The sequence below is a fragment of the Callorhinchus milii genome, unplaced genomic scaffold (genome assembly GCF_018977255.1).
Source record: "Callorhinchus milii isolate IMCB2004 unplaced genomic scaffold, IMCB_Cmil_1.0 Scaffold1, whole genome shotgun sequence".
Classification (NCBI taxonomy): Eukaryota; Metazoa; Chordata; class Chondrichthyes; order Chimaeriformes; family Callorhinchidae; genus Callorhinchus; species Callorhinchus milii.
In genome coordinates this window covers 47250990-47395168 of record NW_024704742.1, presented here as the reverse complement: position 1 = coordinate 47395168, position 144179 = coordinate 47250990, and the positions used below count along the sequence as shown (strand labels likewise).

Genomic DNA, 144179 nt, shown 5'->3' with positions numbered 1-144179 from the left:
AGAAATGTTTCTTCAACTCAGTTCGAAAAGGCTGACCCTTAATCTGGAGACTATGACTCCTAGTTTTAGATTCTCCAACCATGGGGAGATCTTCTTCATCCAGATCTCTCTTTATGATGGGGCAGAGAAAATAAGAAACTATTGAGCTCATGTTAAAGCGACTCAGCATGGGCCCCTTTGTAAACAAAATTCCTGTGGTACCTTACATTGTTATCACATATCTCACAATAATCTTTAAGAAATATTTTCTTTGTAACTGAGGATCAGCCTGCCCAGTTTCTGTTATTCTCATGCAAGCTGAAAACATCCTGATTTAGCTTCTTTTGCAATTGAATATTTCACTGAATAAATACTTCCATTTTCACTTGGCATATGTTATGTCAGTAAGACAGTATCATAGTTTTTTTTGATCCTTGAAAATAAAATGTAAATTTTGTGAAGAATGCACTCCTCCTTGAATATAGTGAATTATTTTGTTTTAAATAAAATATGATTATGGACAAAGTTGACATGTTAACATGAAGTTCCCTCTGGACTGAGAAATGTGGAACATTTGAAAAGAGTAAAAGAGCAGACAGATTCTCTTGCTCCTGAGCCCTGGCCACTCTGATTTTCACTGATATTTATATTTTATATGATGTTTATGCATGCAAGTTCTAACTATCAGCTAACATTTGTCTTTAATAACAATAATCCTTGCAAGTGATTTTCCACCTTATCACGTCTTCGAGACGTCTCAAGGCGCTTCACAGAATATACTGTAAAGTGAATTGATTGTATATTTGTGGGCGAAACACGGCAGCCAATTACGTACAGCAGTGTCCCACAAACAGTCATGGGTTGAAGTGACCGATTTATTATTATTATTTTTTTGAAGGAATTGTTATCCCGGAAAAGCAATCCGACAATCGACTAACAAACGGGTTCCTACTTCCTGCTAGGTAAACAGAGCTGTGTGGAGTAAGGAAACTTTGTCCAACATTTCGCCCTGCCAGGAATCGAACCCAGGTCTTTCGCTTGTGTGGCAAGTGCTCTAACCACTGAGCTACAGGACTTGGGAGTCAGGCTGCCCCACTGTTAAGCGCTCTGAGATGCTACCCTGCGTGGAGGGTGCTATATAAGTGCAAGTTGTTGTTGTTTTTGTTGTGTATTTTTCACCAATTCCATTAGCTGAAACTATGCTTTTAAAGATCATTACTGTGGTTGAAAGTTGAACAAAGATAAATTGACTTCATGATCCACGTTCAAGTCTTTTGAAGCATCTTGATCTGTTCAGGGCTACAGTGCAGAAGATTGACCAGCCGGTATGTTGTCATGACACAAGACACAGGATAAAGGAGACATAGACAGCGACCCTGCCTTCTGAAGGCAATAGAGCATACCTAGGTTCCAGTAGTCACTGGTCAGGTTGAATGACTGTGTCCTCCAGCTTTCGGGTGCTGCTAGGTGATGAGAACTTGTAAATCTCACTAACTACGGAGTCTGAAAGCCCCATACATGCCACACTGCTATTGGTTGTGCCACTTCACCACCTGCTGTCATGTTTTAGGGAAAATGTACACCTCTCTCAAAATATTTGAGCCCTTCTCATCTTAGCTCAGTCAGTAGCACTTTCATCTCTGGATCAGATAATTGTGGGTTCAAACCCCATGTCGGGATTTGAGCTAACAGTCTAGCCTGATACTTCAGTAAATGCATTAAACAGTTACTCAGGACCCACCTAACTGGTGCTATTTAAAATACTCTACTCCTGAAGTGCATAAGGTAGATAATAATTGTCAATGCTTTATCAATGTTCATAGCTGGGGCTAGGGGATGGGATTTAAATGGTATTGAAAAAGTAAACCTAGATCAATATTTTCGGATACAACAAGGCAGTAGAAAAATAGGATGCAGGTTGAGAATTGTAAAGGGCAATTTCAGGAAGTTTGTCTTTACACAGAGGGTAAACAACAACTGGAACAAGTTGCCAGGAAAGGTGACAGAGGGCAGGACACTTAACAATGATGGAGCCAAAGAAACCAGAAAATCTTTTTTTAAATGGAACAGTTGGTTTCATTAATAATAATTCTGTAAAAATAATCCTTGCACTTGACATAGTGCCTTATCACATTGAGATGCCTCAAAGTGCTTCACAGAATATAGTGTAAAGTGAATTGACTGTATTTTGTGGGCAAAATGTGGCAGTCTACCACAGTGTCCACAAACAGTCGTGGATTGAGCAACCTAATTGTTTTTTTTGAAAAACAAATCCGGCTTACCTGTTTTTTTTTCTCTCCGGAAAGCGATCCGCCAATCACTAACAACCCGGTTTCTACTTACTTCCTAGCAAACAGAGGTGTGTGGAAAGTTGCCTAAGGTTTCGCCCCAGCCAGGAATTGAACCTGGACTCACTCATTTATGAGGCAAGTGCACTAACCACAACACTACGGGACTCTGAATAGTTAAATTAACACAAATTTAAAGTTTCAGGAAGTACCTTCAATACATAACAAAGAGAAAAATGTCATTTAGTTAATGACTGACAATGTAAACACTTGAAATGGCCCCAGCTGTATCTTACTCACTCCCATTAACCTGCACAATTGTATGTGTTGATTCCTTTAATTTGTACTATTACCTCCATTTTAATGGTTCAATTCAAAAGCATCAATTTGATATATTATACAGTCATTTTGCTGTTGCTTGTGGTTAATGGGATTTACTGGAGCTGGACCACTGTAAAGAGGTAAGAGAAGCATCTTTAAGAACATGAAGGTTTTGGATCTTTTACATTATCAGTTTTTGATAATAAATTTGTGATTTTCCTTTTGGTGGTGGTGAGGGGGGAAGAGATAATTAATAATAAGAAAAATAATTAATAAACCTTGCATTTGATAAAGCACCTTATCATGTCTTTGAGATGTCACAAAAGTGAATTGACTGTAAATTTTGTGGGAGAAACACAGCAGCCATTTGGGCACAGCAGTGTTGTCCCACAAACAGTCGTGACCAAATTATTATTTTTTTTTGGAGGGATTATTACCCCTGGAAAAGCGATCTGCAAATCGACTAACCACTGGGTTCCTACTTACTGCTAGGTAAACAGAGGCGTGTGGAATAAGTAAAACCTGCCCAACGTTTCATCCTGTCTAGGAATCAAATCCAGGTCCTCTTGCTTGTGAGGTGAGTGCTCTAACCACTGAGCTACAGGACTCCAAATTGTCATCTGTTTGAGGTCTGACTTTGCTCCTTCCTATTCTGTAGTGACTCCTCTACTAATGATGGAGCAGATCGGAGATAACTTACTGTGGTAACATTTTATTGGTTGGCCGGGTATTTGACACATGTGGAAACCCACCAAACCAGACAGAGTTCCATACATCCCACCTACACATTGGAAATTCTGGAGTCTGGAATGGAATGCACACTCTCTCCCTGGAGGGACACATCCTGCCAACCTAATTTTGAGAGTATTAGATGCAGCTTGCCAAGAGCCAAGTGTTGGATTCCCCAGAGTATGCATCGAGGTATTGCTGGAGTTTAACCAACTAAAATGGCATATTTTAAGAGAATTGTTTAGCAATCTTCCCGTAACTTTTCCAGGTAGGTTCGCCATTAGAGCTTTCATTTGCAGGGGTAACAAGAGCTGAGTGAGAAGAATCCATGTACCCGGTGAAGGGACTGACGGTCAAGATCTGCTGATGAGCCAGGCTGGCTGGGCTGTCATCAATAGTACCCTGAAGTATTGCAAACCGACCTGGTTCAGTAATCAGAGAACTGAGACTGCTACAAAGGATTGACTCGGTTCTGACCTTCCATTACTACAACAACAACAAAATTACATTTCACGTCGGGAGAATGTCCCAAGGCGCTGGACAGTCAGGGGTCAAGACCCGAGCATGGGGGAAGGGTGGGGTAGGGGTGAGGGAAAGCAGAGAGATGGGAGGGCGACTGAAGGCATGATCGAAGAGGAGGGTGTTGAGACCGGCCTTGAAGGAGGCAAGGGAGGAAGTGAGGCGAAGGGACTGTGGGATGGAGTTCCAGAGTGTGGCGGCAGAGAGGCTGAAAGCCGGGCCACCGATGGTAGGGCGGGTCGGGCGGGAGACATGGAGCAAACCGGAGCCAGCTGAACGGAGGGAGTGGGCAGGTTAGTAAGGAGTCAGCAGGTCAGAGAGATAGGAGGGGGCAAGGCCATGGATGGCCTTGAAAATGACGACGAGAATCTTGAATTCGATCCTCTGAAGGATGGGGAGCCAGTGGAGTCGGGCGAGGGTGGGAGTGATGGGGTCAGACTTGAGGAAAGGCAGAGCGGGTCAAGGCTTGGATGTGGGGAAGAAAAGACAGTTGAGGGAAGAACAAGACACCTAGGTTCCTGACTGGCTTGGTGAGTTGTAGTGTGAGGTTGGAGGTTGATGCTGTCAGAGCCTGAGGTGCTGAGGCGTTGGCGCGAGTGAATCAGGAGGGCCTCAGTCTTGTTCACATTCAACTGTAGGAAATTTGCCCTCATCCAGGACTTGATGTCTGACAGGCAGTCTGTCAGGACAGCAGTGGTCCTGGAGTTGAGGGTGGAGGCAGAAAGATAAGAGTTGTGTGTCATCCGCATACATATGGAAGTTGACCCCATGTCTGCGGATGATGTCACCAAGGGGGAGCATGTAGATATTAAAGAGGAGAGGGCCAAGGACAGAGCCCTGGGGGACACCAGATGTGACAGTGCAGGGACTGGAGGAGAAGCCATTAGAGACAACAAAGGACAGGGGAGGGAGACAGAAAGAGGATGATTACCACCTTAGAGCCAGTGCAACTCCAAGGAAATACCACTTATTTAGTGATCTGATATCTGAGCCAAGCAGTTCTGCACTTCAGAACAAGTTTAATGATTGAGCAGACTGCTTGGCTCCTGAACAGAACTTGCGGGGGTGCAAATTCCACTGGGGGCTTGGATTCTTCCTTTGCTGCTAGTCCTGTAAGCCAGTGCTCTCGTGGCCAGGATATTCTTGGCTGGACCAGCTATGAATCAATGCCTGTATTCTCTACATTGTTTTGGTCACCCGGGTGTCTGACACATGCAGAAACCCACCACCATGCTTAAGAGTATCTAAACCAGACTGAGAGTTCCACATACAGTATATATGCCACTTACACATGGACATTTTTCAATTGGTCTGGAGTGGAAAGCACACTGTAGTGGAGGAATTTACACTGCTTAACTAATCCCTGAAAGTATTAGGCACAGGTTGCCAAGAGCCAAGACCTGGGGGCCCCAGAATGCGCGTTGGGGTACTGTTGAAGTTTATCCAGCCCAAACCATACAGCTAACCATTGAAAGCACTGTCTGCAAGCTTCCTGCTGCTCATCCAGCTTGGACCACCCGCCAGTTAGGGCTCTGTCTTGCAGTTAACAGGAGTTGAGTGGGAAGAATCCCTGCCCCCTGTGTTTTATCTCATCGTTCAAAAGCAAAGGAATAATTCCCAGCGTCTATTCTAAACCTGTTCTCCACAACCCTGAAGCAGGTTGGCAAGAGCCAAGACTTGAGGACCCCAGTGTATGCGTTGGGGTACTTCTGGAATTTAACCAGCTAAAACTGCACAACTTATCATTGAGAGCAGTCTGGCATTTCAAAACTATTTTCTCTCAAACATTAGTCAGTTAACTCAAATTTTCTGCTTTCATTTCTTCACATGCTAATAAAGTAGTTGCACTGAAAATGCATCTTGCCTCAGGCACATGATGTGCACATTCAAGTTTCAATTGTTTCCAGGAAAAGAACCAAAAACTACTGCAGCAAAAATGACACACATTTATCTCAAGAAGGCATACTCCCTTTAAAGAGAGAAGTTGGCCTCAGAATTTTATTTATGAACTGAACCAAGTTTCAACTAAATGTTAAAGAAAGATTGCAGCACACCCTCAGCTCATGGATAAAGGAACCCTATTATTATCTTTAATAATTGTCCTAGCTGAGTATGGTTAGGAATCCTCTAACTCTCTCTAAACCAGGCTGCAGCTAGGACAAGCATTAACCCTGATTCTGAATGGGTCAAATGGCAAAAAATGTTTGAAGCCAAACACCATTCCCATTTCTTACATTTGACATCTGTTGGAAATTGCTGACCCCATTCCAACTTCTCAGGCTGTCCAAGGATGCCCAGAATAACACTTTCCCACCCCTTTTGAAAATATTGCACATTAGTTCCTGTAGGAGAAGATATGTCTGCTCTGTGTTAAGAGTGGATTTGGACATCGGGTGTAAAGTGCTGATCAGTGATCCGTTTTTCTATACTCCCACCCCTCATCTTATAGCCACAAGAATCACCAATGATTTCCAGATCAATTTGTCACTTAATGCTCCCTGTAACTCCATGATGGGTTACAATTCTCTTCACAGGGAATTAAAGCAATCAACATCATTGAAATCAGTCTGTTCCTTTCACTGGTAATGAGGATAACCTATCACCTCTCACATTTTTCCTCTGAATAGCAAACCAGAGAGGGTGATCCAGTGACAGTGAAACAACAACAACAATAAAATTAGATTTGTATAGCACCTTTCACGTCAGGAGGATGTCCCAAAGCGCTGGACAGACAGAGTTTCGGACCCAAGCAGGGGTCAGGGTCGGGGAGGGTGGAGGGCAGGGGGGAAGCAGGGAAACTGAAAGCACGGTTGAAGAGGAGGTTCTTGAGATGGGCCTTGAAGGTGACAAGGGAGGGGCCGAGGTGGAGGGACTGCGGGATGGAGTTCCAGAGAATGGGGCAGAGGGCTCGACCGACAATAATGGGGCGAGTGAGGCGGGCGATGTGAAGCAGGTCGGAGCCCGCTGAATGGAGGTCACAGAGGTAGAGGGGAGCAAGACCATGGAGGGCTTTGAAGGTGAGGACTAGGTTCTTGAACTGTGTGATGGGAAGCCAGTGGAGTCAGGCGAAGATGGGGGTGATAGGGTCGTGGAGTGTAGGAAATAGTAAAGAGTGTGTTTGTGAAGCAAAGTGTTTTCAAACAGCTATAGAACAAGAAAGTAGAAATCAGAGAAAGTAGGAAGCAAATGGGTATGGAACTGAGAGGATTTCAAGCATGGAGATAACATTTGATGAAATACCACAACAACAACAACAACAACTTGATTTAACAACTTTGATACAGCGTAATGTCTCAAAGCGCATTTTTAATTAAATGCAATACTTCCAAGTTCACTTCCAAAGAGACACCAAGCCAGGCATGATTCATGTTGTTGTATTTGCAGCTGCAGAAAGTGGTGTCAAAAATAGAGTTGAGTATTCTACATGAACAACTGTACAACTAAAAGCACTTCACCTTCAACATGCCCCTTATAACAACAGCAAACCCAGTAGTATGAATACTGTACCAACCATCTGGAGTTTTTTTTTTCCATCGAACGCTCTTTTTTGGTGGTTGTGTGCTGTTGTGACACACAGATTGTTTGGGCCAAATGCACAATGGACCACATTCTGAATTGTTGGGGAAAAAGTGAGCTTGTTTTGGTACCTTACATAAGCTTTGCCTCTGATTCATCTCCGTATTAATTTAATTGGATTTTAATCAATGAGATACAATTATACAGTTGTCTGGTTGCGAGGCAAACAATGGTAGATAAGATCAATATCTGCAGCCTTGAATAATAAATGCATTGCCCAGAAGCAATACACCTATCCCTTCAGAAACATTTGGCAGAGATGACGATACCAGTGAACTGAATAGCATTTGTTTAGCATGTTCGCTATCACTCTGAGTCAGTTAGTAGCATTCTCTGTGTCTGGGTTAAAAGATTGTGGGTTCAATCTCCCACAATGGGAAGTTTATAATAGGCAAATGTGGCACACACTAATGTACCACAAACAGCCATGTGGTGAGAATGACTAATCTTATCTGGGAGAAACTCCCTTCTCTTTTCAAATGCTTTCACAGCATCTTTTAAAGCATACTTGAACAGGCAAATGGGACCTTCTTTTAATGTCTCATCTGAAAGATGGCACCTCTGGCAAAGCAGCACTCCCCAAGGACTGCACTGTTAGCCTGGACTTTAGCACTAAGTCCCGAACTCAGGCTTGAAGCCACAACCTTATGACTCAGAGGCGAGAGTGCTTCCAACTGAGCCAGGCTATTTCTTCCCATTCCTCCCGGTTTACTAGCCAAGCTGCCCTAAAATGATACCCTCTTCCAATACGATTGGAGCCACCTCATTGTAGAGACTGTTTCAGGTCATCGGCCCCTCTTCTGCTGCAGAAGCAACGTCTTTTCTCTCACTTTTTGCCATGTTTTTCCATTATAAATCATCACTAATGTATCCTGGACACATTCCAATAATCACCTTGTTGTGGCGATATTATTGTCATCATCATCAAATCCGATCCTATAATGATCAATAATCGGCATTATCATTCTTACCAGAACATTTTCACTCTTTTAATGTAAATTCCCTTTAATTCTTTCAGAATAAATGCACCACAATTTAGTTTTATAGAATAAACTTGGTGCACAGCATTAAAGAGCTGTAAATGACCTGCCTGAATGTAATCCTCACCTTTCCTGATACTAGCGCAACAGTCACTTGGTCAAACACAAGCTATCAAGCAGTTAACATTGATGGAGAGATTTGGAAATATCTTCTGATGATTTTTATTGTGAATTTCAGTGGAAAACATTGGAAGATGTTTCCAAATCTCTCCAGTGGGTAATTGCTTCATAGCTCATACTCAGCCAAGTGACTATTGTACTCCTATTGCATTCTTCAGTCCTGCCTCTCCCAAGGTTAATAAATAACTAGGATTGCTTTTAATGGCCTTCAATGCGGAATTGAAACCTTCTTCTTTACAGCCGTTTTCTGTGTTGTAATATTTTATGGTTCCACGTAACGGAGACCAAACCATAAATTAAAATGGTTCATAAAGGAACAAAAATAAGCCTAACCCTTACTTTCATTTTACATAGCGTTTTTCATGTTGGAAGGACGACCTAAAATGTTTCATAAGATTCACTTCAAAGTATAGCGAATTTGTAGGCAAATGTGACAGTCAATTAATTAGCTCACAACAATGTTCTACAAACATGATAGGCTAAATGGCCTTCTTCTGTGCTGTACATTTCTATGGTTCTGTGGTTCTAAGTAATAGAGACCAAACTATGAGCTAAAATAGTTCACAGGTGAGAAATAATGGTTGAAACCCTTATCAACCAGAGTAAGCTTCTTTTACACGGTTAAGAGAAATGGAACAGTTAACTTAGTGACATAAATTAGGCAATTGATTATAAATGGCTGCCGCATTTCACCCACAAAATACAGTCACTTAACTTTACAGTAGATTGCGTGAAGTGCTTGGAGACGTCTCAATGATATGTTAGGGCAAGGATTTCTACATCAAATGCAACGATTATTATTATTATTATTATTATCATTATTATTATTATCTGTTTCAGACTGACGAATTTAAGCTGATCTCTTGACTTGAGCACACAGGTGAAATCTAAATCAGTACAACACCAACAACAAAATTACATTTATAAAGCGCCTTTCACGTCGGGAGGACGTCCCAAAGCGCTAGCTAACTAATCTACAACATGCACCAACAGAGGCATAGAGGAGGTAACTAAGGAGCACACAATATACACACATTCTTGTAAGAATATAAATGTGCAGACTATGTTTAAAAAAACACCTGGTAATACCTGTTCATTGAACGATAAAATGTAAGCACGTTTTTTTTATTGCGACATAAAATAAATGATAGCTTAGATGCTTAATGTAGATTTGGGCGTCACCATATTTGGGTGGAGATGCATACACAACAAATTGCATTTATGTAAGTGCCTTTCACATAATGTGATTTATACATTAATTATCAATGAACCTGTTTATTATTGATTACTGTAGTGAGTTATTTATCAAACAATACACATTCTATTCTATTTGGATAATAAATAAGCTGCACTAATATATCATCTCAAACACATGTGGAAAATCTTGTTATAAACAAGTAAAAAAAGTCACTATATTAAATCATGTTCTTGTCAGATATCTATTGACCAACTAATAACTATCCTGCTTTTGGAAGGGGTGGGGGGATTAAGCTGGGTCTTTTGGGGGCTGGGTTGGCCCCAAGGTGACATGCCTGGCAGTGGAATATTTAAATGAAGTCAATACTCTGTGGTGAACTTCCCAGTCCAGTTCCTGAGTCAAATGGGTCCACAGTACCCAAAAGATCCCCGAGCCAGCACTGTTAGCAGGACATGCAGGAGCAGACCAGTTACAGGATTGGGATTTTTTTTTTTGGCTCCTGTTAACCCTGCAACTCAAAGCCCTCATGGACCTAGTAGGACAAGCAATGAAAAGTTTGGCAGACAATGTTCGCAATGACAAGCTGTGTAGTTTTAGTCTGTTCAACTCCAGCAGTACCTCCCCAATGTACACTCTGGGGGCCCGAGCCTTGGTTATTGTTATCTGCACTTAAGATGTCTGGGATTTAATGAGCAGGTTGCAGCCTCTGGAAAGAGAGTGCAACCCATACCAGATAAATTGAATTTTCATCTGTATGTGAAGCTCTAGGTGGTTTGGTTTGGATACTTTTAAGCATGTCAGTCATCTGACTGTCCAAAAGAAAATGTGGTATGCCAAGGCTTCTCCACAGACATCTGAATCTACATTTTCCTGCCTTTTTTNGCAGTCTGGCAATCTACGTGTTGTGTTAACTTGGATTGCTGGTTCTCATAGGACTTATATAACATTATGCCCATTGTCTTGTTAATAGCTGAAAAATCACAGAGATAGTTGATATTCTAATTATGTTGGCACTCAGACAACTAACTATGTGTGCTGTTCTACAAATTCCATTCAATAATTTATTTTGCAAAACTAATCATTAGCAATTAATAATAATAATAATAATAATAATAATAATCCTTGCATTTGATATAGCGCTTTTCACGTCGGGAGGACGTCCCAAAGCGCTTCACAGAATAGACTGTAAAGTGAATTGACTGTATATTTGTGGGCGAACGCGGCAGCCAATTGCGCACAGCAATGTCCCACAAACAGTCGTAGATTGAAAATGACCAATTTATTATTGTTTTTGTTTTTTGGAGGGATTATTATTAGGCGTGTGGAGTAAGGAAACTTGCCCAAGGTTTCGCCCTGCCTGGAATTGAACTCAGGCCACAATATTTCTCAATTGCTTAATTAACAGTAACATAATATTTTAATTGTGGAAGAGAATGGTGTTTAAAATATTGTCGAAATAGTGGATCATTACTGCAACAATTTAATGAGACATTTAACATGTATAATCATTTATATTAGACATTTCTTCAGTGACAATTTTGCAAGTTAGTTGTATCCTGTACCCGATAAATGTTAAAACTTATGCTTTAAGTCACTGCAAAGCAACATTTATTTGTTGCTATTGCTGTAATGTTGTACTCAAACTAAACACTACTGTATCAGGTAAAGAAGGTCACAGAAGGTCAAATAAGTGATTGAAAAGACGAACAGAAATATTTTTTGTTCTTTTTTTGTATAACATTGTTTGTTTTTGTATAACAGAATTATATTTTTGGCTATTCACAGTACTCTCTCATTGTGCCTTAATATATCTCAAAACATTCTTTGATTTGGGAAGAAAATTTCAAGTCATTCAAGAAATAAACCAATCCAGAGTACAGAAACCTTATATACATTTCACAAACTATGATCAGGAGACATAATGATTTATTACCAGAAGTAACTTCATCAGATATTATTTATGAACAAGCCACTCCCTTTTTCATGCAACTCCAGTTCAAAGCATTTTGGATCCTTCGCTAAAGGCAAGGAAATCATAATTGTCAGTTATAAAGACAAACTTAATAAACTTCCCAGTTCAAGGATATCTTATCATTTAATCCCCATCAATCAGTTCTTAGAAGTTCAAAGTTTAATGGGAACTTTATTAGGACACACAATGTGCCCTTGGGGAAGGGGTTGGAAGAGAAGAACTAGTTGAGTGTAGTATTTGTATTACAAAAGAGCAGGTAAGAATCAATAGGTTCATCCCCAGAAGTGTCCAAACAAATTAAGTCCTTCAATAACCTTTTGATGGAAATCGGTTGATCTGAATTTCACAGTCTATCTAAATCAATGTGACATTCAACAATGAAAGTTTAAGTATTTCATTGTATTAATAATAAGAGGAACTTCCTGAGATTTAGTCATTTTGGGGTGGCTTACACATCTCCTGTCCCCTCTTGTCAAAGATTGTGAAAGGGAACCTAATTCTTTCTGATCAAACAAAAGTGTGGAATCTCCTAGAAGGGGAGGAGAGATAAAACCAGATAGGCAGTCCAGCCTTAACAGAGGTTGGCCAAAGGTGACAGATGCAGATGTCTGGATGCTGGTTGCTTCACTTGAGATGTGGGTAGAAGTGCATTAAAAAGGGGAATCATTTATTTTTAACAAAATTGCCCATATAAAAAAGAAATAAAGCACAGAAACGAAGTTCGGAACAAAAGCAGGGAGAAGTTAACTCGTGGTTTAAAACTAGCTGCATCAACATGATCCTGGCTGTGTATCTGAAAAATTAATAACAATAATCCTTACATTTGGTATAATGCCTTCATGACCTGAGAACACCCCAAAGTGCTTCACAAGATTTATTGTAAAATTCAGTAACTGTGCGTTTTGGGACGTGCAGTGTCTTGGGATGTCCTCCCGATGTGAAAGGCGCTATCTAAATGTAATTTTGTTGTTGTTTGTAGGTGGGCATATTAATTATGTATTAACAACAACAATGCACTTATATAATGCCCTCCACGCAGATTAGGATCAGGAGGGCTGGAGGGCAGGGAGGGTGGGGGTAGGAGGGTGATGAAGTCCAATGTAGGCTGGTGGTGGTAACTACAATGATGCATACAAAGAATGAACATTTGGTCAACCTCTGTTAAGGTGGACTGCCTATCTGGTTTTATCTCTCCTCCCCTTCCAGGAGATTCACACACTTTTGTTTGACCAGAAAGAATACCTTTGGATCTTTAACATCATCTGAACAAACAGGCAAATAGGTCCTTGGTTTAGCATCTCATCCGAAGAATGGCACCACTGACAATGCATCACTCCCAGGTGTGTCAGACTAGATTCTGGGTTTAAAGTGACAATATAGGATTTGAACCCACAACAACAACAAGATTGTATTTATAGAGCGCCTTTCACGTCGGGAGGACGTCCCAAGACGCTGGACAGTTGGATTGGGACCTGAGCAGGGGGAAAGTGGTCAGGGTGAGGAGAGGGAAGGGAGGGAGCGAGGAGGGGGTAGAGAGTCGAGAGTCAACCTTCTGACTCAAAAGAGCGAGTATGACAACTAAGCCAGGCTGACAATGTTGCAATATTAACAGAATATGCCACTCTTATTCTGGAGTTTAAATTTATTATTTACAGTTTTGTTAATGCATATGGAAATTGTAGCATATTTTACAATATTATTGTGCTTTGTATAATTGCTATTTTTGCTCACATTTTGGCCATGTGGTCACAATTGGAAGTACTGTACATTGATAAACTGGCACTAAAACTCATTGTGTACATCTTTTTTTTAAAAAGGAAGTCCTTGAATTGAAGGAAACTGTTCAATAAGGTTTTTGGGGGAAATTTTGTATAGTTCTTTCCAATTCCAGGTGATGTCATGAACATAATGTTTTTTTTACTGAGAATGGTTGTGCACATACTCATTTATCCAACACATAGGGGTGTTAAGTGTGAGTATGGTTTCATTGAGATTATGTGCTACAGTAGAGCTGTTTTCATTTTACTTTTGATTGTGATCCAAGACTGTGTCTTTATAAAACCACACACTCAAAATATGGCGTGCTGTGAATTTCAGATCTGAAATACTATTTTCGATTTGGTGTATGGAAAAATAATAATAATCCTTACATTTCAAAACACCTTTCACATTGGGAAGATTTGCACACTGAGTTACGTGATTTGGTTTGCATGATCAACCTTCTGGTGAATGATTCCTTACTGGTATAAATGTTTGCCTGAGTGCTATGTCGAATCTATTCTGTTATGACTTCAAAAAGGTGGACTCCTAAGAAGCAGATAACTAATGTTGTAGAAATGTTATTCTGAAGTCTGGCTTTGTATAGTTTACATATCGTTGTTCCTCTGTCACAATGAAGAACTGTGGGGACCAATTTCCCCCTTTTTCTAAGTGTGACATGCTGGCACAGAAATGTGTACAGAAATTACAATGAAACAGAGATCGTCAGTTTGTACCCGATGGTAGGGAGTTGCTCTCAGTTTCTCACTGTTCAACAGCCTCACTTTGAAACTGCTGCCAAGTACAAGTTAAGATCCTGTGTCCAAGAATCCAAACAAAGGGGTATAAATATAATAGTCACTCGCTGATCTAAAAGGGAGTTTAAGAGGAACTTGTTTATGCAGAGGGTGGTGAGAATATGGAATTCATTGCCCAAAACTGCGGTTGAAGCAAAAAGCATCAATATATTTAAGAGAAACTTGATCCATAAACGCGGGAGAAGGGAATAGAGGGAATTAGAAGGGGTGGAGGCTCATGAACATTGGCCAGATAGGCTGTTTTTGTGCTGTAATTCTATGTAATCTCCCAGGCCTTCTCAAATTTACCACAGTTTTGAACACACCCAATGAACGTTTGTGAGATCTCAGTCATGTGGAGCAGAAATATTGCCCACCAGCATTTGTAGCGTACATACACACACTATAATAATAATATACTACTAGTAGTATTAATAATAACATTACTGATATTGTTAAAGAAACTTGCCTCCCCACAACGAGGTTGGCTAACTTCACCTGTGGGAATGGTGGAGGTGGTGGGGGCAGATGATGATCGTGATTCTGAGAATAGATTACAAGGCAGTGAGATGATTCTGGGTGGAATTGCATTGTCACACCCTGTTAAAAGGAATAGTCGTTTTTTAAATCTAATTGTTTTACCTATGTTGCATGCCATAAATGCTATCGTACTTTGTATAACTGCAACTACGTTTTCTTGGAAACTGATCTCCAGCATCTATATGATATAATAAAAACAAAAAAACTGGAGTAGGGCCATATCTTGGTGAGTTCTGTCTGATCGCCTTTCCTGATCATGGAATGGGAGGAGCTTAAAGCAACTGTGTGCAGGCCTCTTGTGTTGGGAATACTCTTTAGTTCTATGTTGGTAGTAGAATACAAGGGTCTGACTTACTTACTTTGCTCCTATTTTTCTGCTGTTTGTGCAACCTGGAGCTCTCTAGCATTTTGGTATAATGACAAATGGACTGTACTTACAAACCAAAGATGAAAATGATATGGGGTGGGGGGTGGGTGTGAGCAGCAGTTCACAGTAGGATATCATAGTAATAAATAAATAATCCTGGCATTTTAATTCGAGCCTTTTAACAATAGGAGATGTCTCAAAATGCCCCACAGGGTTTGTTGTGCAGTAAAGTGATATTTTGCAGGTAAATCCTTGTAGCAACGCTAATGGAGAATCTTGCCTATAACCTGCTGTACAATTTGCGGAAATTCTATGATTTACTTCCGAATGTTTTGGGGCTGGGCTGTGATGTTAAGGCTGGATAGTGGTTAGCTTCCATGTTAGTGACACTGAATCGCTATTGGTAAAACCTTCAGCAAACTATTAGTATTTCTAACCCAAAACGCAAAATATTGCAGATGTTAGAAATCTGAAACAAAAACAGAAGTTCCTGGGAACACTCAGCAGGTCAGGCAGCATCTATGGAGAAAGGAAAATGAGTCAATGTTTTGGGTCCATAACCCTTTGTCAGAACTGGCGCATGTTGGGGGGGGAGAAGTTTTTAAGGGTTACCAAAATGGGGGATTGCAACAAAACAAAGGAAAAGAGGTGGTAATAATGCAAAACAAAGGGGTAGGGGAATTGCAACAATACCAGAAGACCAGAGAGAGAAAAGGTGTGTCTGAGACCCAGATGATGTGGTTTTACATCATTAACACCTCTTTAACCCATCACCCCCTGTCCTCGACCCCATTTTCTCCTTTGTCTTCCTTGCCCTGTCTCCCCCCTCTCTGTTAGTCCCTAAAACAACACCAACAACAACAACAACAACAAGATTCCATTTATAAAGCACCTTTCACGTCAGGAGGACGTCCCAAGGCGCTGCACAGTTGGGTCATGACCCGAGCAGGGGGGAAATGGTCAGGGTGAGGGGAGGGATGGGAGGGAGCGAGAAGGGGGAAGAGAGTCGAGAGGGGAGCTGAAGGTTCGGTCAAAGAGAAAGGTTTTGAGACCGGCCTTGAAGGAGGAGAGGGAGGAAGCAAGGCGAAGGCACTGGGGGATGGAGTTCCAGAGCCTCTCCATCCCAACACGCCCCACTTCTGATGAAGGGTCATGGACCCGAAACATTGACTCACTTTCTTTTCTCCATAAATGCTGCCTGACCTGCTGAGTATTACCAGCAACTTTTATTTTTGTTTCAGTATCTCTAATCCACTGTGCAGTAAGTCTTTGATGTCTACTGGCCAATTAATTAGATGCAAATCCAGGTCTCTTGCTTGTGAGGCGAGTGCTCTAACCACTGAGCTACAGGACTCCCAAGTATGTAGAATAATTATTGCCATGCTTCAGAGTATCCAAACCAGACAGAGCTTCCTGCATGCCATCTACATATAGAAATTTTTAATGTTTGGAATGGAAAGGTACACTCGTTATCTGGGGGGATACATAATCTTGGAGTGCATTAGGCGTAGGTTGGCAAAAGCCCAAACCTGGGGACACCAGAGCATTTGTTGGGGGTACTGCTTGAGTTTAACCAGCTAAAAGCAACAGCAACAAATTACAAATTACAAGTGCCTTTCACATCGCGATCACTTTGCCATTGAAAATACTATCTGCAAGCTTCTTACTGCTTGTCCAGCTATGCAAAGGAATAATTCCTAGTATTGAAATTAATTTAAATAATTTCAGAACATAACAGCTCACTTTCCCCCTCCTCTGTGACCATTACCACATCATCTGGGTCCCACACATCTTTTCTCTCTCTAGTCTGCCTGTTTGGTTGCAATTTCCACCTCCCACTTTGTTTTGCATTATTAGTACCTCTTTCCCCTGTTTTGTTGCAATCCCTCCTTTGTTTTGCATCATTAACACCTCTTTAACCCATCATCCCCTGTCCTTTACCTCATTTTCTCCTTTGTCTTTCCTGCCTCCCCCCTCTCTGTTAGTGCTTAAAAGTCTCTTCCTCCCCACTTCTGAGGAAAGGTCGTGGACCCGAAATGTTGACTCACTTTCCTTTCTCCATAGATGTTGCCTGACCTGCTGAGTGTTCCCAGCGACTTCTGTTTTTGTTTTTAAAAGTTCCTAGTGTCTGTCCAAAACATGTTAGAACCATAGAAATAGAGTAGGCTATTCAGCCTCTCAAACCTGTTCCGCCATTTTATAAGATCGTGGCTGATCTGTACCTCAAGTCCAGTTGCCCCATATCCCTTAATACCTGACCTAACAAATACCTATCTAAAGTGTTATCTAGAACCCTGAATCAGTAACTTCTTGTTTATCTGAAACTGTTAGCTATCTGGTATTTTTTTTTTGAATTTCCATAAGATTCCCTTGGAGATCTATTTTTTCCAAGCTTTCTTTGCAATATGCTGCTCCCCCCAAAGTAGAGACAAGCTACTTCTACAAGCTTAGCTACCATGCGCAAAGCCTGAAGATCCAGATCAATTTTACACCTTGGAATAGGATGAATCCCAACATAAACCTCGATCTCTTTACGATTGCCCTGCACTTCTTTTGCAACAATTTCACTGACCATCAGATGGAACATATACAATTATGAAACATTTACAGCACAGTTGGCTATACAGCCCATCAAGTGCAGAGCTGATCCAAAATCCCGTCCTGGTGCTATTTGCTCTTAATCTATTCCGTGCATGTCTCCATATTCTTGACATTATTTTGCTTCATAAGTATTTAGTGGAGTCCTGTAGCTCAGTGGTTAGAGCACTCGCCTTGCAAGCGAGACACCTGGGTTCAATTCCAGGCAGGGCGAAACCTTGGGCAAGTTTCCTTACTCCCTCCAAATCAAAACAATAATAAATTGGTCATTTTCAATCCACGACTGTTTGTGGGACATTGCTGTGCGCAATTGACTGCCACATTTCACCTACAAAATACAGTCAATTCACTTTACAGTGTGTTCTGTGAAGCGCTTTGGGATGTCCTTCCGACGTGAAAAGCGCTATATTAAATGCAAGGATTATTATTATTATTATTCTGTGAAGCGCTTTGAGACGTCAAAAGACGTGAAAAGCGCTACATCAAATGCAAGGATTATTATTATTGTATTATCTTATTTTCATTGGTAACAGTCTGATATTTTCACCCTTTCCACCTAACTAATCTCTCATCCCTGGTATCATCCTTATGAATCTCCACTGTATTCTCTCCATAGCTATAACAATGCTAAAATCTGGACATAAAACCCTCAACTGCAGCTAACCTTATACAAAGTTAACATTACTTCCTTACTCTTTAATTTCAATTCCTATTTATATATACTAAATAAATAAAACTTAAATGTTTTGTGGTTTTCCACCCGCACGCCCTGCTTTAAAAATCCATGTATTAGTACACTGAGATCAGCCGGGTGTTTGACACATGCAGAAACAGTTCACCATGCTTATGAGTAGCCAAACCAAATAAGAGTTCCATGCATTCCACCCTACACATGAAAATTCCTGAGATATTTATTTGAATGGAATATGCACTCGTACACTGAGGTCTCGTCCAATATGAATAAGTTCCACTTTTCTGCTGGGAAGTGCCATCGTGTCATAAAAACACCAAAAAGCAGTTACAAAACAATGAAACAGTAAGAATATGGAAACCAGGTATCATGAGGAAGTTTCTCTCCCTGTTTTGCAGGTGTGGTGGTAACTCTGCAATCATGTGTTGAATCACCAAAGCAGAGTATCAGGCTACTTGTGTGGGCTGTAAATCATTTAGCTCACAAAAGAGAGCAACTGGATATTGTAAGCAACACATTGCATTTTAGGCTATGTAAGTCAATACAACTTTAGCAGTTTATGGTCAATAACAGGTTTTAGGTTTTATGTGAAACTAATATCAGGAAAATTTCTCCACCTCCCATCATCCTCGTAACTTGCCCTCATTGGTACATCATTTGCGATGAACTCCATACAACCTGTATCAAATAACTACTTGTAATCTGGAGAAGCTTTTCAATTGGTTTACTTCAGGAATATTAATGCCTGGAACAGGTCCAAAAACGTAGGAACATTATAGATTAACAGCCCAGTCAGTCACTTATGCCCTTTTTATACTAGAAAAGCACTGACGCTGCTTCAACCTGTAGAGTGATTTAATAATAATCCTTATAATAATAATCCTTGCATTTGATATAGCGCTTTTCACGTCAGGAGGACGTCCCAAAGCGCTTCACAGAACACACTGTAAAGTGAATTGACTGTATATTTGTGGGCGAACACGGCAGCCAATTGTGCACAGCAATATCCCACAAACAGTCGTAGATTGAAAATGACCAATTTAATTATTGTTTTTGGTTTTTTGGAGGGATTATTATTAGGCTGTGTGTGGAGTAAGGAAACTTGCCCAAGGTTTCTCCCTGCCTGGAATTGAACTCAGGTCTCTCACTTGCAAAGCGAGTGCTCTAACCACTGAGCTACAGGACTCCACAAATGGGAAAAAACAGAGTTCATTGGCCTATCTGAATAATTCTTGCACAGGGCTGGGGAGAACAGTACGTCTCTGGGTGTATGTGTGTGGAACTTAATGCTGATTCACTGACCACTGAGGAACCATTGACGTTTTACTGTACTTCAAGATTACAACCAACTTTCCTACATTTAAAAAAATGAAGGCTGGTCATCTTCCCCCTCAACCCCCCGACCTGCCTCAAACTTTAGTGGATTGTTAAGGTTGTGTTGCATTGTTGTAGGTATAGACCTTTGGATGAGACATTAAAACAAGTCCCGTCTGCCTGTTCAAGTGGACGTAATAATAATCCTTGCATTTGATATAGTGCTTTTCACATCGGGAGGACGTCCCAAAGCGCTTCACAGAACACACTGTAAAGTGAATTGACTGTATATTTGTGGGCGAACGCGGCAGCCAATTGCGCACAGCAATGTCCCACAAACAGTCGTAGATTGAAAATGACCAATTTATTATTGTTTTTGGTTTTGGAGGGATTATTATTAGGCGTGTGGAGTAAGGAAACTTGCCCAAGGTTTCGCCCTGCAGGGAATTGAATCCAGGTGTCTCGCTTGCAAGGCGAGTGCTCTAACCACTGAGCTACAGGACTCCACCGTAAAAGATCCCTTGGCATTGCTCAAAAAGAGAAGCGAGTGTCCTGGCCAACAATCCTCCAAATAAAACCGGTCATTCAATTTGTGGGACATTGTTGTGCACAAATTAGTTCACACGTTCACATACAAATAAATAGTCACTACACATTACAGTATAACCTGGGTAGCACTTTGAGACCTTCCCCTTGACATGAAAGTCGCTATATCAAATGCAAGGATTATTTATTATATCTTTCATCCAATGAATAATAACATTTGAGAGGGGTAGGCAACAAATTATGGGGAAATCTAGAGTGAGCAGATTGGTTTAATACTGTGACAAAGACCCCCAAACCCAGCAGATACAGACGCATAGGGAGACTCTCACTGAAACCCAGATCCGATCTCGGTGGGTGGGGGGAACAGCACAACAACCAGGGAGAGGCGCAGGCACTTGGGCTTGTGGTTGATGCCTACCTCCTTTATTACAGAGCTACGCACTTGCAATCCACCTCCCGCTCTAACCATTATCCAGCCACGTGGCCCAGGCTTCACGCTCCCTTGCCCTGCGTCAGGGTCTCCGCCCTTCTCAGTCCAGCACCAAGAAGGTGGGGGGGAGAGAGAGTGAGTCATCACCTCCTTAAGGCACAGGCTCCACCCCCCCTCGAGCCTTCCTGCCCTGAGATTCTTGTGCCCTCTACAAAGTACTTTTCAGAGTATATTGTAAAGAGGATTGGCTGTGTATTTTATGGGAGAATTGTGGTAGTCAATTGCACACACAACAATAATTTTTATGTATATAGCACTCTTTATGCGGAACATCAGTGCCCCACAAATGTTCGTAGATTGAGTGCCCAATTTTATTTGGGGGATTGTTGGCCATTATACTGTGAGAAATTCCTTGCTCTTTTCGAATAGTGCCATGGGTTCTTCAACATGTACCTGAACAGGCAGACAGGACTTCGGTTTAATGTATCATCTGAAGGACGACACGTCCGACAATGCAACACAGCCCCAGGATTGCATTGGAGTTTCATCTTATACCATGTGATTCCAAGACACTGTAAAGAAAGAGAAATGGAACAATAAGTGGGTAAGGTGTTTGGACAAATAGATTATGTGAAATATGTGGAGCTGGGAAAGTTATTGTGGTCGAAAGGTGGTATTCGCAAACTGAGATCCTGATAGTGATGAATGTTTTGCTTTTGGGCTTTTTTCATAGCTAAGAAAAGGGCCCAAAGTCCAACAAAATACAGTGCCAGCACAAAATGGTTTCGGGGATTGCAATTTGTTTTAATAATCTTTTTTTAAAAAAGGATGTTTGGCAGTGAATCTGACAATTTCAATCTCATAATGAATATACTAGTGGAGGCAAAGAAAATCTGCAAGAGCTTTTTTTGTAAACAGTGAGTCAAATTCAATTTATTCATTAAACTTTCGATTTAAGAAATGTGTTACTGTGGTTGTGCACTTAGACAGGTGCTTTTCTGCATCCTACTCTTGAATTTCTGAAAGTAAAGGACACAGTCATATTGTTTTAACTTCCAAATATTTTTCTCACCATTCATATACCCAGGGTTTAATGCCATTAAGCTTAGGACCAGTTATTCATTTATAAACACTAGTCCATTACGAGGCAATTCAAGATGTTATCTTGCAACCGAAAAGAACCTTGGCAAATGGCCTCACGACAGAGATTTATAAAAATATCATTCACTAACTTAAACTCTGGTTTACTGTAACTCAAATAGTTTTAAAATGAAACACTTGCCCATGACAGGACAGTGTAAGTTGAATATGGCGGCATGGATTCAGCAGTGAAATTCAATGCAGTACCTAGTACAGGTACGTTCTCGAACCAGGCTTACAGCTGCAACATTTGATTTTAACATTGAGTCCTGTTACCCATCCGTGTAACCTGCCACTAATTGTTTAAATATCACACAGCTCCTGATTCCATTTCAGAAAGAGATGAATCTCACATTTTGGTGATTGCTTATGTGCTAATGAAGCAGAAACCCATTGAGTCACTAAACAATTGCAATTCTTCACATTAGGAACATAGGAATTAGGAGCAGGAGTAGGCCATTCGGCCCCTCGAGCCTGCCCCGCCATTCAATAAGATCATGGTTGATCTTGTAACCTAACTACATCTGCCCGCCTTATCCCCATATCCCTTAATCCCTCTATCCTTTAGAAATCCATCAATCTCAGTCTTGGATATGTTCAAGGACTGAGCATCTACAGCTTTCTGGGGTAGAGAATTCCATGAATTCATTACCCTCTGAGTGAAGAGGTGTTTCCTTAACTCTGTTCGAATGGGCTGTCCCTTAATCTTAAGACTGTGACCCCTAGTTCTAGTTTCTCCTATCAGGGGAAACAATCTCACACTGTCTACTCTGTCAAGCCCCATAAGAATCTTATATATTTCTAAAAGATCACCGCTAATTCTTCTATATTCTAGAGAATATAGGCCTAGTTTACTCAATCTCTCCTCATAGGTCAACCCCTTCATCCCAGGAACCAACCTAGTGAATGTACGCCGCCCCCCCCCTAAGGCGTTTATGTCCTTTCTTAAATAAGGAGACCAAAACTGCACACAATATTCTAGGTGCGGTCTCACCAAGGCCTTATGCAACTGCAGCAAGACTTCCCTACTCTTGAATTCTAACCCTTTTGCAATAAATGGCAACATGCGATTAGCCTTCCTAGTTGCTTGTTGTACCTACATACTAACTTTTTGTGACTGGTGTACAAGGACATCCAAATCCTTCTGAACACTAATACTATCTAGTCTCTCCTCTTCTAGAAAATAATCTGCTTTTCTATTTTTACTACCCAGGTGAATAATTTCACACTTCCCCACATTATATTCTATCTGCCACCTTCTTGCCCATTCACCTAGTCTATCTATATCCCTTTGCAATCTTTTTGTGTCATCCTCAGAGTTTACTCTCCCACCTAGCTTAGTATCATCCGCAAATTTAGATATTTTAAGTTCTATGTCCTTGTCTAGATCATTGATATAGATTGTAAATAGTTGAGGCTCAAGCACTGATCCTTGTGGCACTCCACTAGTCACATCCCACCAATCTGAGAAGGATCTGTTTATCCCTACTCTATTTTAGTGAATAATTAAATATAATAAAATGCAATGCGCAATGAACTGATTCAAACTGTCAGAGCTTTGTGGGAACATGTTGAATGTGTGTCACTAGCCAAGAACTATACAGCATGGCTTGCTCCTGCTCTGCGCAACACTGGAATTGATGCACTAAAGTTGCAATGAAGGGTGCACAAAAGAATTCACTACACTATCACACTCGTGTTCACATCAAAGCACATCAAACAATGAGTTACATTACCAGTTAGTTGGAGCGGGCCTGTTTAGGTGAATGCAAATGGTGCCTTATATTTTTTGTATCTCTGGGCCTCAATTTTGAAAACACTTATTTATCTATCTAGCACCTTCTCAGACCTGCTCACTACGTATTTATCCTTTCATTTTTAACAAAGTATGTACATTCAGTCTCTGGTCAGGTTTCAATAGTAATCATTTTAAAATGTTTTGCTAAACTAAAAGTATACCAGTATACCATGTGGACAAGAAGACTTCTGTACCTTTTTAACAAAGACAATTTTATTAGTTATAATACATTCAGAAGAGTGCTACTTCAATCAATAGACTGAAAACATCATTCCCCAACTTGACCTCTGATCAGGAAGTATTATGTGAAGCTTCTATGTTGCATCACAACTTTGGCTAAGCAGCACTAAGAATAAAATAAATACTGGAACCAGTAGAGGTGATGCCTTAATTGTATTACCCACATTAAACTGCTGAACAGACCGAATTAAGTAGGGTTGCAAACTATTGTTTTCCATTATCTTCCACTTTAATTGGCATCAATTCCATAACAATCGCATTTTAACAGGTTTTTAATATTTTGGGCCAAAATATGTTGCTTGTTTGAATTACAGTATTATGGGCTCCGCCTTGCACTTAACAGTGCGGGCCATATTGATCATCAGTAGGCACTTCAATCCCAATGGCTAATAAAACACAGTTAATCATCTTATCCTTATTGGGGTGTACATTTATCTGAAATCTCTACCACTAGGATTCAGACCAGCATTTTGATAACATTTTGTACTTAATTATAGGAAACATGGGGAGAATACCTGATATTGCTCCCTTTCCCGAGGCTTCATTCCCTTTTCTGGGATCTAATTTGCATGTTGTCTGAACTATGTGCAAAACCACATGTAAAGAGCAAATGAAACAACCATAATTAACCAATGAAAAGGATTATAGGTGATTTTGTAAACAGCTCTCAATGCATCAACTACATAATTAAATGCAATTCTCATGCGTTTACATGGAGTTAATTAACACAACCCACAAATTAACAACCCTTTCAGGTAAATCTCTAAGGAATTATGCCTTGGTTTCCTGTACTCTTTTACAATGCTTGGCCAATATACATCCCTAGAATGAAATTCCTCTCCGAATGTTAAAATATGAGGTATGTGTACAATGGCTAAAAAATGCACAAGTAAAATAATTTTGCTTAGGTCTAAAACCATAAGAAAGAAGTTCAAGTATTTTGATATGAAGTCTCCAAGTCTCTGTGCCATAATGTGGATTGGGCTCAAAAAGCTTCTTTCTGTATATCTTACATCATGGTTTGCCAATGACATTGAACTATTCCGTAATGGTTCTGAATACCATCATTAACTGAAATATTCTGAGATTTAGTTTTTGACAACAATGGCATTTTTTTAAAAAAAATTGGAAATAACTTTCTGGATGTGTGCTGGATTACTAAAATGGGATGGAGATACAAAAACCCAAGATGATGATTTAGCACAAGGTATGACTGCATTTTTAAAATCACATTCACTTTCTAGTCACTTGAAAAAAAACACGAATACAAATCTGTAAAAAGCTCAACACAATGTTCTACTTTCATACATTCAAAAATGCATTTAATTTGAACTCCAATTTCCTTTGGAGGCACATTTTATGTTGAACGAATGTATGTTGTATACATTGTATGTTGTATATATATACCTCATATTTTAACATTCAAATAGGAATTTCATTTCTTACTGCAGTTTTAGAGTGGATATGAATTCTGATAATGGAATTGGAAAAAATGAATAGTTGCAATGGTGTCACATTTTTGCCATCATGATGGTTAAAATCAATCAATGAACCATATTGATTTAAAAAAACAATTTAACCATATGGTTAAGTCATTTAAAAAAACTTCTCCCTCATGGTAAAAGGTACCAAAAAGGTGGATTTTCAGGGATTAATTAATAGCACTTGCCTCCCAAGCGAGAGACCTGGGTTCAATTCCCGGCAGGGTGAAATGTTGGGCAATGTTCCTTACTCCACACATCTCTGTTTACCTAGCAGTAAGTAGGAACCCGGTTGTTAGTCGATTGATGGATCGCTTTTCCAGGGGTAATAACTCCTTTTTAAAAAAATAATTGGACACTTCAATCCACAACGTTTGTGGGACACAGCTGTGCGCAATTGTCTGCCGCATTTTGCCCACAAAATACAGTCAATTCACTTTACAGTATGTTCTGTGAAGCACTTTGAGATGTCTTGAAGATGTGATAAGGCGCTATATCAAATGCAAGGATTATTTTATTATTGTATTAATTAAGGAGAGTGTGTCTTTCTGTGGAGACAAATAAAAACTTAATTCCAGACACATGGGAATCTTCAATGTGTAGATAGCATACATGTGTCAAACACAGTTTGGTTTGGATACTCTCAAGCAATGTGTGATAACCAGTGACACCCAAAAAAATAATTTAACCATGGTGACAACAGTCACTTGTTTTGATCACCGTTTTCTACATTTTAGAGCAGTTGATGAATACGCATTTGATGTAACTAATGAAATCCTTTTAAATCTTCTTGCTGCCATGTAAACAATCGTTTAAAATGACCACTTTTTAAATTCAGTACAATTTTACACAGAACTGAATATATATTGTGGTTTTCCCTATTTTATTTTGGCAGAGAGAGGAAAAGCAATTATTTTTCTGATTTATTTCCTCTTGCCATTTCTTCTACCACATCTTGACCAGCAACTGGGGCATGATAGTGATAGAATTTGTAGTCGAAAGCAGAACAACGAACAATGCTTTGTGGCTACACCTTATAAAGTTCCAAAAACAGATTTTATGTTTCTGTATTTATGTCATATGCTGTGAACTAAAGGGAGATGTAAATGTTCATCACCGCTCACAAGCATAAACTCCTTTATATTCATGTTTCAACAGGGAAGCTGAACCGAACAAGAAACCCCTGCAGATTTTAAGTGATCGTCGAAACACTAATACTGGAGTGGAATTATCTAACACATACTGATAGCACAATCATCGCAGGGGCGGCTTATTTACATACGACTTAAGGTCAAATAACTTCTCTTGATCTCCACCCTGTTTGAGTTACCCTTTTTTAACTGTACAATCTGCATCGGGCAAACAGTCGTACATCTCCTTAAATCCTCATTTAGCTGTTGGACTGGTTATGATTTGATTCTTTTGTATAAGGGTGGGGGGGATAGATATTGTAGGGTTTCCTTGGTGCTGAGTTGGCTCCAAGATGACATGCCTGGCAATGGAATATCTGAACCAAGCCGGTCTCAGTAGACCAGTTCCTCAGCCAAGTAGGTCGCAATACAAGAAACTGTTCATGACGGATCAGCCAGCTTGGCTTGTTAGTAGGAGGTGGAGGAGCAGATGAGTAACTGGGAGCTGGGATTCTTCCCACTTGACTGCTGTTAAACCTGCCAGCCGAATTCCTAATGAATAGTTATTCCTAGCCAGACAAACAACAGGAAGCTTGCCAATGTTCACAATGACAAGTCGCATGGTTTTAGCTGGTTGAACTCCAGTTGTACTCCAATGAACACTCTGGGATTCCCAAGCTTTGGCTCTTGCCAACCTGTGCCAACACTCTCCAGAATTAGTTAACCAGCACAAGGTATGGGCCTGGTTCAGATATTCCATTGCTAGGTAGGGCTTAACTAATGTTTGTCGAGGAAGAGTGTGTGTGCGCACTCCATACCAGACACACAAAATCCTTGCGGAACTCTCCATATTGTGGAGAAAGCGAAAGGAAGATTACGTCTGATAAAACCACCATTGAACCAAAACATTTTTCTATTTTCATCGTCCCCAGGATGGTTTTCAGCAAACTCTGGCATGTTTCCCACAATCAATATCTGTAAAGGCTTCTTTAACTAACAAACTGGATAGATATTTGCCTTTGTTATGAGATAGTGATAAAACTAGAATGGTCAGTTAACATTTCATCCATTATGGTGATCACAACATGACATAATTCAATGTATGTAAATGCATTCATAAGAAAATTCCAGAATATTTGCTTATAAAAATAAATGTTTACGTGCGAGAAGGCAGTGAGGATAGATGAGGAAAACCAGTGTTCAGTTAAAATAAAATAGCAAAGAACTTTAGAAAAACAAAGCTTGTTACCAGATGTTCTGAAATGTAGTGACTCCCTAGGAGTTTCACAGTTTGACAAGAAGTGCACCCTGCAGTTAAAAAGGTATATACATTAAAATACACTGCAATGATTTAAGTTACTCCAGAAGAATGACTAATACAAAGACATGTATGAAAAATGCTTTGAAACATGTACTCAAATCTAGTGTCTAAGAATGGATCTTTCTGAGCCAAGATTAAACTAGATTTTAAGTCAGCCATAAATAAATCCATACAATTCTTGTATAGAAGAACCTTTCCACTGATTTGCCTTTGGCAATGGATGACAATCCAGTGATCTATAGCATGACTACATTAGCACACAAGATGAGTCTGTTGGGACTCAGAATTGAATCAAGCAGATGACCTATTTGTCAACCGGAGACGTTTGGGTTGGTTCCACCACAGGACCATTCAGATTCAAGGGTTTCTCCTCCATGAAGTCCATTAGAATTTGCATTCCTTTTCATTTGCTTCAAAGAATGTTCCATCATCAAAAGGTGCAATGTTGGGAAGCTGCCTTCGGAAGTCTGTTACTGTGTCAAGGAGTGCCCCTCTCTCCAGCTCCAGTGTACGAATGGCTTGCTTTAATTTTGTCTCGTTGGACGCAAGGCCTTCAACCGTAGCTTCCAGGTTCTGGATTTTTGCATGAGCTATCTAGATATACACAAGAAAAAATACATTTTAAGCATTCATCAAAATAGCTTATTCTTCTGACAATCCTTAGTCCATTGTACCCTTATTAGCAATGAGCAAGTTGTAATTTAAAGTGACACAACATTTTATAAGTCAGAAACTTTCCAAATATAGCTTTGAATTTTGAATGGGAAAATCATTGGATAACCATCAAGTGTAGCTCCTTCCCATCTCTGTGACCTACTAACGCCACATCGACCGGTCCGTTCTGGCCTGCTCCACGTCCCCACCCAGCCTGCCCCATCAACAGCGGACGGGTCTTTAGCCTCTCTGCCCCCATCCTTTGGAACTCCATTCCACAGTCCCTTCGCCTTGCTCCCTCTCTTGCTTCCTTCAAGGCACGTCTCAACATCCTCCTCTTTGACCGCATCTTTGGTCACCCTTCTACCCCTACCGTCCCCGCCCTCCACTCCCACCCACCGATCCTAATACCCTGCTCAGGTCCAAATCCCTGACTGTCCTGCGCTTTGGGATATCTCCTGACGTGAAAGGCTCTTTACAAATGTAATTTGTTGTTGTTGTAGGAACTCCAGCTGATCTCATCCAACCCATCCCATGTTATGGAGCCCAGGTTCAATGTCACCCGCTTGGAACTAAAATCTCTATAATATGATATAATATGAATTCTATGGTTGCATTGTTCTTGTTGTCTTGACCCCAGAAAACGTTGGATTTCCTAATAACTGTGCGAACTGGTGTCTAATAATAAATTATTTTACTGATATTACATAAGGACTTCTAACTGTCTGTACACAATTTTACACAAGGCACACAAAAGACCCCTAAGTTAGATTAGCTGTACTCAAATATTCCCAAGATACAATTCAGTATTGGATGCATCTTGTTGACAACTACCTTAACAGTGACTGGATACTTTCAGGGAATGGTCCAGAAGGTTTGGAACATTGAGGCCCATCATATCTAGCTAGAACATTGAGGCCATTCAGCCCATCATATCTGTGTTGGTGCCAGCACCACACCCCCATCCAAAGCAATCCATTCTAGTCCCATTATCCTGCTTTTCTCTTTCATATACCCTTCAATATTATCTTCCCCAAAGTATTACTAGATTCTGATAAGATTTGTAACTATCTTACTTTGACTGACCTTACATATATGCATCCACATTAACATCTAATGTTTTGTTAATTTATATAAATTCCCAGATTTACAATGCATCTAAAAATACGGTAGATTCATTGCTCAAAAGTCAATCTGGGAGTTCAACGTTAAAATGTCGAGGCCTAAAATTCCATCTCATCTTGGCCAGTACGATGATTTTATTTTATCTTATCTTTAAGATCATGCTGAATTGTAAAAGAAAGTGAAGTTAAGATTAAAATTTTTCCACCGTTCGAGTGATCTAAAAATTGAAGATTTACAAGCTAAAAGTAGGTGGAATTTTGACCCAAATCCAAGCATTGTACCTCAAGCTCCTCCAAGAGGTCACTATTTTGCTTGCGCAAGCAATTATTGCTTCTCTCCAGTTTCTCCATTCGCTGATTATCGTTCATGGGGTGAGCAGAATCCATCATCTCATCCTGGAGGACATGGTATTCAACCTCATAAGCTTGCAGCTGCTTGGAGAGGTCCATGTCAAACACCTGCACACAACAGCAAGGTTACTTCCAAGTGCAAATGACATCCTTTATGAAAACTTTAATGTTAATCAACTTTGCTGGTGATAGTGGTTCACTTCCTTATGACAAATGGCATCCTTGAATCATATTTTTAAACCACATTTCTGCAGTATAATTTTGATTCTCAAAATTGCTGTTTGTAAATGTTCGACAAAAAAGGGTATGAATTTTTTTTAGTGATTTTCATTTGAATGCGTGTTACGCAATACAAATTGACATTTACCTGGCACCTTTCATGACAGCAGGACTTTGTAAGGTGCTGATTCACTGATGCTGATTGACGTGGTAAGTCAGTTACCGGTTCCAAGAAAAACAAAACACCACTGTTCCACTGAATTCTTGACCCATTTTACAGTAAAACCTGAAACGTCAGTTCCATAATCCTATTCTGTGAATTAACCCAAACTTTTTTTTTTGGTCGGCCGATGTCTGACACAAACAGAACCCCATCACCGTGCTTAAAGAGTATGCAAACCAAACTGAGAGTTCCATGCATCCCATCTACACATGGAAATTCCTAATTATTGGAATGGAATACGGACCGTCTCTGGAAGGACAGAACCCTCCAAGGAGAGTGTTTTAGTGAAATGCGGACTCTCTCTCTGGAGGGTTCTGTTCCTCCAGGACAGCTAGACAGAGAAGAGACACCATTGTCTTCTCAGTCTAGCTGCAATATTAGCCTCTAGTGCTAGATATTTGAATTAAACTTGTCCAATCATTTTGTAAACCCACACAGGGAGTAGAAAATTGAATAATGTAAATTTGATAACCATGTTAAAAACTATCACTCATACTACAAGCAACTCCACAGGGGCCTCGGGAGTCCTGCTCCACCCCTTTTCACCATCCAAAAAGGAAGAAAAGATTATTCCACTAAATTTATATTGCTCATTTGAATAGGTATGACAATTCAAAGCAAACATTCATTTCATATATGTGGGAATCAAACGTCAGCTGTATGTGAAAAAAAAGGTTTTGCGAGAAAATGAAGTTTATTAACCAGTGGGAAATATAATGAAGTTACTTTTTTATTTAGGTCAAGAAGTTTCACACATTAAAATATCTGTTGCAATTTTTGGCACATCAAGAAGGCTTCTATGGAAAAAGTAATATGAAGCTTGGCATTGTGCTGAATATCACACCCCAATGTTCACAAGGGAAAGCAGGCCAGGGCGGTTAGGGACCTATCTACCAGCCACCAGAATAAGTTTTGTGGTTCAAATGTGTTTTTCCTTTCAAAGTGATAAATATTATTTTGTGCGAATAGTTCAATTGTGTGTAAGTAAAAGTCACAAGGTGCCACATACAGGTCAGAAAATGTTTCCCTTCTCCTTTAATTGGAGGTGAAAGATTGACTCAGATGAAGGCCCTTTGGACCATACATGGAGTCCTGTAGCGTAGTGGTTACGGTGCTCATCTGGTAAAAGAGAGGAAATGGTGTTCAATTCCCAGGCAGGGCAAAGCCTTGGGCAAGTTTCTTTACTCCACACGCACGGCTCTGTTTACTTAGCAGTGAGTAGGAACCTGGTTGTTAGTCAATTGGCGGATCACTTTCCAGGGGTAAGAAGCCGTCAAAAAAAAATCTATGACTGTTTGTGGGACACTACTGTGCGCAAATGGCTGTCACATTTCACCCACAAAATACAGTAATTCAGGAGATATATGGCCACCGTTGTACCATGGTGTGACAACGCTCTTCCCCACTCTAACTTTACCTCTCTCTGGCTTTGACTTTCTCCCCGTGTATGACTAAATTTCTCTCTCCTTCTGGCCTACTGTACATTACCTGTAAAAATATTGCTCAAAGGCGTCCCTTATGTTGCTACTTCAGTCTCACTGTGTGTAGCAAACTAAGCTTTCTTTTGTCCGTATTGCACTATTGCATGAGAGCCCCTACGGAATTCAAGATCCTCATCCTCACCTACAAGGCCATTCATGGCCTCGCTCCCTCCTACCTCTCCGACCTACTATCCCCCTACCTACCCGCCCGTACCCTCCGTTCCTCTGGCTCCGGTCTGCTCCACATCCCCCGCCCTACCATTGGTGGCCGAGCCTTCAGCCTCTCAGCCCCGAGGCTCTGGAACTCCATCCCCCAGTGCCTTCGCCGCCTCCTCCCTTTCCTCCTTTAAGGCCGGTCTCAAGACCTTTCTCTTTGACCGTGCCTTCAGCTCCCCTCTCGACTCTCTACCCCCTCCTCGCTCCCTCCCTTCCCTCCCCTCACCCTGACCATTTCTCCCCTGCTCGGGTCCTGACCCAACTGTACAGCGCCTTGGGACGTCCTCCTGACGTGAAAGGCACTCTATAAATGGAATCTTGTTGTTGTTGTTGTACGTGGAATAAACGTCATGTGGATAGTCAGCATGGAGATGTGCACCATTCCTGCTATTGTGCCTCTAAAAGGTCCTTTAAAGATGTCTCTTTTCAATGCTGAACTGTCCTAACTTATTTCTCAGCGTGTACAGAACTCCAGAATCAGTTTTCTAATGGGAAAGAGCTCAGTTTAATTTGCACCTGCCGTGTTACCATTTTGGGTGAGAATTACACTGCTCCTGAACCCGCCTTGTCCAGGTGATGTCAGGCTCGGGATTCTAGACCGTCTTGTGCTGGCTCAACCAAGACTTGAACTTAGTGGTGAACCGTCAATCAACACACAATCTAAACACAGCATGAATCAGGACGATCACTTCTGATACGTATGTGGACGTGTGTGTTTACTTCCAAACAGTAATAGAACTCAGTAGATTGATCTAAAGCCCACGTCTTCACAGAACACTTCACATTAACATTGGTGCACATTACATCACATGTAATAACTTGACCTGCATATCATTGCCGATGAGAACAAGTTTGTGACCCATTAAATAATATTAAATAAAGGCAATGAACAAATTCAAAGATTCAACAAAATAATTGCTCATAATTATCTTTGGAAAAATCTAGAAGAAGAATATTTCCGATGGCCCTTACTTATACTTATAATAAGTATTAAAATGAGAATATATATTCTCTATATATTCTATGTATATATATAATTACTTATTATAGTAAGTATTAAAATGAGAATCGTATTCAGTTTTGAGCATTTTCCAGCTTCATAAACACGGAAAGGTGATCAGATTGCAGAAAGCAATTTTTGAACATTTGCCATGGAATGATTGGCAATTGGGAAATTTTACAATTCTCCACTTAGTATTTACTATGCAAATAATTGTACATCTTCCTGCGAGATGATGAGGAAGCAAAAAATAATAGCATTTGATGCAAAACATTTACAACTTCTCAAGGCGTTTCACACAATGAGCAACTTCGAAGTACGGGGTTGGTTACGTAGGCAAACAACAAAAAAATTGCAATTATATTACTGGACAATGCTATGGGATGGGATCAGAGAGGGGTGGAGAGCAGGGGGAGTGGAGGAGGGAAGATGATTGAAGGCACAGTCGAAAAGGAAGGTCTTGAGATGGGCCTTGAACAGGCAAGGGAGGGGACGAGGCAGAGGGGCCCTGGGATGGAGTTCCAGAGGATGGATACAAACAGAATAATCCTTACATTTGATAAGAGTTTCCCCAAACTCTGGAAATCCTTCCTGGAGTCCCTGACCCCCTCCACGCTTTTGGAATCTTCCCTCACCCCACCGCTTGGGTGCCCAACCAGTTGCCATGAATGTTGTCCAGGACATCAGGAGAACTCTGTTTTTCTTTGAATAGTGGCATAGGGATTACAAGGCAGAATTCCCCACCAGTACTGCAATGGAGTGTCAGGGTATGATCTGAAGCCCCGCCAATACTTTCTGCCTCAATTGCAAGCAAGCTATCCAGAAATAATACAGCAGCCCTCCATTATAGTGAAGCGCTCTGGGACACTATCATGCATGACAGGCGCTATATAAATAGAAGTTGGTGTTGTCGTTTGGGGCCCATAAAATCCCAACCTGCACTTTAGGCGTCAGTCGGTAGCACTCTCGCCTCTGAATCAGAAGGGTTATGATTTCAAGCCCCATGTCGGGACTTGAGTTCATAGTACATGTTGGCACTTGAAAACAGTGCGGGAGGTGCTGTCCTCCAGCTGAACTGCAGTCCCATTTGCCTGTTCAGGTGTAGGTTAAAATATCTCACAACATTATTTCAAACGAAAAGCGAGCTTTTTTCCAACGTCCTGGCCAACAATCCTCCATATAATGAGTCATTTACTTCACGGGCATTTGTGGGTCATTGTTGAGCTTGAATTAGCTATTCGCCTTGGCCTACAAAATACACAGTCACTATACTTGACAGCAAAAGCGTTTTGAGATGTTTTGTTGACAAGATAAGGTACAAGTCAAAATAATAATCAATCAATCAATCGTAGTAATCTTCAACAAGAACAACCTGTAATTAAATGATTATAAACGCCCTTCATTCAGGGTTACAATAACTGGTTTCACTGCTTGTTGGTGCAGACAATCAGCTCGCAAGCCATGTGCCGGCTAGTTCCTGAGTGAAAAAAAAGATAATCTCACAAGGTCCGCACAGACATCTTGTGCATCGTGTCATGCACGAAGCAGGAAATAACATTGGTGGGGAGGTAATGACATTTTTAGCACAAGGGAAATTACGATGACCAGGTCAGGAGGTTCTTGCTGTCGCAACTTCCTGTGTGGGGCACTTGTGCGGTAAACAGATAGTGACCCCACCGGCAACTCAATGACCCAGAAGTCGGCCATTTTAGCGCCAGAGCTGGTCAGTGCGAGGGAAGCAAAGCACATTATAACCAAATCAGCCACTCACAAAACAGTGTGTTAGACCAGTGCCTCACTGCAAGTCCAACATCCTGGAATTATATTTTATACCTGGATAATTGTTTTTTCCATCTGTACTAGGCCAAGGTTAGGTAGTGTGCACTTTATGAAGTCAACGATTGATTCCAGATTCTCGTGTTGTAGAATAAGTGGCTTGTGACTTCCCAGTAAACTCAGAGCTACCTTAAAGATGACCTCAGACCCTTGAAGGAAGATCATGTCTACAAAAACAGGAAAACAAGTCTAATAGCAACCAGAGCAGGTCATTTCTATCACATGTTACATAAATTTTTCAACTAAACAATCATAGTTTCCAACATTAGATAAAATGAAAGGTAAATTAAAAAATAACACCTCCAACATAAAAATATGTAAAATTATGGTTGCTGATTCCTTAGAAACTCCCAAGTCACAAATCTCATACTCCTTCCAGTAACCGGAAGATTGTAATTCTGTCCCAAGGGAATTCTACTTTGCAAGTAGATGAAGTCAGAGTGAAGTTCCTGCAGATCCGCTAGACATACTTCAATTACTTGGGAGTCATTATGTTTTGCTTTCTTAAAAAAATGTGTTCTGGTGTGACAGCAAAATAAAACAATGAACTAATTCCCCTCCCCCCCACCACAACCCCACAGAGCAGCAATGTTTACCAAAGACTCTGGCCACAAAACCCAAAGGAAACTGAGAGGCAAACATGGTAAGAAACCATGGAGCAGCATAAAGGCTGGGACTGATCTCATTCTCTTCAAAGTGGCAGTAGAGATCTCGGTGGTAATCATGGAGAAGACGTGAAAGCTGGTACATCTGGATCTGGGAAACAGAATATCACACTTTTGTTAAAATGCTTAGAGCCATGAAGTCTCTAAAACTCATTTGACAAGCGCACTGAGGTTCAGCAACTTTCCAATAAAATAATCCCTTACTGGATTGTACATGAATGGTTAATGACTTAGTGGATAAAGGATCCAGAGGCATAGGTGGCTGGTGGCATGGGTTCAGCCCACTGTCTCCCCCAAAATCTATCAACAGCTCACCTCTTTAACTGATAAGATGCAAGGATTATTATTATTTAAAAGGAGCTGGGAGGATAAAGCCTTGAGCCCCGAGGACCACAGCCAATCCTGCAGACAGAGCCAAACCGTGGGTCCCGGTCATTTCTGGTCAGGCTGGATGTTTGTCCGGATGTCCTCACCTCTCATAACTTACTCATTTTAAAGGACGGTCATTGGTTTGACTGATAGGTCCATTGGCAAATCAGAGGTGAGAACGCCTGAAGAGTTTTACTCAGCCCCCCCTCCCCACATAGAAGTGTTACTCGCTTATGAGGTGCAGCAGGACTGCTCAGCGCTAATGTAACCAGGAGTCCTATAGCTCAGTGGTTAGAGCACTCGCTTTGCAAGCGAGAGACCTGGGTTCAATTCCAGGCAGGGCGAAACCTTGGGCAAGTTTCCTTACTCCACACGCCTAATAATAATCTCCTCCAAAACCAAAAACAATAATAAATTGGTCATTTTCAATCTACGACTGTTTGTGGGACATTGCTGTGCGCAATTGGCTGCCGCGTTCGCCCACAAATATACAGTCAATTCACTTTACAGTGTGTTCTGTGAAGTGCTTTGGGATGTCCTCCTGACATGAAAAGCGCTATATCAAATGCAAGGATTATTATTATTATAGTGGTTGGGACACAAGTATCCTCATTAGCCATGGATTTGTGGGGCTGCGGAGAAGAGAGGAGAAATCAGCTAGGGTTCACAACTCCTGGTTGCTACAAACACCAATGAAAATAGGAGTGTGTCAGGAGTGTGTGTATGTCAGGTGAGGATTAGATTGTGCAAGACTATCATGTCTGAGGATGAATAGTGTGTTGATGCTCTCCATCATGGTTCATATGTGAATAATGTCCACTCAGGTGAGTTACTGGAGAGCAATTGTAGAACTAGATAGAGTAGGGCAGGTATTGTGTGATCTGTAGAATGAATAGGCTTGATGGGCTGAATTGTTTTCTTATTGAGTGCTTTCTTAAATTATTAGAACAATACACATTTACATATACCGCCTTTCACATTGGGAGGATGTTCAAAGGCACTGGAAATGTAAGGATGTTAAAATGTACCATTATGTAAAAATAGACACGTCAAACCAACCCACAACAAAGTGAAAAGTAGCAACTTTAGACAAATTTGCAAACAGCTGCTTTCAATTTCCCAATTATTCAATATTAATTCAGATCAAGCTGCAACAATCTCTCTCTCTACCTGCAAAATAATCATGTCAGGTCGGTATTGTCTCCTCAAGCCCATGTCGTACATGAGAAACTTCAGCATTCGAAAGGCATCTTCTTCGCTCATGTGCAGCAACAGGATTCCTGCTACAAAGCTAAGCCCCTGGCAATAGCCCACCTCCTGATCCAGCAGGGAGTAGGCTTTCAACAGATTAAACAGAGAGAGCTGCCCAGCACCCAGCTGTGCAGAAAAATAAGGGTGTGTTGGAAATGTACGGCCTGCAAAACAAAACGGGTTGAGAAGATGAGTTAGTCTTAAACCCAATTGCTTACACTGGAACTTGTTGGATAGTGGTATCTGGTTTCAATATGCATGCACACTGCTCCCTGCCACTTCCCAAACATGTGAAAAGTGCAATGTCTGGATCATGAGGATGCTAGCAATGCCATTTCCTACTTTGCCCGTGCACAACAACCAAGAAGTGACCATTTCTGTTTGAAAGGAAGTCTGCACGCCAGAAGTCAGTTGCCCAGCTACATGTATACAGCGAATGAGATCCATATTGCAACTGTGTTATAAGCTGGGTCAATAGAAAAGTGCGGCCACACATTTTTCCGAGGAATTTTTTCCCTCCTCTGCTACAAATAACCCCCGTCCGCGATAAATCTGTACACACAGTGTGCTAGGCCCTGGGCCTCTGCGCCCTGTTTGCTCAACGTTGCTACTGTGGGGGGTGCGGCTCAGATTGCCCATGTGGGGCACGGGGAATGTTGGGATCATGGATGCAGCGCGAGCAGGAAATCAGCTTCGCCTGCCGCCCACGGCCTAACCTGAGCTCCTGTGGCGCCCGAGACCTAAATTGAGCTCCAACAATGAATTATTGGTAAGTGCTGTACTATTCAAATTAACATTTTTAATATTTTAAACATAGCTACATGTTCAGGAAGTATATGCCTACAGTTTTAATCTGGGTTGCTTCACAAAATGCGTCTCTTAATAGCACAATTCAACCCTTTGCAATTTTCCACAAAATTTGTTAAACGCCATGCAATTTGGGGCAAATATTTCTGCACTTTTCTATTGGCCCAGGTTAAAACCAAATTAACATGGTAAAGAAGCACTACTAAATTATATTGAGCCTGTTCTGGGCAGTCATTCTTGTAATTAAAAACAAAACTCCCTGAAATAGTATTTAGATTTTTTAATACGCTGCAGTTATAATAACTAGGCAGATTTTTCAAAGAGTCTTAATTATAATGCCTAATTATAATTACGATCGAGTCCGGGTTCATTTAGAGCATAGGGAAACAAAAACAGGAGGAAGGTAATCAACCCGTTCCACCAGTTTATTAGCCTGTTCCGCCAGTTTATTAGGTTTGGCCACATCTTTGTCCTAATCCCCTGCCCTTTCATCATATCCCTTCAACATGCGATGCGTACAACCCAAATTTCTTATGATAATAATTCATCTAATTGCATCAATTCTAAAATATCAATTTATATGAACCATCATCTAATTCCATTAATGCATTAAATTACAAGTTTACTTATTCAGTTGTTTTGGCCTACTTGGTTTTTAATATATTCTAACCTATGGGTTAGTTGTCTAATTTTGGAACATGAAAGCCCAATGTTTCAGTTCCAACATTTAATTTGGAAATACGCCAAACTCTGCCACATCCTGCAAACTGGAGACCAGGGGTAGAAAATTGAAGGGTACAAACTTTGAAAATGTTGTCCCAAATGTTTAGCATCACTGTTCAATAAATCTTTCACCAAATATTGTACCATGCACATTGCAGTTAGATTTTCACCCTTCAAAGAAAAATAGTTTGGTTATGCAAATCAACTATCTGATAATTTAAAGTTATTAAAACTAGAAGGAAGCAATTAAAATCAACTGATTATTCAGTGAATTCTCACCTTTAAGGCCATCCATGGCCTTGCCCCCTTGTACCTCTCTGACCTGCTGACTCCCTACCAACCTGCCCACTCCCTCCGTTCAGCGGGCTCCGGCCTGCTCCATGTCTCCCACCCGACCCGCCCTACCATCGGTGGCCGGGCTTTCAGCCTCTCTGCCCCCACACTCTGGAACTCCATCCCACGGTCCCTTCTCCTCGCTTTCTCCCTCGCATCCTTCAAGGCCGGTCTCAAGACTCTTCTCTTCAACTGTGCCTTTGGTCTCCCTTCCACCTCTCTGCCTTCCCTCACCCCTCCCCCATGCCCGGGCCCCGACACCTGACTGTTCAGCACTTAGGGACGTCCTCCCCACGTGAAAGATGGTCTATAAATGTAATTTTGTTGTTGTTGAAGGGCGAGTGGATAAGTTAATGGTAAAGAATAAGGATATGGACTATACCATGCAATGAAGTGTGTTTTTTTAAAAAAAATGAATTTTACAAAAACACTTCTGAACAGGGCAGGTTTGGTGGCCTGTCATCATTTGATGACAAATATTCTGATGTGATTGGCAATTTGCCATCAGCTTCTGTAGAAATTTATTTTTTTAAAAACATAATGAATATCACATGATTGTTTCAGATTTGCAAAACAAACAAACTCCAGGCTCACACCTTGAAATATTCTGGAACAATAAGGCTACCTGTTAACGCCTGAGTACTTGGGACTCTTCTGATAGGCTGTAGGTAAGAGTACTGTCTAGTACAGCAGTAAATCAGACACAGGACAACACCGATTAAGCTGAGTTTGCGGACTGTAACAACAGTGTGTGCCAGGCGTGTACCTAATATTCTCATTCAGTTGAGTTGAGCAGTGCACAGTAAAAATTCACGTAAGTCTGATCTGTATAAATCATAATCACCTAATTCTTACATCTGCTCTAGTCTCATTGAATTTCTTTTTTTTAATATAAGTTTCAAGTAACTCATACTTTGCTTAAGTCACATTGAATGTATGTGTATTGATATGTGTACCGACTGATATGACTTATGTGAGGTTTACTGCAATTGGGCTTAGGACCCCTGAGCTAGAAAGGTTCTGGGTGGGAAGGGGCGGTAGATAGAAAATCTAGAAAGTCACTAAAGATTCCTGCTACTTTTAATAGTTGTTCGGTGAAACCTGATGGAAAATATCATCTGGTTTGCCGGTGCGTAGGAAGAGAGAATTTGAATTTTTAATAACACCGTATCATCTCATTGAAACATCTCCTGTAATTACTGTTTATTTAGAAGGCAAATTGAACAGCCACGTTGCTCTCAAAGTGATGCTCATGCCTCCAGTTAGCCAGCTGGAAAGCAATACTAGGGAGGCAATTAGTACACAGACTAGGGGAGTCCTGTAAAATGTTGGTCAGGACTTTAGAAATGCAGACATTTCTAAATAAAAACAATTTTGGTTGGTTAGTTATACAAATAAAAAAAAGTATTTTTTGTGCTCAACGACTTGATTGGCGTTGATACTGGGGAAGGCACTAGTTTTCCAAATTTGCCATCCAATGCCAAGGAATGCCAATGTAAGTCAAGGCATATTTGGTCCATACTCAGAACAATACAAAAGACTAAATCATAAGTTGTTGCATTGGATCAACTAACCAACCAACCAAACTGAATGTCAATCAGTGCTCAATGTACATTAAAAAAGCTATTTCCCAAATATCCACAACACTTTCCTGGCCAACAATTGTTTTTGATCTTCCAGAATTCCCTGGATTCTGGAATGGTACCCGTTGATTGGAAGATCACAAACATAACACTACTATTTAAGAAGGGTGGGAGAGAAAAACTGGGAAACTTTAGACCAATTAGCCTGGTCGGGAAAATTCTAGAGGCTATAATTAGGGATGTTGTCGTGGGGCACTTAGAAAGTCATAATATGATTAGGCAGAGTCAACTCAGTTTTATGAAAGGGAAATCTTGTTTAAGAAATCTTTTAGAGTTTTTTGAAGATGTAACTAGCAGGTTAGATGGGTGGCAAACCAGTGGATATAGTGTACTTGGATTTTCAGAAGGCATTCGAGGGTGTGCAATGTAGGTTCACTAGGTTGGTTCCTGGGATGAGGGGGTTGACCTACGAGGAGAGGTTGAGTAGACTAGGCCTATATTCTCTAGAATATAGAAGAATTAGAAGTGGTCTTAAAGAAATTCTTATATAAATTCTTAAGGATCATGACAGGATAGATAGTGTGAGACTGTTTCCCCTGGTCGGAGAATTTAAACCTAGGGGTCATAATCTCAGAATTAAAGGTCAGCCCTTTAGAACTGATTTGAGAAAACATTTCTTTACTCAGAGGGTAGTGAATTTATTGAATTCTCTACCCCAGAAGGCTGTGGATGCTCAGTCATTGACCATATTCAAGACTCAGATCGATAAATTTTTAAGAACTAAAGGGATTAAGGAATATGGGGATAGGCCGGGTAAATGGAATTAGGTTATTAGATCAGCCATGATCTTATTAAATAGCGGGGTAGGCTTGAGGGGCCGAATGGCCAACTCCTGCTCCTATATCTTATGTAATTCCCCAAATAAAAGTGGCTGTTCTGTGGGACCTTTTGTGGCAAATTGGCTGCTGTGTTCAGTCTTTACAAATGCAGTCTCTACATTTCACAGAAAATGCTGCAAAGTGCTTTGAGACTTCAATGACAATGTCATAAGGGATACATCAATACAAAGATTATTATTTCATTTCATTATTATAACACAGAATTAGGGTCATTAGCTATATCAAACACAAGTATTATTATTATTTCTTCTTCCTATTATATAAACCAACTTGACAGCCAAAATGTTCCAGCAACACCCCATGCACAAGACTAGCGTAAAATTGAGGCCCTCCTGATTGGCTCACGTCAGCGCCTCCGCACCTCAGGCGCTGACAGCATCAGCATCCAAGGCTGCACTCTCCACCTCTCAAAGTCAGTCAGGAACCTCGGAGTTCTGTTCGACCCTGAGCTGTCCTTTCTCCCTCATATCTGCGCCACAACTGGCACCGCCTTCCATCACCTCCGGAATGTCACCAGACTACGGCACTACCTCACCCCTCACGCGGCTGAAACCCTGGTCCACGCCTTTATCACCTCAAGGCTGGACTATGGAAACTCTCTCCTCGCCGGCCTTCCCGCCACCTCCCTCCACAAGCTGCAGGTCATTCAGAACTCTGCAGCTCGTGTACTGTCCCGCACCAGGGTTCGGGACCACATCACTCCCACCCTCGCTCACCTCCACTGGCTCCCCATCCCCCAGAGGATCGAATTCAAGATACTCATCCTCACCTACAAGGCCATTCACGGCCTCGCTCCCTCCTACCTCTCCGACCTACTATCCCCTACCTACCTGCCCGTACCCTCCGTTCCTCCGGCTCCGGTCTGCTCCACATCCCCCGCCCCAACCGCCCTACCATCGGTGGCCGGGCCTTCAGCCTCTCAGCCCCGAGGCTCTGGAACTCTATCCCCCAGTGCCTTCGCCGCCTCCTCCCTTTCCTCCTTCAAGGCCGGTCTCAAGACCTTTCTCTTTGACAGTGCCTTCAGCTCCCCTCTCGACTCTCTACCCCCTCCTCGCTCCCTCCCTCCCCTCACCCTGACCATTCCCCCCTCTGCTCGGGTCCTGACCCAACTGTACAGCGCCTTGGGACGTCCTCCCGACGTGAAAGGCGCTCTATAAATGGAATCTTGTTGTTGTTGCTGTTGTAGCTGTCAAAATAAAACATTTTGAAGTAGTCCAATAGATCATCTCAAACATAGCGAGGGGCCAAAAATGCTGGAGGGCAAACACTCCACATCAGCTAATTCCTTATGCAACAACAACAACAAGATTACATTTGTATAGCAACGTCCCAAGGTGCAGGACAGTGTACAGCATTTCAGACCCAAGCTGGGGTCAGGGCGGGGAGAAGGGAGGGGAAGAGGAGTGGCCGATGGCATGGTCGAAGAGGAGAGTTCTGAGGCAGGACTCGAAGGAGGCTAAGGAGGGGGAGAGGCGGAGTGATCGGGGGATGGAATTCCAGAGGTTGGGGGCAGAGTGGCTGAAGGCTCTCCCGCCAATGGTGGGGCGGGTGGGTCGGGGGACGTGGAGCAGGCCAGAACCGGCTGAGCGGAGGGAGCGTGCGGGTTGGTAGGGGTTTAGGCGGTCGCAGAGGTAGGGTGGGGTGAGGCCACGGAGGACTTTGTATGTGAGGGCCAGGATCTTGAACTGGATCCTCTGAAGGATAGGGAGCCAATGGAGTCGGGCGAGAATGGGGGAGATGGGATCATGGAGTTTGGTGCGGAAGAGGACACGGGCTGCAGAGTTCTGGATTATCTGCAGCCTGTGGAGGGCGGAGTTGGGAAGGCCGACAAGCAGAGCGTTTGCATAGTCGAGCCTGGAGATGATGAGGGCGTGAACAAGAGTTTCAGTGGCCTGAGGGCTGAGGTAGTGGCGGAGTTGGGCGATGTTTCGGAGGTGAGGGAAGGCAGAGCGGGTCATGGCTTGAATGTGGGGAAGAAAAGACAGTTGAGGATCAAACAAGACACCAGGTCCCTGACTGGCTTGGTGAGTTATAGTGTGCAACCATGGAGGTTGATGCTGCCAGAGCCTAAGGTGCAGAGACCCTGCGCGAGCCAATGCAGATTGAAGCACACGGCTTAAGCAATTAACCTGAAAGTCTTTGCACCAATGTATACTCATGAGAGTTTATAACGTTTTAAAAATATGTTAGCTACAAGGGGCAGCTGAGCAATTATTAGGCCAGTCACTCTAAAATCCATAGTGGGCAAACGTCGAGGTTATAATACAGGATAATATTAATAGCCACTTGGAAAGGCAGTCAGCATGGTTTTGCCAAAGAAACGTCATGGCTGACAAATCTTTTTTTTGATGAAAAACTGAGAAGGTAATGCTAATGAATGTGGTATATACGGATGTTCAAAAGCTTCTGACAAGGTGTTGCATAGGAGACTTGTTAAAACAAAGGGCACATGGTATTTATGGAAAGGCAGCAGCATGGATAGAAAGTTGGTTAAAGGATAGGATGGGAGTACAGGGTTGTTATGTGCAATGGAGAAAGGTAAATAGCGGTGTCCCCCAGGGGTCAGTGTTAGGGCCTCTGCTTTCCTCCATTTAATGATTTGGATTCTGGTTTAAGGGGCACAATTTCTAAGTTTGCAGGTGACAAGAAAATGTAGAGTGTAGCAAACAAAGAGGTAGATTGTCAGCAACATCAGGAGACATAGACAGATTAGTTGATTGGGCAGAGAAATGACAAACAAATTTAATGTGTACAATTGCAAGGTTATACATTTCAAGAGGAAGAATAAGAAAAACAAGTATATGTTGAGTGGTCATATTAAAAGTCGTGGAAGAGCAAAGGGACTTTGGGGGTAATGTTCATAAATCCTTAAAGGTGGGAAGACAGGTGTGCACAAAGCTTTCAAAAATCCAATTTACAATATATTCGTGAAACGTTTTGATATGCCTCAACAACGTAATAAGGCGCAATATCAAATGCAAGGACTATTATTAATTTTTATAAAAAGTGATAGAGAATATAAAAGAGGCAATACTAAACTTATACAAACTATTAGTTAGACCACAGGTAGAATATTGTGTCCAGTTCTGGTCCTGCTACTTTAGAAAAGATGTGATGGTGATAGAGCAGATGCAGAGGAGATTCACTAAACTAATGGTCTGGTGTACAAGTGGAGACAATAGGAACTGGGACTTTTTCTGCTGGAACAAGGAAGGAGAAATTGTTTCCTGATAGAGGTCTTTAAAATTATGAGAGGTTTTGATAGAGTCAAGAGAGAGAAATGATTTCACTGATTGGTGAGTCAGTAGCTAGTTAGGGATCAATTTAAGGCCGTTAGTAAATGAGAAAATGGGAAGGTTAGAATTTTTTTTCATACACCGGAGTATTAATATTGAACTCCCTGCTGGGAGTAGTAGTTGAGGCAGAATCCATATTGGTCTTCAAGAGGGAATTACATAAAGAGTTAGCTACAAGGTATGGCGAAAGGGCAGGTAAATGTAACTGAAAGGACTGCTCTTGAGGGAGCCGGCGTAGACATGATGAACGCTGACTGATATGCACTTTCCATTAAAACAGAAACTCTGGTGCTGAATTAGCTGAACTGAGCTGGAGAACTATGAATTGGTCTCAACACCTTTGGATTATGAAAGCTGAAAATTAAACAGGAATTTTGCTTCCATTTGCTATTAAGAACTGAAAGACCTGTGGATTATGGATATAGGCTGGATCAGGCGCTGGCATTCTGAAAACACCTACAAGAGAAAAACTGGCATAAATGCTTTATGACAGAGTCCAACTTGGAAAGCCTTATTTGAAAGGCACTATCCCAAATGCAAGGTTTTTTATTTTTATTATTACTGCTACTTCCAGAGTGCGTCTACATAGATTAGTTTGTTATTGATATGTAGTGTGAAAAAAACCATTTTTGGCTCCTGTATTTTCCCATCTTCGATGATTATGTATTTTGTCCTAAATTTTCTCCCAGTGTTCCAGCTTAAAGATTATTTCTACGGATGAGAGAGAAAAGTGAAATTCATGCTCTAGTCATACGCCTGCTTCCTCTTCTGCAAGTGTCAAAGAAGGTTAAGAATTCCCTCCACACAGCCACTGAGAAGCCAACTCTCCCATCTCAGGACACTGCGTGTTGCTTATTGAGACACGACTGAGCTCATAGTCTGAATTTTATTAACTTCTCTCCTCAAACATTTTAAATCTCAATAGATCCAATTGGCACTTCATCCTTTTGAGGTCAATAACATGAGTAACATGTCAATATATTCTCTGAGGGAGTAGCGGGGTGCCAGACTAGAAATCAAACCACGAACAACAAATGGCTGGATCAAGATAATAATATTCCTTGCATTATTTGATAAAGCACGTTATCATAGTGTTGAGGTGTCTAAGAAATTCACAGGATTTACTGCAAAATGGTGCGATTGTGTGTATGTTGTGGGTGAACGCAGTAGCCAATTAGTGCGCAGCCACATCGAGTGAGTTTAACAATTTTATTTGGGGGATTGTTGACCAAGACACCGGGAGAAAGTCCCTTCTCGTTTCAAATAGTGCCATGGGATCTTTGCCGTTCTGCCACCTGGACAGGTAGATGGGACCTCGGTTTAACGTCTTATCCAAAAGACGGCATTTCTGACAATGCAGCCTCCGGCCCCAACCCCTACCCCATTGGATTGTCACAGTCTTGATCTTACAAGCTGCTATATTAAAGGATTATTATAATAACACTTGTATTTGATATAGCAGCTTTCCTGTCAGGAGGATGTCTCAAAACATTTCAAAGGATACACTGTAATGTATAGCGACTGTATTATGTAGGCATTTGAAATTGATCACGCTCAACTCTGATCTTTAACTTCTGTCTTAACCCCCACTGACCCCCAACACCACCCCCCCAAGTTGAATAGTTCATCAATTCTCATTGTACGAGGTAGTTGGGCGAGGTACAGCATGTTGAACTGTGAGAACGCCTTTAGAAAAGGAGGGGAGAAAAACTGCCAGAAATACTTTATAACAAGGCCTTACTTCCAGGGTGGGTGTGCACAGAATAGTTTGTTATTTATACATAGTGTGAACTCCACCTTAACCACAAAGTAGTAAGTTCAAGTTCCAAAAAAACACTTATGCCAGGAGCAAAGCAAGTGTAACAGCACAAGCAGTTGCGAAAGGAGCTCAGATTTTAAGGCTAATTTCTATGCTTGCCTCTCTTCTTCAAAGAGAACTGTGAAGTAGTTCATTAAAAAAATTAGACGATATGAACTTAGGCATGGACAGAGCTACAGATCTAGGAGTCCAGTAGCTTAGTGGTTGCAGCATTCATCTCGCAAGCGAGAGAACCTGGGTTTAATTCCCAGTAGAGCAAAACGGTCGACAAGTTTTCTTACTTTATAGGCCTCTGTTTACCTAGCAGTAGGTAGGAACCCGGTTCTTAGTCGATTGGCGGGTAACAACACCTTCAAAAAAATAAAAATTATTTGGTCACTTCAATCCACGACTGTTTTTAGGACATGCTGTGTGCAATTGGCTCCCACGTTTCGCCTACAGAGTACACAATTACTTTGCTTTACAGTATGTTCTGTGAAGCGCTTTGAGACGTCTCAAAGACGTGATAAGGCGCCTTATCAAATGCAAGGATTATTATTATTATATTATTTACAATTTAATGGGATTCTATCCAGAATGGATGAACTTGCATTAAAAATAAAAGATGCGTCAGTCATATTCAAACACTGACTGTAAGGACGTTGACTGTATTGTGAAGGACACACAGCAGTTCCAGCCAGATGCGTCTGGGTCACAAAAAGGTTTGGAGCAGCTAATCTTTCCTGTTGGTAAGAGTGGGTCAAGGCTGTTCTTGTGCATCCCCTGGTGGCCAGTTACACTACAGAAATGACAGAGCCTTAGGAGCACACTGCTCACTGATCTTAGTTAGGAAATTCTGCATACAGACGAAAAGTCAAGATTCAGAAATCACCTCAAATCCCAAGCCTTTTAGACAATTTACTGGTTACATATGTAGAGTCGAGCGTTCCCAGCACTGCATTGAATGTAGCTGACAAAAGGTCATTGACCTTAAATGTTAATTCACTTTTCCTCCGTTGATGCTCCCTGACCTGCTGAGTACCCCCAGTTCTGTTTTTATTTTTGATGTTATTAAATGATTGTTTTTAATAACTAATTGGCTGAGTACAGAGCTGCGAGTGAGTGACCAGGGCAAACCAAGTGGCCGAACAAGCATCAAGAGGAAATTAGAGCACTCGCTTTGCAAGTGAGAGACCTGAGTTCAATTCCAGGCAGGGCAAAACCTTGGGCAAGTTTCCTTACTCCACACAGAGCTTAATAATAATCCCTCCAAAAAAAAACCCAAAACAATAATAAATTGGTCATTTTCAATCTACGACTGTTTGTGGGACATTGCTGTGCGCAATTGGCTGCCGTGTTCGCCCACAAATATACAGTCGATTCACTTTACAGTGTGTTCTGTGAAGCGCTTTGGGACGTCCTCCTGACGTGAAAAGCGCTAAATCAAAAATGCAAGGATTATTATTATTACTATTATTATTATTAAATAATAATAATCGTTCCATTTGATATAGTGCATTATCATGTCATTGAGACGTCTCAAAGCCCTTCACAGAATGCATTGTAAAGTGAATGGACTGTATATTTTGTGGGAGATCTGAATGTGGATGTCCACACGTAAATATAAAAATCTGAAATATATTTGTGGAATAACTAGGGTTTTTACTCAGTCAGTCTCACTAATCTTGATTCGACTGAAGTAAGCTCAATAATTGAAACCAAAAGCAATAGTTACCACCCAAAATGAAACCAATGTGATTTGTGTCTACAATTTAGTATTGTAATTATTTAATCAAAGGTCTCCTTCACCACTTTTAACCACGTGTAGATTAACAGCTGAACCTGTACAAGGACACACAAGAACAATTTTACATTTATACAGCACCGTTCATGTCAGGGCAACTCAAAGCACTTCACGCATCATACTGGATATGTGAGATGGATGTGGAGGGCAGGAGGGATGAGGGAGGAGAGAAGGGGGAGGGAGACGGATTGGTGTGGGAGAGGACATGAGCTGACACACACAAACAGAGGAAGAGATAAGAGATGTGCACACACAGACAGAGACAGGGAGGCACACATACAGAGACAGAGAAGCACAGCCAGGAGTAGAGGCACACATACACAAAGAGACAATGAGACACACACACAGAGAGAGGCAGAGACACACACATACAGGCAGAGATGTGCACAGAGACGGAGGCAGACACATGCGTGCGCATGCATACACGCAGAGGTTATCTAATATTCTGTGGTACAATATGGTTTAATGTGTATCTCCAGTTTGGGGTAACTAAAACCAGATGGTGAGAAAGATGCTCAGGTAATCTACTTTGGCAGTGGATTGCCAATCTCAGCTCACCGTGCTCGTGGCTTTAGGTGACAGGAAGCTAGGGACAGAGGTACTCAGTCCCCCCAAATCTAACTTTTCTCCAGTGTGACAAATGGAATGCAGTAGCCGGAAAGAGAGGCTGCTCCAGGGTGTGCAATGGGACGAGAAGTAAAACACATATGGCAGTCAATGAATTGAGTGAGTGTGAGTTGGATCCAATGCGGGAACACAAACAGAAAGAGAAACACACACACTCCGCAGTCTTCAGAGAAACAAGGTCAGGATGTATGAGGAGAATGCTTCTCCGCTTAGGCCCCCCCCCACCACCAAAGAATATTTTCACCTGCCTCCTATGCTCTTGGGAAAGAATAATATTCCTTACATTTGATATGGAGCGTTATCACATTAACATGTCTCAAAGTGCTTGACAGGAGTTAGTGTGAAGTGGAATGACTGTGTATTTGTATGCAATCGCGGCAGAGAATTTGCGCACAGGAGTGTCCCACAAACAGGAAGAGGGACCCCCCCCCACCCCCAGTACGTCACTGGATTGTCAGCCTAGACTATGAGTTCAAAGTCCCAATACGGGGCTTGAGTTCTGAACCTTCTGACTCAGAGGGAAGAATTATATCAACTGAGGCAGACCGACACACAAGAGGAAGAAGACTCTACAACAGCCTTGGGTTGAACCCTCTCTTGTCAGTCACTGCGAATTAAAGTTGCACTAGATAGAGGACTGGTTACACCAGAGTGCTCCATCTCAGGAGGGAAAGATACTACAAAAGCTTTCTTTCATCTTATCCTTCTTTTTTCCTATTCTGAATAGCCACACATATACAGATCCATTATTGAACTGCCCACCTTCAAATCCAGTTTAAATTAATCCTAATCACAGGTACCATTGTCTTCTGTGCTGGTTGTGTGGAGACGCCCTTCCTGAATAAATTTCACCTATTCAGTAATACATCTGATTATCTGTAGGAAGCTCATTTAAAAGGGATTAAAGTTGATTATCCTCATTCACTCCTTTACAAAAGGTACAAGTTTTGCATCTTTCACATATTAAAAAAAGGCACTTATTACCTATTAAATAACCAATTCTAAATCATAAACTATAATAATAATAATAATAATCCTTGCATTTGATATAGCGCTTTTCACATCGGGAGGACGTCCCAAAGCGCTTCACAGAACACACTGTAAAGTGAATTGACTGTATATTTGTGGGCGAACGCGGCAGCCAATTGCGCACAGCAATGTCCCACAAACAGTCATAGATTGAAAATGACCAATTTAATTATTGTTTTTGGTTTTTGGAGGGATTATTATTAAGCTCTGTGTGGAATAAGGAAACTTGCCCAAGGTTTCGCCCTGCCTGGAATTGAACTCAGGTCTCTCACTTGCAAAGCGAGTGCTCTAACCACTGAGCTACAGGACTCCTATGTATTATGCCAATACAACAACAACAACAACAACAAGATTCCATTTATAAAGCGCCTTTCACGTCAGGAGGACGTCCCAAGGCGCTGCACAGTTGGGTCATGACCCGAGCAGGGGGGAAATGGTCAGGGTGAGGGAAGGGAGGGAGCAAGGAGGGGGGAAATGGTCAGGGTGAGGGGAGGGAAGGGAGGGAGCAAGGAGGGGGGAAATGGTCAGGGTGAGGGGAGGGAAGGGAGGGAGCGAGGAGGGGGAAGAGAGTCGAGAGGGGAGCTGAAGGAACTAATACAGTTTAATCTCAAGAGCACTAGAAAGGTGTCTATTATCCATCATGTGCAACCATTGCTTACAGGGTTGGAAGAGTTTTGTAAAGAATTAGCTATTTCGTGACACCACTAATTAAATCTGGAACTCTCCCCCAAAAGGCTGTGGATGCCAGATCCATTCAAAATTTCAAGACTGAGGTGGATATTTTTCTGTTAGGTAAGGGCATCAATAGATATGGAGCAAAGGCGTATAATTGGAGTTGAGGTATACAGATCAGGTATAATGAGGTATAATAGGTCTAAATGTCAAAGTATAGAGAAAGAAAATGACCATGGTGTATTTGTCAATGTCAACAACAACAACAAAAACTTGGATTTATATAGCGCCCTCCATGCCGGACAGTGTCTCAGGATGGCATCTCGTCTGTCAAGCCTCTATACATGGATTATGGTCATCTCAGAGATGATTTTTTAATAAACTTAAATTTCTTCTTTTTAATCATCAAATACAGTCATGTCATTCTGCCAGTCATCATGTTTTTTAAAGTGGATTTAGCACCCACTAAGAACCAGTATCTCGCTATTGCCTGGCATATTCTCAATTTGTGTAATGTGTGATTCATCATTCTAACTCAATAAATATGATGAGGTTATGTATTTAATTGTGGTGGCTTTATTCTAGTGTTTGTTTTTATGTGCATCAATATGTAGTTAAACATCTCCCTTCAATAAATACATGAATCACAAACTCAAAAAAACATGGCATGGGTAGCATTTTTACAAAGTAGGTAGGTAACTGCTGAAAACTGCCAGACAGTACTTTAACAGAAGGCAAGTAATATCCTACCAATTGAAGTGATCAAATAATGATTCCAAGAATTGAATCCTGGTGACTGCAATACCCAACACTTCTGATGTATAAAATGTGAGAGCTTAAAAAGACTGAATTTGATGTGACAAGTCTTCGAAAACATTTTCTATTGTATACATTGCTATGATTTTCTTTTCACTTTATATTAAACTTGGTTTGTGTTTCAATTACCATGCCCACATGGAGGATTTTGTTTTGGTAAAGATTGCAGTTGTTTATGTACAGCAGTACAATGTGCGACAATTCAACCATAAAGATAACAGGGTATGCAGCTTTGTGATGTGGAAAGTATTAATATATTAATAATATACATTTTTAAAATGACACAGTAATTACTGTCAATTTATTTCTGTAGGTAAAAACAGCCATTTTTTTCCACGAAGCAGGGTTCACAAACAGCCCTGAGGTGAGTAACCAATTTATCTGGAGAATTCTTGACCAGTACACAGGGAGAAACTGTTTTCTCTTTTTGAATAATCATGGAAAATTTACCTTTCACCTGAAAATTCCCATTTGTCCCATCTGTAGGATGGCACCTCCCAACAATGCTCATACCTGGACTTCACTAGAATGACATCTTAGATTAGGAGTTTAGGTTCTGACATGGGACTTGAACCCACAACCTTCTCATCCAAAGGGATCAAAGACTATCAATTAAGCCAAGATGCTATTCAGGTGACGAGATATGTTCAATTTTTGCAAGAAACACATCAAAACCAGGAAACATATTTAATTCATAGGGTTTGAATTGAGCCATAAATCAGAATCAGTATCCATGATTAATAGATTTCATATATTCAAACCTCAATGGAGTCGCAGGAACAGGATGCTTTTCAATAACTGAAGTACATCATGTAGACCTACAGGAACTATGCTCCAATGAAATCTACTTACTGAATGGAGTCGTCGTACGTCAACAGAATGATTTCTCACAGAGCCATGGTGGTTATTGGACCAGGACTGCAATTTTGCCCCAGAGATACATTGCTTCCAGGTTGCAAACTCTGGACTGTCCAGCACCTTGGGATGTTGTCCAGAAACTAAAGGCACTACATAAATGTAAATCTGTATTGTATTGCTTCCTCCTTCCCCTTCTCTAAAATCCAATCTTGGTTGTGTGTGCAAATGCTGGAAAAGTTCACAATCACATCTATATCGTGGGGTGATAAAAGCTAGAAGTACAAAATTATTCAATCCAACAGATCTTTCAAATGCCCCTCCCAGGAAAGTGTACAAGGCGAAGCAAAACATTGTATCATGCTGTACATACTGTACGCTTCTTTTAGTAGGTGTGAAGAGGCAAGTTTACTCTACTGAACAGGGAATTAACTGGATCCAAATTCCGAAATGTTGCAAACATCAGTAGTGCAGCATCTCAGAGAATCTTGTTTCATACCAGCGAATGCTCTCACACAGGATTTCATTATAATAATAATTCTTGCATTTGATATAGAGTCTTATTACGACTTCAAGACGTCTCAAAGCACTTCAGAGAATATATTAAAGCAAATTGAATGTATATTTTGTGGGCAAAACATGCTTCTGTACATTTTGTATTTCTGGCTTTCATTCCTGGTATCACAAAGTTTCAACTTGGTTTTGATTTCCTTTTCCTCAGGCAGTAATTGCAAAAAAAGGCCTCACGTGGAACTTTGAATCATTTTTCCAAGAAAGAGGCAATCAATCAATGTCATCTTCATAGTTACAATGCAGAATGTAAACACCTAACACTTTAGGATATGACTGTACCTGACAGGCACTGACTACAAATCTTACCTGTTATGCACATCCTGTGGTTTTCTCCACTGTGATTAAAACGCTGCGTTAAGGGTCTTTTGACAATTAGAGAAAGGAACATTATCTACCTTGTAGGATCTTTATTATTCTTCAAATGAAAGCTCCTGCCATACTGTCGGATTGAGATGAATGCTGACTAAAATATCAAGCAAGCCATGGAAAAGGGCAGTTTTCTCTTCAGGAATGATATCACAGTACCATTAGGCGATACTGTCCCTCTCTGTTGGCCAGTGTGGATTTCAGACAGCTGCAGTGTGTACAAGATGGGTCTCCCTCATGCCCATTGGGTGTAAGCTGCCTCTGCAGGTCAAGACTTTACTCTGCAACTTATCAAGGTACATCATGACAATTATCTGTACCATTAAGTGATGGAATGTCAACTTTCTACCAGTAAAACATTTTGATCTGTGCATTGATTGTGGGTAATATTTAAGAAAAAATGCCTAATTACCTAAGTGCTATTATATCAAAAGACTTTACAAGTGAACCAAATCCACTGGACGCTTTGGTCACTTGTAAACAGAAGCCAGTGGACAACGTCTCTTTTTCTCTGATGGGAATCAATTAGCATCTAAGCAAGAAGCTGAATATCAAACATGACAATCTGAGTTTATCAGGCCTGGAGATCGATAAGATGATGACTGTTAAACTTAAAATGTGTGAGTACTCTACCCACGGAATGAATACAAGTCGATAAGACCAAGCTCATCCAGTCGTTCTACCCATTTATGTCAGTGCTGAAAAGTCTAGGACCATTTTCTTCCTCTGATACTGGTATGAAAATCATACCTATAGATTATGCAACAGTCAAGAGATTGGGACTGAACAAAAACAACAAAGACTTACCTAGATCAATGAGTATGGCATGTTGTTGGGTGGTTAGTTGCTTTAACAGCTCTTTGTATGGGGTGTCATTTGGTTGTTGTTTTGGGGGCAATTGATGCCTCAGTTGATGCTGTTCTGCTAGAAGTTTCCAGATTTCACCACGGTGCTGTCGAGGTACTCCTGCGCACAGATTTAAAAATGTTTTTATGAGGATAATAATAACAAATAATAATCTTTGCATTCGATAATGTTTAGCTGCAGCCAGAATGAGATCCCAGGCTTGTCCTGAAGAGGAATCAACTTGGTAATTTTCAACGCAATTACCTCAAATTTGTTTTCAAACAGCAGACAACTTTTGAAACCAAAGCCAAATATTTGCTTGAATATGAAAAACAAGTTCCTATTAGCAGGATCAGCAGTGACCCAAACACACAAAGTTCAAACCTACAACAATTTGCATCATGTTCTTCACGAATGATAGAATTTTGGAGAGCGGATGGGGGAGAGGGACTATATGCAAGATACAGCAGGAGCAAGACAGAGGGAGTTCCACATCTAAGGGGCAAAGAATCTGAAAGCATGATGACCGATGCTTGTGTGGAAAGGGCCAGAGACACGCAGCAAGCCTGAGCTCGCTGAGCAGCGGAGATAAGCAGAGGAGTGGGTTGATGATCAGAAAGAGATGGGGTTTGATATGATCATCTTAGAGCAAGGTTTCCCTATAATGGGAATTTAAAACAAATGTACTAGTCACATGTACAAGCTACAGCACTTTAAATTTGAGACACCCAGCAATTACTGAGCTTACATAAATCATATTCAATTTGAAGAAAACCTGAGGGATGTTACCATTGATTTGGATATAGGTACATCTTGAGACCTAAAGCAACGGGTAGATATCACAGTAGATATCTAAGCCTCAAGCAAGATTACAAAATACTTTTCCCACAAGCAACAATTTCCATATATTCAGCACTTTTTAAACGTGTCCAAAATTGACTAGATCTGTTCAGCTGCCTCTGCTTCTTCTAAACCATAGATGTCACTTGTACACTCCCCATCTTCCACACGTGACACTAACTTCCTGGCTTAATTGCGCAAAACTCACCATCTGCTCCTTTGTTCCCACTCCTACATAAATTCCTGCTTTTAACTCCCATCCTGGTACATCAACAACATCCCATAATGTAGTGGTTAGCGAGCTCGCCTTGCAAAAGAGGACCCATGTTTGATTCCCACGCAGGGCGAATCCTTAGGCAAGTTTCCTTACTCCACATCCTTCTGCTTTCCTACCAGTAAGTAGCAATCCAGTTGTTAGTGGATTTGTGGATCGTTTCCAGGAGAGTCAGAATCCCTCAAAAAAAAATTTGATCACTCAATTCACGACTGTTCGTGAGACACTGCGCAATTGGCTGCCATGTTTCGCCCACAAAATACATACTTTACAATATATTCTGTGAAGCGCTTTGAGGTGTTTCACCAACGTGATAAGCCACTATATCAGATGCAAGGTTTACTTTTTCATGATCAACCTTGAAAGGTAATTGGAGTCCCTCATCACAAAGCTAAAAGCAATTTTTCTAAAGATCAGTTTTTCCAATTCAATAAAAACATAAGCAATGTTCTGCTTTCTGGGAAAGTCTGGTACAGTGATAAGAAGACTCTGTTTCATTATTCAACCTCAGGGTTTCATTTTAAAATAATAATATTTCAATAATATTTTTAAAAACACTTTAAAGGAGATAATTACTACTATAAAGAGAGAAATTAATTTTAAAAAACATTGCTTGCCCCACAAGTAGGAACCAATTATTGGGAGAAACTTTGACAAATATCATTGGGTCTCAACCATCTCCTTGTCATCTGGTTTAACACCATCCAGTATTACAGAGACTGGACAAGGTGGCAGAGAGCACCCTAGTCATTGGTGCCTTTGACAGACCACTAGTGGTCTTTGATGAGATGGTCTCGGTGCTGCGGGGCAAGGCAGCAAATAGGGCCTCAAGCAGAGAGTGGAGGGAAAGGTGGGAGCTCTTTGGATGCATCAAGGTCGTTCATTTTGTATATTACAAATAAAAGGTGCGGAAGAGGAAGAATGATACTAGAATCTAAATTGAGGGGTAAAAGGATTCCTTAATAACGATTCCAAGTTACAAATTGGAGTTTCTTCCAGTTGGCTAAAGTGCATCTCATCTGTTTCTTATTGGTAGGAGTTGGCCACTCACCTTGCCCCATGGCGACATGAATCTTCTCCGTGTCGAACTTCACCTTGGCCCTGCCTGGTGTGCTTAGCATTTTCTCCCAAACCAAAGTCACATCCTTTAGGCACAGAGTGATCTCTTCATAATCCAGTTTTAACCGCTTATTCTGCAGGTCACTTTCCGAAGCTGCAAAATAGAAGAAAATGATGGAAAAACACCATATAAATGGGGAAGTCCGAAAACAAAGGCAAAAAAAAGAAACGTTGAGGCAATGGTTGCATTTGGTACAGTACCTTTCACGTCAGGAGTATTTCTCAAAGTACATCACAGGATTTTACTGTAAAGTGTAGCGATGTTATTTTTAACAGCTCAACTCAGGTTTTGGTTTCTAAATTGTAGTATTTCACTGCAGCTCTACAGATAGTGACTCAGCTGAATCAATACCCTGCAAAGCAGCACCTGCTCATTGCTTGAGGATCTACAGGAGATGCAGTAATCCAAAATAAACAAATGGTAGCTCGCAACATTTCCACCCTGACTTTAGGTGCCAGCATTACTCAGATGCTTGGGGGTATTTCAACACACATTTCAATCTCATTCCTCAATAAAGGAATTAGATTAGGAACATCATCACCTATCCTTCCAATTAGGGAATGGCAGGTGCCAAACAACACCAAGGGAACTGAGGTACAGTACATACACATAATCAGTCTAAGCAACTACTGTACAAGTAATTATGTGACTTTTGAGGAGCATTCTAACTAAAGGAATTTCAAACTTCTTACAAAGATTGCCTCAAATCATAACAACCACTGCCGATGATCTGCAGTAAATCAATGGTCTCCACTACCCCGATTCACGTTGAATTTGAAATAAATTCCCAAATTTGCATTGTTTAGAGAATTCCCCACACAACCTGAAAATATTAGTAACCTTGAGATTTTCAATTAGGTAATCGCTTGGGTTTATTATCTGTTCCACCCATGCATTACCTTTCCTTCCCACCCTTCCTCACCTCCCTCCTATTCCTGCCCAGTGGTCTGTCAACACAGAGTGAAGAGGAAGATTTATTCAGTTTACAAATATATTAAATATTAGCTTCTGAACAGAGCGCTGGTTAAGTATTTGCTTGTTAATTTTATTAAAAATCATCTCCTTTCCCCTGGGGTCACAATTATATCGACTTCACTGAACATCCTTTGCACAATAAATGCAAAATACTGCAGATGCTGGAAATCTGAAAACAAAAACAGAAGTCGCTGGGAACACTCAGCAAGTCAGGCAGCATCTATGGAGAAAGGAAAGTGAGTCAACGTTTTGGGTCCACGAGAGTTCTGATGAAGAGTCGTGGACCTGAAAAGTTGACTCACTTTCCTAAGCATCATTTTGCTTTAATTAGGCCAAGCAGTAGCTCGCAGCCTGCAAGTGAAAACACTCGAATAAGGAAGGAGATATGAAACTGATGGAAGTCTTTGAAACTCAGATATTGACATTGATGGTTACTAAAACAATAACACAACATTTGCATAATGCCTTTCATGTCGGGAGGACGTCCCAAGGCTCTGGACAGTCAGTGTTTTGGACCTGAGCTGGGGGTCAGGATTCGGGAGGGTGGAGGGCAGGGGGGGGTGGAAGCTGGGAGTTCGAAAGCATGGTCGAAGAGGAGGGTCTTGAGACGGGTATTGAAGGAGGCAATAGAGGGGATGAGGTGGAGGGACTGCAGGATGGAGTTTCAGAGGGTAGGGGCAGAGTGACTGAAGGCCCACCCGCCAATGGTGGGGCGGGCGAGGCGGGGGACTTGAAGTAGGCCGGAGCCCATTGAGTGGAGGGAGCAGGTAGGTTGGTAGGGGGTTAGGAGGTTGCAGAGGTAGGGGGGAGCAAGCCCATGGAGAGCTGTGAAAGTGAGGACCAGGATCTTGAACTGTATCCTCTGTGTGATGGGAAGCCAGTGGAGTTGGGCCAGGATGGGGTGATAGGGTCATGGAACCTGGTGCGGGAGAGGACATGGCCTGCAGAGTTCTGGATGATCAGTCTGTGGAGGGAGGAGTTGGGGAGGCCGACAAGCAGTGAGTTTGCATAGTCAAGCCTGGATGTTATGAATGTGTGTATGAGGGTTTCGGTGGCCTATGGTGTGAGACAGTGGCGGAACCGGGCGATGTTGCGGAGGTTGGGGAAGGCAGAGAGAGTCATGGCACAGATGTGGGGTAAAAAGAATAGTTGAAGGTCAAACAAGACCCCAAGGTTCTGGACTTGCTCAGTGAAGTGGAGTGTGCAACCAGGGATGGTGATGCTGTCAGTGCCTGAGGTGTGGAGGCGCTAATGAGAGCCAATCAGGAGAGTCTCGGTATTATTGACGTTCAACTGAAGAAAGTTAATTCTCATCCAGGACTTCGAGGGTGAAGGCAGAGAGATAGAGTTGGGTGTCATCCGTATACGTGTGGAAGTTGACCCCCCTGTCTGCAGATGATGTCACCAAGAGGGAGCATATAGATGTTGAAGAGGAGGGGACCAAAGACAGAGCCCTGAGGAATGCCACACGAGATAGTGCCAGGGCTAGAGGAGAAACTGTTTGGGGAAATGAAGTGGGGGTGCTGTGAGAACTACGATCTGAACCATTGAAGTTCAAGGTGAGAGGAGAGGTAGTGGATGAGGATAGAGTGGTCACCAGTGTCGAAGGCAGCAGAGAGTTCAAGGAGGATGAGGAGGCAGAGGAAGCCCTGGTCGTAGGTGGACAGAATGTCATTTGTCACTTTCCAGATTGTGTACATAATGATAATAATTATAAACCTTGCATTCAATATAGTGCTTTATCACGTCCTCGAGACATCTTGAAGCGCTTCACAGAGTACACTGTAAAGTGAAATGACTGTATATTTTGTGTGCGGAAAGTACATACGGTCAAATGTACTTTTTAATGTACCATCAGATTATTTTTTTTACAGTAAAAGCAAATCAATTGAATTTCCAGTTAGTGAGGCAATTACCAAGAAGCTGGCACACCTACCACTGCAAAGAAATCTAGCTTATTTAGCCTCCAGTACACGAGAATCCAGTCAATCAGAGAAGCCATGTGGTCCTAACCAATCTTAGCAACCATGCTCCTTGAATTGTACCTATGGTCAGAAAGGAATTTATATTGTAGAGATCTTTCTCAACATACAACATAAACTGCTCAGTGTCGCAGCCTCCACTCAACCATAATATTTGTGAGCACAGATTTCTGCACCGTTCTACAATAATAGGATTTACAAAAAGCCATCTCAAATCTTCCAATTGAGGTAACAAACAGAAGGTGATGAAACAGTAGCTAATTTTCTCATAGTGTCCCACTCTGGGTGCTATAAATGGATTTTTGGGTCTCATGCACAAAAGTATTTCACGGCCAAAGCCTTGTCGGAAAAAACAGAGGGGAGATGAGGAGAATTATTTTCACACAGTGAGATGTTTGGATCTGGAATGCACTGCCTGAAAAGGTGGTGGAAGCAGATTCGATAACAACTTTCAAGAGAGAAATGGATAGATATTTTAGTAGGACAAATTTGCAAGGCTATGGGGAGAGAGTGGGGAAGGAGGATTAAATTGGATAGCTCTTTCAAGAGCTGGCACCGACATGATAGGCCAAATGGCCGCTTTCTGTGCTGTATAATTCTATGATTCTCTGATAGCAGCCTTGTCACAAACCTTGTAGCTTCTGGTTTTCTTTTTCCATCCTCAGAAGTAGTATCTGCTGAAGTATGGCCTTCCTCCACAAGCCTTGGAGCTCTTTAGGTGTGCGCTTCCTTTCTTCTACAACCGCCCCCAGGTGCCCATCACTACATGTTGCTGCTAAAGGTGACTTTGGCGTTACATCTAGGTCTGAATAATCTGTAGAGATGAACATAATTTTTTAAAAAAACTGTATAAAAAGAGGTAATATAATATTTCTTCAATGGAAATTTTTTCTAACCACTGTGGGACACTGCTGTGCATAATTGGCTGCCGCATTTCCCTTTGAGACATCTCAACAATGTGATAAGACGCTGTAAAGATTGCCCACAAATGGATCTTTTTGTTGAATGTACCAGTCAGTTGGGCTGAGAATTGATTGATTGATGTAAAAGGTCTCCATTAAAGGCTTGCACAAATAAACAAATTTTCAAAGAACAGGTTCTTAAAGTTCGAAAACACCCTAGAAGAATAGATAATTTGGCTGATAAATAACCAGATTTTGGCAGTGACATTAGAACAGACTGTTCAACATGATAAACAATAATTTACATTTATATCTCGCTTTTCACTTTGGGGGGACATCTCAAAGTACTTCACATGGATGACTGGGAGCCAAATTTATGATGGGGGGGAGCAGAGGGGGAAGTGGCCAAAAACACAGTGGAAGAGATGGGTCTTAATGCAGGGTTTCAAGGAAGGAAGCTGCAGCGATTCCAGGATGGGGCAGAATGGCTTGGACGATAGAAGCTTAGAAAGCGATGAAGCTTTCAGTACATACCAAGAGAGGAAATTCCCTACAAATATAAAACGACAAATAGTTATAAGTTTTAAAAAAAAAAGCAAATGCTATCAAAAATCCCACATAGAAATGTGTATAACCTTGTCTCAGGCATTTTTTAATTCAATATTGACCACCAAATCAATGTATTCATACAATTCATCCAAATTGATGACAATTTTCTTTCCAGCTCATCGTATACTTTCCTCAGGTGAATACATTTTGAATTATTTCATCACCTCCAGCCCTTCATGCTACAGTACTTCCCAATCTCATATCCACCCTCTACTCACCGCCACCTTTGGCTCGCCTAAACCTGCTCGGTTATCCACTCCCTCCACGCCAACAGCGTCTAAGCCTTCAGCAACTACACTCTTAACCTTTGGAACTCCCTCCACACCTCTCTCTCATCCTCTCTTTGTCTTTAAGGACCACTTAAAAACCTCTTTTCCTATGCTAATCTCCACCAGTCTCCCTCCCCTTCTCCCTTGGTCGGCACCTGACCCAGTCATTGCATTACGCTGAGCATTGTTATCCTAAGTGAAGGGGCCTCATAAATTCAAGTTATTGTCATTTTTAAATATTTTCACAGGCTCTCTGAAATCAATGCGATCAGGCAGACCAGGAACCTATCATAGAATCATACAGCACAGGAGGCCATTCGACCCATCGTATCTGTGTCAGCTCTTTGAAAAGAGCTATCCAACTCCCCCGCTCTCTCCCCATAGTCCTGTAAACTTGTCCTCCCCAAATAATTATCTACTTCTCTCTTAAAAGTTATTATTGAATCCCAGTCATTGCCAGGACTTTGATTTAATTTCTTATCCAAAAGAAGCGACCTTCGGATTGTCATTTATGATTTTATTGAGCAGTTCCAGCTCAATAGCACAAATTTCCGCACAACACCAAACTTCCGACCCTAAACGTAAAGCTATTGTTGTAAAGTGCCCTGGGACTCTTCCCGGGTGAAAAGTGGAATGTAAATGTAAGATTGTATTGTATAACAAATATAAAAATCTTAGCACCGAAGAACTCACAATGGCCAATTCATGGGACGTTAGTCTGCTGCTGATGTCACTTCCCGAGAGCTACAGATGTAGAGCAAATGAGTCTGCCATTCTGGCTTCCCCATGCTGGTCAGTGTTTCGAAGCAGTAATTGCGTAGATCCGTGAATTTTTTGAGTAAGTGATTGTCAAGATGCCCACCTCAACTAATGCTATAAGTGAACCTGTGCTATAATGAAGCACATTATTATGGGATTTCAACTGTACTTATATAATTTCCTCCAGCCTATGCTTTGCACTTGTGAGACACTGCCCAACTGCTCATTCCTCACTCCATTAATGGTAAATGAGCCTTCAGCCACAATGCCCCCACTCTCTGAACATTCTCCCCAAACTCATTTCCTTTATATGCTCTTTCCCAGCCATTAAACCCGCAAAGTTATTTTTAATGATGCCTTTGGTTAACGCTCAAACAATAGTAATTCTTGCATTTGGTTTAGTGTCTTTCATGTCAGGATGCCTCAAAGAACTCCAGACTTTAATGTAAACTGTGGTGACCGTATTTGTAAGTGCATGTGGCAGCCAATTTCTGCACAGCAATATCCCACATTTGAACAGCCATGAATTGAATGAACAATTTTATTTGAGGCAATCATGGCCAGGACATCGGGTGAAACTCCCTCTCTTTCCAAATAGCACCATGAGATCTTTATCATCTACTTGAATAGACAGACAGGACCTTGGTTTAGCTTCTGATCCAAAGGATGACACCTTTGATGGTGCAGCATTCTCCCAGCATTGCACTGAAGTGTTAACCTTGACTGAATTCAAAGGCCCAGTGTGGGGCTTAAACTCATAACCTTGTGACTCAGAGGATGAGTTCTACTAAGTGAGTAAGTCAGGCTGACAACAACAACTTGCATTTATATTGCACCCCTCAGGCAGGGTAGTGTCCCAGAGCACGTGTCCTTACTTTGACACTCCCATCCTTACTTTGTTCTCTGCTTAGAGATCCCAACCACCTTTGTGAAGGGCTTGGAGGCATTCATCCTATTGGATAGGTGTTAAACAAGTGCAAGCTGTTACATTACCACTGAAGTGGTAATGTAACAAATTGTCTGTAGAATTACTTTCCCTCAATCCCTGTGAACCCAATACTGTAATGGTAATATTTATGAGAGATTGTATAAGCCACAACCTAATCTAATTAAGAATGCCACCACATCAAGTTATTAGTCATTCTCAAGAATTTAAAAAATTCTAAGGCTAAGAAGAAAGCAGAAGGAGATAATTAAGCTCATCAAGCCGGTTCCTCCGGCTTATTTTATTTTTTCAGAGGTTTTCCGACATTGCCTCATCTTTTTACCATACTCCTCCATATCGCAACTATAATAATAATAATAATCCTTGCATTTGATATAGCGCTTTTCAGGTCGGGAGGACGTCCCAAAGCGCTTCACAGAACACACTGTAAAGTGAATTGACTATGTTTGTGGGCGAACGCGGCAGCCAATTGCGCACAGCAATGTCCCACAAACAGTCGTAGATTGAAAATGACCAATTTATTATTGTTTTGTTTTTTTGGAGGGATTATTATTAGCCGTGTGGAGTAAGGAAACTTGCCCAAGGTTTTGCCCTGCCTGGAATTGAACTCAGGTCTCTCACTTGCAAAGCGAGTGCTCCAACCACTGAGCTACAGGACTCCACAACCCAAGTATCTTTCTGTTTTCGCTTTAAACAATCCTACCGCTACAACTCTCTGCGCCAGAGCATTCCACACCTTCACAAGCCTTTTGTCCTGTAGATTCTACCCTTTGGTCACCCACCATGAAGTCCCACTGAGCGGCACAGTGCTCAGGATGGTGAATGGAGTACAGGACAGTGATTGTGACACCCAGACCAGTCTTCCAGCAGCATAAGAAGCACCACAATTCTGTCATGAATACCTGGAACAGATATACCAAGTCTGTCCTCTCCCTGTGCCATTTAATACATAATTGATGAATACATAGAATAAGGTGTGTCACAGTGGACAGCCTTGCCGTACTCCCCTTTTCAAGAGGGATGGGCTTGATGATTTTACAGTCAACCCCGACATGGATCTTGGAGACAGAATACACACTGGCTATATATTGGCTATATATCTCCATAGCTTCCAGTTTCATCGTGCGATTTCATGAGGCATGAGGTCAAAGCCTTGCAGGAAAATAGATATAAGCAATGCATGTGGACTTCTCTGAGCCTTATAATGTTCCGTGGTCTCATACAAAACCACAACCTGCCCCACACACTCCTTCCAAGAGGTGTTCCTAGTTATCTCGGCTCAAATTACCCTCCCCTTGTCTCTCACAACCATCTTTACCCATATGAAGCCCACCACCTAATGCCTTAAACTCCCCCTCACCCATCCAGCTGCTGACACCCAACTCCCCCTCCTTTGCCCTCTGCTGGTGGTAGTAATTAACCAGTTAACCTGTCACTCTCCTCCGCATGGTCTTGCTCCCCCTCAAAACTGCTGTCACCACCCGCTTTCAAAAAAAAACACTCTTGATCCTTCATGTTTCACAAACTATTTGCCCAACTCAAACTTGTCCTTCATCTCAAGTCCGGAGTGAACTGTTGCAAACCACCTTTGTGCACACCTTTCCCTCCACTTCCCTACTCCCTCCAGTCTGTTTTCTGCCCTGCCCACAGCACTGAGACAGCCATCAACAACAACGACTCGGATTTATATGGTGCCCTCCACACCGGATGGCGTCTCAGAGCGCTTCACAGTAATGGATCCCGGGGCCGAGCCAGTGGGAGGGGGAAGGTGACCAAAAATGCGGTCAAAAAGAAAGGTCTTCAAAGTCTTAAATGATGTTCTCTCTATCTGTGGCCAGGGCTTCCTCTGCCTCGTCGTCCTCCTGGATTTCGCCACCACCTTCAACAATTGATCATGCCACCCTCCTTGACCATCTCTCCTCACTCATCCACTTTAGTGGCACCGCACTCTCCTGTTTTGATCCTACTTAACCGAGCACCACAGCCGTCTCCACAAATGGTTTCCCCTCCTGCCCCTGCATGGTCACCTATAGCGTACCACAAAGTGCTTTCCTTGGACCCCTCCTTTTTTTCATTTACATGCTTCCTCTCGGTGATATCTGCAGATACACGTTTAACTTCCAAGTGTGTGGATGACACCCAAATCTATTTTAACTCCTCAAATCATGACCCAAGTCCACCCATGTTCTGTCTGCTGGCTTGTCAGATATCAGGGGCTGTTTGAGCACCAACTTTGTGCAGCTGAATGTTGACAAGACGAAAGTCATACTCCTTGGCTCTTGTCAACATCTTCATACCTATACCACCTCCTTTATCTCCCTGGCCTGTCATTCAGACTCATTGAACCTGTGCACAATTTAGACTTCAGGTTCAATTCCCCAGTTGTCCTTCCCATCACATCCAGTCCCTGCATCACATCGCCAGCTCCAACTACATCTCACACCTAACACAGCTGAAACCCTTATCCATGATCAGTCACCTTCCACCTTTAATTTTTCCAATGCCCTCCTCGCCGATCTCCCCAACTCCACCATTCACAAAATCCAATTTAAAAAATCTGCCAACATGAAATTTTGATCCGTAATTTTATTAATCATAACATAGATGGGAAGTAATTTCCTTTATCACTGGCTGCATTGAGGAGGCAATTAATATTCCTTACATTTGGTATAGCGCCTTTCACATTATGTCTCAAAGCGCTTCACAGGATTTACTGTAAAGTGCTGTGACTAGATGTTTTGTGGAAGAAACCGACAGCCAATTTTGTGCACACCAATGTCCTACAAACAGCCATGAAGTGAATGACCAATTTTATCCGGGGAATTGTGGGCTGGGATTATTACAAACATTAAATAAAAAACATGTTTCTTGATATTTGTTCCATTCAGGTACTCAATTGTGTAAGTTTAAGTGTGTGTAAGTGGGTGGGGTAGACAATTAGTTAGGGTTAGTGGATTGCGTTTGCAATAACAATTTAGTAAATTTGAATAAAATTAAATATTGTGTGCACACTCATTAGTGAAACAGTGTTTACTGAATAAAACTGGTAAGCAGTGATGCAATGTATCGCTAATTATTTTAAAAATAATGTTGTCAAGGATATTTTGATTACTATTGAAAGTAGGGAATAATGAACAATAACCAAGGTACCAGGATTCACATTTAAAAGTAGAACCAATTGATGCTGCAATGTTTTCCTCATTTTGCTGAGCTTCTAAAAGATTAAACTAGGTCAAATGTTGACAGGTTTGACAAAAGGGCAGCTCCACTTATATGATGTTCAATCAGTAGAAATTCACACCTGTGTATGAGGCAAACATAATCAAACAAAATACGGAAGAAAAGGCACAAACAGAAACTCCAAAGCAATTCAGCAATCGGCCCAAAAGTGTTCAAAGAACTTTTGAGAGCTTCTGCAGATGAAGGGGTTAACACCCACAGAACACAGCCCTCTCTGCTGCTCTGCACGCCCTTGAACCACAACTCAGTGAAAGAGAATTTACACTAAATATGACACGTAAATAATTAAAGATGTAAAGTGGAGCAGCTGCAGAATTAGTCACATTACTTGTCGGAATAAAAGTTCCAGTGGACCAAACCAGCAATTACCTGAATTATCCAGCTTTTTTTTTGTTGGCCACTCGCGAATAAGATATTTATTGTGCACGCACATTTATAGGTTGCATTTAATACTGAAATCAGTCCGTTGTAAATATAAGACTTGCATTTGATATAGCGCCTTATCAAGTCTTCGAGACGTCACAAAGCGCTTCACAGAATACACTGTAAAGTGAACTGTATATTTTGTGGGTGTTACTGTTGGGCTTAGTGTTAAACTTGGTTAGAAAGAGTATGTCCATGACAAACTAGATTCAATACTAATGATGTTTTTATTTAATTAAGCACATGGATTTCATTTTGCTTGTCATATTATACTAATAACAAGAACCTTAATAATCCTAACATTTGGTAGAGTGCCTTTTACAAGCAAGAGGACATATTAAGGTGCTTCACAGAATATATTATAAAGTGTAGATATTGTATTTGGTGGCAAACACTGGACTCAATTTGTACACAGCAATGTCCCGCAAACAGCCGTGGAGGGCATGACCATTTTATTGGCCAGGATACCAAGAGGAACTCCCTTCTCTTTTTGAACATTGGCGTGACATCTTTAAAGTCCATCTGTAGAAGCAGGTAGGGCCTCGGCTTAATATCTCATCCATATTCACAAACTACTTTTTAACAAACAGCTTTTGTTGTTGTGGAGAATGAAAATGAACGATTTTGCAGTGGTTGCAAGGACAATTTGTAAGATACATAGCTGAAAACATTTGACTACCCTAAATTTGCTTACAATGTTCCTCATTGTTTGGGATTTCAATTGTTCCATAATTATTCTATCAGAAGCTACCCATCTTTTACAAGACGGGTGATGAAAATAGTTGAAATCAAGTGTTTCTGGGTGAATTCTGGCAATGAGCAATAACTCTGCTTATTTATCTAGTACCTTTCACATCAGGAGAAAGTTTCAAAGCACCTGGCAATGGTGGCTGAGCACCAGAAGTGGGAGCCAAAGGGAGTGAAGAGGGGAAAGATGACCAAAAGCGTAGTTATGCTTGGAGATTGCAGTCCTGAGGCAGATGCTCTATGGAGGCCGAGTTAGAAAATGTAGATCAGAGCAGTACTGAGAACACATGAGCAATAGGTGAACCATGTGTACGTATTGGAAACTTGAGATTAAAAAGGTTATTTGGGATTACATCAGTCCATAAACAGCATTCATGACTGGAAGAATGTTATAGTACTTTAAGCAGCATTCAAACTTTAACCAAAACCAGTTTGCACCGTTCCGAACTCTCTCCCAATATTTTGTCTAAAGTTAGGACAAATATTCTCAAGATGGTTTTATTAAGGCAACAGTCTGGTTTAGTTGGCAACAACAAAACAAATTTACATTTATACACAGTAAAACTCACTAAAGCCATATCAGTCGGGACCACAACATTTACCTTAGACAAAGTCTGAGTTGCAGACATATTTATATAAGTCGAATAAAATCCGATTTAATCAATAATCTACACTGTTCATGTGTAACTGAATGCAGTCGGTAAATACGTATGTGGCACTTGGTCACTGAGCCGGTAAGTGCACATTACTGGCTCAATGACTGAGTACACATGCGATGATGGGTGAATAATGTTTCCTGCAATTCAATGCATCATGACCCATCGCCACTTGAGCACTTACCGGCAAGCATTGGAATCACACTGAATTGTAGGAAATGAAGTTCTTCTGCACATGAGTCAACAGATCAAGAGTAAGTTTCCCGCGATTAGTGCAGGAGTAATGGGAGGATAGGGGGCAGCATTACGAGTTAGGAGATGATTAATATGATGAGTACAAAGAAATCTAAGTGGTTTTGAAAGGAACCTGAATGGATTTGGGTCATGTGCAACTTGAGGTGATTATACGATTTATAAAGATAAGACTTGGAGTTTTATTGTAGCGCTTTTCATGTCAAATATTTTTAAAATGATTTTAGCAGTGATCTGGATCAGAGCTTGAGCTCAAAATCTAGGTCCAACATGATAGTGAAGTACTGGGAGAGCTGCATTCTCTGACGTGCCATAATTCAAAACAATAAAATACCTATGGCCCTATTCAAAAAGGAGAATTTCTCCTGATGCTTTGGCGAACAATCCTCATCCTCCAGATAAAATTGGTCCTTCAAAGGACTAACCTCCAGATAGTCTAACTTTGGCATGAATGGGGCTGCACTGGTCTTCAAAAAGATCACAGTTGATAAATTAACAGTCATGTGCTTTCAGTGGTTACAAAAGGTGCCACGAAAATGGCAGTTCATTCTTTCCGCAGTGAGTATACAAACTTGTCTCAACATATCAGCTACCATTTAGATGTACATTTACTTCATATAACCAGACTAACTGCTTCACATGATGAATCACCCACGTACAACCCCTTCTTTCCCACATTTTCCAATTGTCAAGTTTCCAATACGTACACATGGTTTACTTATCGCTCACATGTTCACAGTACTGCTCCAATCTGCTCCGAAATCTGTAATTTCTGATGTACATTAATATCCGTGGCTTCATACCCCCACTTACTTAACTGATCCATATCAACAACAACAGTTTGCATTTATATAGCACCCTTCATATGGAGTAGAGTCCCAGAGTGCTTGACAGTAGCGGAGTCTGACACTGCGCCAGGGGGAGAGGGTGGTGACCAGAAGGACAATCAGAAAGGTAGATCTTTACGTGGGATTTGAAGGTGGGTACAGAGTGGGAGGGGGGGGATGGGAAGAGATGGGGCAAAGGAGTGTAGGGTGGTGGCCGTGGTAGGAGGAGAGGGTGATGAAGGAGGAGGAAGTCAAGCAGCTGTTCTGTTATGACTTCTTCGCATTGGTATCAGAAGTGAGGATCGAGGGTGTTTGAGAGGGAGTGAGGAGGAGGGGGTGGGTCGTGGAGAACAGGATTTTGGGGTTATCCTTCTGAATGACATCGATTTCCAAGCATTTGGTTAGATAACTGGGAGCTATCGTTTATATTATTTGATATGGTCGGGAATGGGGAGGAGAAAGCAAAAATTCACCAGCCCATATACCTCATGCTAAACGTTAGGTCGAGATCTTTCTCCATTTGTTAACACCTTTCGGTTTCTTTTTCCAAATCAGTTTCTAAAGAAAACAAAATTTTAAAAATTCCTCAACATACAAGCCTTGTGCACACTAACTACTGCTAAAGCATATTTACTTAGTGATAAATATATTTCCCTTACCCTCCACCACCAACTTCACTGCAGATGTGACTCAAACTTGTCATTTTTAGCAACTACCATCCTAACTGTTACTATATGGGGTAAGAGTCAAGAGGAGGGCTTTGCTCCACTCCGCCCATTCCCAAATCTCACTGAAATCAATTTTCTAATAAACATAAGTGGCGCAAGCAAATCCCACATTAAAAATCTAGCAACGCCCAGTGGCAACCAGCGGTGCTGCAGTTCACTGTGGTGCATTACCTTAAACTAAACTCATCAATTATAATTGATAGCCATGCTTCATTTCCAGCACAGCTGGTAGAGAGAAAGACAAGGTAAGCCTTACAGAGAGATGTGTGGACAACCCAGTGGGCAGTTTTAGGACATAAAGATTGTCCAGACTCCAGAGGTAGTGTTGAGGAGAGCAAGGATGACTCCCAATGTCAGAGGAATGAGCTATGAGCAATGATTATACAAGTTAAGACTCTTCTGTCTTGAAATGGGACCTTATAGAGGTACAATAAACTTTGAATGGGCTTGAGTCAACCCAAAACAATACTTCCAAATACACCAGACAGTAGAATGAAAGGACATATATTTAGTGCTGGGACATTGGACTGATTACAGAGCTTGATATTGTAATGGGAGGATGGTATTCTGGAAGGTTGAGAACGAAGGGGCCTTCATCTAAGCCTCCTTTATGATTTTTTAAAAGTGAAAATAATCTCGGGATGGCTTCATAGAATGTCACTGAAACAGGCCATTTGGCTCGTCAAATCTCACTTGTAATTCTTTAATATCCCTCTTTTTCTAGCATTTACTCAATGCTCCTTCAAAACATTGTTAAGCAGTGTCTGGCAGGTCTGAAATTCCCTCTTTTGGTGCTTCTTGGAATAAAATATTCATCCTTCGGAAGAGCCATGAAACCGAGGTCCCGACTGTCTGGTCAGGTGGGCGTTAAAGATCTCACGGCACAGATTGAAAAGAGGAGGGAGTTTCACTCCATGTCCTGGCCAATAATCCCCCAAATAAAATTGGTCACTCACTCTTCAGACTGTTCGTGGGACACTGCTGTGCGCAAGCTGGCTGCCACGTTTCACCCACAAATTACAGTCAATCCACTTTACAGCCTATCCAGTGAAGCGCTTTGAGACATCTGGATGACTTGATAAGGCACTATTTCAAATGCAAGGATTATTATTGCACTTCTTTTCTCACAATATTTAAAATTCTATTTTAGATTGTTAGTTTGAGCGAAAATTAATCTACAGCAATTGGAAGCAAATAGTTTGTTTATTTTAAAAATTAAAATGTTGAATTTATATATTTATTGGTTCCTGGATTTAAGTAATCTGAACAAGAGAGAGAGGGGGAGAGAAAGGGAGAGCGAGAGATGGGGTGGGGGGACGGAAGGTGTAATTTTGACAGCTTTTTTTAAAAAACATAAAAAGGGGAAACAAACATGACATTAATGAAGTAGGCAAGAACCTTTCTCTACTTGCTATTTCGTTACAATTCATCAGGGTGGAGCACAGCATTGTAAACCACAGAACAAACCAAGCATAAGTAAACAGGATAATCAGCTATTGAGTTCCTTGAATTAAATATAAACTCTGACCACTCCCAATCGCGAGCTGGGTCTTCACATTACATTTCTCCTCAAAGACATCAATTCTCACAAAAATCAATATTTTTTAAAAATGCAAAACTTCCCGCACATTAACACTGACAATTTAACATGGCAGCACCGCCACCAGCGCAGGACAGCTGTTACTAACCCACAAACTCATTTCTGGTGTTGAATACTGAACTGTAGAAAAATATCTCCAGTCCCAGATTTTTCATGCCTTCTACAAAAATGTGTCAACTGGCTCTGTCGGTAGCCCTCTCGCCTCTGAGTCAGAAGGTTCATAGCCTCACGCTGGGATTTGGAAGCATATAGTCTCTGCTGTGCTGGGAATGTGCTGCACTGTCATAGATGCCATCCTTCGGATGAAACATTTAGCTAGGTTCCGTCTGCCTGTCCAAGTGGACGTTAAAAATCCCCTGGCACTGTTTAAAAAGAGAAATAAGTTTCTTCTGTACCTTGGCCAACGTGGCTGTGTGTGTTAAATTGGTGCTGTGCACGTTCTGCCACAAAATACATATTCCTACCACTTCACAATATATCCTGTGAAATGCTTTGAGACATCTCAACACCATAAGGTGCCAATATTTTTTAAAACACTATTCAGAAACAATGCTGGGCATTAACAGGGATTGAGAATCATGCTGACGTGCAGCATTAAATCAAATACATACACCTGCTTTTTTGGTTTAGAATTGCTACTCGCATTTGGTTCTTCCACTCCCAAACCTGATAGCCAAGGTTTTCACCTCCATAGTGCTGCAGGATATGTTCAGGTAGCTGGGTGGTTCACAAAGTTAATTGAAGACTGACATGTTTTGGCAAAACAATTAACTATTTTAGGAGAATCTGCCCTTAGGTGGATTCCAAATTGAAAAGCAGCATATATTGTGCAGATGCTAACCCTAATCCTTGGTAATCATAATACATGCATATATTACTGCTAACTACCACCACACCCACCTCCCATTTTCTAAATAGAGTAAGACATGCGAGATAGAAGTGGAACAAACAGCTCAACTCATCCAAATGTTTTATCTGCATTTTGACAAGCAATAGTCATGTGTTTTAATGCACTTGGTGATCTGCAGCAGTATATTGCAGGCATAGATAGTTAACCAGCAGCTCAATTAATTTTCTTTCCTCCTTCTGAATCAGGATGTTAGATTTCTGGCAGCTAGCACCTTCAAGCTCACTTTGCTTTATGTACCCCACACGACTATTCTAACGTGAAATTACAGGAATGAATTAAAGAAAACCACACTGATCACAGATGCTCTGTGATCCCACATAATGTTTGATCAGCTGGGCGTCAATCATAGGTAGAAAACTCCTTCCAAAACCCTTCTTTTGCCTTTCTCCTTCCCCCCCACCCCGCCGCCCCGTCAGAACAGTCCGAAAGCAAAAAATGTAAAAAAATTACCGTGGTCCGTGTGTCGATTCCTGCTGGCCCAACTCTCCTATTGCCCACCCCCGCCTCACCTCAGTGCTTTCTGACCTACAGGATATTGACTCAGTTTGAATCCCACGAGCAGAAAATAGATGATTTGGCATTTACTAGCATTATTTAGCACTGAAAAAGCCAGCACTGAAAAATTGTTGCACTGGCATTGTAATTACATGTCGCTGGAAATTCCTGCGTGTTGGACTGGACTGAACTGGACCCCCTCCACCCATTCGTCTGGCCAGTCAGGGCTTTAGGGTATTTGTACTTTAGAAGCAGCAGAAATGGGCACCCTGCTCAAAAACCATCCCTCAGTGAGCGTCAGGATTAAGTCTCCAGCAAGACTGCCTCAAGAATTCATCAATACCATGTGCAGCACAAACACTGATGGAGATTCTCAGAGGAACTCACAGAAGCAGAATTTTTATTCATCAGATTCTGAGAATGCAAACCCATTGAAAGCTGCTGAAAGAAACTATCTCATCTCTGGTTGTTCATCTCGGGAGAACACAGAAAGGTGAGCAGAAGCGAAGGTGGAAGCAGAAGCGGGACCCCATGCAATTGCACGGGTTGCATGTGCCTAACATTGCCTGTGCTGTCAATACAGCTACGTTCATCACTGAAAAGCTCACAAAGTTATCTGGGTTACCAGGGGAGGAACGAGAGGAATCCGGGTTCCAGTAACAGGTTGATACCTCCATTCTTGACCCTCCCCTCCCCCCATTCATGACCCACACAGGCTCATTAACCGTCCACAGCGTTTTTATGTTCAGTGGCCTGGAACATTACAGAAGTGCCTGGCTCAGATATGACCAAGTCCATCACACACTAACTGAAAGCACCACTCTCCATTCACTAACACAGCTTGACTACCTACCACATTATTCCTGCTCCCCACCCTTCCCCCCAACTCATGCGGATGATCATAAACTTATCTCATTGAGGGGCGGTGGGGGGGGGGGGGGCAAAGAGACAAAATTGGATGGGAGGAATGGAAATAGCTCCTTACCTAGGATTTTCTTTGTACGTTCTGAAACAATATTCATGAAAATCTTTATATATCTTGTAGATTAAAAAACTGGACCTTCCTAACATTAATAGCAAAATGATTAGCAGGGTATTAAGCAAAGCTGAATGTTCATCCTTTCAATTGCTCCATTCTTTTACAGGAAGCTATTCTTTTCTACACAATGGGTATTAGAAATATACCGCAGTCCATTCTTTGAACATAAGATAAAGGTATTGCTTTGAGTTTATAATTCAAAGTAACATTCCTGCTGACATTTGTGAGTATTAAGGTAACACTGTTCAACTAGAAAAAAAATCTAGTTTCAAGAACTTGGCCACTAATACCATCCCAGATATCGTCACTGCTCAGTAAAGCTCAATTAAGTTTTTATTCTCTTCAGTTTCTGGCAATGTTTCTCAATGGCACTTTCCAGTCCATGGTTTTAGCTGGTTAAACTCGAGTCGTTCCCCAATGGATACTCTGAGATCCCCAATATACTCCTGGATTATGTGAGCAGGAATGGGTCCCTCCAGGAAGAGAGTGAGAGTGTACAATCCATTCCAGACACACAAAAATTTCCATGATTGTGTGGAACTTCCGAATAATTTTCTTTAAGCTTAAGCAAACAGTATGTGTCAAGACATCCAGCTGATCACAAGGAATGGTAACCTCATGACTAGTGCATATTAGAGATCTCTTTAGATTTTGTGAACTAACAGGCTCATCTATCAATGGTTTGTCACAAATTGAGAAAGACAGTCCCTGGCATCAAAAAGGTTGGGAAACATTGCTCTACGGGACTCGTGAATCCACGGATCTATTTGCAACGTGAAATGAATGAAAAAAGTAGTCATTGATTACACATACTGTACAGACGAGCCAACAAAAGGTTACGAGTAAAATTCAACAGAGTCTAAAAACAAAACATTTCCCAATGGTAATAAGAATCTTTGCATCTGATATAACGCTTTTCATGTCTTCTAGACATTTCAAAGCACTTCACAGAATATATCATACAGTAAATTGACTGTATAGTTGTGGGTGAAACGTGGCAGCCAATTGTGCACAGCAGTGTCCCAAAAACAGTTGTGGATTGAAGTGACCAATTTATTGTTTTTTTTCTTGAAGGATTATTATCAAGCATGCGGAGTAAGGAAACTTGCCCAAGAGTTTGCCCTGCTGGGAATTGAACTCAAGTCTCTTGCTTGCGAGGCGAGTGCTCTAACTACTGAGTTACAAGACTCCACAGTGGTATTACAGCAATCTCCACAAACTGAAGGATAAAACTCTACTGCCATCAAGAGGTTACGAGTAGAAGAGCTCCTAAATCATAAATTTTAGATTTTCTTAGTCACATACAACAAATGACATTTTCATATCATATGATATCAGGAGAACTTCACAAGACGCTGGACAGTCGAGGATTTGAACACAAGCGAGGGATGTGTATAAAAAAGCCTCATTCTAATCAAGTTACTCGATGCGCACACACGCATCTGTCCTACCACTAGGGAGTTTAATATTGCCCCCAAAAATCAGATCAGTAATAAAATTTCTGTAGAAAATGTGATACCAGTTTACATTTCTAGTGAATACAGTACAGCATTGGTACATTCAGCTTTTGATAGGAATTATTATTGTGGCATACAGAAACCTGGTCGAAATGGTTCCTCAGATAACTGAAATTCACGATTGCTCTCAAGCACATACTTTACAATAGGACTCAATTATTACACATTGTTTCATGTCCATAAAACCAAACCGTGTTATAACTGCTCACAAAGCCAAACTGGCCACTGTGCTGTCACCTCCTGCAAGCTTCCCCATCAAGCCATCTTCACACGCTTATAAAAAGATGTGGTGATGAAGTCGCCACCATTAATCCCTGTGCACTACGCACAGGAAGTGCTGCTGATGTCAAGCGTTTCAGTATAGTTCATGTGTAAGTAAAATATTGGTGTGCAGCACCATTTCCAGTTAGTTGTGATGACCTCTCATGTTATCACCTCTCATAACCCACTTCCAAAGAACAACATGGATAGTAATTCAAATTGATATTTTATAGGAAATTAGGCTGGAAATGCAAAATGCGATTTTGTGCAGTTGGATCGAGGCCAAACAATTCTCCCAGGTGGCAATAGGGTCTCAGCAGAGATTCAATCAGTCTTAGACATATCAAATAAGAGCAGTATATGATATTTTGGGAATCTTGTAAAATAAGATCCCATTGCTCTTTTGGAACTATTCAGTTAGTAGTTTATCAATGGATTCCTATAAAACATTAAGGGATAAGCCAATAATAAAAAGTATAAAAGACTTTAATGGGACCAAAGTGAACATGTGATATTGTACTCAAGTGCTAACTTGTCTCTTACCATCATACCGGCAGGATGACTCACACCCTTTCTGAGGTGAAGCCACCCGCAGAAAGATTTGCTGACGCCAGGAATGTCGACGGACACGGGGCACATTTCCATCACAGTTTCTTCCTCTGCCTGGGGTTGGCCTGGATTCATAATCACTGCAGTTAAGAAAATAACCAAATGGTCACCTAAAATACAATACTGTAATAACCTTGACAACAAGTGATGCTAGGGCTCAAATCCATAGATCATTAAAATCTAATTTACAAGTACAGAAAGCAAACAATAAGGCAATGGGATGCTGCATTTATTACAAAAGGCCTGGAATATAAAACTAAGGAAGTTCTTCTGTGGTGATGTGAAGCGTTGTTCTGATCTTGTTTGAAGTACAGTACTGTGTTCAGTAGTTGGTTCTCAATCTTAGGAAAGATATACTTGCCCTGAGCAGTGTTCAATGATGTTCACTATACTATTTCCTGGGCTGAAGGGGCTTACAACAACAACAACAAGATTCCATTTATTGAGCGCCTTTCACGTCGGGAGGACGTCCCAAGGCGCTGTACAGTTGGGTCAGGACCCGAGCAGGGGGGAAATGGTCAGGGGGAGGGAAGGGAGGGAGCGAGGAGGGGGTAGAGAGTCGAGAGGGGAGCTTAGCCATGATGACAGGCTTGGTAGGCAGCTTATATTCCTTAGAGGAGGATAAGGGGTGATTTTATCAAGATATTTATAATAATGAAAGCAATCAACAGGTTAGATAGTGGACAACTCTTGCCCTTGGTGTCAGCATCCATGACAAGGATGCCTTAAAATTAGAGCCAAGACAGTTAGAACTGAGGTCAGGAAGTATTTCTTCACAAAGGGTTGTTGGGTACTTGGGTAGTAGAAGTATAGAGGGTTATGGTGACAGGGTTGGACACTGGGTTAAAGATCTACCAAGATGTAACAACTGGTTGAACAGGCTTGATCGGCCTCCTCCTGTTCCTCTTTCCCAATACTTGAAGCTGTAACTGAATTAAGATTTTCTGCCAAATTTTTCTAAATTGGCACTCGGCAGTTAATTTATTAGGTGCAATTAGTGGCTTTTACGTAGTATGTTGATATCTCAAAAACATCACAGCCATTCATAAGCCACAAGTATTAGACTTCTTCCTATGAAGGCACAGGTTCAGATCACGTGTGCTGTGTTAACTGTAGATTGGTCGATTGGCTTGAAACTGGCCAAAGCCTCCAAACAGAACAGAGTGTTTGTGCCTCTTCTCATGACACCAACCAAACTCAGTCAGCATTACCCTGCTGTCTGACCCACAAGCAGAAACTCTTTTTAACACAGCCAAAAAGAATAATGATACAAGCAGAGAATTTAAGTGATAGTTCTGCTCAATAATGACGTAAGCCAGTAGCGCATTATTCCTACCTTCTGGCGCTGTGATTCTCAACTACAGGAACCAGAAATTTCAGAAAGTTTGACGGAGAAGAGGAAGATGGAAGCCTTGCTCGGAGGCCAGTAAGATGAGAGGCACTGAGCATAGGGTCGGAAAGAAAAACATGGTGCAGAGAATTTATTTAAGAATAGTATCTGCAGTTTGCAAAAGCATTGAGAATCAGAAATTTACAGAACATCCCTTAGCAAAATATTACACAAAATATTTATTGAGTTGAGGTACTTTGTTAACCGTTTCAACAAAAGGACTGGCTCCAAAATACAATCACTACACTTTACACTGCATCCTGTAAAGCGCTTTAAGATATCCAACAGGATATGTGCTAAATGTACAGATAATTATTTATCATCATATAAATTGTCTTGAGTGACATTACTAGTTCAAACTCAAAAACTAAATTCTGAACTTTTTGTTTTCTATACATATTACTTATGAGCTGCTTGAGGTAGGGGAGCAGTGGCTGGAGGCTCTGCTGCTGAGCGTGGGGGCGGAGGGGGAGGGATGCACAGCAGGCACAACCAATATTGGAATTCACCTCAGCACTAGGTCTCGGAAGATTAAGTGTTTCTGCTACAACAGTAACTTGCTTTTAATGATAATCTTTGCATTCAATATAGCTAATGGAAATGTCTCAAAGCGCTTCATAGGATTTAATGTAAAAGTGCAGCGACTGTGTATTTTGTGGGTAAAAAAATTATACAGTGCCTTCCATATAGAGAACATCTCAAAGCGTTTACAGAGTAGGGAGGGTGGTGACTGTAGATAGGTTTTTAAAGACAGATAGCGGGAAGGGGTAGAAAAAGGCAGAGGGATTTAGGGAGGGAGTTGTATGGGGTTGAGGTGCAGTGGCTGAAGGCTCAGCTGCTGATGGTGGGTTGGAGTGGGAGGTATGCGAAGCAGGCCACAAGTTTGCCAAACAGAGCTTGCCATCCTCAGTTGTGAATTAGTCAGTGGACAATTGGTGAGATCCCATACATTTTTCACAGGACCAAACAGGCATGTTAACCAGACTGGCACAGGAATGACCTGCCTGATTGATCACTCAATCCATGTCTGTTTGTGGGACATTGCTGTGCGCAATTAGTTGCCGCGTTTTGCCCACAAATATACAGTCAATTCACTTTACAGTCTGTTCTGTGAAGCGCTTTGAGACGTCTCGAAGACATGAAAATCACTATATTAAATGCAAGAATAATAATTATTATAATAGGAAAAAGAACCACATTCTTTTTGCTGTTATCTCAAGTAAATTGGTTCTCCAGTAGATTCTTTTCTGATACAAAAGATAGAAAAGGCATGTTATTTTGCTAAGAAATGTTAAGGAGAACAGAAAGAGTTCATGTTAATGCAAGCAAATATTCATGGTGTAACTGATCAGGAACTTACAAAGATTCAGACAACACACTGATCGATTAAAATTTGAATTCTAGACTGATATGTTGCAACAAAATAACTCTCACAAAGAAAGATAGCAACAATGTACTTCAACTTCTTAAGATCAACAACAACAAAATGACATTTGTTTAGCGCCTTTTACGTCGGGAGGACGTCCCAAGGCGCTGGACAAACAGTGTTTCAGACCCGAGCTGGGGGTCGGGATTGGGGAGGGTGGAGGGCAGGTGGGGGAAGGAGGATGATCGAAAGCATCGGTGAAGAGGTGGGTCTTGAAGGAGGCAAGAGAGGGGGCGAGGCAGAGGGACTGCGGGATGGAGTTCCAGAGGGTGGGGCAGAGTGGCTGAAGGCCCGCCCGCCAATATTGTGGCAGGTGAGGCGGGGCACTTAAAGCAAGCCGGAGCTCGCTGAGTGGAGGGAGCGGGCATGATGGTAGGGGGTTAAGTCTTAAGATTGTGTTATCCTTGGGGGCAAATAAGTATCTTATTCAAATTCTGGGGAATTGAACAAGTTCTACTCTGGGCACCCAGGATCAATCAAATAGAGTAAAGCCAGACTGAGAGCAATGCTCCTTCAACAACCCACCAACAATGTGCTTAAGTCCCAAACTCAGAGGAGGACTGCTTGACTGCAAGAGGGTGAATTTCCTTCCTCTCCCCCCCACCCTGTGTACTAATCAAAAATTTATTGAGGGATTGAAATTGCGTTTTTGTGGAAAGCTGTGGGCGGTTTGGGAGCCTTTACTCACAAAGAACCAGAGAGCAACCTTATTTAATGCAGAAAACCTTTGCCCAGAAGAGAACAATCTATGCCTGTGTGGTGGTCTGAGTCTGTTGTTTTGGCAACAACCACTCATTAAATGAGAACTTTAAAAATGAAGGAAAAAGAAATTGGGTGGAGGAGAAGCGAAGTGAAATCTCCTGAACTATGGGTTTTAACAAAACAAAAACTAGAGAAGAGACGTAATTGCAAACTATGGGGAAACAACTATTTTAGGGCATTCAGTTCTACCTGTCAACATTAAACGTTTTATTAATAAACAACGGGACAAAATCCAAGCCAACACTGAACACCAAGATAGATGAGTGCTTAAATTTACTTATCCAGAATTACGAGCATGCCTGAAACAGCAATGTGACTTATTGTTCTACTGAATTAATCTTGTGGTACATCACAAGGGGCATGCCATACAGCACAAAAACATCTCTAAAGATATCATGACAAGCACGACAGCATGCAAACAGGAATGTTCAACTCATGCCTCCGTATCCAAGGATTGCTTGAGACAGAGCATCTCACCTTCTCTTTAGAATCCGCCCACTCTCCCTTCCACTGGAGCTAGCCTTTAAATACTTAAAAAAATTGGGAGTAGATGTAGAAGACCTCAGGTAGGCTAAAGGTCTGTGCAACACAGGATGTGGTGGCTTGCCATTAGTGCCACCCCTCGATGCATTCAGGCTATGCATCCAGCAAAGCAGGAGAGAAAGACAAAAGCCCATGAAACAGAAATAAACCGACACGTCATAAATATCTACACCCACAATGCCATTTGGGAAAACTAGAATGGGAAATTTAATGCAGAATAAGTTGATTATGCAAAATGAACTAATGCAGCTGGCAGAAAACAAGAGGTCTGCGTGGAGACAAGAAATGTTTCGGCGAAACCAAAATCGCTGGAGATTTAAACCTATCAATTTAGAAGAGAAGCCTGGTTGAAAGTCTTTTGGCTTATTTGACCTTCTCCTTCCAGAATATCGAACAATTTGCCATTATAGCATTATATGGGATATGTACACTGGTTCCCTAGGACCCTGTCTTAAAACCTATTGCAACTGTTAATTATCCTGTGTGTAATGAAATGTGTGTAATGAAGTGCACGTCCCAATATTGTCATTTGCAACACTGCATCTTGGCCCTCTTGTCCTGCTGCCTTAGCATATCAGACAGTTTGGGGTTAATTTTCACTTCCGATTTAGCACCACACATACCTCATATAATAGGTCCCTCAGACACCTCTTTTCAGTGCTGAAAATTCCCAACTCTATCAAGTTATTCCTAACACAGCAGAACCCCATTAGAGCATAATAGTTGAGGACGGGCTGTAAAATCCCAACCAGCCTCAAAACAGAGCAAGATTGCTTGTCAGTAATTCCAACTCACAGTCACACAACGAGTGGCGACACTGCACATGTGACAGAAAGCCAGCCAGCTTGCTGGGTGCTGAAAATGGGCAACTTTCAAGCCTTCTGATTGCTGCCATCACTTTTCGCACATTTTACACATGCAGTGCAGTGCACTGGAAATGTTGGCAACGATTGGATAGCATGTGGGAGGTAAGCCATGGGTCCACAGGGCATTGGCATTATACCTGACCCTCCGTTGTAACAAGGCTCTACTATAGTTTTTCCCTCTCTCTAACACTGGGATAGTAAACTGACGGAATGGCTACAGGCTCTTTGTTGTATCATTTATCTATAAATAATAGAAAAGACCTCTTTGGCAAGGGGACTCACTTCCATAAGTAACATTGACGCCACATGCAAGATCTCAATAAAAAACATTATGTGGATTATGAACCTACAATATTTTGCTGCTCTGAAACATTCAAGGATCTTACCTTTGCGGAGTGTCTGTGCTCACTGAGTGATGCCTCATTAATTTGGGCTTTGGATAAGACGGGGTTTCTTCCTGGGAGTGTTGTTGCTGTTCAACACTGGAGGGCATGTAACTGAAAGTACTGGCTCGCCGCCTGAATGGTAATGGAGTCAATTCATCGCTCTTGTCCAGGGCTTTCAGCAGATCCCCAGTGGAACCATGAGACTTCAGAGGGCTCATTGGAGGTGGCAGGACATCGCTTTCATCCGGAGATGCAGCCTATATGAAAGAACAGGAACAATGAGATTTAATATCCAATTCAGCTTTGCAGAACATTCAATGGGTTCCTCCCCATGTACATGCTTTTCTCCAGCACAGAGCTGATTTTACACCGTAATCAGCTTGGCTCAGTTGCCAACACTCACACTTTAGAGTCAGAAGGTTGTGGGTTTAAGCCCCAAATTGGGATTCTGAACTCACAGTCCAGGCTGACACTTCAATGCAGTGCTAGAGGTGTAGTCCTTTGGACAAGAAGAGATCCCGACCACCTATTCAGATGTTAGAGATCCTATACTCGAAAAGAGAAGGAAGTTTTTTTTGGTTTCCTGACCATCAAATCCCTAAATAAAATGATCTCTCACTTCATGCCCATTTGTAAGACATAGTCATTCAAATATTGGCTGCCACTTTCACCTAAAAATTACAGTCTTGACATTTTGAGCATGTTGAGATGACTTCCCGATGTGAAGCGCTCTATATCAAATGCAAGGATTATTTTTTATTATTTAGTATAAATTAAAATTGACGATTTGTAATAGGAGTAACAAAAAAATCCTTTCTGGTACTCGGACGTATATCACACTGTGAACATGCAGGATTCTCTGCTCCAATGGGATTTACTTCCACAGTGAAGTTGCCCCCAGGCCAGCGTAACTTACATCTGCTTATTGAAAGGGAGACTTGACTTGGATTCTGTGCGATTACTAATAACCAAATTTGTCACAATGTAGCTGTCATACAGTTATGAAACCCATACCCATTAATTATACAAAAACTCCATTCTAGAGCCAGACTATATCCCTCCTAGAATTCTATAGTGTAAACACAGCAACATATGAAATCATATGTGATAGTGGACTAGATTGCATTCGAAAAAGTACAATTTCCTTAATGCAAAAACCTACATTTCATAATCACCTGCAAACCCACATTGGAAAGCCAGGACAGGTGTACAGATATTACAGGGAAAGCCATATTTTCTAGATTACATTTACAGCAAGCGCTGGTAGTTGACTCACCTTGAAAAAGTTTGAACTTGAGAGGCTCAAAGAGGTTTTATTAAAAGAGATTTCTTCCAAGTCTGAACTCTCTGCGCTCCAATGGGTCTTGAATTTAGACCCTCCCTGCAGCACAAAAAAGATTAGAAAGTTACTCACAGGAAACCTGGTGTTCCAAAAATACTTGGAGAAAATTGCATTCGCTATTTTATCTTTCTAAAATGTGCGCCCTCTGAGGAGTAGCGTGTGGAGTCCTGTAGCTCAGTGGTTAGAGCACTTGCCTTGCAAGTGAGAGACCTGGTTTGATTCCCGGCAGGGTGAAATGTTGGACAAGTTTCCTTACTCTACATACCTCAGTTTACCTAGCAGTAAGTAGGAACCCGGTTGTCAGTCGATTGGCGGTTCGCTTTTCCGGGGTAATAATTCCTTCAAAAAAAAGTCATTCAATCCACGATTGTTTGTGGGACACTGCTGTGCACAATTTGCTGCTGTGTTTCGCCCACAAAATATACAGCCAATTCACTTTACAGTATATTCTGTAAAGCGCTTCTAGGCAACTCAAAGAAGTGATAAGGTGTATATCAAGTGCAGGATTATTATTATTGTTCCAATGTGTCAAAATATGGGAGAAAACAGCTGTCACCTCTACTGCTAATATTGAAGGCTTTCAATAAAATTGACGCCTGTGTGTATGTGTTTGAGGTTACTAAGGACACTAACAAGTGCATAACTGGATCAACACAATGAGCCCCAATTCCTGATATATCACTCCTTCATAACAGAATCTTTTTTTGTTTTCCAAATGAGTTCAACGCATTTTAATGTTATATTTGCAAGAGTTGCTGATGATGTAGATTTAGACAGATGGCACTATTCACTTTTTCTTAAAGTGGTCCATGGATATTTAAAGAGCTTACAGAGGGATTCTGCTTTCAACTATAAATTCAGTAAGCTGAACTGGCTCCTATAAGAGACACTCCTGATCTTGTCTATATGCGAGACATTCCTGTGTATAAATTGGCTGTCATGTTCGCCGACAAAGGTCGTCACTGACCTTGCATTAAAGCCTATGATGCTCTTTGAGACCACCTCCTGACATGAAATAACATTCCTTGCATTTGATATTGTGCTTCATCACGTCGTTCAGATGTCTCAAAGAGCGTCACAGAATATTTTGTAAAATGAATTGACTGTATATTTTGTGGGTGAAAGGCCCAATATCAAATGCAAGGATAATTTATTCGACTCCTAGATTGACACCAATACAGTGAGTAAGTTATAATATAATAATCCTTGCATTTGATATAGCGCTTTTCACATCTTCTTGACGTCTCAAAGCGCTTCACAGAACAGACTGTAAAGTGAATTGACCGTATATTTGTGGGCGAAATGCGGCAGCCAATTGTGCACAGCAGTGTCCCACAAACAGTCATGGACTGAAAATGACCAATTTATTATTGGTTTTTTTTTTGGAGTAAGGAAACTTGCCCAAGGTTTGTCCCTGCCTGGAATTGAACTCAGGTGTCTTGCTTGCAAGGCGAGTGTTCTAACCACTGAGCTACAGGACTCCAGGTTGTCAGAGAGAAACGAATACTCACCCTTGATAAAATATTCTCCAGCGATTCAGTGAAGGATTTTTTAGCTCTGATTTTAAAATGGTCCAATCTAAAGCGGCCAGAGAGAGAAAGACTCTGTTGTTCATTCAGGGTTGAATTCTGAGTCGGATTTTGAGAAGTCTAAATAGGAAAACAAAAAAGCATAACTTTGATGGCAGGCAAAAACAGGACACAGTTGAAGAGTCACAATGGGGTAACATTTGCAGTATTTCTTAAATATGCTGAGGAATACTACAAATTTTAGCCAAATGCCTTTTCCTGACAAATTCTTTCACTCAATACAGCATGATGTTCATTACAGGAGGCTCGATCTAAGCTGCAGAGAAATTAGAATCACTGGTTTCTAATTTACAGAATGCATTGTGAGAAAATGTTCTGCACAGAAGGCATCCCGTGGAATCTGTGCCACTCTTAATTGTTTGTCTAAATTGCTTCTAAAAAATTTAAATGATACTGGAAATTCACAAATAAGGTCAGTAAATGCACTAAGCCATTTTGACCACATTAGTGAGTGATGACTTAAAGATACAAACAGTACAACACATACATGTGTTTATTTCCATCATACCCATATGTCCTGTGCATTAGTGCTTAAATAAACTATTGAAACCATTTGCACTTGCATTACTCCTTCAGAGGCCTGAAATATCTGCAGTTTCAAATCAGAATTGGGTTGTTTTCTTTTTCCTCCCACGTTCATGGAAGCAACTCATGCTGCTGCATGATCCACTAATACAGTGCCTCATCCAGGGGGAATAGTCCTAAAATACTTCAGTGCGGTTTGCTATTTTGATTACACATCATGAAGGTGCTGCACACACTCTGGCCGACCTCTCCATTGATGAATAGCAGTTAGGAACATCGATCAGTGACCAACTGAACAGGACGTGAGGTGGCGGCCTAAAGGAGTTTCTATTACGATACAATATACTATAAATAGGGCTTCTGATTCAGTTTTAACCAATAACCCCCATTAAATACTCCTTATACAAAAAAAATGAAATCTGTACGTGTCCAATGAACCCTAGAAGTAGTTCCTCAATTCAAGTTGATTTCTCATCCCTTTCCTGCGACGTCCCTGATCCTTGGCTTGAGTGGTGGCAAATTCCTGCATTTCTATAGAAGGTACTGTAGACTTACAATACATATTGTGGCAGGAACAACTTCTACCAGAATTAGCGAACATCTGCAGTTCTGTAATTCTGGTTGAGTAACCCATATACACCTGAAAAATACACCTTCAGAACCAAGTGCCTCTAGTGCTACAAATCAGTTGTTATATAATGAAACTATGGAAAGGCTTAAAAGAAAAAGAAATTAGGGGATTGATGTTCTGGATGAATTTATAGGGGCATTGGTGCAATCTGGTGTTAGCATATAAATTTAGAATGGTAAAAGTGTTGTAAATAATATAGGTCTAGTGCCAGGGAATGTTACATGTATTAAATGCTAAACCAGGGGTTCAATAACAAGGATGCAAAGCTTAAAAGCAAAATCCATGAAAAACACCCATTTTTGGACATCTACATAGATGGTCCGAATATTTCTAAAACAATTAACCCTGAAAATCAGAAACTCTAACTATAATGTGCAAATGGAAGTGATTGGAAAAAACGTCCACATTAGCAAGTTGACCACTTTAGTGGGTGTCTCTGAGGTGACCTTTCTTATAAATCCCACCTTGCAGCTTTTCTCCACATCCCTGAATGTTTTTACATTAAGAAATATGGGGAACAATAGAATGGTTCCCCTTTTAAACAATTCTATTGAATCAGCTTCAATAGCCACCTGACAATGTTGTCTCTGGGTTGTTTATGCAAACCACAAATTAAACCCCCTATGAATCCTCAGCAGCTTATGTCAAACATTATGTAATGAACATCATGCTGTAATAAATGAAAGAATTGATCAAATGTGTTACACTACACAAATAATACTGCTATTTTTCATTTTAGAACAATTCCACCACAAAAAAAGACAATATATTTGTACAAAGCAATAATCGAATGCAAGGAGCATTTTTTGACCTGCTTTGCATCTCCATTGTGGTTGTGCAGTTTCTGTTGCTCCTCATACAGCTGTCTCAGCATCGATAGAACTAGCTCGTTTTCTTCTTGTTCATTTTTTGGCTTCATTTTCTGTAAGCGAGCATTTGTTTAGAGGTTAAACACTTGGAGTGCACGCTCCGAAATCCCCAAGCGCTGACTCTTACCAATGTGTACCAAACTTCTCTCCAGAATTTGATAAGTGGGGTGCATCACTCTAAGGAGAAAGTGCTCACTTTGCTGGCCAAAAAAGCAGATCAGACCAGGATCAAAGAGGCATGTGCCGATGGGGAAACATCGTTTGAAAAGACACAAACATTCATATAAAAACCAAGTTGGAAATTAGCTCATCTAATTGGGCAAATCATGCAGTCTTTCCAAGGATCTGTTATTACTAGCCCATCTTAAATCAGCAAACAGTGCACCAGGGAGTAAACACAGAAGTCCCAGATCTGCGTTGCTCAATGCCACACAATGCCTTGGTGTATTTTCCTACGAAGCATGCCCCTTTACCTGATTTGGCAATTTTTGTTTATGATTCTGCTCCCGAAGCTACACAGTAACCAGTAGGTGAGGGAAGGAATTAAGAGCTTCTCGGCTGAGAGATGACATGCCCATCACAGGGAGATTTGAGTTGAGCCAAGATTATATGGCATCTCAATCTGCAAACCAAACCAGGAACAAAGTATTGTTGGTATTACTGGTTGATTTAGAAAAGGTGGAGGCCACTTAACCCATTACATCTATTCCATCATGTATAGGACCAAGGCAGATATTTTATTCGCATTTCCCTGCATTTTCCCTATTACCCTTACTTCTCAAGTATCTATTTTCTTTTAAACACCTTAGTTGATTCCTTCGTCAATGTACTTCTGAGCACATTTTTACAGCACTGTTTTCTGATCTAATTTCTGACCTACTCAGTTCTAAGCTCGATTTTCTAGCATGTTCACAAATTGATGGGACTTCAAGAGGTAGACAAGTTACTAGGGCTTTGATTCTTACCACTTTGGTTCTAATAATTTTTTGCCAGCCGGCACACCAATGATTATACGGTTCCTAACTGGACAAATCGATGGAATCAGCTCATTAGTGCTTAAATGAAAACATATAATTTCAGATCCCAAATGTCTTAATCTCAAGAGAAGTTTTGTTTTGGTCTTAATCTCTCAATAGGGAGAGAACATCCAGTGCAGAACTCTGCCGTCCTCAATCATTTGCAGTATTTTCTTTATATCAGATGCAATGTAACCAAATATCCCATAGGTGGCAGCAGTGAATCCACTTCACAAGATTCCTGTCATTTAGTTCTACATAAGTCAACAACAACAACTGTTTGTATAGCGCCTTTTACGTCAGGTAAGATTTCCCAAGACATGGACAATCAGGATTCGGATCAGGAAGGGTGGAGTACAGGAAGGGTAGGGGTTGGAGGGTCACCAAAGGCACAGTCGATCTTTCTAAATATTTTATAAGGAATGATTTGTTTTGTCAACCTATGGCCAAATACTGTATTTGGAAGGAAACAATCCTGAAACAAATTACAAGCACCAATACGTGACTAACATGGAAAGGTGGTATTTGACCTGATTGGACAGTTCATATTTTGAGTTTGTGATCAGAATTGTTAATACAAACTAGATTAATTGGGACATCCTCCCGATCTGAAAGGCACTATACAAATGTAATTTTGTACACTATATTATTCTCTTGCTTGATGCAAATCAAACTGTGTAGCTTACAGTATGATTGCCCACATATCTGTCCCTACCCAATACTGGACATTAAAACATTTTTTTATTGGTTGGTCAAATACACAAAGGACAGCAATTTTAAATCTTAGATTAAGATTGAAAGACTCTGCACTATTTGTCCTTTTTACCAATTCACATTTGACTTATGTAAACCTGCATACAAATACCAGAGAAGCCTGAAATCTAACTATAGTATTTACTGCAGATGAAAAACCGTGACTTAAAAGCAGTCGGAAAGTTAGGCAATGTATCAATTGGTTCTTTGTGAATAAAAACTGAACACATTTTTAAGTCAAGCAATACAATTTCACATCCTACTAAAATCACTTATCCTACCCTTGAAAGGCATTTTATGTTTTTCCAACTTCAAGACAGAAAACAAACTAATGTCTTCAGAGTTTGAACATGCACAATATTTAAAAAAAAATGCAAAATCCAAAGATATGAGAATATTGAATGAATTATACCTATCCGTGCCTAATTAGTAATTTTCACAAACTGGATTCTAACACTAATTGTGTCTTCTAGTTGTGAATATTGAAACCTATCTATTTAGTGAGATTGTTTCCTCTCTGCACCTTTCTGAAATCACAATTCACTAAGATTAGACAGCTTTCAATATTCACAAATGGAAGTCGCAATAAGTACTTTGACACCAGTTTGTAAATATGGCAAATGAGGTCCAGTTGTGAACCAAATTCAAGTTGAGAGCTCTTCCATCACTCCCGATTAATTGTTACCAAAAATGGGCCTTGAACAGAAAGTGAATTTTTCCTTTTTGTAGGCTCTGAACAGTCTCCTGCTTGGCTACAATGAAAAATGCCTAAGGTGACAAAGCAGCGTATACTAATTTTGTTTTTTATTGTTAGAACTATAGTTTCGACTACACTTGTAGTTTACTGATTGAAATTCCGGTTATAAGAAGTAAAATCATAATTTGCATACTGCCTCTCTTCATCTTAACAAGGACTAATTTGACCAAAATTCTATTACTTTGGTCTAAAAGCTTTTATTTCGTTACCTGAACATCTTCGAATATTGAGGCTTGATCCGGGTTGCTAAAAGTTGACAAATGTTTCTGAATTTCCAATTTTGCCTTTGAAGGGGAGAAACCTTGTGAAACGAGAAAAAGAAGGAGTACTTAACAGATGGAAGTACATTGTCTGAACTTAATTCAACTTCGATTTACAAATGAATTAGTTTGTGGGGTGAAGGGGGGTATAAAAAGGATTGAGGCATCATTAGTCACTCTGCAGCATCTGTATAATGATCTCTAGTTATTACGATCCCTCCAGTTACAGCAAACTCAACATTGAGACCCATTTTTTTTTCCTACTGACAGTTACCCCGATACAGCCCAACTCATCAAAAATCTCCTGTATCCACAGATTAAATCCATCTGTATTGCAAATGTGTTCAATCAGGCAGATCCAACTTCAACTTTTTTGGGGGTGGAATGGGAGGGAAAGCATGAGAGATAACCAAAGTTCGATGTTGTAGTTGATTCACAGGAGGCTGCAGGGTGTATATTGTACATTAAAATCACAATAACTTGATCACTTAACCCACGACTGTTTGTGCGACATTGGCTGCCGCGTTTTGCGCACAAGCTATACAGTCACTCCACTTTACAGTATATTCTGTAAAACGCTTTGAGACATCCCGCAAACGTGATAAGGTGCTGTATCAAATGCAAGGATTAGTATTATTATTATTATCATCCTCATTTAGTAATCAAGATCAGTTTGGATGAAGATGTACCGCCTGTCCTATGTTCATGTCAGGACGACAAATGTAAAACAGAGCTGGCTTTTAATCCTTACCTTCTATCCTTTCACAGAGCTTGTGAAGGCAGTTCATTGGGCAGCTCTCACATAGTTGGATCCTGACGTTTTGATGGATTGCCGCTGCAGTGAATGCTTGCCTCAGGGTCAGCATGATGTCATCGACCTGCCAAAAGAACAGTTTGTTGGATTTCAATGTAAAACTGAGCAGAACCCCCCCAAGATCTTCCTCAGTGGGTGCGGGGTAGGTCTAAACTATGCAACTTTGCATTGATTCGAGTAACTGGGAGAAAGAAAAACATTTCAAATCAGAATAGCCCACATTTCTATTTTTAATTTGACTATTAGAAGACGGAGGTCCCTGCTGAGACACATAACATTTGCCTCTTTCTTCCCTCTCGCCACACACCCCCCCACACACCCATACACTAGCCGCTGACTTTCATGATCAACCATTCCCCAGTCAAGAATGACCACATGTCAGCTGCAGAAGCTAAACAATACTTGCCGCACTCTGGGTCACGCAGGTTGGTTCACTGACAGTGGCAGGAGGCAGCGGTTGGTAAGGAAACGGTGGACAAGAAGACCCACTTGCCTTCCCCTCAGCTCAGGCTTCCTGACACACACACGCAGGTCTTGGTGCAGATGAAATCATCCACTGGGACAGATGCGGCCTGGAGGAGGCCTATTGGACCACCGTGGCTTAGACTATGTGATTCCAAGTGCTGACATGGGGCTTGAACCCACAACCTTGACGTAGAGGTCAGAGTGCTACCACTGAGCTAGGCTCACACTATTCCAATTAAGAAATACTGCAAATTAGACCTCAGAATGTAATGGAAGGTCACAGAAAATTACCAGACAACAATACTGGAGAAGCCTAGGTGTTTCCTTCCTTAACACACTTGTGAAACTCAACCCGTTTCAACAAGTCGCTTGAATGTTCAATTGTTACAACATTGCAACAGCCTCTTATCATAAACTCATTGCTTCCAGTTAGCCACAATTGTCATGACCTCAGGACTGAAACCCACAGCATATACTGTGCAGCTGTTTGCACAAAGAAAAACTGAATGTTAGAAACCCACAGCAGATAAGGCAAAATTGGAAAAATAAGTTAATGTTTTGGGTACATCTTTAAAAGCCGGCCATGTGAAAGGTTCAAAACTAAAACATAATATTGTCTAAAATGTGTACAATTTGCATGTACTTATATTTATGACCCGGTATACAGTATAACTAGTTTAATATTCAATATGAATACATGGAAGAGCTGCAGAACCATTAAACTTCATTAACCACTGAACCACTTTACAAATCAAGTACAGTGAAGCTTCATACTGAAGAATACATCAACAACAACTCGCATTTATCATGTTCTTCACGTGGGCAGTGTCTCGGAGACCTTATAACTCACACAGACAACCCAGCCTGTAGTAACAATGTCTGGTACAAGACTGTAAGGAATTTATTTATAATCACACGCAATGCATGTTGTTGCACCACTGAAATACCACAGTGGGCAGCACCAGAATGGGATTTAATCACACCGCAACATTCAAGACTGAAAAAGACTAATGAGGTCCATGAGTAACTCAAAGTGAATAAAGAATTCTATGCAATTCTTTCAATTAAATAGCTATTCAATTCCCTTTTCAATGTGGTCATGTAGTCTATCTCAACATTGCCAGCTGTTTAATCTTCAATTGTACTTGAAAATTTAAAGAAAAACAATGGGACTGATATTCCTAGACTGTTTGGATTTGGCAATTTTCGCTTATCCTTGACGCCTCAACATATCCTGTTTGGCATTTTACTTACCAAGGCCTCATTTGTACATTGGAACACATAACAGACAAAATGGCAGCTCCCAGTGTCTGGATTCTCCCTGCAGATAAATCCAAAGTGATCCACGTGCTTAATTCCCTGTGGAGAGGAGGAAGGATTCAGTTGCACTGATTACATTAATCCTGTATAGTTTGTCATAATTTTCTATTAAAGAAATGATCGTCTAAGCAGCTGGCGCTGAGTAAACTTGGTACGCAGCATTGGAAATGGACCTAGAGAACTCCAGGGACCGAGTGCGCATTCCATTCCAATACTCTGGGAATTCCCACATTTAGTGGGATTCATGAAACTCTGTTTGGTTTGGATAATAAAAGTTGTTCACAGGATTTTACTGTAAAGTGTAGTGACTATGTATTTTGTAGACAACAGTGGAAGCCAAATTTGCGCACAGAAATGTTCCACAAACAGCCATGAAATGAATGACTTATTTAATCTGGGGAATTGTTAACAAGGTCACTGGAAGTAACACTTTTAATTGTGCCATGGGATCTTTGACGTCCACCTAATGACAGGATCACAGGGCAGACAGAAGAAGCAAGGTTACTGTACAATCTAGGACATAAATCAAACCTTCACAAGATTTTAGACTACAATTTTGTGGTATAATTTATGCATTACTACAAATGACCCTTTGCTTGTCCATTATAAATAATCATACAGTCATAACTGTACCAAATATTTGAAGTCATACATTTGATGCAAATTATTTTAAACTTCGACCAGAAAATTACTCTGGAAGCTAAGGAGAATGAATTTAGGCAATAATAAGTAGCTCCTCAAATCATCAGTATTCACATCACAGTCTTGTTAACAGCCAGTTAACATGAATCATCTACATATGAATATTGTTTCACTGACTCTTGAATTGTGAAATTTTATACCCAACATAAAGAGGAAATTCCAGTGCTCAATTAATTGTGAAGCAAACTACAACCCCAAGGCTACAAGTGACATTACTGGACAATAGCATATTTTGTAAAACCAGATTTCACGTACATCATTCACACATTGTCTTGCTGAGTGCCCACAAGGAACATATTGATTAGATTCTTATTCACGGGAGATCAAATAAACCAGATATGGACAATGAAATGCGTTGCTGACTGAAGTCAAATACGTGACTAGTTGCCATTTAATTTGTGGTTGCTGCGTTCATGGAGACATTTCATGGTTAATTAAGTCAGTTTTACATTACGATGGTCAATTATTAACGATTATCACAGATTTGAAATTAACTATTCTGCTTTTGTCATGTGAATGGCTCCGGTCTGATCCACATCCCTAACATCGATGGCCGGGCTTTCAGCCTCTCGGCCCCGAAGCTCTGAAACTCTATTCCCCAGTGCCTTCGCCGCCTCCTCCCTTTCCTCCTTCAAGGCCGGTCTCAAGACCTTTCTCTTCAACCGTGCCTTCAGCTCCCCTCTCGACTCTCTACCCCCTCCTCGCTCCCTCCCTTCCCTCCCCAGTTCCCCCCCTGCTCGGGTCCCGACCCAACTGTCCAGCGCCTTGGGACATTGTCCCGATGTGAAAGGCGCTCTATAAATGCAATCTTGTTGTTGTTGAATACAAACTTCAGACGCACCATGATAAACTTCCTTTGGTGCCTTGAATAAAGGTCCATCTCAATACTTCAGTTTGAATGATCCAAGAGGCCTTGCCTTACTTTGTACAGTATAAAAATAAACTTCTCCAATGTTGATATAAGACATCTCAGGCTCTTCTTGGAATCAAAATCATTTTCACATCCAGAAAACACAAGTTAGGGTTTCTGCTCCTAATCACGGATTAAAGACTATTGGTGTGTGGCTGTCTGGAGAGGATCTGGCTCAGCTGTGATTCTGTATATATTTATACAAAAACACATTCAATACAATATAGTATAAGAGTGTTTCAAAAAACATTCAGAAAAACAAAAAGCATAAAGTAATGTTGGCTCTGGCCCTGGATTCAGCATTTAGAGGTAGGTGAGGAAAGCAACAAAAAGTATCTTTATACTAACCTGAGAACAGAAGGAGATTTCTTTGAAGCTTTTCTCAATTGCCACCTTCTTTGTGTCAGGACTTATGAGGTAAATTTCCGACTGACCAATCTAAACAGGAAAATAAATAGAAATGAGAGAACGAAAACACATCTTGTGAAGCTGTGGCAGTTCCAAAACCACAGCAGGGATGAATTTGGGAATTTATTTCCCTCTGACAGCAATACTGTGGCACAGCAACATCACATCTACCACCGTGCTTAGATTAAGAGATGAGCTCAATTCAATAGGCTTTGACTAAGGATAGACTTTTGAGTTTAGAATGACTGCCATGTTGGACGGACTATTTTGCATAATCAAATCTAGAAAAATCTTGAATATTAATTGACAAAAACCTGTGATTTTGGCATTTCGCTAAAGAGCTTAATTTCTTGCCAAAAGAAATCCCAAGTTCAGAAAAACTGCATGTGCTCTCTTGATGACTCAGCATGTTTATTCAGTGAGTAACTGAGCCAGAGACTATTAATTCAAGGCTCGATCCCTGGTCTGTGCTGAGTCAGCCTTCGCTGGCAACAGTGGTGTTCCAATTAACCCTAGTGTCCTGGGTTTTGGAAAGAGAAAGAAGGTGAGAAAATTCAGTTGAGATTCCTGCTCTTAATACTATTCAGAGACCCTTGCTACAGTTGCACATGTGGATATCAGGCAGGATCGATCAAATTCACACTGAGCAATACAACTCAAATTCTGTGGTGCACTTAGAGGGCACACAGATTTCGTACAACCATTGCTTGTTGGTCATCAATAAGCAAGATTCCCAAGAGCAATTAAATCACATCCCAGTAAAAGAAAAAAATTATTTGGTCGAGAAGACAAAGTGAGACTATTTCTTGCATTAGCGAAATGCCAAAATGACAGGTTTTTGTCAATTAATATTCAAGATTTTTCACATTGGGAGGCTGTCACAAAATGCTTCACAGGATTTACTGTACAGTGCAGTGTAATAATAATAATCCTTGCATTTGATGTAGCGCCTTATCACGTTTTTGAGACATCTCAAAGGGTTTCACAGAAATATACTGTAAAGTGAATTGATTGTATATGTTGTGGGCGAAATGCGGCAGCTAATTGCATACAGCAGTGTCCCACAAACAGTCATGGACTGAGTGAGCAAGTTATTATATTTTTTTGAAGAAATTATTACCCCTGAAAAAGCGATCCGCCAATCGATAACAATTGGGTTCCTATTACTGCTAGGTAAACCGAGGCGTGTGAAGTAAGAAAAACTGTCCAAACATTCCCCCTGCTGGGAATCAAACCCAGGACTCTTGCTTGCGAGGCAAGCGCTCTAACCAGTGAGCTAGAGGGCTGCATGTATTTTGTAGGCGAGCACCAGTCCCAATTAGGACACCGCATTGTTGTGGAAACAGGCATGAATTGAATGAATTCTCTTTTTGAATAGTGCGATGGGATCTTTAACATCCACAAAATAGTCAATTCAGTTTACAGTATACTCTGTGAAGTGCTTTGAGACGTCTCGAAGATGTGATAAGGCGCCATATCAATTTCAATAATATTGATAATTATTGTTATTATCCACCTGTACAGGCAGACAAGATCTTGGTTTAGTGTCTCATCGGAAGGACAGCACCAACAACAAAGCAGGGTTCCCCAAGTACTGTATCAGAGTATCAGCCTAAAAATTAAGTTCAAAGTTGACATGGGGGCTTGAAATCACAAACTTGTGATTCAGAACAGAAGAATGCTAAAAACTCAGCCAGGCTGACACCGTGGATGAGGAAACTAAAAATGATGCCGAGATGTTCAGTCAAGAAAGCAGGATTAGATAATTCAGTTGGTTTTACACATTACTAAGTTTCAAGATTTAATTGTTGGTTCAAAGTTATGCGGTCTTAAGTATCAAGGGTCCTCCAGACACTAATTGGCCATTGGTACACCGTTGATTCTATCCAGAATAAATATTCCGCCTTTTATAATTTCCCAACACATCATAAACTCGCCCTTCAAACACATTCTTTTATTTGTCTTCCTGTTGTATTTAATTTGGACCAATCAAAGCATTAGGAGAAGTGGTTAAATAAATTGATCACTCACTTCACCGCCGTGGGTCATTCTGTGCACCAGTTGGCTGCAGCATTTCACTACGCTTTACAGAAATTATCTGTGAAGCACTTCGAAACAGTTTTATAGGAGCTATATGAAATTCCTGCATCAAATGCAAGGATTATTATATTTATATTATTGTTATAAAACCAATAAAGTAATCTAATCTGTGCCACTGGAAATCAATAATAAGCAAACACAAAGGTTTATTTTTTTTCTTTGACTCACTCAATGAAACTGCTCTAATTAAGTACTGAAGTTAGTGTTGACATTTTGTTTAAAAAACAGACTATTCGTGTAAATTAAATGCATTTGTAAATGGAAAAATAGCACAACATCTTGTTTTGGCAAAAAAGCATTAAAATCTCAGCAGCCACAACTTCGATGGCTAAGGCACTACCTCAGTGATCACCAAAGTACACTGTATATTAGACGAGATTGATATCCGTGGCTGGGAACATATGCAGTATTGAAGGAATAGACTGTACGCAATGCTGTACAGAGCAGAAAAAAAGTCAGCAGTTCAGATTTCAAATGATTCATATACTCCGTTCCACCTTTGACTGACTAGCATACTCAGCCAACACTCTCTGGACAGGAATAGAACTATTATCTTCTGGACATGTGAAGGATTCCACAGGTAAGAGATCATCCCAGTTCCCAGAATAGAATTGCATGATCTTGCTCATTAACTTATTCATATGGCAATAATTAGATTGAAAAGCTGGATGCTTATCCTACTACAAAAATAGTGATGTATCTGCTGTGGTACAATGAATCCCTTTCAGACAGGAGCAGCAAGCACAGATTCCAGTCAAGAGGCAGCTGTGATAATAGTTTTATCTCATTGCTCCCTCCCCATTGTACTGCACAAGCGCAAAGGTCTGCATGTAATGCATCTATTTCTCTGTAAACACATGGCAATTTGAAGCAAACAGAGGTCATTTTGATTGAACTTCACTTTGGGGCCTGTTCACAGAAGGCATAGCCTTTACTTTCATCACAAACAAAAGTGTAAAACTTAGCTGTGTTTCCATATTGGACTGATTCACAAATAATAATAATAATCCTTGCACTTGATATAGCGCTTTTTACATCGGGAGGATGTCCCAAAGCGCTTCACAGAATACACTGTAAAGTGAATTGACTGTATATTTGTGGGCGAAATGCAGCAACCAATTGTGCACAGCAATGTCCCACAAACAGTCAGTGGATTGGGTGACCAAATTATTATTGTTTCTTTTCTTGAGGGATTATGATCAGGCATGCGGAATAAGGAAACTTGCCCAAGGTTTTTTCTCTGCTGGGAATCGAACCCAGGTCTCTCACTTGTGATGCGAGTGCTCTAGCGTCCACCAGATAGGCAACATCCTCAACTGCCACCAGATAGGCAGCAAGAGCAGTCCACATTGCCTCATCTCAACTCTTTACGTGTCTCAAACAGCCAAGTTGTAAAAGGGAAAAATGATTAGACCAAACATCCTATAGTCTTCCAAAAGTGTACAAGCATTACACTTTCCTCAATCATATTTCTAGTTTAACTGCCCATAAACCATCAATGCAAAATGTGGCCAACATCTAAACTCAAAGGCTTATAATGCACACAGTAAGACTAGAGGAGATTATTCCACCAAGGAACTGGTTGGCTGACTTGCTACTAAAGTGATGTTAGCATGTTGTTTGAGGTCAGGATTCAGCATAATAAGCAAAAATAAACAAACCAGATGAACATTACCGTGAACAGCATGGTCCTATTGGCCTTCATGTCTGTGGGTTGCACCATGTCGGAGGCACTGCTGTGTCTCCAGAGATCCAGTGAACCACCGCTGTCCTGCTCACTGCAGTTTGAGTTGCTGCTCCCATCACACAAGTCCCATCTCTGCAGAAGACTTTGTGACTGTGCAGTGCAAGGTACATGCTGGCCACCCAGCTTGGTGACAGCTTTGTTGCTCTTTTCTCCCTTGGCTGTTGTTGGTACCACGCACCCAGGCAGTTTAGAGTTTGAGAGCAGTGAATGTCCAGCGCTCAGCCCCCCGGTTCCTTTCTGCTCAGCTGACTCTTTGCTTTCCTTGTCGTCGCTTGTTCGGAGGTGGTTAAATTTTTCAATACACTCATCGATCAGGGCTGGCGGAGCCTTCTTGTGAGCCACGGTCACCCTGCCACAGAACAGCACTTCATACTTCTGTGAGAAAGCATCATCCAACTCGTGGGCCGGTCTCTGAGCCTCTTCCTGACGGGCGATCTTACCAGCTTGACGGATCGTACTGATGATTTCAGGTACCTGAAAAACGAGAGGGTCAGAATAGATAGTCACACTTCAAGGTGACAGGAGGTTACCCACTTCCGTAAGACCCAGTCAGCACAGAAACTGATCACACAGCACAGCAAGTCTTCACACGTACACAATAAACTTTCCAGCTAAATGGTACATGTTCATGTCTGGTTTCAATGTAAACATTCTCCTCATAGCTTGAAGGATATAAAAGCAATAGAAAAGGTGCAATGAATATTTACGAGAATATTACTGGTCACAAATTTTATTTTAAAAAAGAGGTTTGAAATTAAAAATGCTTTATACACAGGGTGGAATTTCTGGTACAAACCATTATTAAAGAAGCAAAAGAGAAAAGAAAAAAGTGTGTGGATTACTGAACAGAGATCAGAATCTAGGTTAGTTGCAACTCATCATTGCTGTGCCATATCCCAAATAGAACTGGAGTATTGGAATTACGTGAACAGCTTTAGACTGAAAACAATGTCAGGAACTAGGTAAGTTGTGTGCTATTGGGCTATTTCTAAACCTATTAGTCATCTGCATACATTTCTTCTCGCTCTCCCAAATAGTATTTATAAAGATTAAGGAAACTTTGATTCATATGTTTTGTGAAATTATTACAGAAAAACAAGAATAACTTTTCGAAAATGGAGTGATGTGCCTCTCTCTAACCATCATATTTGAAAAATATGTGCCACTTCAATATTTGTGCTGTGAAAGGGAATGTTCACAAGTGTAAACTGAACTTGGCATATTACAAACAAAGCCCACTGCATCGGAATGAGATTATAGTGTGAAGAGGCAAGGTTTCCATCATACAGAACAGGAAGATAGAAGGCTTGCTTTAAGAGGAGACTAGCTTCAGGCCTTTTCCACAATGATGTCAAACTCATCTGGATTCACTTACTGAAAAATGAAAGGTTCATCACTCCTGTCAAAACAGTACCTTTTCAAAAGCAACAATTCTTCTCAGACGAATCATAGAATAGGATTGATTAATTAAAAAATTCATTTTTTAAGAGCTGGCAGGTACAGAAACTGTCCTTTTCAGATGGGAAAGGAACTAATATTTGCCCCTCTGTAACTAACTAACTGACTGTTTCTAAGAATTCATGACCTGTAAACTTTCTTCAATCAGAGTTGTTAGAATGCCTTCACAAAAATAAGAGCAACGTGACACCAGTTAGCCTTCTCTCATTCCACCCATTGTGCACAAGAAGCACCAGTGAGCATTCAGAGCATTCAATCTTTCACTACGCAATAAAGAGAAACATTAAAAATAGTCTTGTGAGCTTAGTGAATAAGTATACTGCACATTATTACATTAAGCAATACAAAATAGAGGTGCTGAATAACTTCCTTCTGCAGTACTAAAATAAATCAAATCCTTTGCTTGTACTATAATAGCATCTCACTGAACTGAGCACGCACCGGTGTAATGGGCATGAAAATAGACTGCTGACATCTGATCATGTTATTCAAGCATTATGAGAGACGTCTATTACAACCTGCCAGTACATGATTCTGGAATCTGCGGATAAGATGTATTATTGCTCTGTTTTTAACCTGTTTTTGGACAAAATGCCCAGCCCGGATTCATTTGTATTCTTACCCGCTTTATATATGTTGCTTAATTTGTACAACAATCCAGTTAATTGGGACAAAATGCCATCCTGATCACTACTAAAGGTACTCACTTGCACCTTCTGTGTCATAAGCTGCTCCGGGATTGATTTTGGAGGAATCAAACTGTGATTGACAGTGGATTCCAACCATTCACAAGTAGATTTGGGCTGTCAATCGCTGAAGAGGTGGAGGATGAGGAAGAACAAGGGGGGGAATGGTTGGAGTCAAATTGTGATTGATTGACAGCTGGAGCTGCTCATCAATGGCTGGACCCATCCATTCATAAGTTGCTCCAAGGCTGTCAATCACCTTGCATTTGATATAGTGCCTTATCACATCTTCGAGACATCTCAAAGCACTTCACAGTAAAGTGAAATTACTGTAAAGTGAATTGACTGTATATTTTGTGGGCAAAACACAGCAGCCAATTGCACACAGTAGTGCTCCACAAACAGTTATGGATTAAATAAACAAATTATTTATTTTTGAAGGGATTACCACCCCCAGAAAAGTGATCCACCAAACAATTAACAAACGGGTTCCTACTTACTGCTAGGTAAATAGAGGTGTGTGGAGTAAGGAAACTTGCCTAATGTTTTGTGCAGCCAGGGAATCGAACCCGGGTCCACTTGTTTGCGAAACGAGTGCTCGAAACAATATGCTATAGGACTCCACATTTAAAACAAACGCTTCACTTTTGAACAGTTTGTTCAGCCAGGTCTCAGACATGCAGAAACACATCACCATGGTCAAGACTATCCAAATCAGACAGAGTTCCATGTATGTCACCTACATTTAATTTTCCCCATGTCTGGAATGGAAAGCCTACTCTCCCTGGAGGGAATAACCTTGTTTACCCAATTCTGGAGAGGATGAGGCATAGATTGTTGCAAACCAAGGTTCGGATCCCGCAGAGTGTGGATTGGGGATACTCTGGAGTTTAACCAGCAATCAACAATTTGCCATTCAGAGCACCGTTGAGCAAGCCTCCCGCTGCTTGACCAGTTCGATTAACAGGAGCTTAGAGGAGAAAATAAATCCCTTCTCCAGTGACCCATTCACCTCTCAAAATCTTGACAACTGTATGGATGCATTACACAAGATTAATGGTACCTTCTCCCATTGCATTGAGTAGAATTACTGGCAGGCAGGCAAAACAGCAACAACCTGATTTATATATCACTCCTCACGCAGGGTAGCGTGCCAGAGTAAAATAATCTAAACATCAGAAGCATGAAATATCACAACAACGTGCATTTATGTAGCACCCTTCATGCCAGACGGCATCTCGGAGTGCTCAACAGTGGCAGAGCCTGATACCTCGTCTTAAATTGAATGTGCAAAATTTTCATCTTAGGTTGCAAATTTTTTGCCTATAGATCATGGAATTATCTTACTGCCTGGTAGAATTTCATACCTCTTAATGCACAGGATGGTAATTTGTACAGAATTTTTGTTTTTTCTCCCAAAGAGGAACCTACTTGGCAAAATTCTGTCCACGTAGTTTATGATTAACAGAAGCCAGAAATTGAGATGTCAGCTAAGGCCATAAGTCCTGACGTAGAGCTCAAACACACAATCTTCTGACTAAGTGCTAACAACCTGAACAACTATATGCTGTTTTGGTCATTTAATCTTAGCAGAGATATTATTGCTCTTGAGAAATTGAGTGGAGGGCTTTAAAAGTGATGATGAGGATCTTAAACACGATCCTTTGGGGTTGGGGATCCTGGGAGAGTGTACTGGGCAGAATGGAGGGGATAGGCTCAAGGAGCTTAGTGCAGGAGAGGTCACAAGCTACAGAGTTCTGAATAATGTGCAGTTTGTGGAGGGAAGAGTTAGGAAGTCTGGAGAGAAGGGAGTTGGCCTTGTCAAGCCTGGACGTGATGAAAGCATGAATAAGGGTCTCAGCGGCACAAGGGGAGGGATTGGAGATTGGGAACCAAAAAGAGGATGCACTTGCTAGGTCTAACCGTTCATTAAAATGTCTCACTTGATCTTCCCCTCCCAAATTTTTATCCCCCCCTACTACAAACTGTTTAAATTAAGCATCTCATCACTCCTGCAAGTTATGCACAAAGGCTCAGATACACAATAATGTACAATGGAACAAGATGTAATGCAAGGGAAGAAGCCTAACCACATTTGGATTCTCTTACTGCAATTTTAGTCTTCCAGGTACAATGTGCAATTCACTGGTCAAGAGGCCGGGGACAACAGTTTACAATGGGTGAACAGATCTTAAATGTAATAAAGGAAGCTTTTTCGTCCATATTAAAAGAAATAAAGTTAATGCAATCCAGCTGCTACCACTGTTAGAAAATCCAAATAAGAGACACTCGCTCAAATGGATTGTATTAGTTCTTTAATACTCAGAATCCCAATGGGTTAATACACTCAGTTAATTGCCCGCAGGCACGGCCACCGTCCCAACTATTTACGAGTTACGGTCGTACCGTACTCCTAATTTCTGCAAGTACCATGGCCACCGTCCCAACTGTTTACTAGTTACGGTCGTACCGGACTCATAAACACGTCAACTGCCGAGTGTATTAATTCAGAGTATCCCGCCGAATCCCAAGTTGTTAGAAAATAAAATCAGCCAAATCTGTAAGGAAATAACGCTAATTCCTTTAACCAGATAGCTGACTGTTTTATTATTATTCGTTCGTTATTCCCCAATATCCCGATGGGTCAGACCAAAGGCCGGTACAATCAACAGATCTTATAACAGAACAATACCACCGTAGATATCTCGAGTTCAACACTGTGTCTTTACAGCACACAAGCTTGATTCTTCATGCTTTCAGTCTTCTTGCTTACAGCTTTCAATCTTCCATCTGATATTCTCAGTCTTAGTGTTTCTAGCTCTGTCTTCCATCTCCCGTATCCTTGTCTCCGCAACCCGGGATGGCTCCATCTCCAGTACCCTCGTCTCCGCAGCCCGGGATGGCCCCATCTCCCGTACCCTTGTCTCCGCGACCCGGGATGGCCCCATCTCCCGTACCCTCGTCTCCGCGACCCGGGATGGCCCCATCTCACGTACCCTTGTCTCCGTGACCCGGGATGGTCCCGTACACAAAGTTATCGGAACTCTTTACCGATGTTCGTCCAATCATGGTGCGGACATTAGATCACCTGTCAAAATCATGCACGTGAACACCTCATGGGGTGTACGTGCCTCACACACATACACATTGTCCTTAAGACCCCTGTTATCTGATGCTTGTTATTTTGTAAGGTGGGATCATTAGTACATTCCTTTTAAGTGACTGGTTATTTCTTATCAGTATCCCGGGATGGTACCAAGGCCCTCTAGTTTAAGCAACTTGATCATTAGTTGCTATTCTTGAGGGTTGCCTTCTGTCGCTTTTGAGTGTTAATCATGAGTGTCAGTCCAGTTGACCCCACACTTAACTTAACTCATTCGCAACATCTATTATGATTCTAACATTATACAAAAAGTGTAAATTCTAACACCACTGTGTGGCATTCAAGCCACTGAATACCTTGCACACACTCTGTCTTCAGCTGCAGACGTTTATGCTTCAATTCCCCTTGGAGCTAAGCTGCAATGAGCTGTTTAAACCACTGACTCACACAGTGCCGTCAAAAGACAAATCTGAACACCATGACCTTAGACAGAATAACCTGCAAGTCCTAGTTTATTTGGAATGGGTCACAACCATATCAAATCACAATGAAAATGACATTCATTCTGAGTTAGTACAGTGAAAGTCCTGTGCTAGCAAAGTATGCAATACATTAGTTTGAATTAAAACTGCAATACAGTATTAATATTAGTGGCTAACGGGAAGAAAACAAATAGTGGGGATAAACGGGTCCTTCTCAGATTGGTGGGATGTGACTAGTGGAGTGCCACAAGGATCAGTGCTTGGGTCTCAACTATTTACAATCTACATCAATGCTCTAGACGAGGATATCGAACTTAATATATCCAAATTTGCGGATGACACTAAACTAGGAGGTAGAGTAAACAGCAAGGATGACATTAAAAAATGCAACAAGATATAGATAGGGTAGGTGAGTGGGCAAATAAGTGGCAGATGAAGTATAATGTAGGGAAGTGTGAAGTCATCCACCTAGGTGGCAAAAACAGTAAGAGCAGTTTATTTTTTAGAAGGGGAGAGACTAGATAGTGGTAGCGTTCAGAAGGACTTGGGTGTTCGTGTACACCAGTCACAAAAAGTTAATTTGCAGGTACAGTAAACAATTAGGAAGGCTAATGGTATGTTGGCATTTGTTACAAAAGGGTTAGAATATAAGAGTAGGGAAGTCTTGCTGCAACTGTACAGGGCCCTGGTGAGACCGCATCCAGAGTATTGTGTGCAGTTTTGGTCTCCTTATTTAAGAAAGGATGTACTCGCCTTGGAGGGGGAACAACTTAGATTCACTAGGTTGGTACCTGGGGTGAGGGGGTTGAGTTATGAGGATAGGTTGAGTAATTTATTCTCTAAAATATAGAAGAATGAGAGATGATCTTATAGAAACCTATACGATTATGAAGGGGCACGACAGAATAGATAGCGGGAGACTTTTTCCCCTGGTTGGAGAAACTATAACCAGGGGTCACAGTCTTAAAATTAGGGGTAAGCCCTTTTGCACTGAGTTGAGGAAAAACTTCTTCACTCAGAGGATAGTGAATTTATGGAATTCTTTACCCCAAAGGGCTGTAGATGCTCAGTCCTTGAACATATTCAAGACTGAGATTGATAGATTTCTTGTGGATAAACGGATTAAGGGATATGGGGATAAGGCGGGTAGGTGGAATTAGAATAGATCAGCCATGATCTTATTGAATGGCGGGGCAGGGTTGAGGGTCCGAATGGCCTATTCCTGCTCCTAATTCTTATGTTCACTGGGTGCTATTGTGTGTTAAACAACAACCTTTGATCTCAGACCTAGCCGGGTTCAAATCAGCAGAACTTTAAAGTCTGATGGCTCAGAGTTACAAAGCATGTTTGGGGAAATCCTATTTTCCAGTCACAACACGGCCATAGAATACAAAAAAGCCCACAACCTGAATTGCCAAGCAAGTAAATGCAGACATCCATTTAATGTCTGAAGCTCACCTACACAAATCCTTATTGCAATTTGTGATTTTAGTCTTAACTAGTGAAACACTATCAGTAGAGAGGCCTCCTCCACCACAATGCCAACTCATTTCCACCACAAAAGACAACTCATTTCCACCACACAATGCCAACTCATTTCCACCACACAACTCATTTCTCTCACTAACTATTTTTTCTCTCTGTCTGATTATCTGTGCCTCTCAAACTCACCCCTACCCCCACCCCATTCTCTCTCTTTGACAGATGGGAGCTAAGTGTCTGAAGCATAACTGAAACTCATCACAATGTTTGAGCATCTTGAATCCAAACTCCTGACAGTTCTAAGTATGCACTGAGAATATTCCTTTGTCTGGAATGGAGCACATGTGCATGGTCTTTGCAGAGGAGGAATACTCCGCAAAATATTAAATGCAGGTTGGCAAGAGAGTCAAGTCTTTTGATCGCAGAATGTGTGCTGGGGTACTGTTAAGACTTTAACCAGCTGAAACCAAACAAACATTGGACACTTTGTGACAAGCTTCTTCAACAAGGACCATCATACCCATCCTCACTCTCTCCGTGACCAGGGCTCCCTCTATCTCATTGTCCTCCTGGAGCTTTCTGCTGCCTTTGACACAGTTGACCACGCCATTCTCCTCCACTGCCTCTCCCTCCTCATCCGCCTCAGTAGGACCGCACTAGCATGGTTCCAGTCCTACCTGATCCAGTGGCATCACTTCATCTCCGCAAATAGTTTTTCCTCCCACCCCGTCACATGCGGTGAACCCCAAGGCTCCATCCTTGATTCCTTCTCTGTGATGTCATCCACTGACGTGGGATCAACTCCCACACATAAGCGGACACCCAAATATACTTCTCTTCCAGCTGTGACCCCCAGGTTCATCCATCTTTTAATCCATTTACTTGTCAGACATCAAGGCCTGGATGGTGAACTTACTGGGTGGGGGTGCAGAGATGTTTGTGGGACAACAACAACAACTTGGATTTATATAGCACTCTCCACGCCGGACGGCGTCTCAGAGTGCTCTACAGTAACGGATCCCGGGACCGAGCCAGGGGGAGGGGGGGGAGGTGACAAAGGCTCGGTCAAAAAGAAAGATCTTCAGCAGAGACCTGAAAATGGGAAGGGAGGGAGCGAGACGAATGGAGTGAGGAAGGCAGTTCCAGAGCCTCGGGGCATAGTGGCTGAAGGCACCGGCCGCCGAGGGTGGAGCGGAGGACTTGGGGGACGAGGAGGAGGCCAGACCCGGAGGAACGAAGGCAACGGGTACGGTTTTGAGGAGAGAGGAGGTCAGGGAGGTCAGAGAGGTAGGGGGGTGCAGAGGAATGCAGGGATTTGAATACAAAGGTGAGGATCTTGAAATCGATCTTCTCTGGGATAGGCAGCCAGTGCAGTCTGGCAAGAACTGGGGTGATTGGGGAACGGAGTTTCATGTGGGTGAGAATGCGGGCGGCAGAGTTTTGAATGATTTGGATTTTATGGATGGTAGTGGTAGTAGCCAGGTCCTAGGCAGCAGTCAAGGCTGCCTGGTTTGTCATCAGCAATGCCCCCCTGAACAGCTGATCCAGATAAGATGATGTCTGCTTGAGAATACACAGCATTAAACAAGGCTGCAGAGTATTGTAGTCAGACCAGATGTTTTTCTTAGTCACCCTCCCATTAACCCAAGGTAAGAAAACTATATAAAGAGTCTACAGATGCTAGGTATTAACCTGTTGACTAAATTACTGTTGAGGAAGTTAACCGACCACAACAATTAATATTCTTTGGGAGTGTGGTAACCTAATAGGAAACAAAACATCTGAATATGATTTGTGAATTGTATTTGTGAATCATTTCCTGGAAATCTGTAAGCCACATTCAAGGTTACAGCTTCATTGGCAGTTACAAATATTCATTTACCAAAATTTAAAATTAAAATTAAATCTAGGAATCATCAATGCTTAAAGCAGCTTTCCATCACCAGCTTCCAATCTTGCTGCTGTATGACTCACTCAACTGATAGAGCAGAAGTGCTAGAAACAGCCTGATTTACATCAAATGAACAGCAATTTTAGAATCATGGACAAACATTTCTCAGTCATACATTTCACAAAGGTGAGTAAAGAGACCCACAGGCCATCAACAGCAATACCACTTCATTGGTCACTGGTCTTAAACAAGGCTGCAGCATGTCGTAGTCAGACCAGACATTTTTCTAATTCTCTCACCATCCCAATCTGAGGCAATATCATATAGTATCACATGCAATAGAGTGTACAGCACGGAAACAGGCCATTCAGCACAGCTAGTCTATGCTGTTTGTACTTCACAGGAGGAATCTCCACCCAATCCAAATCCCTCTCTCTACCCCCTCCATTCCCTTCTTGCTCATGTATGTCACACGTATCATCAAAGTGTCTCACCACCAGATTGGTGCCATTACAACCTTGAACAAAACTACAGGTTACCCCTGGCAACAAACCACCTCATACATATCACTGTCAGCTTTGCTGGTGCCATTTGTAAACAACCCAGCAATGTCTAAATGCTAGAATATAAATTGGTGGAGAGGCTTGCCCAAGAGAAGCAACAACAACAAAATTACATTTGTAAAGCGCCTCTCACGTTGGGAGGACGTCCCAAGGCGCTGGTCAATCAGTGTTTCGGACCTGAGCTGGGGGGGGTCAGGATCGGGGAGGGTGGAGAGCGGGTGGGAGGGGAGAATGCAGGTGATTGAAGGCACGGTCGAAGAGGAGGGTCTTGAGATGGGTCTTGAAGGAGGCAAGGGAGGGGGCGAGGAGGAAGGACTGCGGGATGGAGTTCCAGAGGGTGGGGGCAAGGTGAATAGAAGGCCTGCCCGCCAATGGTGGTGCAGGCGAGGCTATAGACTTTAAGCAGGTCAAATCCCACTGAGCAGAGGGAGCGAGCAGGTTGGCAGGGGGTTAGGAGGTGGCAGAGATGAGGGGGTAGCAAGGCCATGGAGGGCTTTGAAGGTGAGGACTAGGATCTTGAACTGTATCCTCTGTGTGATGGGAAACTAGTGGAGTCGGGCGAGGATGGGGGCGATAGGGTCACGGAGCATAGTGTGGGAGAGGACACGGGCTGCAGCCTATGGAGGGAGGAGTTGGGGAAGCCGACAAGCAGGGAGTTTGTTTAGTTGAGCCTGGATGTTATGAAAGCATGTATGAGGGTATCTGCCGCCTGTGGTGTGAGACAGTGGTGGAGCCGGGCGATTTTACAGAGCTGGGGGAAGGCAGAGCGGGACACGGCACCGATGTGAGGTAGGAAGGACAATTGAGGTTCAACCAAGACGCCAAGGTTCTGGACTGGTGCAGTGTGTATCCATGGATGGTGATGCTGTCAGCGCCCGAGGTGAAGAGGCGCTGACAGGAGCCAATCAGGAAAGCCTCGGTCTTGCTGACCCTGAACTGAAGAAAATTAGCTCTCGTCCAGGACTTGATGTCTGACAGACATTCAGGACAACAACAACAACAACAAGATTCCATTTATAGAGCGCCTTTCACGTCAGGAGGACGTCCCAAGGCGCTGCACAGTTGGGTCATGACCCGAGCAGGGGGGAAATGGTCAGGGTGAGGGGAGGGAAGGGAGGGAGAGAGGAGGGGGAAATGGTCAGGGTGAGGGGAGGGAAGGGAGGGAGCGAGGAGGAGGAAGAGAGTCGAGAGGGGAGCTGAAGGCACGGTCAAAGAGAAAGGTTTTGAGACCGGCCTTGAAGGAGGAAAGGGAGGAAGCAAGGCGAAGGCACTGGGGGATGGAGTTCCAGAGCCTCGGGGCTGAGAGGCTGAAGGCCCGACCACCGATAGTAGGGCGGTTGGGGCGGGGGACGTGGAGCAGACCGGAGCCAGAGGAACGGAGGGTACGGGCAGGTAGGTAGGGGGATAGTAGGTTGGAGAGGTAGGAGGGAGCAAGGCCGTGAATGGCCTTGTAGGTGAGGATGAGGATCTTGAAATCAATCCTCTGGGGGATGGGGAGCCAGTGGAGGCGAGCGAGGGTGGGAGTGATGTGGTCCCGAAGCCTGGTGCGGGACAGTACACGAGCTGCAGAGTTCTGAATGACCTGCAGCTTGTGGAGGGAGGTGGCGGGAAGGCCGGCGAGGAGAGAGTTCCCATAGTCCAGCCTTGAGGTGACAAAGGCGTGAACCAGGGTTTCAGCAGCGTGAGGGGTGAGGTAGTGCCGTAATCTGGCGATATTCCGGAGGTGATGGAAGGCGGTGCCAGTTGTGGTGCGGATGTGAGGGAGAAAGGACAGCTCAGGGTCGAACAAAACGCCGAGGTTCCTGACTGGCTTTGAGAGGTGGAGAGTGCAGCCTTGGATGCTGATGGTGTCAGCGCCTGAGGTGCGGAGGCGCTGACGTGAGCCAATCAGGAGGGCCTCGGTTTTTTGCACGTTGAGCTGAAGAAAGTTGTCTCTCGTCCAGGACTCGATGTCGGACAGGCAGGCTGTCAGGACATCGGTGGTCGTGGAGTTGAGAGTAGAGGAGGAAAGGTAGAGTTGGGTGTCATCCGCATACATGTGGAAGTTAACCCCATGTTTGCGGATGATGTCACCAAGGGGGAGCATATAGAGGGTGAAGAGGAGGGGACCGAGGACAGAGCCCTGAGGGACACCACATGAGACAGTACGGGGGGTGGAGGAGAAGCCATTCGTTGAGACGAAGTGAAGACGGTGAGAAAGGTACGACCTAAACCATTCAAGGACAGTGCCTTGAAGGTTGAGGTGGGAGGACAAGCGGTGGAGTAGGATAGTGTGGTCGACCGTATCGAATGCTGCCGATAGGTCGAGGAGGACGAGGAGACAGAGGGAGCCCTGGTCACAGATGGTCAGGATATCATTGGTGACCTTGACCAGGGCAGTTTCTGTGCTATGAGCAGCACGGAAACCTGACTGAAGGGGTTCAAAAAGAGAATGGGTGGAGAGGAAAGAGCGCAGTTGGGAGGCGACAACTCTTTCCAAGACCTTGGAGAGAAAGGGGAGGTTGGAGATGGGCCGGTAGCTTGATAGCTGCGACGCATCAAGGGAGGGTTTTTTCAGGGTGGGCGTGATGATGGCAGTTTTTAATGGAATGGGGACAGAGCCAGAGGAGAGGGACAGGTTTATGATGTCAGTGATGTGTGGGGCAAGAAAATGGAGCTGGGAGATAAGGAGTGGAGTGGGGATGGGGTCAAGGGAGCAGGTGGTTGGTTTTAGGGATAGGATGAGTTCAGTGACAGAGGGTGGGGAAACGGGTACGAAGGTGTGTAGGGGAGGATGGGTAGGAGTCGGAGTGTGGGAGGGAAGGGGTGGGTGGTGGGTGGAAGTTGGAGGGGAAGTGACCGCGGAGCGGATTCCCTTGATCTTGGATTCAAGGAAATCCAGCATCTCCTCGCAGTGAAGGTTGGAGGAGATGACCTGCGCGGGGTGGCGGGGGGGACGGAGGAGTCGGGATGTGGTGGAAAACAGTAGCCTGGGGTTGTTCTTCGCCTCCAGGATTATCCTGGAGTAGAAGGACGACTTGGCCGAGGCTAGAGTGGAGCGGTAAATTTTGAGGAGGTCCAGCCAGATTTGTCGGTGGACCGTTAAGCCGGATTTGACAAAGGTGCGCTCAGCAGCCCGCACCTGGCATTTCAGTGAGCGGAGGTGGGTGGTGTACCAGGGGGAGGAGCGGGAGTAGGAGACAGTGCGGGAAGTGATGGGGGCAAGAGTATCGAGTGTGGAGGAGAGGATATTGTGGAGGAGGGAGAGAGGAGAAGAGGGGTCGGTGAGGGTTGAAGGCCAGAGGGAGAGGAGTTCAGAGGACTCCAAGGCATCGGTTAGGGATTGTGGGGGTAACTTCTTCCAAGGGCGGTAGAAGATGGTGGTGGGTCTGGTGGAGGTGGGGAGGGGGGTGGAGGTGGTGAAGGAGATGAAGTAGTGGTCGGAGATGGCCTTGTCGGTAATAGTGACATCCGAGACACTGAGGCCCCGGGTGATCACCAAATCGAGTGGGTGGCCGTGACTGTGAGTGGGGGAGTTTATGTGTAGGGAAAGGTTGAGTGAGGAGAGCAGGGAAGAGAAGTCTGTGGAGATGGAGCAGGAGGGGGTGAAGTGTAGGTTAAAGTCGCCCAGGATGATGAGGCGATCGGAGCAGAGGCAAAGAGATGTGAGGAGTGTTGAAATGTCAGAGATGAAGGTGGGAGAGGTTTTAGGGGGCCGGTAGAGGAGGAGGATTTTAAGGGAGAGGAATGAGGGGTGGGAGAGGGTGAGGTGCTCGAAGGAGGGGAAAGAGCCAGTGGAGTAGGGGGATAGGGCAAGTGGTGTCCTTGAGATAAGGGCAACACCACCGCCACGGCGGTTGGGGCGGGGGATGTGGTGGGAGGTGTAGCCGGGTGGCGTGGCCTCCGTGAGGGGGAAGGTGTCGCCTGGGGTGAGCCACGTTTCTGTCAAGGCCATGATATCAACGTTCTCATCAAGGATGAGATCGTTGATGACCAGGGCCTTGTTGCAGAGGGAGCGGACATTTTGCAGTCCGATGTGGAGGGAGCGGTTGACAGAAGGGTGTGTGGGAGGGGAGGGGGGTCCAGGTTGTGAGGCAGGGGTGGGGGAGATGGGGATGAGGGAGGAGAGGTTGACTCCCCGGGTCTGTGTCCGGGGTGGCTGGCGAGAGTGGTGGGGAATGGGGCAGTCGGTGTGGCTGCTGCTGGACAGCCAACGCCGAGTGCCACGGTGAGCCCGGCGGAGGATTCCCAGACTGGAACAGAGGGAGGTTGTGGGAGGGTCAAGTGGGGATAGAAGACGAGAGGGACGGAGAGAGAGGAGGAGAGAGCGGGAGAGATGCAGAGGGGGGAGGGTTTGGGGGGAGAGAGGAGGGGGGAGGGAGGGAGGGGGTGAGGGGGCTCGGGTCAAAGCGGCAGCCATAGTGCGCACGCGGGGACCGGGAGCGAGCGGTCAGGTGGATGGCATTATCCCGCAGATTGGGGCATCGAACCCAACAGGACCATAGTGGGCTCTGATGTGAGCCCTGGGGGGGGGGGGGGCGCAGAGGGTTTTTTTTTTTTTTTTTTTTTTTTTTTTTTTTTTGTGTGCGCGCGCACTCACCTGAAAACTAATCTATGACGTCGCAGTTCCCCCGCTCCGCCCCCACACCTCCCTCCACTGCCCCTAGCTGCACTCGCTCCGGCGTCGAGTTTAAGTACCTGGGTCAGTAGGCCCAGGCTCCTCCCCGCGCTGTCCTGCTGCCGCTCCCCGACTGGCTGCACTCGCTCCGGCGTCGAGTTTAAGTACCTGGGTCAGTAGGCCCAGGCTCCTCCCCGCGCTGTCCTGCTGCCGCTCCCCGACTGGCTGCACTCGCTCCGGCGTCGAGTTTAAGTACCTGGGTCAGTAGGCCCAGGCTCCTCCCCGCGCTGTCCTGCTGCCGCTCCCCGACTGGCTGCACTCGCTCCGGCGTCGAGTTTAAGTACCTGGGTCAGTAGGCCCAGGCTCCTCCCCGCGCTGTCCTGCTGCCGCTCCCCGACTGGCTGCACTCGCTCCGGCGTCGAGTTTAAGTACCTGGGTCAGTAGGCCCAGGCTCCTCCCCGCGCTGTCCTGCTGCCGCTCCCCGACTGGCTGCACTCGCTCCGGCGTCGAGTTTAAGTACCTGGGTCAGTAGGCCCAGGCTCCTCCCCGCGCTGTCCTGCTGCCGCTCCCCGACTGGCTGCACTCGCTCCGGCGTCGAGTTTAAGTACCTGGGTCAGTAGGCCCAGGCTCCTCCCCGCGCTGTCCTGCTGCCGCTCCCCGACTGGCTGCACTCGCTCCGGCGTCGAGTTTAAGTACCTGGGTCAGTAGGCCCAGGCTCCTCCCCGCGCTGTCCTGCTGCCGCTCCCCGACTGGCTGCACTCGCTCCGGCGTCGAGTTTAAGTACCTGGGTCAGTAGGCCCAGGCTCCTCCCCGCGCTGTCCTGCTGCCGCTCCCCGACTGGCTGCACTCGCTCCGGCGTCGAGTTTAAGTACCTGGGTCAGTAGGCCCAGGCTCCTCCCCGCGCTGTCCTGCTGCCGCTCCCCGACTGGCTGCACTCGCTCCGGCGTCGAGTTTAAGTACCTGGGTCAGTAGGCCCAGGCTCCTCCCCGCGCTGTCCTGCTGCCGCTCCCCGACTGGCTGCACTCGCTCCGGCGTCGAGTTTAAGTACCTGGGTCAGTAGGCCCAGGCTCCTCCCCGCGCTGTCCTGCTGCCGCTCCCCGACTGGCTGCACTCGCTCCGGCGTCGAGTTTAAGTACCTGGGTCAGTAGGCCCAGGCTCCTCCCCGCGCTGTCCTGCTGCCGCTCCCCGACTGGGACAGCAGTGGAACTGGAGTCGAGGGTGGAGGCAGAGAGATAGATTTGAGTATCATCCTCATACATGTAGCAAATTTCAAAAGGATAATCGACTTGTTCTCTAGTGTGGTATTAATTGCAAAAAAAGCAGACAGTGTTCGAGACATTAAGCGTGATCCTTCCCCCAATGTTCTGACAATACCGACACATACCAGGATCCAATTCCAGAGATTCTGGCCATTTTACACAACTTTCAGCAGGGGTGATGGGATATCAATCTGGAAATAAAATGGTTTTATTCTCTACTTAGTCTAGGAGTGCAGAAGTCAAAGACCAATTGTAGCATATATAATGCCACATTATAGATGGGAACATCTGGGTGCACAATTTCTCTCTTGGCAGTGACTTACCGTTGGACAAGCTCAAAATCTAATAAATAAATTTTCCTTAACAGGAGTGAAAATAAAATACATGAAAACAGGATTGAGATGAGGTCACAGTCACTTCATTGGAGATTTGAATATAACCTTGGAAAATCTGCTCTGGACAAAAACTAGATAGAATAATCCTTGCATTTGATATAGTGCTTTATCACATCATTGAAACATTTTGAAGTCTCTCAAAGGATTTATGGTAAAGCATAGTGACTATTGTGGGCAAATGATTCAATGAGGCTGTACCACAAAAATACCAGTTACACAGCACAAACGAGCAGTTTTGACAGCAACTGGAATTCTTAACGAGGCTTATGAAAAAGCCACACTGATGCAACAGATAAGGTAATAATAATAATAATCCTTGATTTGATACAGCGTCTTATCACGTCATTGAGACGTCTCGAAGCGCTTCACAGACTATACTGTAAAGTGGATTGACTGTATCTTGTAGGTGAAACGCGGCAGCCAATTGGGTAGGTGGTTGAAGAGCGCTATGGATGTGATCAGCAGGATCTTTCCACTGGTGCTGTTTATGGGGATGCTGATTTAAAATGGGAGTTGCTAATCAATTCACTGGACCTTCAGAGTGTTCATGGTAAAGCAAAAGGTTTGGAAAGAAACTCCAGAAGGATGGGAATATACTGAGTTTGATATATTGAATGTGATATAATAATGATACTTGTATTTGATATAGTGCCTTATCACGTTGTTGAGACGTCCCAAAGCGCTTCACAGTATATACTGTAAAGTGAATTGACTGTATATTTTGTGGGTGAAACGTAGCAGCCAATTGTGCATAGCAGTGTCCCACAATCATAGATTGAATGACAATATTATTAAACTAATAAATAAAACAATCTTCAAAGCTAATGGAGGCTTTTGCTAATACCAAGAGGTGAGAGATGGTCTATTTCTTAATGGATTCAAGGATAATTAGCACTTTGAATCTGCAAGAAAATGTCATAGATTTCAACTCCCAAATACTGAGATACTGAGTTGCACCCAACCTTTCCTTTTGGTAACTGAGTTGCTATTATTAAATCAATTTGTTTCTTCAGATCTCTTGTGTGCAAAAATCTGAGCATTTTCTAGCCACTCACCTCAATTTCAAAAATATGTATTAATGGAATCACAGAAAATAGTTAACATTTTCTTTACAGCGAGTTCAAATGATTGATCTGAAGCCTGTAAAAAGTGAAAGAATGTTAAAAGATTACATGATTTAAAAATTTAAATGGCTAAAATGCATCATTAGCTACGATTTATAAGTTCCAACTGTAAAGTACCTGACGTTTACGCAGCAGTTTTTGAGAAGAAGCATATTCCTGTGGTCTGGAGTTTGAGAGAGAACATATTTAGTAGGTGCCACAGAGGAGCTGTTTGGACACACCAGTGAGCTGGACAGAACACTGTAGTTACATTGGAACAATTCAACAGTTATAAAATATTGTGAAGGTCAGATTTCTTCCACTCGATGTCTGTTAGATGCATTCCGATTTCTATCAACAGGCAACAATAAACACAGGTGTAAACACCGCACTGAGTTAGTGTGGTAACTCTTAGTGATAGTCACCCAACTAATAATTTGGGGAATTATAAATACAATACTTAGGGAGATGCAATTTTCAGATCAAGCCTTAGTCAGTAATCTATCAGTTACGTTGGTTTCATTGCAGCACTCCCTTTATAGTTTCAAAGTGGTTTTAAATTCTCAAACATTTTGTCCTGCTGCTGACATCAGTCGTTGTGCATTGCAAGAGCCAGTAGTTGCAGTGCTCAGAATAAAGGTTATTTAAAACTAGTGTAGAGAACTTCCTCCAGTGCAATTTTAGGTGCTTAACCATCCCTGCTGGGTCTGCAGATAGTCAATCTCAGCTGAGGTATAAGTGGGGCATAATAAAATACAGGACTGTCCTTGGCTATACTGCCCTTACAGTCCAAGAGCCTGGTAATATATACACTGGCTGCTGGGTCCACCCAATTAGCACCCAGGCCCACTAGTCGCTCTCCGCGCTGCCTCGTAACTCCTGGAACAGTCCTGCTCTCTTCTCATTGCTCATCAGCTCGCCGACCTTTGTAAGCAACTGTCAAAAGTCCTGCCTTTTCTGGGTACGTCACATGTCAGTTTTCACAACTGAATCACTCCAGCTCTCTTCCTGCCTGAGCAGCATAGAGAGCAACGGGAAGAGAGCTACAGCAGGAGGGATTAGATATTTTTAAGGAATTATGATCCCAGGAAAAGTGATCCGCCGATCGACTAACAACCGGATTCCTACTTAATGCCGGGTAAACAGAGGTGTATGGAGTAACGAAACTTGCCCAACATTTTGTTTTGCTGGGAATCAAACCCAGATCTCTCGCTTGCGAGGCAAGTGCTCTAACCGCTGAGCTAGCCACTGAGTATTAAGAAATATGGAGGAAAAGGAGTAATATGGTTTTACAAGTTTGGCTTTTATCAAAGAAAATTGTGGAAAATGCTCAATGGGCTGATGGCTTATACTTATTTCAGTTACAATGAATGTATTTTGTAACATTTCAGTTCAGATTTGATGAGCTCACATTGAAACTATTATGAAATGTTACAATTTTACCCCTATGTTACCACAACAATTATGGTATCATGGAGCAGTTGAAGCATAAAAGTAGTATCAGCAAAGCAAAAAGGAATGTAATCTCTGGATGAACGAGGAAGGAGAGGAAGGGTGTAATTCTTCCTGATTGGTTTGGTTCAATACCGCAATACTGAATCTATTGTATTGAGATCTGTGGAGTGCAGTAGTTCAATGGTTAGAGCACTCTCCTCACAAGTGAGAGACATGGGTTTGATTCCCAGCAGGGCAAAATGTTGGGCAAGTTTCTTTACTCCGCACGCCTCTGTTTACCTGGAAGTAAGTAGGGACCCAGGTGTTCGTTGATTGGCGGATCACTTTTCCGGGATAATAATTTCTTAAAAACAAAAATTGGTCGCTCAATCCACGACTGTTTGTGGGACACTGCTGTGCACAATTGGCTGCCGTGTTTCGCCCACAAAATATACAGTCAATTCACTTTACAGTATATACTGTGAAGCTCTTTGAGACTCAAAATTGTGATAAGGTGAACAAATTCAAGGATTATTATTATTATTATCTACTGCCCCATCACAGCGCAGGCCTGTAATTCAATTTAGATCCTGTAAGAATGCAATTTGAATATTTTGAGGCAAATTCTTAGGCAGGCAATAGGCTTTGAAGATTAGAAAATACTTAAACTTATTGTCACATCATGAAGGAATCTGCTTTACTGCATTTCTCTCTGTCACACCACTGCACCTGCTGGCTTTTCCCAGGTTGTGTTGCAGTAGAGCAAGGACCTTGGGATTTAGCACAATATCTAGTGAAATGGACAGCTTTGGATTAACTATCCCTCAAACTCAAGTGTGAAACAAACCTTACTTACAGTCTGCAGTAACACTAAACACTACAGATTGGGGCACAGCACAGGCCAGAATTAGACCTGTCACAGATACAGGCTTTGAGAAGAGCATAGAACCCCAACTCTACACACAGGGACGGTAGAACTCAGAGTGTCTATACATGGGCAAAGCACATACAAGCATAATACCCAAAGGCAGAGACCACAAAGGCACAGGGAAGTGAATCGAACCAAGGGTCTCATTTCTTACATTTTTTATTGCTTCACTCGTTCTTTTGAGATCTGCATTTCCAATTTTGCACTCAACATTTCACTATAGATCCAATACTTTGACTGTTTTTGAACCATACAACAATCACAAATAGCTCCCTATAATACCTAAACCAGCTAATTGAATTCAAGATCCTCATCCTCACCTCGAATTCAAGATCCTCATCCTCACCTTGAATTCAAGATCCTTATCCTCACCTACAAGGCTATTCACGGCCTTGCTTCCTCCTACCTCTCCGACCTACTATCCCCCTACCTACCTGCCCGTACCCTCCATTCCTCTGGCTCCGGTCTGCTCCACATCCCCCGCCCAAACTGCCCTGCCATCGGTGGCCGGGCCTTCAGCCCTGAGGCTCTGGAACTCCATCCCCCAGTGCCTTCACCTTGCTTCCTCCCTTTCCTCCTTCAAGGCCGGTCTCAAGACCTTTCTCTTTGACCGTGCCTTCAGCTCCCCTCTCGACTCTCTACCCCCTCCTCGCTCCCTCCCTTCCCTCACCCTGACCATTTCCCCCCTGCTTGGGTCCTGACCCAACTGTCCAGCGCCTTGGGACGTCCTCCTGACATGAAAGGCGCTCTATAAATGGAATCTTGTTGTTGTATTTATGTTGCTACCATGAGGTTAACAGTCTGGCGCAGTTGGTAGCATTCTTGTCTCTGGAGTCAGAAGGTTGTTGGTTCAAGCTCCATATTGAGTCTTGGAATTCATGTCGTCAAAGATGATATTCCAAAATAGTGCTGGGAGTATGTTGGATTGTCAGAGTTGTTATCCTTTGGATGAGACATTTAATCCAAGGTACTGTCTGCTGATGATTGTTAAACATCCCAAGGCACTATTTTAAAAGAGAAGGGAGTTTCTCCCGGTGCCCTGGCCAACAATTCCCCTCCAAAATAAAACTTATCATTCATTCCATGACTTCGTAGGAAATTGCTGCATACAAATAGGCTGCCGTGTTCACCCACAAAACACTCAAGTCACTACATTTTACAGTATATTCTGTCATGTGCTTTCAGATGTCCTCCAATGTGAAATGCGCTATTCCAAATACAAGGATTATTATGGGTACAGTAGTAGTATTATTAGCAGGCTCAGTCCATTACTCAAACATTCAGGAATTTACATTGAGTAAAAGTTGTGAAATGCATCTCAAAACTATGCACTTGTAAACCCTTCCCCCCATCTAAAACCTTCCCCTTTCCACCTACTGAAGAATCCAAGATAAAGATAGTAGATTCTAGTGCAGACGGACCACTTGGCCATATTTGCACTTTTTTCTCCCCCTACCTCGTTTGTATAGGCAAGTACAGAGCAAACAGGGAAAATGAATCCAAAAAAGGCAATTCTTCTGTGCTTAGTCCTAAGTGTCTGCTTGTGAATTGCTCCCTCCTTCCCCCCCTCCGCAAATATCTGTGTGCAGGGCTCACTCACAACACTAAACTCAATGTTTTTCTTTGGGTTTACTGATCACCAGAAACCGAACAAGCAGCAAGGAAGAGTCCAGTGAAAACAAAACCCATTACTTCTTCAAAAAACAACCCTTACTTTGAATTAGGCACGGAAATAATTCAATGATTGGAATCTGTGGTAAAGCAGCTTCACGATTCAGTTGTAGTTCTGCTTGGTTTTATAAGTAACACTTTTGTTTTTAAACTGTAATCCCTCATTATTGTTTCAACTGAATGAGAAAGAATATGGATGAAATGTCAAGATTACAAATTGCTTCTGAATGTCCTTTCATTATTGAGGCAAAATCATGTATTATTTTTAAAAGGGAATTTTTGCTCAAAAATATATTGAAGGGTATGGGAAGCGAGCAAGAGACTGGGGACAGACAAGATGGCTCATGTAGAGGAAAAACGCCCACCAAAGGAGATTTGATGGGCTTTAATGGTTTATTTCTGCGATGTAACTATGTAAAATTTTCTGCAAAACACTTCCTTGCAAAATGTTGATTTAAAAAAAATTATCTTGGATTAGGACATCAGTCACTGCCACAAGCAGGACTGGATGCAAATGTTGCTTCAAAACAAAATAGCATTGGAAACAGAAGGCACTGCCTGACACAAAGAACACTGTGGTTATTAGGAAATGTTTTGAAACTTCCTCTTGAAGTATGGTAGTCATCAGTTTTCAGATGTCCTCAACTCTAGTTATCTTACATCAGTGACGTATCAAATGCAAGGCTCATTATTATAAGGTAGAGCATTGAAACCGGCATACAATACTGTATTACCCGACATCCAGCAACTATATCACCACTATCACCCTAGAATACTCAAGCATAAAACTAACATTGCTCAAGTGTAGCACCAATACATATAGTAGGCAATTGAGCATATTGGTCAAATAAACCATTGAGCTTTAAACTGTAGAATAAATAATGTTGGCATGATTTAAGCTTAAATGTAATTAGAATTCGAGGAAGTCAATGTTTTTATAGGAGCGTATAGCCACTCAGTTTGAACTAAATCTGTCCAACCCACACACTCCCTTTTCTTTTCCAATAGACCTTCCACTCACTCATGCTCTGAGCCATTTTCAAAACAAGACTATTCAGGTAAAATCTCTTCTCTAGGGTGGAGCAACATATGGTTCAAATCATCCACATGTACACAGTAGCTGAAATGTATATCAAATAGGTTACTTGTAATTTTATGTACCATTACATGCCGAAGCATCTGGAATTTTCCGAGACCTAAAATTTGATCCCTTACATCTGGTTTGGGAGGAGTCCAGCTAAGCCAGCTTTTCTATATAAATGTTAAACTTAGTCTTGCGTACACTTCCTCAGCCTCACAAATAGCCATCCCAAACAGTACATTTTTGTTAGCACTTGAGCCAAAGTCATAACACGAGTAGCACATCAATACAAGAATTCCTTCTCCTTCACTTCACCAAGCACACTGAACATTTTTCAGTGACAACCTGAAACATTTATCACCTTCCCCGCTACTGCTCACCATCTTAAAGAGCACATTGACTTTAACAGAAGGCATCAATATTACATTGAGGGATGGGCTGAAGGACAAAAAGACACATTCATGGTCCAGAACTGTAATAAGTACAATAAAAAAGTTAATAAATTCAAAAAGGTGGTTTGACCTCTTGTCTCTCCCAAGTGATCGATCCTTACTCGTGTTCAATTCCATTCACTTGTGGCACCTCCCTACTTCTCCGACCTCTTCACTCCCCCATCCACCACCTCCGCTCAACTGGCACCAGCCTCCTGCTCATCCCTCACACCCTCCGCCCCACCATCGGAGGTCATGCTTTCAGCCACTGCACCACAAAACTCTGGAACACTCTCCCACAATCCCTACGCCTTGCCCCCTCTCTCCCCTCTTTCAAGTCCCGCCTGAAAACTTTTCTGTTTGACCGTGCTTACGGCCAACTCTCCCCTCCCCTCGGCTCGGTGCAAGGCTTTGCCACTGTTAAGCGCTCTGAGATGCTGAACGGCGTGGAGGACGCTATATAGTGCAAATTGTTGTTGTTGCTAAGGCAGCTGTAGGGGTTCTACAGTTACTTTCAGCACCCCTGAGTTTGGGGGAAAGGGGATACATTGCAAAGTATGAGAGGAGCTCTTAGGGGAGGACAGAAATGGACTTGACGGGATGGCTTCCCGCACTTTAATATCAAGGATCACAAATGAAGAATGGTCACTTGGGTAAGTTATTGGAGAAGGGTAGACAGTGCCTGCGGAGACATGCTCCAGCATCAGTCAGTGAATTCAGAGAGGGGAAAGAAATTACCATACATTCCTAATTTACATTTATATATACAGCTTCACTCGTCAACCAATTAAATGAAATGATTACTGGTGTTAAAAAAATATTTAGAATACATAAGCTATCGAGGACCAGAAACTGTATCCAATATCCCCCACCTGCATAGTGCTGTACATACCCACATGAATTTGCCATGACTTGTCTCTCCGACCGTCCTTTCTTCACCAAACGACTATCCAATTCAGTCTAGAATATTTGATAATCTGTTTAATTGTCCATCTAATGCCTTCCAATTAAGAATCTACTGCCATTTTCCACCCACAAAATATAATCAATTCACTTTACAGTATATTCTGTGAAGCGCTTTAAGATGTCTTAAAGACGTGATAAGGTGCTGTATCAAATGCAAGGATGATTATTATTATATCCAGGGTGTACAGTCTCATTTTGCTATGTTGAACTATACTTGGCAATTTATAACTGTCTACTTTTGCAAGGCTTTTTAAAGCAAATTTACAGCACACACCAAAAAGCAAAGCTAGCCATTCTGCTGCTTTCCAAATAAAGAAAAATCAGTGTTGAAAGCAAGCTCTAGCATAGCCAGATAGAGATAATACATGAAAATTTGCAGGAACAACTTTATTAGGAATTAGACAACAATGTTATATTCTTGAAAGTTTCCAGCCAATACCTATTAATTTTGCAAATCAACTTTAAATACTGATTCACATGCATGACAAAAAAAACAGTACAATTTTCTTAACATGTGTCAGGTTCAGAAATACTGGGAGATGGGAGTGCCCAAGCAGAAGATCCTAGCCCTCACCCTGATATCTACCCACTAATAGATATATAATGTATAAAATGAAAGGCTGACGGTAACAAAACCTGTGGTTTACAATACAGCCTTCAGTAAGATTCCCTTAAGATGAATTTGAAAACATCTTGCAATAACCAAGGGTGGGGGTCAATGAATATAAATCATAACCTGTAACTGAAGAGATGTAAAGGTTAAAAAACGTTTAAGACAAAAAGATTGTCTTTTTTTTGTTTTGAAACATCACAGCCTGTTTCCTCGCCAAGTTTTAAAGTGTGGGCAGGCCTCAGCTTGCTTTCCAAACCACCTCCAACTCCCTCCCAATAGGAAGCAAACTAATAGCAACCTGTTAAACAACCCCCACCAGCCCAATTTCCCTTTTCCCCCCATAATAGTAATTATTATGATAATACTTGCATTTGATATAGCACCGTATCACATCATTGAAATGTCTCAAAGTGCTTCATAGGATACACAGCATATAGATGTTACTGTGGGCATTTTTGTGGGCAATCCCAGAGGGCGCAAGAATTCCTGCCCTCAGTGACCAGTCTGTTCCTTCAAGTCTTGTTGACAAGTCTGGTCAACTGGTCTGTCATCAGCAATGCCTTGACGTAATGCACACCAGGCTCAGGAACCAGACTATCGAGACACTAACTCAATTTTAATATTCCATTGCAAGGCATGTCCCATGGAGCCAGTCCCAAAGGGATCCTTCTTACATTTCTCTCCCCCACTATCCCCCCACTTCTAGGATGATAGTTTATCAGTTAGATTGCCTGAAAGGAAGAGGGAAAGGGTAGAGGGAGAAAAAGAAAAGTAAACACTCAGTCAAGAATGAAATGAAAAATATTCACTGGAAACAACCCTGGCCTAATATTTCAATCAGCCATACACACACGTCTGAACCCCACCAAATTGTTGCTCTATAGCACCATCAACACAGAAATAAGTAAACCAGCCTCAAAAGGAATGTCAGATGAACCTCATCTGCTTTTAGATAATCAACCTCAAAGCCAGACCCAAACCACAGAAAGAAAACACATTACAAATCAACATTAGTTTAATCTTGGTTCACAACCAAACTGGATATAAAATTAGGGTCTGTAACATTTGCCACAGTGAACAATTAAAAGCCAACTCAAACAAATCTGATCAGAGGCCAGCCATGGCCCTTAGGACAGTTCAATACTAGTAAATATAGTATAGTATTCATGTCATGCTGCATGGAGAAAAACACTGCATTTCACAATACAAAAAATTATTTAAAATAAAAACTGAGTGATCAATCATATTGAAGACGAGAGAACATTTAAAAAGTTTTTAAAAAGAGATCTTCATTTTCAGCATCTGCAGAGAAGGTAAAACAAAAGAGCTGTTTCGCAGCAGAGAGGTGAGTAAATATGAATTTCTGAACTCCTTACCTTCGCCACCCAGCTGAACAATGGTGCCATTTCCATAAGCTTTCAGCTTGTCTTCCTATTTAAACTCATATGCAGTTAAAGCAACCACCTTAAGCTACATTTGCTTGTTTCAAGGACTTAAAAACACAAACCCAGAATACACAGAGCAGTGTGCACAGCTCGCAGCTTTTCTTGTTGTGAGATCATCTGGTCTCCCCACCCACCCCTTTCACAATCAGACTCTCAGTAGCCTCGCAAGCAACACTTTGTGAAGAGAATGTGCTCAGGCCCCTGAGAAAATACCCGCCCACATCAGCCGGCTCAACCAACAGGGCATTCATTCTGGGCCTTAGTCAGGAAGTTTGTAAATATGTGGAAGTTCTCGCTTGGCAGCCTTGTATAAACACATGAAGCCAGACATTTAAATAAAGCCAAGGCTAAATACTGATATTCTTTTATATAGCGAAAGAGAGAGAAAACCTATATTCAGAGCAGCTAATTAGCTGGTAAAATGGCTCAAATAATAAATTTTCAGTTTTCTCACTGAGAAAGAATGATTCACGTAGAGTGTAAACACAAGACTGTTGCAGGGCATTGTATATCAATATGAATCCAGATATAAATTGGGCACAATGCCTGAATGTTGCTAAAAGTGAAGAAAGCTTCCTCAAGTATTGTTCCCCAATCCTTTCAAAGCACTGCTTCCACGTCACATCACGTGGGATTGAAAAGAAACCAGCCTATCAGATTAGTTTTTAACAGGTATGAACTGAAAGTGACAAGTGAGCGGAGGTACAGCTGGATCCTGTTCAACCCCACCCCCACTGAGACCCTGACAACCACTCTAAAATGTGACTGCAATTCTCTTTATTATCCTGCAATCTAATGTATAAACTGCACTTTCTGCAATGCTTTATGGCATGCTCATTTGTAGGTCTGACTTGTGCGCTGACATCATCCACCTTTGTTACAGCTTCTTGGCCAAGTCTGCGATTTAACAGCATTCAATTCAATATTACACTTGGAGTTGCTCACCAGTGTATGAGGCCGGGGTGCAGGACTCCACTAATAATGTTGATGGGGAAAATGGCATCTTGGTATTCTGGCATGGAGAGTGGCGTGTTTAACCTAACCCCAGAGAGTTTCGGCGCAGGCCAGAAAGAGTGCTTGGAACCCCAGAATGTGCATTGGGATAATATTAATTTATCAAACAATTAGTAGAAGTCACTGCCAAAACATACGATGGCACACAAATGAAGAAAAACTGGGATTTTTAAATATAACATATGTGGTACCCATAACGTGGCTGGCACTACAATACAAAACCATGTATGTCTGAATTAGACCCAGTGTGCTGTTCTCACTTTATATTGCGTCTGTCAATGCTTAACAATTGTAGTCATCAACAAAACCAAAAAAGCATTTCAGCTTATAGACACAAGCTGGAAAAATTTCCTTGTAAAATGTACAGCCTAAGTGAACTTTGGGATTGTTGGTGTTAATAGGGGCGAACAATTACAGAAAAACATGCTAGTTTGTCTTTGGGGGGGAAATAGAAATTAGAACAGTACCATCAATGGCAAGCTATGTAGTTTTAGTTGGTTAGACTCCAGCAGTTACTCCATTGCACACTCTGGGGACACCAAGCCTTGGCTCTTGCCAACCTGCGCCTAATACTTTCCAGAATTAGGTGAGCAGGATGTGTCGCTCCAGGGAAAGAGTGCGCATTCCATTCCAACAATCTATCTCTGGGATTTCAACGTGTAGGTGGGATGCATGGAAATCTCAGCTTGGCTTGGAGACTCTTGAGCATGGTGATGGGTTTCCGCATGTGTCCGACATCCGGCTGACCAAAAAAAAAAATCCACTGGATCAACTACAAGAGATTATTTTCTTTGAAGGAATTTTGGAACAATTTAAAGAGCCGCTGAGTGCTACACTTGTATAGCATAAGTGGGTTGTACAGTGGCAGAGCCAATGGTGGCTCAGGGAGGACTCATGACCTACTCCATCACTTTGAGGTCAGCCAATTTTGTATGTCAATCAGCCAAAATTGACTGCAAATAATTTACTCACTTTCAAATTCCCAATTGTTTTAAAAATGTGGCATTGCAGGGCATCATCGTGGCTGTGCTGTGCAGAGGCAAAGCATTAGCTCTCGGTCACCTCAGTTTCCTTAGAAATAGAGGCAGAGCCACGGTTCTGAAGAAATGGAGGCACTTGGCCATATCAGGTTTCAATCATGACATCGTTGGTGTCATGATGTAGGTAGTCTGCTACTTGTCTAGATAGGACCATCCTCCCCATGAGGACTTTGGCTTGCAATGTTAATAGGAGCTGAGTGAGAAAAATCTTTGTTCCGAGTGACCAGTCTGACCCTCCAAGTCTTACCAATGAGCCAGAATGATTGTGATTTCCTGGTCGGGTCTGTCATCAGCAATCTGTTGAGTACTGCTCACCCACCTGGCTCACAAACCAGATTTACAGAGACTGTCATCATGGATTGACTTGGGTTCGACATTTTGTGTAACCTAGGAACCAGTTCCAAGATTATGAGCTTGGCCACAAGGAGCCCCAGCTTACCTCCCCACTCCACCCCAACAAGGCTGTACTATATTTGGGAGGATTGGCTTAGAAGCAACAGTGTTAACATATGGAAAAGGGCAAGGAAATGGGATTAGAAATAGAAAGATGTACTGAACTAATAAAAGGCTCGATGGGCTGAATGGTCCTCTCCTGTTCATCAAGCTAAGCAGCATGGATAGAAACCACCACCAATTGAACTTTTCTAGTGTTCACTGCTTAAAATTAGTGAGTTGGCTGAATACTACAATGGAAATCCTTTACCCCCACATTATGACTCAGTCAAGCAGCATTATAAATGCATCTCAGCAGCTCTGTCCAGCCAAATTACTACATGATCTGTTGAGTCACTTAAACGCTGTCCAAAGTGAACTGGAAATGTACATTCGGCACAATGTGTCATACCATCACTGAACTTCAAAAGGATGCAGTCTTTCAAGTCAGGCATCAAATATTAATTTATACCACTTTAACACATGGATGTGTTCTTTTAAAAAAAGATCAGTTCATTTCTTGAACCCAACACTGCTTTTGAGTTAACAGATGGTCATGATTCAGATTGGGACAGAATTGTTTTGGGGGGGCTGGGGGGAAAGAGAGCAAAGACGAGATACATACACACAGGGCAAGATTATGAGATATGAGGACCCTAAGCCAGATCACAATTGGAAGCCCTTTGAACCATGTGCTCAAAATATGCAACAATGCCTCTTCAAAATAGTTTCTTGCATGACTTCATAGTTGCAAACAAGTAAACTGCATGATCCAAACTTAGTTTACATTTTAAATCATGCTCAATAGGCAGGATTGTAAGTGCATTCACTTCATCGTGAATCATTGTAAATCTGAGTGTTTTTGATGACTCATCATTGAGAACACGCGTCCATCTTCACAGACAGTTGTTGGTCTTGTTACGAACAGCAACAACAACAATATGCATTTATAAACCAACAAACAACAACAAATTACGCTTGTATAGCGCTCTTCACATTGACAAGATGTCCCAGGGCGCTGGACATTCAGGGGTTTTGGACCCGAGCTGGTAGTTGGGGTCAGAAGGGGAGGAGGGCAGGGGGGAATGGGGGGATGGCCAAAGGCATGATCGAAGAGGAGGGCCTTGAGATGGGTCTTGAAAGAGTAAAGGGAACGGGCGAGGCGGAGGGAATGCTGATGGAGTTCCAGAGGGTGGGGGCAGAATGGCAGAAGGCCACCCGCCAATGGTGGGGGGGCAAGGCGGGGGACGTGAAGCAGGCCAGAGCCAGCGGAGCGGACAGCGCGGCTGGATGGTATGGGATTAGGAGATCGCAGAGGTAGGGGGGAGCAACACGCTTTGAAGCTGAGGACCAGGATCTTGAGCTGTATACTCTGTGTGATGGGAAGCCAGTGGAGTCAGGCGAGGATAGGGGTGAAAGGATCATGGAGCCTGGTGCGGGAGAAGACATGGGCTGCAGAGTTCTGGATGATCTGCAGTCTGTGGAGGGAGTAGTTGGAGAGGCCGACAAGCAAGGAGTTTGCATAGTCGAGTCTGGATATAATGAATGGGTGTATGAGGGTTTCGGGGGCCTGCGGTGTGAGACATTGGCGGAGTCGGGCAATGTCGCTGAGGTGGGGGAAGGCAGAGCAGGTCATGGCACAGATGTGGGGTAGAAAGGATCCAGACTGGCTCAGTGAGGTGGAGTGTGCAATGTGATAAGTTCAGTATTTGGAAGTGTGGTACGAGTTGCACGGTTGTTAATACGACTGGTACAGATACATTTAAATGGATTAAATAGGAAATTCACCAGGACTTGGGCAGCTGTACAGATATACAGATCTATACAGATCAGACTTGTGAGTTTTAATGGACACAAACATCTTCTTTAGCTAGTGACATGGAAGTGTACCCTGTAAAAAGGTTAGCGACTTACAGAGTGATTGGCAAAGTAAGTTTGAACTTTGGCCATCAGGTTCAATGTGATAAAATCTTAGCTGTGTGTCTGACTAAGCTCCTTTGCTGACCATGACACGTCACCTATTTATGTCACAGAGATAGTCAAACACTGTTTAATGAGGTCAGTTGGTTCGTGTTCAATTGACCGAGCCACGCCTTCCTAACACGGCCATATTCTTCACCAGTAATTGCAGCTGTTACTAAGCAACAAACTGTCAGCATGACCAAATAAAAACACATCAACAGCCCTTTTATTCAATATGACGTTGTTGTCAACAAGATTCAAATATTAGAGTGCATTTGCAGGGCACGTAACTATAAATCCAAATGTTACTGTCACCTTGCCTTCAGCAATGGAGAGGCCAAATTAGCAGTAATGTGTGCCCTACTTCAGAATAGGACATTGAAGAATTGATTGGCAAACAAGATGATGTATTGCCATGTCAGTAAAATTCAGACCCCCAGACGTTATATTTGTGTTGTGTTGTGCTCTGGTCAGGTCACCGAGAGAACTGCAAAAATGAGACCTACATTTAGTATCGTGCTCAAATACAAACCAGCTCAAAGTACCTCATTGCAAGGGCGGACAGAGGAAATGGACCCAGTGAATGTTCCCCGATGCTTACCATTTCACGCAGTCTAGTTCAGAAGTTCCATTTAAGGCTGAGAAAGTTTTTAAACGCATGAATGTTTCATGCCGTTTGCCCCCCCACCAATTAGCGTTCCCATTTTACATGGCAATTCCAAGCCCTTTCGGGGAACTAGTCCACCACTGCCCTCATTGGAAATTGCTGTTAAGTTTAGCGACCATTTGCACTAATGACAATGCAGCACTCTTCCTGCTTCATTGCCAGCCTGAACCATTTGACCCACAGGTGACAGTGCTATTAATTCGCGCTTCACTGTTGAAGTGCTTTGAGAAGTCTTTCCGACATGATAAGGAGCTATACCAAAATGCAAAGTTTTTTTTAACAAAAGCAAGAAGACAAGTGGTTTCTACTTTAAGCATATCTCGCTGAAACCATTTATCAAACATTCAGATCTAAACCCAAGAACCAGGGAGAAATGAGTGAATTGTGTATTGCTCCTTAATTGCTTAACCAATTCTCCATCCTGAAATAACCAGTGGACAATCATTAAAACTAAACCACATGAACTAGTCAATTTTCCGATGAAAGATTCTGCACAGCTCCTACCCAGCCACAGCATAACTCAACAAAAGGATCCAATCCACAATGACTAACCTTAAAGACGACATTTACACAGACCCAGCGGTTTTAGAAATTTAATTTCATATTTCACCCTTAAATGATAACCAGATAATACTCTGCTTTTCCCAAGTTGATTCCACCCGCTACTGTTATCTTGTTTAGGCTGTTCATTTTATATTCATTTAGTCTAATCTCACAATCCAATCCAAGTTAAGTAACCTGCTGACATCCACACGATCTCCTGAAGTAAATGTGCAACGCACAATAAAATCTTCCTTGAATGTAAATAAGTAACTTGTTAATTGCTACAGTCATAAATTATTTCCAATGAAAATTAAGGAGCTGCAATTTTCTTCTGCAGATTGTGTACCTGGGATTGTGTACCTTCAATGCTACCTCCAAGAAAGAGTTCAGTTCTGGGTTTTCAGCATTATTCCAGCGTTATACACATGGTGAATAGACTTGGTCATCTCCTCCAACCTTCACAGAACTCAGTGTTTAGAATTGTTTACTTGAAGACAGTGAAATTGAGGATTGTTAAAATAAATCAACAAACTTCAGGAGGTAGCTTTTAGAAGCACAACAAATTTAATAATACTTGATTTGATATAGCGCATTATCACACCTTTGGGACATCTCAAGATGCTTCACAGGGTATACTGTAAAGTGGATTGACTGCATTTTATGGGCGAAATGGTCCTCATAGCATATTGGGTTTATTTCCTTCTGCAATTTTTATTGTTTTTATTTATCAATAATTGTTTTATTATTTAATTGTTTTAAATAACTTTAATACATTGCTCACATTTACTCTCATCGGCCAATTTGAATTATATTTGAACATATTTGAACATATTATCAACATCATAGAATCATACAGCACAGAAAGAGGCTACTCAGCCCATCGTGTCTGTGCCGGCTCTTTGAAATCTGTCCAAATCAATCCCACTCCCCCGCTCTCACCCCATAACCCTGAAAACGTGTCAAATAATTATCTACTTCTCTTTAAAAGTTGTTATCGAATTGGCTTCCACCACCCTTTCAGGCAATGCATTCCAGATCTGAACAACTCGCTGTGTGAAAACATTTCTCCTCACCTCCCTTCTGTTTTTTTTAAACAACCATTTTAAATCGGTGTCCTCGGGTTACCAACCCACCCGCCAGTGGAAATAGTTTCTCCTTGTTCACCCTATTGAATCCCGTCATAATTTTGAAAACTTGTATTAAGTCGCCTCTTAACCTTCTCTGCTCCAAGGAGAATAATCCCAGCTTCTCTAGCCTCTCCTGATAACTGAAGTCCTTTATTCCTCGTACCATCCTGGTAAATCTCCTTTGCACCTTCTCCAATGCCTTGACATCCTTCCTAAAGTGTGGGGCCCAGAACTGAACACCGTACTCGAGCTGAGGCCAAACCAGTGTTTTAGAAAGGTTCATCGTGATCTCCTGACTTTTGTATTCTATGCCCCTATTTATAAAGCCTTGTATCCCATATGCTTTTTAACAGCTTTATCTGCCTGTCCTGCCACCTTCAAAGATTTACTTATATGAACCCCCAGGTCTCTCTGTTCCTTCACTCCTTTTAAGATTGTACCATCAGCTTATGTTGCCTCTCCTCATTCTTCCTCGCAAAATGCATCACATCGGATTTCTCCACATTAAACTTCATCTGCCACCTGTCTGCCCATTTTACCAGTCTGTCTATGTCCTCTTGCAGTCTGCTACTGTCCTCCTCACTGTTTACGACTTTTCCAAGCTTAGTATCATCTGCAAACTTGGAAATTATACTCCAGTCCAGGTCATTTATATAGATCAGTGGTCCCAATACCGACCCCTTTGAAAATCCATATAAACTACATCAACTTCACTACTTACATCCACCCTCTCCATTACTTCATCAAAAACTCTTATCAGGTTTGTTAAACACGATTTGCCTTTAACAAATCCATGTCGACTGTCCTTTATTAACCAATATTTTTTTAAGTAAAAAATAATTTTGTCCCAGATTATAGTCTCTAGAAGTTTCGCCACAACTGACATTAGGCTGACTGGCCTGTAGTTTCCACAACATCATGGCCCACAACTGAAGCACGAAAGTATGAGGTGAATTATTCCCAACCAGATAGTTGCTGCATATGGGAGCAGGCCAAAAGCAGAGAACGGGGGTCAAACAAAGTATCTTAGATACAAAGATACCACTTCAAATATTTCAATCATCACAGAGATAATGATGATCTATGGGCAAGTGAACAAATGCAATGAACTCACCAAATAAAATAAAGGCAAACAAACACTGAAGTACTCAAGGGACAAGTCAATTCACAAAATTGAGATGCATTTCACATAAATTGCATTTGATATGCCTCTTAAAATAACCTTTGGAAAATAACCTCAAAACACTTCACACAAGTTACTATAAGGACAGCGACCGTCATGTAAGCAAATTTTTTAATCATTTTAAAAACGAATATTATTCAAACACTGAGAACTTGATACACACAGCTGCATTCAAGGAATGCAGATCACAGAGGTCAGAGAACAACCAAGGGCTATTAGTTTCCATTTCAAAGGGTTGGTTCTTTTTTTACTCTTCGCTCCCCCCACCCCCCCTCCATTTCTGAGTCAAGGGAAAAACAGTCTTTAATCTGTTTCTTTCTCTCCTCCCTTATTTGTACTTTTCATAGTGTATGTATTACTGATTCATATTATGACTAAGAGAGAAACCCATTCTTAATATTTCCAAGAAAGAGCAGAAAATATTGTAAACTTGAAAGACCATCCGTGGTGGCTCTGGGAGGAAGCCATGTACAGATCTGAGGTACATAAGTTTATTTCCCAGCCTGTAATAAATAGCTCATCTCTTCTACGTGGCTTCCTCCCTGAGATACCTGTCAAAAATGTATTTCTGCTCTTTCTTGGGTTGGCTTTGATTGTATATTCCCTCCAGCTGAGCAAGAAAAATTGCTCCAAGGATCTCATATACTGTAGTCTAAGATGACACTACAAAGCAATGCTGGGGACATGCTCATTATTGAAGGTACCATTCTTCGTAAGACGTAAAACTGAGGCCCCACCTGGCTGACCAGGTAGACGTTGGCCAACAAATCCCCTGAATAAAATTGGCCAATCGCTTCATGGCTGTTCATGGGTCATTGATGTGTGCATATCAGCTGCTGCATTCACCCACAAAGCACATATTCACTGCACGTTACAGAACATCTGTAAAGCAATTTGGGACATCCTCCCGCCATGAAAAATGTGCTATACCAAATGTAAGGGTTATTATTATTCAGAGCCAGAGCCGTATTAACACTATCTAATAAAATTACTGTAATTAGCTAACAAAATCCACAATTAAAAGGGAATGGTTAAACTCCTACTGGCTCAATGGGTAAATACAAGAAGAGCAAACAACAAATTATATTTGTGTAGCGCCTTTCACATCAGGAGGACGTCCCAAGGCGCTGGACAACCAAGGATCCGCAGCTGGTGGTTAGGATCAGAAGGGGTGGAGGGCGGGGAGGTTAGGGGTAGGAGGGTGACTGAAGGCACAAATAGCAGGGTCTTGAGATGGTTCTTGGAGGCAAGGGAGGGGCGAAGCAGAGGGTCTGTGGGATGAAATTCCAGAGGGTGAAGGCAGAGAGGATAGATAATGATCAGGTCCATCTGTGACAACAGCACAGGGACAGACACACTGGGACACCTTCTGATTCTAACTGATCGATATACACCCACCTCTCCTCTAAGGGAAGGGGGAGGTAAACAGGGTCTCTTTGGGGGCAGAGTTGCCAAAATGACTAAACATGGCAATGGAACTTCAGAAGAAAATTGCTCCTCTGCGGCAGTCTCATTAGTCTGATTCCCAAGTCAGGCAGATCTGCAGTGTATACCAACGCACTGTTCAAGATGGAAAAAGCACAACCTGGCTTGTCAGCAGAACTCGGAGGGGAAAACCATTCACTTGGGACAGGGATTATTCCCACTTGCCCTCCGTTAACTGCCCAACTCAAATGGTAGTTTGGTCCTACCAGCGGAAAGCTTTCCAATTGACATTCACAATAGCAAACTGGTTAAGCTTCAGCAGTATTCCAATGCACACTCTCGTATCCTCAAGTCTTGTTTTTCACCAACCTGAGAACTGCTCCAGAACACTACCCCACATGAAGGGGACTATATGCAAATTGTTGTCGAAGTTGCTGTTTAATACTTCCTGGGATTAGGCGAGGGGAGTATGTCCAGAGAAAGAATATAGATGTGAAACATAGAAGTGAAATTCTCGGTAGCTTGATTTGGATATGAAGCACGGTGAGCCGTTTCCACAGACAGCCAAAAATTCCCTCCCCCACGTTCAAACTGCCCAAAGTCTACAATTCTGGCTCAAGTAAAAAGATTCATTACAGCGACCATGCCTCAGCCGCACATCACTGAGAGCCTGGAGCTAAATGTGGCATAATTCCTACAGGATAAGACACACATAAATGACTTAATAATATTATAAGTACCAAGACTTTAAATGACTTTTGTTGGAAATTGTATTAATCACTGTGAACAAAAGAACACTTTGTACAGAACGTGCAGTGCTCATTTAGAATCACAGTTCACAAAGTTAACTTCAGTGTGCTGTAGTCTGTGAACCTTTCAATATAAAAATCACATAGCTCATTATCACCATGCAACCTGGAAATAAAACTCCACAGAGCTTTCCTTTGTACAGGAGCAATGTGATAATATCAATATACATGCGCAGCACTCCTCTGCCAGCAGGACACAGGGACATCAGTTTCTGTACTGAAGGATTCCCCAAGACACAAAGCTGCACAGTCGAAGTAAAATCTTCAAAATCAAAGCAGACTGAAGCGCTACAACCCATACTGCTGGCAAACTGCAGCACTTTTGTTGGGAAAAAAAATGAAATAAATCAGTTTACAACAAGTGCTGCCTTGCATTTAACTGTGGTACGTTTCACAACATGCACTATGCATGGGACATACAATAAATCTTAAGATTTACCCAACTGATAGTTAAAAGCCTCTATTATAAGACTGAGCAGATTTCAGACCTACCTTATATTCTTTGTCATGTCTGGTATCTATCTTAAGAAAGTTCAGTTTCTGCAGTCTTGCTTTCATCTCACTCAACTTTCAAAGTTACTACAGGATAAAACTTCTCCAAACTCAAGCAGATCCCCCAAAAGATTCTCTCACCCAATGACATCACACCAAGCAGCTGACATCCTGACCTGAGCAAATCACCACTTGATGAGAGACAGCAGGATATGTGACTGAAATCCAATTTCCTTTTTACTTGTGGTGAATGGCACTCAGGAACTGCCTCAGCATTCTGCTTAACTCTCTCAGTGCTGGATGTTTTCTTCCATTTGGCCATACACTTCAGAGTAGCAATGAAACAACCACCGAGAGTAATCAAATTGCAATATCAAATAGGTTGTTCTTGAACAAAACGCAAAATACTGCAGATGCTGAAAATCTGAAAGCAAAAACAGAAGTCGCTGGGAGCACTCAGCAAGTCAGGCAGCATCTATGGAGAAAGTGAATCAACGATTCGGGTCCACGACCCTTCGTCAGAACCCAATTCACATACATGTGGAAGTTGACCCCATGTCTACGGATTATGTCACCAAGGAGGAGCATGTAGATGTTGAAAAGGAGGGGACCAAGGACAGGACTTTGAGGGACACCACACGTGACCACCCTGAATCTACAGCACTAGTCACTGGTAATAATGATGACCAAGATCTCCAGATGGACTTTTCGCTTTCAAACCTGGGATCATTGATTCTTCCAGCAGTGACAGCAGCCATTTGACCCGGAACTGGTGTTTCTTTTGAATCTCCTTCCGTTTCTTACTAATCAGTTCCAGATGCCCTATTTGCTGAAGTCAATCTTCCTTGCTGGCCCATGTTCATTATTCCCTTCGCATTCAAGAGCAGGCTTTCACGGTGAACGTTGGCAGATAACTTTGATCCCAGAGATGAGGCATTACTTGTGATCCTGATCCTATCCTCATCTAATGATCAGGTATATGCCTCCTCAGAATCTCTGGTTAGGAATCAGGAAGATTTAATGCTCCCTATCCCACGGGCTTTGAGACCAATTGTAACTTCCATCCCACCTGAGATAAAGTGCTGACTAGGATTACAACCTGCAACCTGTGAAACCCAATGCAACAATGGACTAATCTACAGGGTGTCCACAAAGTCCTGTTACTTTTTTCCTACAGTTCACTGACCAACAACTGAAACATGTGGAAGAATGATGATATTTGTATTTAGGGGGTACTTAATTGTATTCAGTACAAGTGTTTAACTGTATTTAGACGTCCAGAAAATCAGTGTGAGCGCCATCGCTTTCATGGCAGAAAATGATCTGTTACCATGTTTGGTGTGACATCTTCCGTAACATGACGGAGTGAGGAGGCGAAATGGATCTCTGATAGCTTGTTTCAGCTTCTCCGTAGTCTCATACCGCTGTTTTGTAACAGGGGATAAGAGGACTTTGTGGACATCCTGTACTTGTTAGGAGCATTTGGTCAAAATTGGGTAAATCTCATGTGGAATACCCTCTGCTGCACCTCAATAAATTATTTGTCCTTGTTGCCAACAACAGTTTCTCTGCAAGTTCAGAGCATGTTTTTCATATAAAGTAACAAATGAAAGAATGTTTCATGATGAGTCAAGATCGCTACGATGCATCAATCATACAAGAGCAGCACCAAACTCTGTGAGACAATCACCCCTATCTTCGCCCGGATTCACTGGCTCCCCATCCTCCAGAGGATCGAGTTTAAGATCCCTGTTCACACTTTCAAAGCCTTTCATGGTCTTGCTCCTCCCTACCTCTGTGACCTACGAACACCAGACCAACCTTCCTGTCCCCTCCCCTCAGTGGGCACTGGCCTGCTCTATGTCCCACACCTTGGCCGCCCCACCATCGCGGTCGGGCCTTCAGGTTTTCTTCCCTCACCTTCTGGAATTCCATCCTGGATTCGCTTTGCCTTGCTTCCTCCCTTGCTTCCTTGAAGGCCAGTCTCAAGACCTTCCTATTTGACTGTGCCTTCAGTCATCTTCCCACCCCCAACCTCCTTGCCCTACACCTATCTAGATGCAATTTGTTGTTGTTGTTCCATTCACATTAAAGATCAAAGAGGCGCTAGAAATCTGAACTAAACTGAATAGTAATTTAGCATTGAATGCCTGTAATTTATGCACAGCACATCATTTGCCAAAGGCTGTCTCCAAAGAAAATCCAGTTATCTTTTTGCATTGCAGTCCTGAAGTGTGTTGGTTAGAGTACTCGCCCTCACAAGCAAAAGGACCTGGGTTTGATTTGGGCAAGTTTCCTTACATATGAATATATATTATATATAATATATGATATAGCATTTCACCCACAAAATATTCAGTCAATTCACTTTACAGTATAAGTTCAATTCCAGGCAGGGCGAAACCTTGGGCAAGTTTCCTTACTCCACACACCTAATAATAATCCCTCCAAAACCAAAAACAATAATAAATTGGTCATTTTCAATCTACGACTGTTTGTGGGACATTGCTGTGCGCAATTGGCTGCCGCGTTCGCCCACAAATATACAGTCAATTCACTTTACAGTGTGTTCTGTGAAGCGCTTTGGGACGTCCTCCCGACGTGAAAAGCACTATATCAAATGCAAGGATTATTATTATTCTGTGGTGCTTTGAGATGTCTTGAAGACATTATAAGACGCTATCTCAAATGCAAGAATTATTATTATTATCATTATTCCATACCCTCTGTTTACCTAGCAGTAAGTAGAAACCCGGTGGTTAGTCGATTGGCAGATCAATTTCCGAGGTAATAATCCCTTCAAAAAAATAAACAAATAAATAAATAATTTGGTCACTCAATCCATGACTATTTTGAGATACTGCTGTGCGCAATTGACTGCCACAAAATGTACAGTCAATTCACTTTACAGTATATTCTGTGGAATGCTTTGTGATGTCTCAACAATGTGATAAGGCGTTAATATCATATGGTGCTTAGTGACTCAGTTGCCTCGTGAAGTGAAGTAGTTAGGATACATTTCCACCCCACATGAGGAGCACCATCTTGTGGCTCAGCTAAGAGCTGCGAAATTTATCGAGTCTATATGCACCCAAGTCACTTGATCAACTAATGATAATCCTTAAATTTAATATAGCGTCTATAACGTTGAGAACGTCTCAAAGTGCTTCACAGAATTGTTCTGTAAACTACAGTGACTGTATTTGTAGGCCAACGTGGCAGCCAATTTGCACACAGCAATGTTCCACAAATAGCTAGTGAAGTGAACAACTTTTTTTTAATCTGGTTGTTTGTTGGCCAGGACACTGGGAGAAACTCCCTCTCTTTTTCAACAGAATCGTGGGATCTTTAAAGTCCACCTGAACAGGCAGTCGGGACTTGTTTTAATATTTCATCTGGAGAATGGCACCTCCAACAATGCAGGCTCCTGCAATATTGTACTAAGGTGACAGCTTAGAATATGAGCTGGAAGTTCTGCATTTGACCAATGGAAATGGTGATTAATGTCAATGTTTTATTTTCAGGCCGTTTCTGCTTGAAAAGAGTTCTATGTTGCAGAAAGCAAAACATATTAATATGCCTTTACTGGCCCTTCAAGATTGTGGCGAATTTAGCAAATTCACCATTGAATTTGGTAAAAATTGCAGAATTTAGCTCAAACCAGAAATTTCAATGAACACAATATCTGCTTGTGAGTGGCCTACTTTAACCTCAGTGGAAGAAATTTGTGAACACTTCAAAAGCACCCTGAATATCGCCATTCTCCATTGCAGTACCCATTATTATAGTTTTATAGTGTAGCATTTGAGCAAATCATTCCTGATTAAAATAACATTTGATCTTAAAAGATTTGTAGCCGTGCTTTTCTCCTGTGCAGATGCTGCAATTCTTTGATAAAACTCATCTACCCCACGTATATACAGCCTGGGATTCAAACGCATGACCTTTTGGAGATAACTCTATCCCAAGGAGAACAAAAAGGGCAACAAGTATTTTTGAGCACTATAACAGGCACTATTATAGCAAGATTACTGACGTGTAAACTCTGTCCTTAACCTTTCAATTGCAATCCCAATTGGCACATGTATGTAAACATGAGCATGGCTAAATGCCAGGAATCTTAACATTCTCCTCACACCTAAATGAGAGCTGCTGTTTCAAATTTCACAACACGATGCTTCTACATAACATTTGGCACCAAAGGCAGCAATAAGCATTTTGAAAGCCAAGGTCGGATAGCAGGCAAGTAGCAAGCTGACGAAAGGGGGACAACTGCTCGCAATATTTTACACATCAATGCCTTCCACTTCCACAGATCACTTCATGTAAAATGAATGTCTTGAAGCACTTAGAACTTATAATAGGGAACCCTGAGCAGAGCAAAAGGAAAGTTAGAAATGTTGACCAAAACATGGCTGAAAAGATTTGTTTTTAGGAGGGTTTTGAAGGCAGGGAAGAGCAAGCGAGCCAAGGAGAGTAAAGTTCCTGAGGGCAGAGTGTAGGGTTGAAGGATCAGCCATCAACAATGGATGGAAGGAGTGAGGAATGACTAATAGACCAAAATTGGAGGAGGCTTAGAGGGAGGAGAGAAGGGATAGAGGAAATGGCATAGGAAAAGTGAGACTGTGAAGGGATTTGAAATTTAGGACAAGGATCTTAAAGCAGTTGATTAACCCTGCCTGTACCATTGACTCCCAACTTTGTATGATACTGGGGTCTATAATGTGTCATGTGTAAACCATGCTTAAGTAAAGCTGCATCATGCACCCCATGCAAACACATCTGAACATAGGAAATTACTGCTTAGGATTAGATATATCATGAGTTATGTCAATAATAAGAAATGAAAATGATTGGTTATTAATGACTTAATTCATAGAAGCTTTTCATTGGTTATTACCTGCATACCTCTGAATACACTCACTTACACATAGCACATAATCCAGCTATGTTTACACATTATTTAGCTGGTCTATTATACATACACCCATTGACCAAGAGATAAAGCACCTTCTACAATAGTCATTCTTCCTTTCAACCTAGGGAGATATCACAGCTTTACCTGACTTTGCGACCACATGGCGTCTATACATTCCCAGGGCTGCTGGTCAGTGCTCACAAACAGGCAAGTTGTATTTTTTGTGTGCCGGTGAACTTGAGGGCCACGTGTAGTGCTGCCCCAAAGAATTGACTTGATACATACCAAAGCTCAAAGCTGGGTCTGTATTTTAATTTGCGAACACTGTACTGTATTATCAATCAAAACAAAGTTAGAAGGATGGTAATTATTACATGTGACGTGTTGATGAACAATGACATGGCTAATTCTAACACCGAAATCAGCGATCGATGTGTTAACTACAGACCAATCCATAGGTCAATGAGCCCCCCCCCACTCCACCGCATCTCCCATCTCATTCACAAAGGTTGAACTCAGAAGCCCCCCCCCACCACCTAACACATTGGACTCCTGGCATTATAATAATAATAATAATAATCCTTGCATTTGATATAGCGCTTTTCACGTCTTCTAGACGTCCCAAAGCGCTTCACAGAATATATTGCAAAGTGAATTGACTGTATATTTGTGGGCGAACGTGGCAGCCATTGCGCACAGCAATGTCCCACAAACAGTCATGGATTGAAAATGACCAATTTATTATTATTGTTTTTTTGGAGGGATTATTATTAGGCTCTGTGTGGAGTAAGGAAACTTGCCCAAGGTTTCGCCCTGCCTGGAATTGAACTCAGGTCTCTCACTTGCAAAGCGAGTGCTCTAACCACTGAGCTACAGGATGTTACATTTATTGTACTGTTTTTGCATTGCTGGTAACAATGCAATAAATTTAATGAAATTATAAAGTTGGTATAAAATGCAAATTTCCCACCTTAACATGACCAAACAAAAATCAATTCGGATAAAAAAAAGTTGTTTAGTGAGCAGCAACGAGTGGTTAGGCATTTCAAGAATAAACCAGTCAAGTGTCTTAAAAGAGCACAAATTAAATATGTTAAGAAACATATTGACCTGCAACCTCAAAATAACTAAATTATTGCAGGCTGTCTCATGCATTTGTCAAAATTTGTTCAATTATCTCTATTTTACCACATTCATTTACTATATTTTCAATCAACAGTTTGATCAGGGTATTCCTTCAGAATTTAACTTCTAGGCCAAAAAGAAAAGGACATTCCTGGCAGCACCAGAGCAATAATGATAGTAGAGAACAGGTTTACTGCATTGTTATCCAGAATAGGCTTTCCAGAGATGTGCCTTGCATTGGCATTGTTTATTTGGGATTTCTGGAAAGTTAGATATTGGCCTAACTCTATAAAATAAAATTCGAGTGTGAAAAGTTAAAGAAAATTTTAAAATTCAGGTACATTTCACTCCGACATTTAACATTTAAGAATTCAAATGAAATATTTTTTAAGGAAGAAATGTGGTTGTTTGCCTCTTCACTTTCTGGTCCTTAATAACATAATAGAAACCTATTATGAGGTAAGTCTTAGCAATGGCCTACATGGGTGTGATTGACATTCATTCCAGTATTTCCTAAGATCAGACAAGAGTGGAATACTGCCAGATCTGCCCTGCATTTGGCTGATTCTATTTCACTAATTTAAACTGACATATTTACAGTACCACACACAGTACTGTAATTGGGGGAAATAACTCAATTGACTCGAGCTGATTGCATAATGCCTGACAAGAACCAGATGTGTGACAATCATGTGGAAACCCTCAGAGCAAAGAGCAATATTGCTTCTGAAGACTTTCATTTGTACGGTTCTGATTGTGGTTAATGGTGTACAAGTTCATTATTCCAACTAGAGCAAATTCTCCCTTACACTAATTGATAATAATACTAGTAATAATCCTTGCATTTGATGTTTCATGACAGTTTCATAATTATCAATAATTATCCCATTAAATCTTTTCCTTTAGCTGAAGAGGTTTGACTTTCTATCTGCTGAATCACAACAGCTACTCAAGCTGAAACTGTTGCTAAGGGGATTCTGATCATGTTGCATTTATCTGGATTTAAGTTGAGGTTGGACTCCATTTTATGGTTATCCACATACTGCTGCAGTATGCCTCAGGTCCAGATATAATGTGGTTACGCTGTAGAGCCACAGAATACCAGAAGACATGAGAGAAAATCGGAGATACTGCAGTGTGAAGGGATTTATAGGTGAGGAACTTGAAGTTGATCTGTTGCGATACATGAAAACAATGGCACCTGACAAGGCCTAGGGTGATGGTGGAAGCACAGAGACCGGCGAGGAATGCATTTGGAAAGTCTAGTCGGGAGGTAACAAAGGCAGGAATCAGAGTTTTTTCAGCAGCATTTGATGTGAGGTAGGGGAGAAGATGAAGAAAGTGATCATATTTAGTGAGTGAGGAAGTCCTCCAGACGTGAAAGGCGCTTTACAAATTTAATTTGCTGTTGTTATTGAATGCGAGGAAGGAAGAAGTTAAAGATTAAACCGAACACGAAGATTGTGCACTGGTTCAGTGAGTTTAACAGAAAGGCCAGGGAGGTCGAACATGTGAGAGCAGGAAGTGAGGAGACATTAGTGGGATGGAGCAGGATGGTTTCCTTCTTGTCCATGTTAAGCTGCAAAAAAGGAGGGGGTTGATGACAGTGAAGGTGAGGGGGAGCAGTGTCAGGAGAGAGGAGGGGGAGAAATTGGCTATATCTAGCAGCAGATGGCAGTGGAGGGATATATGGGTGATCAAGAGCTGGGTGAGGAGCAGATTAAGGGAGCAGGTGGTAAGTTTCATGTAGATTATGATGAAGAGGGACCGAGGGAGAAATGGAGGCAAAACTGTGCAGGGCAGTGGCAGTGGGGGAAGGCATATGGTGAGGGTTGTTATTACTTATTTATAGTTAGACATTAATTCTATTAAGGCATCTGTAAGCAGTGAAATTCCTCTGTGTTGGCCCCAGAATGGATGCTGTTTTTAGTATTAATGATATAACGGAGTAGATAATGAATGTAGGCAGATATAGACAGAATAATAACAGAATAATAATTATCTTTGCATTCGACATTACCAACCTCTCCCTGTCCACTGGCACCATTCCCACCCCCTTAAAAACAGCCATTATATCCTATCCTCAAAAATATTTCCCTGGATTCATCCCTGCTCTCAAACTACCACCCCATCTCCAACCTCCCTTTCCTTTCCAAGGACCTGGAACGAGTCATTGCTTCTCAGCTTCGCTCTTTCTTCTCCTGCCACTCCCTTAACAAACCTCTCCAACAGCACAGAAACAGCCCTGGTCAAAGTGACAAATGACATTTGTGACAGGGGCTCCTTCTGTCTCCTCGTCCTCCTTGACCTATCTGCTGTCTTCAATACTGTTGACCACTCTACCCTCCTCATACACTAGACTTATTTAAAAAGCAGTTTGATGCAGTGATGAGGGAATGGGATGGTGGGTGTTCTGGAGAGATGAGATGGGATAGGCTGAAGAGTCTTCTTTACCCAGACCAATCTTGTGATCTTGTGATCACTGTGCCCTGGGACAATCATCCATGGTTTCCACTCCTGATCACCAGCCAAGCCCAAGGGAAAAAGGAATGAAATGGGGAAGAGAAGAGAAAATTGGAGGACAAACAAAAATTGGCAAAAAACAATAAACATGGCCACAGAACATATCACAGTTTTCCGAGTCATCCTAATGAATAGATCTGCGGATTTTATTCTGAACACAAAGACACCTCCATAGTTCACACATACAGCTGGAAATTTGCAACAAGTGTTTTACCTCACCGACTGGAACCTGTGACGAAAAGTTATTTAAACTCTTTCTGCAGTAATTATACAGTTGTTTTTAAAAACTGAAACAGACAAGGGCATGTAACAATAGGACTATGCTGTGTTTGTGCTGTTATCCTCAGACACTGAAATGCGTACTATGCACCCAAGGATTTTCATCAATAGGCACATCAGTGAAGTCCTGTTTAAATCCTATTGCACAGCAGTTAAAGACAAATTTAATTTTCGCATTTGTTTGTCGAGCGTATGAGTGAATCAGAGAATTTCCATATAAATTATTTCAAATGGTAATGATGTGCTGAAGCCCTGTAAAGTGCTTAATCCAAGAAAAGTGCAAGGATGTTTATTGTTATGTTTTATTTCTGCAGTTTATATTGTTGTTTGAATCCCGTGATCCACGGTATTGTTGTGAAGCTCTTTGAAATGTTTTGATTTGACTTTATTTTGATGGGATTACCACCAGTGATGATTTCCTTGTATCCTTTGGTCTCAATTGATTTCAAATAAACATATAGAACATGTATAATTTGTATACTAATTTATTCTTTATTTTGTCATAATTAGGTATTATAAAAGATTCTTCATGATATTATAAAGCAACTTAATTGTGTTCAATGTTCAAATGGAGCACTAAATGGTAGGATGGTAGAGTAGGTATTCGGAAAAATTAGATTAAATGGACTGAAGGACTTTCTTCATCCAAACTAATCCTGTAATCTTGTGTGATTTTCTGAAAACATAATAATAATAATCCTTGAATTTGATATAGTACCTTATCACGTCATTGAGCTATCTCAAAGGGCTTCACAAGACATAATGTAAAGTATTGTGATAGTGCATTTTGTAGGAAAACAAAATTTGTGAACACCAATATCCCACGAATTGAAAACAAAACATTGAAAACAGTTACAGGCAGCTGGAAACCTTAATTGAATCAGCAAATAATGACACCCACTCCTTCTTTACCGTTACTAATTGACACCTCTTCGCTGTTTGCCATTTCCTGTTCCATTGTGCATTACCTTGTATTTATTTGTATCAACAACAACTTGCACTTATGTAGTGCCCTCCACGCAGAGTAGCGTCTCAGAGGGCTTAACAGTGGCAGAGCCCGACTCCGAGCCGTGATGTGGGGAGGTAATCACAATCTGTCTGTCACAATTTAGCTCATTTGTTGCATTGTTCCTCATTTCCTTGGGGTCAAATTAACAATATTTAAATATTATCAAACCCAAA

The 144179-nt window shown here is 42.0% G+C and overlaps 1 protein-coding gene across 1 annotated transcript; it reads right to left on the bottom strand.

The window, feature by feature from the left end:
• Window positions 1-27242: 27242 nt before the first annotated feature.
• Window positions 27243-123654, bottom strand: tbc1d1 (TBC1 (tre-2/USP6, BUB2, cdc16) domain family, member 1). Its single transcript, XM_007889098.2, has 19 exons — window positions 123390-123654; window positions 97799-98344; window positions 93964-94053; window positions 91938-92042; window positions 90156-90282; window positions 89354-89445; window positions 86561-86671; window positions 84516-84653; window positions 82939-83043; window positions 81663-81919; window positions 76224-76369; window positions 60132-60314; window positions 56475-56636; window positions 54271-54429; window positions 37202-37446; window positions 35594-35753; window positions 34995-35164; window positions 29954-30130; window positions 27243-28487 (listed from the first exon to the last, which is right to left on the bottom strand). Exons 1-19 carry the CDS (start codon window positions 123423-123425, stop codon window positions 28278-28280), a joined length of 3219 nt encoding a protein of 1072 aa, XP_007887289.1. The 5' UTR covers window positions 123426-123654; the 3' UTR covers window positions 27243-28277.
• Between the last annotated feature and the right edge of the window lie 20525 nt (window positions 123655-144179).

Coding starts and splice junctions, on each gene's coding strand:
- tbc1d1 (XM_007889098.2), bottom strand. CDS start 123,425: ATGGAAATGGCACCATTGTTCAGCTGGGTGGCGAAG. Junction 76,370..81,662: donor AGCACAGACACTCCGCAAAG/GTAAGATCCTTG, acceptor TCTTAACTGCAG/TGATTATGAATCCAGGCCAA. Junction 54,430..56,474: donor TCATGTCGCCATGGGGCAAG/GTGAGTGGCCAA, acceptor ATCTGTGCGCAG/GAGTACCTCGACAGCACCGT.